At 47.0% G+C, this 107,243-nt stretch overlaps 1 pseudogene and 8 gene segments (V, D, J or C); all 9 read right to left on the bottom strand.

The window, feature by feature from the left end:
- Positions 1–3,583: 3,583 nt before the first annotated feature.
- Positions 3,584–4,301, bottom strand: LOC122101382. The segment is given in 2 exon segments: positions 3,584–4,083; positions 4,188–4,301. Coding segments are annotated over 2 exon segments (546 nt in total).
- A 1,432-nt stretch (positions 4,302–5,733) lies between these two features.
- On the bottom strand, positions 5,734–33,545 carry LOC122101381. The segment is given in 5 exon segments: positions 5,734–5,779; positions 9,322–9,327; positions 10,202–10,208; positions 33,070–33,378; positions 33,452–33,545. Coding segments are annotated over 5 exon segments (414 nt in total).
- A 1,337-nt stretch (positions 33,546–34,882) lies between these two features.
- Positions 34,883–72,403, bottom strand: LOC122101380 (annotated as a pseudogene).
- Positions 62,459–62,915, bottom strand: LOC122101362. The segment is given in 2 exon segments: positions 62,459–62,731; positions 62,804–62,915. Coding segments are annotated over 2 exon segments (315 nt in total).
- A 1,140-nt stretch (positions 72,404–73,543) lies between the features above and the next one.
- Positions 73,544–79,063, bottom strand: LOC122101379. The segment is given in 3 exon segments: positions 73,544–73,749; positions 74,541–74,864; positions 78,670–79,063. Coding segments are annotated over 3 exon segments (576 nt in total).
- Positions 79,064–80,455: 1,392 nt separating this feature from the next.
- LOC122101378 lies at positions 80,456–87,737 on the bottom strand. The segment is given in 4 exon segments: positions 80,456–80,647; positions 82,033–82,041; positions 87,214–87,524; positions 87,628–87,737. Coding segments are annotated over 4 exon segments (558 nt in total).
- Positions 87,738–90,438: 2,701 nt separating this feature from the next.
- Positions 90,439–90,965, bottom strand: LOC122101364. The segment is given in 2 exon segments: positions 90,439–90,743; positions 90,850–90,965. Coding segments are annotated over 2 exon segments (303 nt in total).
- A 3,736-nt stretch (positions 90,966–94,701) lies between these two features.
- LOC122101377 lies at positions 94,702–95,043 on the bottom strand. The segment is given in 1 exon segment: positions 94,702–95,043. A coding segment is annotated over 1 exon segment (342 nt).
- A 1,205-nt stretch (positions 95,044–96,248) lies between these two features.
- The window catches only part of LOC122101376, a 17,715-nt gene continuing 6,720 nt past the window's right edge, over positions 96,249–107,243 (bottom strand). The window contains 3 exon segments of the V gene segment in view: positions 96,249–96,355; positions 96,509–96,602; positions 103,213–103,218. Coding sequence covers positions 96,249–96,355; positions 96,509–96,602; positions 103,213–103,218 — 207 coding nt within the window.

Genomic DNA, 107,243 nt, shown 5'->3' with positions numbered 1-107,243 from the left:
AGTGCAACATGCCTGTGACCTCCTTGTGCACTCGCAAGAGTGTAAAACAATGGTGAATGTGTTTCCACACTGGTAGCGTCTCCCGTGGTATGAGCTCCATGCCTGTTCTGGTCCTGCACAGCCAAGGAGGGCCCACAGTTCCTGGTGTGTTCCAGGAGAATGGTGCTCATCTGTGAGCTCTGCATAGCCTCCTTCCTGAGCCGAGATCAGGTGTGGCTTTGACACAGTTTATTTCATTCTGACCACAAACCAAGATGGCCAGGGTTCAGGGTTCAGATGCTTGACAGTTGGCTCTGCTGTATTAGTTTCACAGTCTGGCTTTCTTGTTTGTTTTTCTGGTTCATATGCACTCTGCATTTCTGACAGTATTCCATGTATTGTATATTGTGATAACCTCAATGAGTCACTACATGTAACATACAGTGCTCATAGGTAAACACTGATTTGGTAACTATCGATAAAGTATTTGTGTGTTCTTCAAATTGTTTTAAAAACCATGGGATCCCTTATTTGCTTGCAATTTTTTTATTGTTGAAATACTGTACAGAGTGTTTACAATTACATGATCAGGATCATGAGTACATTTCTTATCAAGCATTGTTGACACCTCCTTTGTTTCCACTTCCCATCCCTTCCATTCTCTCCCTCCCACATCCCCCTCCCCCTTGCTCCTCTCCCCCCCAACCCCTACTCCCCCACACCCAGGCAAAAGTTGATAAGTTTGTTTTTCAACATAACATCTTGTACATCTCATTGTTACAACGTGTCCACCTGGATCCCTATTTAAACAATTTTTTCCCCTTCCCCTCCACAAATTATACCAACATCAATTACAGTGGAAGCAGGAATTATACCGTGGGGGAGGGACATACAAAGCCACAAAAAAATCATCTTATAAACATATTAGAAACAATCACAAGAAAGATAAATCTTTTGAATCTTTATCTTGGGGTTCACTTTGCCTAACATCAACTTGTCTGACAGTTTCTGTTTGTCTCAGATATATACTAGTTATTGCAAACAAGACATAACATGATACTGGTGTTTCTATGGTTGGTTTATTTCCTTTAATCTAACTCTCTTTAGATCTATCACAAATGACAATCTTTCTCCCAGTCTGTGGGTTAGTTCTATTACATTGTCCACACCTTTCCCATTTCCTTTATCTGTTCTTCTCTTGTGGGACTTTTACTTTAATCTCAGCCTTCCTCTGCCACGTTCTCCCTAGGATGTCCTGTGCTCCATGCTCCACTGCCCTGTCCCTAAGTTCTATCTGAGAAACATCAGAATGGCCTTTGCCATGCATCTTGCCAACTTCCCGTTCAGAACAGGTAGCTATGAGCAGCTCAGCTCACAACAATGTTTTGGGCAGTGATGATCAAGATATATAAAATTTTCCCACAGAATTATGGTGCAGATAAAACATTCCTATTATTTAGTGGCATTGTTGTAATATCATAGCATCACAAACCTTGGCATGTTCATGTAGATGATGGTAGCTAGCCTAGCTGCTGCTAGATGCCTAAAATCTAGTAATACATTGATATATACAGTTTACATTTGCTATGATAGTAAATGTGTTTCCTAATATTCTTGAATTCTGTATGTCTGTATATATGTTTCATTATGTCTCAATGTTTCTGGGAGATTTGTGGGCAGCATTTTCCATTATGCTTGGGTGGATTTGTGTTTTTCATCTCTAGCCTTCCTCAGATCTGATCTTGGAGATCATGGCAAAGTCAGTTTCCCCAATGCGTTATTCTCCGTGCTTTGTTGAAGTGAAGTCTCCCTATGTTTAAGTAAACCTCACAGTGGAAAGCAGAACATCTGATCCAGACAGTCAAGGATGACCACAGACACAGACATGGAGAAGTGCCTGGGAGACTGTCAGGGGATGCGCAGAAGCAGGGCAGACACAGAGGAGAGCTGGGGCAGGAAGAGCAGAGGCCGGGCCAGTGCATTTGCTTACCAATTAATTAATTTAGTTATTATTATAAAGGATATATGTTAACAGGTACTGGTTATTATTCAATACAGATATACATTGTTAAATGACTAACAGTCTAAGTAGACACTTTCCTTTCTTCATCTTTTTACAATGATTAGTGTTGTGCTATGAGATACCAGCTCCTCCTGATGAGTTTTCATATCCAAATGTGGACCCAAGACACCACAATCTCCACATGGACAGAGTAATGGATGTCTCCTGGTGAGATGAATGATTTGTCTCATCATCCACAAAAACGGTCCTGGGGAAAACCTCAGAACTTGCAAGTCTTCTTCCTAAAGCCTGCAGACAAGTTCACACACACGTTCTTGTTCAGGAAGTGAAGCTTGCTCTTTTTTTTTTTTTAGCCATGTTAACCAATTCGAAATTCTATTTTCTTTTTTAATTTTTGCTTGCTCTTTCTGTTCAGGATGTAATGGAGAAATAAACCAGGATCTGTTTGAGCAGGTGGGGGCATCCGGGATGCAGGGAGCTCAGTCAGATTGCTGTGAGATCACCTGGGCCCAGCCCCTCGTGCCCAAGATGCACGTGCACAGTGACAGTGCTCATGACGGAGCCACAGGGACCCGGCCTCCATCCCAGACGGGACATCCGCAGGACTCCAGAGCCATCTTGATGGAGGAAACCCCAAGACAGACGGGGCCCAGCAAGGGCAGTCTACATGCACATGGACTGTTGTCTGTCCACTCCAACCCAGACTCCTCATATCCACTTCCACGTCCCCTGGAGGACAGCAAGAGGCCCTTGTCAGGGGAGACTGAGGAGTCCACCACGTTCCCAGGGTGCCGTGGGCAGAGATCCAGGGGTATGGCCGACCCCTGTGTTTTATGACTTGGATCCCCAAGTAAGTTTGGTGGTTGGACAAAGAGAAAAGGAGTCTGTGAATCACTGAGTCAGAAAGTGAATGAATGGAGCAATTCTATTACGTCAGTTCTGAACCCCTGAACAGTGCTACAGGTGGAGGGAGGAGGGGAGCATTTGAGGCCTGTTAAGAGTCCTGGGCCAATGGACTCTGGGTACTTTGTTTGTCTGTCTGTCTTTCTCTGTCTGTCTCTGTCTCTCTCTCTCTGTACTGTTTTGAACTCAGGGCTACTATTTTAGGAACATACCTGCATTTCAACCCTTTCTATAGCTATTTAATGTTATTTATTTTCTGGTACTGTGCTGTGTTTTTGCGTGGGGCAGGTTGCAGACAGTGATGCCACACTTGCCTCCTGTGTAGCAGGAATCACAGGAAACAGCTGCCACATACAGCTTATGGATTGAGATGTATTGTTATTAAAGTTTAGCCCATTTGGCCTCCACAAAATTCATTTTTCTCTCCTCCTCCCAAGTCTCTAGGATTACAGACACCAGTCACCATGCCAGGCGTTTTCCCTCTTGTTCACAGGACAAATTCTGACTCTGTGAATCCTGGGATCTTTGTCCTGAGTCTCATGGGGTCACCAGGGTCCCTGAGTTTCTTCAGGATCAAATACGGGTCACCAGTGCAGAGCCATTTTTGCTTCCAGCATGATACTCTGGTCATTCTTAAAGTCCCAGCAAAGGACTAGAGACATCACAGAGGAGTGCGGGTCATGAACTCAGGAGAGACGCTGTCACACTGTGGACACAGAGGCAGGGCAGACAGCAGGAGAGCAGCCCTGGGCTCTGTGTGCAGCTGCTCCTGAGCTGACCCGGCTCCAAGCTGTGCCCAGCGCCCCCTGCTGGTGCTGAGCGCCCTGCAGGGAGGTTTGTGTCTGGCCCACACTGGATTTCCTGCACTGTGTGTCTAGCACAGTAATAGATGGCCGTGTCCTCCACTCTCAGGCTGTTCATCTGCAGGTGAACTGTGTTCTTGCTGTTGTCTCTGGAGATGGTGAACCGGCCCTTCACAGAGTCTGCGTACCATGTGCTACCACCATCTGGATTAATTCGTGCAACCCACTCCAGCCCTTTCCCTGGAGCCTGGCGGACCCAGTCCATGTAGTAACTACTGAAGGTGAATCCCGAGGCTGCACAGGAGAGTCTCAGGGACCCCCCAGGCTGCACCAAGCCTCCCCCAGACTCCACCAGCTGCACCTCACACTGCACACCTGCAAACACAGAGAATCCTGGTCAGCAATGGTCACACACATCCACTGTTCGTCCCACTCATGTCCATTTGCACACTCAGTATCCCTTGCTCCCCATGAATCACCTTTCAACAGAGCAACAAGGAGAACCCAGCGCAGCCCCAGCTCCATGGTGCTGGTCTGTGCTCAGTCACTGGTGGAATCAGCTCACAGAGCTCAGGTCAGGGATGGGCTGGTTTTCATGGGCAGAGGGACGTCCTATTTGCATGTCCTCTGCTATAAAGCAACTCTGGGGCAGAAGTCTCAGGAGGGCAGCGCACAGAGGAGATGCAGTGGAAGACAGAGTTTGTTAGATGAGTGAATTACCTGAAATGTCTGTAACCAATTGGCTTCAAGAAACCCACTGATGGAATATGAACTTCTTTATAGAAGTTTAACTCTGCTTCCCTTAGTCAAGATTGCTGAGCCATTTGCTTTTTAAAAACATTTTCCCTCTTCCTTTTGTATTGTTTATTGTTTGTATTTGGGAGGGTAAGGGGGTCACATAAAATCTGGAACAGGAATGAACAAATATCACAGAGATACTCACGAGACACTGTGGAAAATGAAGTGGAAATCTAATGGGTGGGGCCAGGAGGGAAGGATTGGGAGAGAGCAACAGAAGGGAAGAATGGTTCATAAAGAACTGCACTGATTGTACCTGATTCACGTAACTGTAACCGCTCTGTACATCAACAACACAACATTTTTTTTTTTTTTTTTAATAATAGATGAAGATGCTTTATTCATCAATTTAGTCATGTGTTAAATCAGTCAGTAAATTGAGTATGAACCATTAAGTCAGGCTGATGAACCCAGCCATCACAAAACTTAGTTGGTATTACATGTTGAGATAGAGAGAAATGGCTGAACACATTTTTTCACCAGTTGTTGATATAAGAGTGATGTGAACAAAGTAGTTTGGTGCGCAGCTAACAAGCAAGTTGAGTGACCCAGAAATGGTAGCATTTTTAGGAGGCGAATTACTGATGTTGTTAACCGAGGCGTAGTGTTCTAATGAGATAAGGGCCAGAGGAGATTGATGAGGAGGATGTATCTTGGTTAACCTACTTGAGTTAGACCTTTTCCTTGCTGATGTGATGTTTAAAATAGAAGGTTTTACGCCACATTTGCTTTGTCTTCCTTAATCACTTGAGTATGGTGGTTTTGTAATGTACCTCTTAAAGTATATTTATTTGTTTATCTGCTTTTTGCCTGGTACTCTCCTGTGTATACTTAAAGCACCTAACAATTTACCCTTAAAGGATGAGATACACAGATGACAAGTCATAAAACATCATCATGATATAACCGTGATAGTAGGGAAATGCATAGCGTAAAACCCCAATGGGATCCTTAAACTGAAGTGTGGCTTGGTGGACTGAGAAGGTTGCTGAGCATGTATTGGGGATGAAATTGTCCCACGAGAGGGGAGGGTTGAGAACGATGTATATTGAAGGTGGAGATTGACATTTCATTGGGGCAGGTGGCAGCATCTTGGCTGTCAATTAAAAAAGCCTGAGCAAAAAAATGGAGACCAGAACTGGCCTTACCTCCCACTGTCTTTCACAGGAAGACTGGGTCCTAGAAGAATCCAGTGGGCAGGTGATAGAGAAAGATGAGCTTGAGTTGTCAATCAGGACCCTCATCACAGAGAGTCTTTGTACTACGCTTTGCCCTTTGAAATAGAGAGCCATGGGAGGGATCCATGCAGTGAGGTTAGAGGTGCAAGGTCTAGCTTAGTCATTGGCTACTTGACCATGAAGATTGAGCTGGGACAGAGATTTGGAATTAGCTGAGATGAACAACATAGAATTTATTGAACAACACCTTCTGAAGAGCACTGGATTTTAAGAAGTTGAGCAGGAAAAAAAAATCCACAGAAGCAAGACTTGCATACAGTTAAGTCAGTTGAGTGTTTGATGAGCTGGAAACTGCATAACAGTTTTTGAAGAGAACCGTGGTGGATGAAGCGAGCAGAACATGTTCTTCATACTTAGCAGTGATCTGAATAGCACCACATGACTCACAAAGTATTGCACAGCTGAGGGTGTGGCTCATGGATGAGTAGGGAATGCCCAACTGGGCAAGAAGCATCTTTAAGTCAACTGCTCCATGTTTCCCAGATGATGATCTCTCATCATGTATGTGATAATAAGAAGATGCTGTTGATTCTGCAGGAGATGTTTTTTTTTTTTTTGTTTTCCCCCTACCATCCCCTCCCTCCCTCCCTTCCCCGAGGTTCTTTTTTTTTTTTTTTTTTTTTTTTGATTGTGATTAAATGATTACATAATTTCAAAGTCACAAGTTCATTCTAACTTCCCTGGAGCAAATTGTCTACCACAGTCTGTAATATATAACAGTGTTCACATGTTATATACCATATTTGTGATCAGCAGCATGAGGATATTTAGTAGTGGTTCAACCAGATGAGCGGGAGTTCTTTGTTTCTTAAGTCCTGTTAGTTTTGTCGTATCACTAACCTTTTGGATTTAGCATCCACTTATGAGGGAGACCATGTACCGTTTGTCTCTTCGTTCTTGGCTTACCTCGCTCAACATGATTCCTTCTAGCTCCATCCATTTCCCTGCAAATGCCATTATTTTGTCATTTCTAATGGCTGCATAATATTCCATTGTGTATAGATACCACAATTTTTGGATCCATTCATCTGTGGTGGGGCACCTAGGTTGTTTCCATATCCTAGCTATTGCGAACAGTGCTGCAATAAACATGGAGGTGCACGTGTCCTTGTATATTGGTTCCTGTTGTTCAGGGTAGATGCCTAGAAGTGGTATGACTGGGTCGTAAGGGAGGTCAATCTTTAGCTTTCTAAGGACCCTCCAGACTGCTTTCCAAAGTGGTTGTATAAGTGTACATTCCCACCAGCAGTGTAATAGGGTTCCTCTTTCTCCACATCCCCTCCAGCATTTGTCGTTGGCTGATTTGTGGATGTGGGACATTCTGACTGGGGTAAGGTGGTATCTCAGGGTTGTCTTTATTTGCATTTCCTTCACCACCAGGGATGATGAACATTTCCTCATGTGTTTCTTTGCCATTTTTATTTCTTCATTTGAGAAGTCCCTCTTTAGTTCCCTTGCCCATTTAGTAATTGGTTTGTTAGGTTTGGGAGGGATTAGTTTCTTGAGTTCCCTGTATATACAGGATGTTAACCCCTTGTCTGATATATTGCTGGTAAATATTTTTTCCCAATTAGTTGGTTGTCTTTCTAGCTTAGTTGCGATAGATTTAGCTGTGCAGAAGCTTTTTATTTTAAGGTAGTCCCATTTGTCGAGTCTCTCTCCAACTTGTTGTGACCCTGGGACTCTGTTCAGGAAGTTCCTTCCTGTGCCTATTAGTTCAAGTGTCTCTCCTACTCTGTCCTGCAGTAGTTTCAGAGATTCAGGTTTAATGTTAAGGTCTTTAATCCATTTTGAGTTGATGTTGGTGCATGGTGATAGGCTGGGGTCCACTTTTAGTTTTCTGCATGTGGCTGCCCAGTTTTCCCAGCACCAGCGGTTGAAGAGGCTGTGTTTCTTCCATTGTATGTCTTTGGCTCCTTTGTCGAATATCAGCTGGCTGTAGGCCTGTGGATTTATATCTGGATCTTCTATTCTGTTCCATTGGTCTTCGGGTCTGTTTTTGTGCCAGTACCATGCTGTCTTTGTGATTATAGCTCTGTAGTAGAGTTTGAAGTTCGGCATGGATAGCCCTCCCATATTGTCTTTATCCCCTAGAATTGTTTTGGCTATTCTAGGTCTTTTGTTGTTCCATATAAATTTTTGGACTGTTTTCTGTATTTCAGTGATGTACGTCATTGGGATTTTAATAGGAATTGCATTGAATTTGTATATTAATTTTGGAAGTATCACCATCTTTACTATATTAAGTCGGCCTATCCAGGAGCATGGGAGGTCTTTCCATTTCCTAGTGTCTTCTGCAATTTCTTTCTTTAACTTTTTATAGTTCTCATTAAATAGTTCTTTTACATCTTTGGTTAGGTTAATTCCTAAATATTTTATTTTTTGGGAGGTTATTGTGAATGGGGTTGCTCCCTTTATTTCCCTCTCTTCCTGTGCGTTATCAGTGTATAGGAAGGCAACTGATTTTTGTGGGTTTATTTTGTATCCTGCTATTTTGCCGAAGTGACTTATGATTTCTAAAAGTTTGGGGATGGAGTTTTTGGGATCGTGGAGGTATAGTATCATGTCGTCTGCAAAAAGGGATAGTTTCACTTCTTCTTTCCCTATGCGGATCCCTTTAATGTCTTTTTCTTGCCTTATTGCCCTGGCTAAGGGTTCTAGGACTATGTTGAAGAGGAGTGGAGACAGTGGACATCCTTGCCTTGTTCCTGTTTTTAGGAGGATTGGTTGTAGCTTTTCCCCATTAAGTATAATATTGGCTATTGGTCTGTCATAAATGGCTTTTATTGTTTTTAGAAATGTTCCTTCTATTCCTATTTTCTCCAGAGCTTTTAGCATGAATGAATGTTGAATTTTATCAAAGGCCTTTTCTGCATCTGTGGCGATAATCCTGTGATTCTTGACCTTGGCTCTGTTGATATGCTGGATTACATTTATTGACTTACGTATGTTAAACCATCCCTGTGTCTCTGGGATGAAGCCTACCTGATCATAGTGTATTATTTTTTTTATGTGTTTCTGGATTCTGTTAGCTAGAATCTTGTTAAGGATCTTTGCATCTGTGTTCATCAAGGAGATTGGCCTGTAATTCTCCTTTTTGGTTGGGTCTTTGCCTGGTTTGGGGATGAGTGTGATATTGGCTTCGTAGAATGAGTTTGGGATAGCTCCCTCCTTCTCTGTTTCTCTGAAGAGCTTGAGGAGTATGGGTATTAGTTCTTCTTTAAAGGTCTTATAGAATTCTGCTGTGAATCCATCTGGTCCTGGGCTTTTTTTTGTTGGAAGACTTTTGATAGCTTCCTGTATCTCATTATAGGATATTGGCTTATTTAATTGGTTAACTTCTTCTTTGCTCAGTTTGGGTAACTTGTATTTCTCTAAAAATGCATCCATTTCTGCCAGATTTTCTTCCTTTAGAGAGTATAGCTTTTGAAAGTAGTCTGTTAGAATTGTTTGGATATCTTGGGTACGTGTTGTGATGTTTCCCGTGGCATCCCTAATCCTATTAATATGGGTTTCCTCTCTTCTTTTTTTAATTAATCTTGCCAACGGGCCATCAATTTTGTTTATTTTTTCAAAGAACCAGCTTTTTGTTTGGTTTATTTTGGTTATGGTTTTCTGATTTTCTAATTGGTTAATCTCTGCTCTCAATTTGGTTATCTGGCTTCGTCTAGTAGCTTTAGGTCCCATTTTTTCTTGTTTTTCTAGCTGTTTTAGTTGCAACATGAGATTATTTACTTGGTCTGTCTCCATTCTCTTGATGTGGGCACTGAGGGCAATAAATTTGCCCCTCAGGACTGCTTTTGCTGTGTCCCACAAGTTTCTTTGTGAGGTGTTTTCATTTTCATTGAGTTCTAGGAAATGCTTTATTTCTTCTCTGATCTCTTCTGTTACCCAGGCCTTGTTAAGGAGTGTGCTGTTCAATTTCCATGTATTAGAGAAATTTCTGCGGTATGCTTTGTTATTGAGAGCTAGCTTGATTCCACTGTGGTCAGATAGGATACAGGGGATTATGTCGATCCCTTTGTATTTGCTTAAGTTCCTTGAATGAACTATGATATGGTCTATTTTGGAGAAAGTTCCATGAGCTGCTGAGAAGAATGTGTACTGTGTTGTTTTAGGGTGAAATACTCGGTAGATGTCAGTTAATTCCGCTTGAAGTATGGCCTCACTTAATTCGGTAGCTTCTTTGCCAATCCTCTGGTTGGTAGACCTGTCCTTTGGTGAGAGTGGCGTGTTAAAGTCTCCTAGTATTATCGTATTGGGATCTATTTTATTCTGTAAGTTTGAGAGCATTTGTTTAACATATCTGGGTGCACCGATATTTGGGGCATATAAGTTGATGATGGTTATATCCTCCTCTTGGATTGTTCCCTTTATTAATATGTAATGTCCGTCCTTGTCTTTCTGTACTGATTTTAATGAAAAGTTTATTTTGTCAGATATCAGGATAGCTACACCTGCTTTCTTATTGGGGGAATTTGATTGGTAGATCCTTTTCCACCCCTTCACTCTGAGTTTGTTTGTATGTTTGGCTGAGAGGTGGGTCTCCTGAAGGCAACAGATGGATGGGTCTTGTTTTCTGATCCAGTCCTCAGTTCGTTTTCTTTTAATTGGCGAATTCAGCCCATTTATATTAAGAGAAAGTATAGAGAGATGCATTGTTGTCCCTGCCATTCCGTTTTCCTAAGTTTTTCTTCTTTCCTTTCCTCCTGTGCTTGCTCAGTTAGACTTTGAGTAATGCCTGTTTGGGGCAGGTCCCAGTTCCTGGTTGCTTTCTTCAGGTTGTGTCCCCCCTCTTAGAATTCTTTGTAATGCTGGCTTAATGTTTATGTATTCATTTAGTTTTTCTTTGCTATTAAAAGTTTTCAGTTCTCCATCGAATGTGAATGCTAGCTTTGCCGGGTATATCAGTCTGGGTTGGCAGTTATTGGCTCTCAGGGCTCGTATGGTGCTTTCCCAGGCTTTTCTTGCATTCATTGTTTGTGTGGAGAGATCTGCAGTGATTCTAATTTTTTTCCCGTTGTAGTATAGCTCCTTCTTCATTTTTGCTGCATGCAGGATTGTTTCCTTATTATTCAGATCCATCATTGTTACTATTATGTGCCTAGAAGTGTTTCTCCTGGGATCTTGCTTGTTGGGTGTTCGATAAGCTTTTGTGATGTAGTTAAGATGGTCGTTTTTGAGGTGGGGAAAATTTTCATTGACTATCTTGTTAAATAGGTGTTGCATTCCCTTGCTCTGGAATTCCTCACCTTCGTCCACTCCGATTATGCGAAGGTTAAATTTTTTAGCATTATCTGCTTGCTCTTGAATTTCCCTTTGGTTTAATTTGAGTGATTTTTCCATATCTGTCACTTTTTGGTCCAGTTGGTGTATTCTGTCTTCTGTATCTGACACTCTACCTTCCATTTCATTCACTCTGTTGACCGTGGCTTCTATTGTGGTTTGCATGATGGAAATGGATCCCTTTATGGATTCAATGTTGGTTCTCAGAGTACTGATCTCACCTCTCAATGAGGTGATATCAGTATGCATTACCTCTAATTTGGCGTTTATCTCACTTCTTACTGAGGTTTGTGCAGCTTCTATTTTTGCATCCAATTTTTGTTTGATATCCTGTATATCTTTTGATAGTTCATCCTTGTGCTCTTTCAATTTCTGATCCATTTCTCGCTTTATTTCTTGAGTCATTGCCTCCAGCAACCCTTGGATGTAGTTTTTGTCTTCCATTCCTGCTTTGCTCCCACTGGGGCTCTCCCCTGCGTGGCTGCTGGCTTTTGAGGTGAGCTTGCTGTCCTGGGTAGTGGTAAACCTTGTGATTTTTCTCTGTGATTTTCGCATGGGGGTTCAGGAGACTGCTCTTCAATCTTGTTTTGGTGTGTCTGTCTTTGCTTGGTTGCTGATTCTCTATTGGTAGAGAGAGTCTGTGTCTGATCTGGATTCTGTTGGGAGCCTATTTCCAGCTGCTATTCACTTAGGATTCTCAGCTCTCTGCTGTAGCAATTCCCGCCTTTGGAAGGGTTGAGCAGCCTAGACTGCTTGTGTTTGCTCCTGCGGGTGCTCTTGGGAAGATCAGATGCTCTGGATGCACTCTCCCAAATACTGGAGTCTGCTATGGGCTCCTGATGTGTTTTTGTTTGTTTTGGGCTGGTTGTGGGCTTGAACTCTAGGTTTGGGTGCTGTCCCTCAGCTCTTCAGCTCAGGGCTGGCACCCTACCATTTGAGCCACAGCCCCACTTCTGACCCTTTTTGCTTTGTTCAGGCGCCGGTCCCCTGGCCTGGTTCCGGCCCCAGCCTGGAGCGCGCTCGTTAGGCCTGTGCTAATGTGTATACCACCTTGGTTATGCAGCCTGGAGGACACAGTTCAAATTTCTTCTACTGTTGGTAGTCTTGACCCAGGGGCACTGTTCCTGGCTTGAGCATTTAAGCTCCCTTCCCGGGGCGCTCTTGCTCTGGCCTGGCCAGCAGAGTGTGCTCCACCGACTGGTGGGGCTCTCGAACAGTTCCCAGTTTTAGTGGGTCCTGTGGTCCGGGTGTTGGGGTAGGGAGTCTAGGTCAGGGTCTGGGGATTCCCTCCAGCTCTGGTCTCCCTTGATGGATTCCCTGTCCCCTGATGGGTACTCACCCTGTAGGTCGTCAGTTGTTGTTGCAGTCCGTCAGTTGTTGTTGCAGTCCGAGTTCAGTTGGGGTGGTTGCGGGCTGGGTTGGGCGGCCCCCCGCCGGGTCGTTGCGATCGCGACAGGTCCCTTTGTGGCGCTGCTGGTGCCGGGCGGCTTTGGCGGGATGGAGCCTCTCCGCTCCGGTGGAGAGTGATGGGTGGGGTGGGATCCTCCTGGAGACTCCCGGCTGGTAGGTTTCTCTGTTCCTGGCGATCCGCTGTTCTGCAATCCGGTACCTGGTGATCTGCAAGCAGCCCCCTGTGTCTCTGTGGCTCCGGCAGCCCCTGCCGGGCCGGCTGGCCGGCGGCTTGGCGCACTGCCGCGCGGCCAGTAAAGGTTGGGGGAGGGGTCTTCGCTCTTCTCTGTTCTGAAATTCTTCTTTTCCTCTCTTTCTTTTTTTGTTATTTTCCACCTCTGGTTTTTCTCTGAGTGTTCGTCTTTTTGTTGTTGTCGGTCTCTTGGGGAGATTAAAGGTTGGAACTCGAACTCTCTTTTTGGTTGGAGAGAGCTGTGGCGTTTCCCTACTGCCCCGTCGCCATCTTGAGATCACATTTTTTAATTAAATAGAAAATAAAGGTGCCGTTCAGTGAGGCAGTTTATGAATATACTGAGGCTTGATGAACGTTGCCCATTTCAACATTCCTGCCCACCCCTCCACCTCCTCTTCCCTCTCTCTGCTTAATGTTCAGGACATGTATGCTGACATCTTGAACACAGCAGTTCATGGATTCAAGGCATGTGGATCTGAGTCATTCCTTCCTCACCTTTCCCCTTTGACCCACCCTTAGCTCAGTGTTCTCAATTCTGTGGCATACGCACTGTATTCTTGCCTGCGTTCTCCACGTTGTCTCCTTCATTCTTCTACCATTTGCCCCTCATCTCTCCACTCCCAGTACCCTCTTTCTGGTGCTTACTTTGTTGGTTTTTGACTTAGTCTTTGTGAAGAGCTATACTCCTTGATCTCTCCATAGAGTCTAGCTGCGAGCTGGTGGCTCATGCCTGTAATCCTAGCTACTCAGGAGGCTGAGATCTGAGGATTGCGGTTCAAAGCCAGCCTGGGCAAGAGAGACTGTGAGACTCCTATCTCCAAAAAACCACCAGAAAACCAGAAGTGGCGCTGTAGCTCAAGTGGTAGAGCATTCACCTTGAGCTGAAGAGCTGAAGGACAGCACCCAAGCCCAGAGTTCAAGCCCCACGACCAACCAAAAAAAAAAAAAATCCATAGAGTCTGTTGTATGTGCCTCCCAGTGAGACATATAACAACAGCAGGAGAGGACCATGAGCATCGTTGTTCTGGGAAGCAGGGATGACCTGAGCTCTCTGCTCTTACTGCACATGGAGCACTGCTCTCATCCACGCACATTGTGAGAAACCTGTCAGCCAGGAGGGTCACCTCACTAGACCCAGGTCCCCAGCGCCACATTGTCCCCCTTTCCCACTTGTCTCTGAGGAGCCTTTTCTCCAGGCCTTTACACAAACACAGCCTTGATACTGAGGCGTGGCAGCCTGGCTTTTGAGTGACCCAGGACTGGAAATACCCTCGGTAGATCAATGCCGCACATTAAAACCAAGCCTGTTGAAGGTTACAGTGGAGGTGTTGTGTGGATGGAATGACATTCCTCACTAATTCCTCTCTGGCAACCTGGGTGGATCTGAGTGGGAAAAGCCTAGTAAGGATGACATTCCACCACAGAGGCAGCGTCTGCAGCAGGCTCTGGGGAGGTTCTAGATCTCTTCCTGATGGCCAGTCGCAAGAGCTCCCACCCACCCTGCACCTCCACAGCCCACGTGCTCCAGGAGGACCTGGCCCCAGCCGGTCCTCAGTCCCATGTGCACAGGCTCAGGACAGTGAGGTGATGCAGGTGAAATCCCAAGTGACGACTGTTTTTACACTCATCCATGTGCCCTTAGCTACAGATTTCCCCTGAGCTTCCCGCCAGAGTCCATAGGGAGGAGGACAGGACAGTCCAGGGCATGCAGCCTGGGGACACCAGTGAGTTCTTCCCATGCATGCAGGAGTCAGGGCCACAGCCTCATTGACCACCAGGTCCCAGTACCGGGCCTGGGGTCTAGAGACTGAATACAGGCCACATCTGCAGGGGATTTAGTGTGAAGGACAGGTGTGGACAACACAGACAATTAAGAACACATATATCCTTATAGGATAAAGCAGTGACCAGATCCAGAACTGGGGCTGAGAATACCATCCAACCTCGTCATCTACAGCATGTGTAGAAAGGGATGGAGGCAGAGGAGCTGGTGGGGGTCACTGGGCCTCTGCAGGTAACCACAGCTCAGCGGGGCCCACGACTGGGCTCAGTGGGTCACAGAGCAGCCCGGACCTGACCGATGGCCCCTCACATGTCACCAGCAAGAGGAAAGGGGACAACAGGATCAAAGCCGGGCTGGACGCCTGGGCTGTGTGAGCAGAACCGTGGGCCTTGAAATCCATCACTGACATGGAGGCTCTGGCTCTGCACAACATCCCGTGCACTCCGACCTGAGGATAAAGACTGACCTAGCCAGGGAGTCCATTGCATCTCTCCCAAGTCTGAGAGGAAAGGACTGAGCAGGGATCTTGACCTTCCTCAGATTTGACCCCAGTGATCTCAGCAGTGTCCACTGAATGTGCATGGTGCTGTGTCTGGTCCTCTCAAGGACGCATCATCAACCAGAACAGAACCACGACAATGGAAGACAGAACAAGCTGTGTGCTGAGGGGTTGGAGAACAGTAAGGAGTGCACAGTAGACAGTTCTGTGGGGGATGCTGTGTCCTGTAGAGAGGCCAGGCACACAGAGGAGTCAGGGCCTGAGCTCCACAGCTGCTCCTGTGACTGCCATGACCTCAGTGTGTGCCCAGCGCCCCCTGCTGGTGCTGACTGAGCATGACCTCAGTGTGTGCCCAGCGCCCCCGGCTGGTGCTGACTGAGCATGACCTCAGTGTGAGCCGAGCGCCCCCTGCTGGTGCTGACTGAGCATGACCTCAGTGTGTGCTGAGCGCCCCCTGTTGGTGCTGAGTTCCCTGCAGGGAGGTTTGTGTCTGGATTTCCTGCACTGTGTGTCTGTAGCACAGTAATATAGGGCCGTGTCCTCCACTCTCAGGCTGTTCATCTGCAGGTAAAGTGTGCTCTTGCTGTTGTCTTTGGAGATGGTGAAGCAGCCCTTCACAGAATCTGTGTACTGTATGTTACCACTACATAAATGGATGAAATCCACTCCAGCCCCTTCCCTGGAGCCTGGCGCAGCCAGTTCATCCAATAACCACTGAAGGTTAATCCAGAGGCTGCACAGGAGAGTCTCAGGGACCCCCCAGGCTGCACCAAGCCTCCCCCAGACTCCACCAGCTGCACGTCACACTGCACCCCTGCAAACACAGAGAATCCAGGTCAGCAATGGTCACACACATCCACGGTTTCTCCCACTCAGCTCCACTCACATAACCAGTGTCCCTTCTTCTCTGCAAATTACCTTCTAAAATGGCCACAAGGAAAACCCAGGTCAGAGCCTCCTCCATGGTGGAGGTGTGTGCTCAGTGCTGATCTCAGGATGGAACCCCTGGAAGTCAGGCCTGACCTGCAGAGCTGCAGCTTTTCATGAGCAGAGGGAGGCCCCATTTGCATGTCCTCTTGGGATATAGCCAGCTCTGGGGTGGAATCTGAGCAAAGGCAGTGCAGAGAAGACAGGAGAATCAGGCAGTCAGCAGTGACAATGATTACATGGAAGAGAACACAGACCTCATCGCACAGCAGAGCGAATGCGTTAGAAAACCTCATCTTACTGCATTTTACACAGCACAGGCAGTCATTGCTCACATTAGCTGTCATGATGTGTGCATGTGTCACATTGTTGGTGGTATGAATTTGTAATCAAAGAGTCTCTTGATTGCTAGAGGTGCACTGCCCTTGAGCTGTGTGTCCAGCCGTCTTTGCTGTATTTGCTTTAGTGATTTGGGATATGGTCATGCATTTTTCCTGGTGGTATGGGCGGTGTTCTCCTATCTGTGCTTTCTGTGCAGCTGAATGGATTGCTGTGCATGACCGTGTTTATCTCTGGGCTGACACTGTCTCTGGGACTGGCTCCAGTCATTCCTGCCAGTCTCCCCTACCGAGGAGGGGCAACCAACCCATCTGACCATTTTGTCACTTTTAAACTATGGAAATGCACTTATTTTATTTGCTGCAAACTTGTTCAGCTTTACCACATAGAGGACTTGTTTATAACATTTCATAAGCACCGCAGCACAGGGAAATCTGCTTCACCAGCAGCAGAGTCAGGAAATGGGGCATTCTTCTGGAAGCAAGTCCTTGGCTTCCGCTCTACCCCTCCTGCCACCAGCAGTGGTTGTGGGTTAAGAAAGGCTGTGTGCTTCCTACTGCAGATATGCTAATGGGATCATTTTAGGGTGGTCGTTTTATGTTCACTTTTCATCTACTTTTATTTTTGGCATTTGGGTTTGAAATCACAGCCTTGTGTTTGCTCAGCACGCTCTCTGTCATGTCTTCAGCTCCTTTGACTCTATGCTGTTTCTCACTTAGTGTGAAATGACTTTGTCCAAGGCTGGCCTCATGCTGTCATCTTCCTAGGATGCCCATTATATTTGAGTTTACAGGGTGGGCCCATGCCTGGATTATTGTGAAATATGGTCTCATCAACTTCTTGTTCAGGCTGGCCTCAATCCATAGTTTGCTGGATGTTTTCCCCTGCATAGCCTCCAAGTTCAGCTCAGTGGTGTCTTTGTCCATTCTTGGTGCTATAAATGTATCCCCAATGGGGAAACCTCTACAGGGTGACGATTTGTTTCTCGTAGTCTGGGGTCAAGGTGTTCAAGGTCAAGCACTTTTCCATCTGTTTTGGGCTGGGTTTCTGGTTCCTAGGTGGTCTACATGCTGTGTCCTCGTGTGGCAGAAGAGACACCTGCGTCCTTCCCTTGCAGGATGGGAAGGAAAGATCAGCTCCCTTCCTCAAGGGGACAGAGGACACTCATCATCCATGAGTCAGGCAAAAGGGTTAAATTCCAGGTCATGGATGTTGGGGAGCCAAGGCACTTACCCCATACCTTCCCACCTCTGCCTGGACTCTTTTCACATTGTACCTTCCAAATGATTTATCCATAGGACCCACCGCAAAGTGCTAGTGCCCCCAGGGCTAATTTTACATTCAGATTCCAATGCTTTACTATCATCTGAAACACACAGTGTTGAGTCACAAGTTACATGTGTTGTAAATACAACATGATCCTGGAATAGGGCAGACATTCCCAGAGGGATGATGGGAAAGAAAGGGTAACCATAGTTACCAACGAAATCCAAACATCAACTAGGAGACATGAAGCCTGAGAGACTGCACCATTTTCCAAGGCTTGAGTTCCTGCTGGGCTCACACAGTGTTGACGTGCACACACGAGGTCTCACACATATATACTGCACTGTGTACAGGTGTGCACATACAGTGTGGACGTGTACACACGAAGTCTCAGTCATTTATATGTTGTAGTGGGTATAGGTACGCATAAACAGTGTGGACATGGACACATATGGTCTCTCTCTCTCTCTCTCTTACACACACACACACACACACAGTACTGGACACACCTGGGCAAGGAGCCCCGTGGGTGGGGTCTGTGGGTCTGCAGCTCTCCCAGGCTGGATTTTCACTGAGCTTTGTCTCCTGCAGTACTGAGCACAGGTCACAAGGGCATGCAGGGCAGTGTGGAGGGGTCTGTCCAGGGCATCCTGAGCTGCACGGTGCCCGCACCATTCATTCCCCCTTTGCCCTCATCCTGAGCCCTGCATCTGTGATGGAGTGGCTGTTCCAAGGCTCCATTCAGGTCTCAGCTCAGGGAGCTGCACTTGGCTTCCTCTTTCCATCACAGTCTCTTATCAGAGCTCCTGGACCACTCCAGCGTTCATGCCAAAGCTCATCTCTCTGCTCTGTCAGGTTTTCTGTTTACTTCTTTTTTCAAGCTAGTCCTGGGCCTTGAACCTGGGCCTGGACTCTTTCCCTGAGCTCCGTTTGCTCAAAGCTGGCACTCTTCCACCAGAGCTAGCACAACTTCTTTCTTTGTCTGTGATTAGTGGGAGATAAACATGTCACAGAATTTCTGGCATAGTGCGATTTTGAACTGTGATCCTCAGATCTGATCATCCTGAAAGCTAAGATGACAGGTGTGAGCCACCAGTGTTGGGCCATTTTTTCTTTCAAATTAGCTTCATTGTACCAAATAATGAGTTTTCTTATGACATTTTCACACGAGTGTGTAATGCACTTTGATTGCACACTCTCCTGCCCCTGACCAATCTTGCTGGCTTCTGCATGCTATTGCCATTCCAATTTTATATTCATGCTGTTGATCTTCTCCAGATCTTTATTCCACCTAAGAGACAAAAATACAGTATTACTCCTTTGGAGTCTGGCTTATTCTCATCAACAAAGTGTTCTCGATTTCTTCAATTTTTCTTCCAGTGATGTAAGTTCTTTCCTCTTTATAGCTGAATATTTCCATTCTATATACATCATTCCTCTTTATAGCTGAGTAATTCCATTCTGTATACGTAACACAATTTCTAGGTTCATGCATTGAGGAATCCATTGAAGGGACCCAGTCTGATCCCCAAACCTTTCCTATGTGGACAGTTCAAGACAAACACAACTGTGCAGTCACTATATCATAGACTGCCCGAGACCCCTTGGGTGTGTGCAGGAGTGAGGAGAAGGATCATTGGTGGCTTGGCTTTTAGTCTGTGGAGGGTTTTCCATTCTGAGTCCCATAGTGCACTCGCTCACATTCTGAGGGCACCATGGAAGGTTTCTTTTCCTGCATCTTTGTCAGTTCCCGTATCTTTTCTTGATGATCGTCAAGGTACAGTGTAGGGAGCCAAAAGGGAGTCTCTCAGCATGATAGGCTTGACTATCTCACTGGAACATCTTGAGGCTGTTTACAGAATCCAATCCTTTCATCCTGCCCCAAGCAAACACCCTGTAGCTGCTAACGACCACTTTTTCACACTGCTCTAAGCAAACATCCTGCAGCTGCTATGGCCAATGAAAAAGCTTCCTTATTCTAAGCATATAAATACCCCTTTGTGAAAAATAAAAATTTGCAGCGTGATCAGAATCCTTGTCTTGCTGTCATTCTTCGTGTCTCTTGTCCCTTCATTCCTTCTTGCTTAGGTTCATTGCCCTCGTTGACGTCCTGCGGGTCGGGACAACTGGCGCCAATGTGGGGCATGAGCCTCTGACTAAGGAAGGAATGCCGTCCTCCGGGAAAACTTGGCCAAGTACAGTCTGAGATCGCCTCGACAGACCCTGTGGAGAGACAGATCCAGGAGGAGAGTGAGGACAATGCACGGTGAGTGACCACCATGGGACAAGCAATATCGTCACATGAGCTATTTCTGTCAGACCTCAAGGAGGCCCTCAAGACATGGGGAATACGGGTTAAGAAAAGGGATTTACAGGGGCTGGGAAGGTGGCTCAGTGGTAGAGTGCTTGCCTTGCATGCATGAGGCCCTGGGTTCGATCCCTCAGCACCACATAAGCAGGAAAAAAAAGCCAGAAGTGGTGCTATGGCTCAAGTGGTAGAGCACTAGCCTTGAGCTGAAGAGCTGAGGGACAGCGCCCAGGCCCAGAGTTCAGGCCCCACGACCGGACCACCCCCCCCCCCCCAAAAAAAAAAGAAAAGGGATTTACAATTATTTTTCTCATTCATAGAGGACTTGTGTCCTGTTCCCCTTTGAAGGAAACATAGATGCAAATAGATGGCAAGGAGTAGGAGATTAACAGATTATTATGAAACTTTGGTTTGGAAAAGGTTCCTGCTACCACCTTTTCCTATTGGAATTTGATTAATGACATTTTAAAATGTTCTCTATTTGATAGTGAAATTTTAAAACTTGTAAAAATGGGAGAGGAGGTTCTCCAACATGCCTCTTGGCCCGCCGCAGCTTGCCCATCGGTTGTATTAGATATGCCTTCTGGTCCATTTACTGAAAATCCCTTCCTTTTGTGGCCTGGCCCTTCAAGGGCCCACTGGCCCTCCAGATCCAGATGTTTTTTCTCTCCCCCCTTTACCTAACCTGGCCCCTTTACGCGAGTCCCTTCAACATAGGCGAGAACACCTTCAACTTTTAAAAGAACTGCGGTCCCTTGATTATGAACTCTGCACACTGGCCTTGGCCGATATGCCAAAACCGCCTAATAAAATTAAGGTTAGATCACGCCATCAATCAGTTCTCACCTTTCCAGTAACTCAGAGCCAGACAGATAGGACCTCAGAGGGTGAGGAGGACAAATCAGAAGAAGAGGAAAAGGAGGATGAGGAACAGGATACTGGGGATGAAGAGGAACAACCCAGGCAGAAAAAGGCCAACAAGAGTATAAGAGGCTTAGCCTTCAGTTTGCTGAAAAGCTTAAAAATGCATGTGTCCAATATGGCCTGACTGCACCTTATACGTTAGCCTTGTTAGAAAACCAAAGTGCGTGCTGGCTCACCCCTAATGATTGGAAGTTCCTGGCCTGCGCCACCCTTAGTGGGGGTGATTTTCTTTTATGGGATGCAGACTTTAAGGAACAATGTAGAGAGACCGTGCAAAAAAAAATTGACTAAAACATCTTCAAAAACCTGGACCTATACTAAACTTTTGGGTAATGCCGCCCTTTGATACCAATGCTAAACAGGCGTGCTTTCCTACCGAACTTTTGGCACAAATTCAAAATGCTGGCCTTTATGCTTGGAAGCATCTCCCTCAAAAGGGATCGGCTACTACTTCCCTGGCAAAAGTTAGACAGGGGCCAGAGGAACCCTACAGTGACTTTGTCTCATGGCTTAACTTGGCTGCAGAAAAGCTTCTTGGGCCGAGTGAAAGTGAAGGTGCCTTTATTACATCTTGCCTTTGAAAATGCTAATCCGGCATGTCAAGGTGTCCTCTGGCCACATAAAAACAAGGGTGACCTCTCTGAGTTTGTCAGGCTTAGTGCTGGAGTAGGGACCACTCACGCCATGGGGCTCGCCATAGGTGCTGATTTTACTAAGGCATTTCAAAGTTCAGTCCCTTGGCTAGGTACTTGCTTTAATTGTAAACAACCTGGTCACTTAGCATGTGAATGTCCCTTGGCAAACAAAGCCAAGGGGCAATGCCCTCCCAAGCTACAGGTAGACCACTCCCTGCCACTCTTTGTCTTTTAGATCAAGAAAAAGTGGCCCCAAGGTGGCTGCCAGAATGCTTGATAAAACAGGTGAATGGCTTATCATAACCCATGGGAAACCTTCCCCCCGCCCCCCAGGATGATGCCTTTTCTCTTACAGATGCAGCTAGAACTCCAGACGTGGACCCTCTTGTTTGAATTTATTAAATAACGGATTAATCTCTTGGCTTCTAAGCCCACACAGGTTCATCACCATCGCCTTGATATGGCAGACCAAGGCATTGAGATCTATGATTTACCCCAGGCTTTTAATTAGTGTTTTGCCATGAGCTTGTTCCAGTGGGAACCCTCCCCCCTTCCTTTTTCTTATTTAGAAAACCTTTCTCCTTATTCATAACTCCTGACCATTCAACGGGCAAGACCTATTGCGCCCTTGCCATAAGGGATAGGTTCGCCCCTCCTCCTATAGGCTCCTCTGCTTGGGGGAGGATGCACCTATGGGAGGAAGAAAAAATGCTCAAATCAAGGGTGCAGGTAAGACTCCAGAGGGATCCCAAAACCCAAGACCCCCTGAGTGGCAAGCTCTCTTGCATGACGGTTGGCATGCATACCCACAAGCCGTCTCCTCAAAAAACATGCCAAGGCCTGTAAAATTCCCCTCCCCGAGTGAGGATGCTCACTCGGGAGTGGAGAAAAACCCTGGGCCCTTAGAGGAACAGAGCATCTGTCACCCCCTTAAAAAGAGCAGCCAACAATTGATGGTCAATTTTCTAAATAAGAAAGGGGGAGATGTTGGGAGCCAAAAGGGAGTCTCTCAGCATGATAGGCTTGACTATCTCACTGGAACATCTTGAGGCTGTTTACAGAATCCGATCTTTTCATCCTGCCCCAAGCAAACACCCTGTAGCTGCTAATGACGACCTTTTCACACTGCCCTAAGCCAACATCCTGCAGCTGCTACGGCCAATGAAAAAGCTTCCTTATTCTAAGCATATAAATACCCCTGTGTGAAAAATAAAAATTTGCCACTTGATCAGAATCCTTGTCTTACTGTCATTCTTCATGTCTCTTGTCCCTTCATTCCTTCTTGCTTAGGTTCATTGCCCTCGTTGAAGTCCTGAGGGTCGGGACAGTACAGTTGGAATGCAATGCAGTCATGATGTGCATTTCGTTTATGACTGAGAATATTGAATATCTTTTTTGTGTTATTGGCCATAGGAGATTCTTATTTTGAGCTCTGACCAATTCCTCTATATATTTATTAATGGAATTGTATGTACTGGTGTTTAATTATTTGAGGGATTCATGTATCCTGGAAATTCATCCTCTGTCAGATGCATGTATGGCCAAGATTTCGTCCCCTTCTGCATATGGTGTGTTTACTGTAGGAATTGAATGTTATTCTCTCCTCATGGCAAAATGTGAATTGAGTCTTGTCCACTTCCAGCACTACTCCTTTTCCTCCAGGTCTTTGGTACTTCCAAGTGACAGTATCACTTTCATTTTCCATTTCTGGGAAGAAGGCCATGGGACTTTTGATGGAGGTTGATCAGTTCTTTAGACCTCTTTTGGTAATATGGCCATTTTCACAGTATCTGTTTTCTGGATCCTTGTAATTTAATGTCCTTCCACTGCCTTGATTTTTATGAGTGTCCCCTTCAATTCCTTACGTCAGTGTTTTAGAGTTGTCATTGTAGAGAGCCTTCTCTCCTTGGGTATATTTATGCTGGGCATTTTATTTTTTTATTGTTTTTGTTGTGAAAAGACTGTACAGAGGGGTTAGAATTACATGGGCAAGATAATGATTACATTTCTTATCAAGCATTATAGCCGCCTCCTTTGTTTTCCCTTCCCATCCCTTCCCATCCTCTTCCCTCACCTCCATCCAATCCTCCCCCACCCCGACATCAAAGTTGTAAAGTTCGTTTTCGACATAATGACTTGTAAATCTCATTGTTGTAATGGGTCCACCTGTATCCCTATTTAAACGATTTATATTTTCCCTTTCCCTCCACAAATTATACTGACATCATAAACAAGGGTTATACCATAGGGTAGAGATATACAAAGCAACAAAGAAATAATCTTATAAATGTGTTAGAAACAATTGCGTGAAAGAAGAAAACATTTAAATACGTATCTTAGATATCCTTTCTCTAATATCAACTTATCTGAACTTTTCTGCTTGACTTAGACATATACTAGTTTTTTTTTGTGTTTTGTTTTTTTGGGGGGGTCCAGTTGTGGGGCCTGAACTATGGGCCTGGGCACTGTCCCTCAGCTCTTCAGCTCAAGGCTAGCACTCTACCACTTGAGCCACAGCACCACTTCCGGCTTTTTTCTTTTTGCTTTTATGTGGTGCTGAGGAATCGAACCCAGGGCCTCATGGATGCAAGGCAAGCGCTGTACCACTGAGCCACCTTCCCAGCCCAGACATATACTAGTTATTGCAAATAAGGGAAACCATGGGACCTATGTTTCTTTGGGCCTGGTTTACTTCACTTAATATAATTTTTTCCAAGCCTTTCCATTTCCTAATAAATGGGGCAATGTCATTCTTTCTGATGGAGGCATAGAATTCCATTGTGTATATATACCACATTTTCTTGATCCATTCATCTACTGAGGGGCATCTGGGTTGATTCCATATCTTAGCTATGGTAAGTAATGCTGCAATAAACACAGTCATGCTGGTAGCTTTAGTGTGGTCTTGTTTGTGATCATTTGGGTAAATGCCCAAAAGTGGGATTTCTGGGTCATAGGGGAGCTCTATGTGGTGTCCTTTGAGGAATCTCCATACTACTTTCCAAAGTGGTTGAACAAGTTTACACTCCCACCAACAATGCAGTAAGGTTCCCTTCTGGTCACATTCCCTCCAGCATCTGTTGTTATTAGAGTTCTTGAGTATAGCCATTCTAACTGGGGTGAGGTGGTATCTCAATGTTGTTTTGATTTGCATTTCTTTTATGGCTAGGAGGTTGAACATTTCTTCATGTGTCTACTGGCCATCCTTCCTTCCTCTTCAGGGAAGTTTCTCTTTAAGTCTTGAGCCCACTTATTTATTGAGCAGTTGTGTCTTTGAAGATTTGTTGTTGGGGGATTTAGTTTTTTGAGTTCCAGGTGTATTTTAGATATGAGACCCTTGTCTGTTTTATGGCTAGTGAAGATCTTCTCCCAATCCATGGGCTTTCTATTGATCTTGCTAGCTATGTCCTTTGCCATACAGAAGCTTTGTAATTTCATGCAATCCCATTTGTGCAACCTTTCTTTGATTTGTTGTGTTTCTGGATCTCTATTAAGAAAATTTCGACCTGTGTCAAGGAGTCCTAGGGTTTCGCCTATTCCATCCTGTAATGTTTTCAGAGTGTCTGCTTTGACGCCAAGGTCTTTGATCCATTTGGAGTTGATTCTGGTGCAGGGTGATATATAAGGATCTAGCTTTAGTTTTCTATAAGTAGTTAGCCAATTTTGCCAGCACCATTTACTGAAGAGGCTGTCTTTCTTCCATTCTATGTTTTTTTTAGCTCCCTTATGGAAGATTAGATGGCTGTAGGTCTGTAGGTTCATTTCTGGGTTTTCAATTCTACTCCATTGGTCCTGAGGTCTGTTCTTGTGCCAGTACCAAGCTGTTTTGATTACTATGGCTTTGTAGTAGAGTTTGAAATTTGGTATTGATACTCCTCCAGCACTGTTCTTTCTGTTGAGGATCGCGTTTGCTATTTGGGGTCTTTTATTGTTCCATATAACTTTTTGGATTGCCTCTTCTATTTCCTTGAAGAATGAGGTTGGAATATTGATAGGTATGGCATTGAATTTGTAGATAGCCTTGGGAAGTATTGTCAATTTCACGATGTTGATCTTTCCAATCCAGGAGCATGGGAGTTTTTGCCACTTTATAAGTTCTATTTTGATTTCTTTTTTCACATTTTTAAAGCTTTCATCATAGAGGTCCTTCACTTCTTTGGTTAAGTTAATTCCTAGGTATTTTATTTTTTGTGGGGCTATTAGGAATGGAGTTGCTTTCCTAATTTCAGCCACACTTTTCTCATTGTTGGCATACAGAAAAGCCATTGATTTTTGAGGGTTAATTTTATACCCTGCTACTTTGCCAAAGTTTTGAGTCAGCTTGAGTAATTTGGGAGTGGAGTCTGTGGGATTCTTTAAATACAAGATCATGTCATCTGCAAAGAGGGAGAGTTTTACTTCTTTCCCTATTTGGATCCCCTTTATGTTTGCATCTTGTCTTAATGCTGTAGCTAGGCATTCTAATACTAGATTGAAGAGAAGTGGAGAGAGTGGACAGCCTTGTCTCGTTGCTGAGTTAAGAGGAAATGGCTTTAGTTTTTCACCATTAAGTATAATGCTGACTGTAAATTTGTCATATACAGCCTTTATGGTATTGAGGAATGTTCCATGGCTTCCTAATTTTTCCAGAATCTTCATCATAATGGGGTGTTGGATCTTGTCAAATGCTTTTTCTGCATCTATTGAGATGCAGAACCATGTGGTTCTTATCTTGCTCCTGTGGATGTGGTGAATTATATTAATTGATTTGCGTATATTGAACCAGCTTTGCATCCCTGAAATGAATCCTGTTTGATCGTGGTGTATGATTTTTTGAATGAATTGTTGAAGTCAATTGACCAGAATTTTGTTGAGAAGTTTTGCATCAATGTTCATCAAAGAAATGGGTCTATAGTTCTCTTTCTTTGATGAGTCCCTGCCTGGTTTTGGGATGAGGATTATGATGGCTTCATAGAGTGAGTTCAGTAGTGAACTTTCTCTTTCAATTTCATTGAAGTGTTGGAGGAGTATTGGTGTGAGCTCTGTTTTGAATGCCTTGTAGAATTCTGCTGTAAAACCCTCTGGTCCTGGGCTTTTCTTAGATGGACAGGCCTTTTATTGCTGTTTCTATTTCAATGCTTGACATGGGCCTGTTAAGATGGTTTAACTCATCTTGGTTTAGTTTTGGCATGTCAATATTTGCTAGGAAAAGGTCCATTTCTACCAAGTTCTCAAACTTATTAGCATAAAGTTTTGAGAAGTAGTCCCTTATAATGTTCTGAATCTTGGTTGTTTCTGTGGTGATGTTTCCATTCTCATCTATGAGTTTATTTATTTGGGTGTGTTCTCTTCTTTTTCTGATAAGATTTTCTAAGTGTCTATCAATTTTGTTAATTTTTTTCAAAGAACCAACTCTTTGTTTTGTTGATTCTTTCTATGGTTTTTTTGGATTCTAATTCATTGAATTCAGATTTAATTGTAATTATTTCTTTTTTTTCTCATTAACAATGTAGTCAATCCCTTTATTTTTAAAATTTTTTATGTACACATAGGAACGATCTGTATAATGTACATTCAATATAGAAAGCTTTATATAGTTGATAATGTATAGAACATTTCACAATTACACTAATCTCTTACATTAACATCTTGACATCCATTTTTACTTAAAAAAATTTTTTTTTCCATCTACTGGATTGGGGTTTATCTTGCTGCTCTTCTTCAAGGAGGCTCAGATGTCTCATTAATTTGTTGGTTTCAGATTTCTTCAATTTATTGATGTAGGAACTCATAGCTATAAACTTGCCCTGAGTACTGCCTTTGCTGTGTTCCAGAGGAGCTGGTAGTTTGTGTGTTCATTTTTGTTGAATATCATGAACATTTGAATTTCCTTTCTAATCTCTTCCATTACCCACTGGTGATTAAATAGTGTGTTGTTCAGCCTCCATGTGGTACAGGACTTTCTTTGGTGGCTTTTGGTGTTGAGTTCTAATTTTATTCCCTTGTGGTCTGAGAGAATGCAAAGTGTAACTTCAATGTTTCTGAATTTGGACAAGTTTTCTTTGTGGCCTAAAATGTGGTCTATTTTGGAAAATGTTCCACGTGCTGCTGAGAAGAGTGTGTATTCTGATGTTTCTGGGTGAAATAATTGGTAGATGTCTGTTAAATATAGTTGATCTATGCAGTTGTTTAGGTCTGCGGTTTCTCTGTTGAGTTTTTGCCGAGTTGATCTACCTAGTGGGGAAAGTGGTGTGTTAAAGTCCCCAACGATTAATGTCTTTGGATCTATGTGGGATTTGAGGGAAAGTAGTGTTTCTTGGATAAATTTGGGTGCTCTGTTGTTTGGAAAATAGATATTTAGAATTGTAGTATCCTCCTGAAGGAGAGATCCCTTAATTAGTAGGTAGCTACTTTCTTTATCTCTTCTCATTAATTTTAATTTGAAGTCTATTTTATTTGATGCTGGAATGCAACTCCTGCCTGTTTATGGGTGCTGTTTGCTTGGTAGATTTTGTTCCACCCTTTCACATAGAAAATATGTTTGTTTTTATGGGCAAGATGTGGCTCCTGAAGGCAGCAGAGAGAAGCATCTTGGTTTTTAATCCAACTAGACAGTCTATGTCACTTAATTGGAGAGTTAAGTCCATTAATGTTGAGAGATAGGACTGAGAGGTATTTGGGAGTTCCTGCCATTTTATCCACCTTCTTGGGGGCTGCAGCAACTGGATTCTTCCTATGGTTCTTGGATTCTCAGTTTGGGGGCAGTTTCTTGCCCTTATTGTGGTCTTGTTGGTTTTCTATGTGTAAGACATCTTTAAGAATCTTTTGTAGGGCTGGTTTGGTGTTTCAATTTTTCTTTGCTATGGAAGGTTTTTATTTGACCTTCGGTTATGAAGGAGAGTTTAGCTGGGTACAGTATTCTTGGAGGATAGTTGTTTGTCTTTATGGCATGACATACATCATTCCAGGCTATTCTTGCTTTGATTGTCTCTGCTGAGAAATCTGAGGTGAATCTAATTCATTTCCCTTTATAGCTGATGGATCTTTTCTCCTTGACAGCTTTAAGGATCTTTTCCTTGGTCTGAATTGATCCTGTGAGGATTATAATGTGAGGGTGGGATGTACTGTTCTGGTCTGGCCTATTTTGAGTTCTAAAAGCTTCTTGTATCTGAATAGGCCTATCTTTTTGCAAGTTTGGGAAATTATCTGCTAAGACCTTGTTAATCGGATTTCCTAGACCATTAACTTCTGTGTCTAGGTGCTCCTCTGCACCCATTGTCCTCAGAGTAGGTCTTCTGATGGTGTCTTCCAAGTGTTGAATAGATCTGTCATAGTTCTTGGATTTGTCTTGGATGGTTGTATGTTTTTTCTCTATAATATCTAAGCTGTTTTAATCCCCGAGATTCGATCTTCTGCATGGTCTAATCTACTATCAAGATTTTCTACTTTGTTTTTTATTTCTTTTCCTTCTAGTTGGTGAGCTTTGATTGCTTCAAATTCTTTGTTGGAGCTTTGTTTTATATCTTGTATGAGCTTCCTTACTTCCTTAATTTGGTGTTCAGTGTTTATTCTCAAATCACTTAGTTGATTGGTTATGGTCCTTTGGACTCCCATTCTTTCTGTTGGGTTCCATTCAGCATTCCCTTTGTTGTCTCCCTGACTTCTTTCAGCTCTCTGTTTATGGACTCCATGAATGCCTTTAGTGAGCTTTGTGTATTCTCATCCTGCTCTCTCAATTCCTATATTACTCTTTGAATAGCCTCCTCACATTCACTCAATTTCTGTAGTTCTCTTTGAGTGTTCTCAGCCTGCTCAAGCCATTCCCGACTTTCTCTTTGTTCTCAGCCAGCTCCCTCAATTCCTGTCTATGTCTTTGACTGATCTCAGTCTGCTCACGCCATTCCTTTATTTCTCTTTGAGTGTTCTCAAGGTGCTCATGAAATTCCTGTATCAATCTTTGAGTAGCTTCCTTATGCTCATGATATTCCTGTATTGACCTTTGTTTGCCTCCTCTCTCTCCCTATCATGCTCATACAGATTCCTTCGCAGGTTTTCAGTCTTTTTATTTACCATGTTTACCAGTAGTGATTGTAGAGGTTTCTGGGAACTCTCCTCTGGATTATTCATTACCTGTTCTCTCCCCTGATTATCATGAGTGGGAGTTGAGATACCAGGACTTGCTATTTTTCTTGTGTTTTTCTGGCTTTCCCTGCCCATTTGGGATTAAAGTTAAACCAGTTTTGTGATAGAACACTATATTAAGGCAAGCATCATCCAAAGTCTGTAGTTGTACAGTCAAAAGTCTGCAGATACAATCTAGTTCAACAGATATAGCTATTCAACATCAAACAACTATGTATTAATGGACTATGAACTGCAAAGAAGAATTTGGCAAACCAAAATTATTAGGTTTAGGGAGAGATGTAGGTAAAAATAGGAATAAGGGATATGGAAAGGCAATGGGAGAGTTAACTTAACTAAGTCCTAATCTCAAAACAAGAAATAGGTTGGATAGAATGATAGTAGAGAGAGAGAAAAGAAGATGAAAGAGAAAGAGAGAAAAAAAGAGACAAGAAAAAATAGAAAAACAAAAATTAAAAATTAAAAAGTGGATAGGATAAGAGAAGGGTAGGGCTAGAAAAAAGATGTGAAAAACTTAAAAATAAAAATGCTAAAAATATTATATAGGTATAAAGAGGTAGTACTGCTATTAAGGAATTTAAATCTAAGAAGTTTTGAATTGAGTAATAAATTTCTGGATTAAGTGTGTACACAATGGGGGATAAGGTCTAATAATCGACTATCGGAATATCTGAGGATTAGCAGAACAGCAATTAAGTCATGCAAAGAAGAAGGAAAGAGAAGAAAAGGTGAAAAGAATGAGAAGGAAAGAAAAAAAGGATCAAAAGGTCAGTAGAGCTAAACAAAAAAATTTGAAAAAAGAAAAAAGAGATAAAGAAAAGAAACACACACACACACACACACATATACCCCTAAAATAAAAATTATAAGAGGAAGAAAAAAAAGTTAATAGGAAACAATTTTTTTAAGTTAAAAATTAAAAAAAGTTTTAGAAAAAAATTTTTGTATAAAAGTACAAAAAAAGAGTTCTTTGATTTTTTCGGGGCAGGGGGTGGGAGATTGGGAAGATCCTGTATCTCCTTTGTGTCCATAGCCAGTCTCTAATTGGAGTCTCTGGTCTGCTTGTGGTGTTTGATTTTCCTGTGGCTTGGCTGGTTTCTTAAGTCAGTTTGTTTCAGCAGGCAGAAAAATGGTCTCTTTTACCCAGGATTTTGTGATCCTCCTCCCAGGCTAGTTCAATGGGAGGGAGATCTGCTTTGAGTATCACAAAAGAGGGAGATGGCTGTTTCCTCTAGTTTGGAGATGCTGTGATGAGGGTAGGTTCTGGGTAGAGTTGAGGCCTTTCAGCAAACAGTGGCTTTTCCCTGAGGGGCTAGATTCTGAGACACTTACAGAGCCCAGCCTGGAGCCATTCTCAGGGTTTATGTTTACTGAATTTCAATTGATTGTCAAAGCTGCTGTAGGGAGGGGCAGCCTCCACCCAGGGAAAAGTCACCCAGCCCCCACAGCCAGCCCCAGGAGTGGCTTTCTTCACTGGGTAAACAGAGCCTGGCAGGCCAGGTTAGGTTTCTGTGACCTGCTTAATGACTCTTTTGTTTTCTTCCAAGGCCTTAGTTGGAGCTAGCTGCTCAGCCAGGCCTTTGTCAGTATCAAAGATGGAGATCTCCAGTAGTGGGGAGGCATGGCATTCCCTCCTCTGCTCCCTGAGAAGGAGTGAGGATGTCAGGCTTCTACTCAAGCTGGAGTCTTGGTTCCTGGGTCATCTCGGTCTGAAAACTGAAGGATGAAGATGTCTGCTCCTTGTCAGTTCTTGCTGGTGTTGAGTAGAATCTGCTGGCCCATTGCATCTGGTGCCTTTGTCCCAGATTCCCTGTTTTGCAGGTGAAAGATTAAAAATTAGAGTTACATTTTACAATTGCTAACTGCTGGTTTTGCTTCTGTAAACTTGCTTGCGCTAGCACTGACCCTTCCCCTCCCTGGAAATAAGTTTCAGAGCCTAGATGTCGGCCCTGGGACAAGCTCTGTAGTCGTAAATAAAGAACTAACAAGTAAATTCCCCAGGTGGCCAAATGGGACCCAAGATAAGGAACAAAGAGTATGCTCCTCTGCATTCCTGTGTAAAAATTCTCGGTTTAGAGGGCTCAAGATAAGGACCATCTGGTGAGCCCAACAAATTAGGCCAAATGTTAATTAATCACAAGTCTGTAACTCCGTAAACTCCCTAACCCTTATCTCCCAGAGTGACTATCTCCGTTTGATCATCCGCGCCAATTGTTTTATTACAAAGAGTGTTATAAACTTCCCCGTGTAGTAAACTGAGCCAATCCTGGGAAACCTGGGGTCTTATGCTAATCCTGTGGCTTTTGTCTTTAAAAGGGCCTGTAACCGCTGCTCCGGGCTTCCTGTCTGCCCTGGACAGAGAGCCCGTTTGCGCAAATGCCAAATAAACTCCTCTTGCTTATTGCAGCTGCTGGCTTGGAGTCTTGGTTCTTGGGGTGCCCTCCCGTTGAAGAAAGCATCCCAGGGGGTCTGGGGTCTTTCACAGGTATGGCGGCTACAGCCGCCGTCGCCGCCTCCAGTGCTGCAGTGGCGGCTGCTGGCAAGTGCTCAGATCTGTCTCCTTGCCTGGATTTTCCCTCTGTGGCCTAACTCTCTGTACTGTGATGGCACACTTGGTATGATTCTCTGGTTTAGGACTGTTCACTGGAACTCTAAAACTGCTTTCTATGTGAGAGCTTGTTTAGTCTCCAGCTTCTCCTCTGCCATCTTCCTGGAACTTCTCTCAGGGCACTTTATTTATTTTCTGAGGATCTTGTGAATGGCTGTTTTCCTGATTACTTTCTCACTAGGGTACTGGTAGAAGAGATGGAGCTGATTTTTAATGCTGATTTTCTGTGTTGCTGAAAATTACTTCTCATATCCAAAGGCTTTGGTTGGGATCTTGTGGTCTTCCAATAGTGCAATATATTCAGCATGGAAGGTATTTTAAGAGCCTCATTACTTTGTTGTCCCTTGCTTGGCATGTAGGCAGATGAGAGAATACTGTTGCTGTGAATAGCAACTTGAAAAGACTGAGTAAAATGAAATTGAGGCAGTCAGTGGGTTGTTCTATGTCTTTATACTCAGAAGGCATATAAAGGATTCATGTGGTATATCTGTTTTTAATGTATGGAGGAAGCATTATACTGTCTCCATAGTGAGTAGTCTGATCTGTGTGATTTCTACTGTTCCTGAGGAACCACTGTTCTATCTCCATAGTGAGTGGTCTAATCTGTGTGATCTCTACTGTACATGAGGAAGCCCTGTACTGTCTCCATAGTGAGTGGTCAGATCTGCCCTCTTCTTGGACTACAAGTGATGGAGTCAGAGGTCCAGCTCCTAAGAGACTCTTCAGTGTCTTTATGCTGAGAGCTGTTAAGAGAGCAATGTTTACTAAACAAATTAGTGCCTGCTGCAATCAATTTCTCTCCATTTCAGGACTTGTCAACATAATGATGAAAATATTCTGCAGAAGAGCAAAATTCCCTTTTCTACCTTTCTCAGCTCTAAATCACAACCTCCACCACAGGCTGTTTGCAGCTAGTGCTGCTGTCTGGTGAGCAGGAACAGCTTCTCCCTCAGAGTTTCTGACACCCTCTGGATGTGGTTTCCTCACCGTGTCTTGCACAGTAGTACACAGCCGTGTCCTTGGCCTTCAGGCTGCTGATCTGCAGATGAGCTGTGTTGACAGAGGTCTCCAGGGAGAAGACAAATCGTCCTTTGAAGCCCTCAGCATAGGTTGGATTTCCAGTGTAAGTGTTGATCCACCCCATCCACTGCAGGCCACCTCTTGGCTCCTGCTTCACCCAATTAATAGCATAGCTAGTGAAGGTGTATCCGGAAGCCTTGCAGGAGACCTTCACGGCTTCTCCTGGCTTCTTCAGCTCAGGCCCAGACTGCACCAGCTGCACCTGGGAGTAGGTACCTGTGGAGGAAACACTGGAGTTAGGGCCGGGAGCTCCTCGGAGTCCTCGGCAGCCCTGGCCTGGGGTCCTCACCTGGGGCAACCGCCAGCAGGAGAAGGAGCCTCCACATCCACTCCATGCTGTGGGGATGTGGACCGAGTGGCTCTGGAGACTGGAGGGTGAGGCCTGTGTGTATGTGTCAGAGGAGCCTGGCCTTTCTACTCTGTGGGCCTGGGAGATTTGCATATGGCCCTGCCCTTAAGCACCTGCTGGGCTAATCTACCCCATGCACATCCTGACTCCTTAGACCCAGGCACAGATCCCACCCCAGCGGAAGTGCAAATGGCCTCTCTGGTGGGTGGAAGATCGTGGTGTTCTCATGAGTTCCCTCTGTCCTGCCTGATGTCAGATCTATGAACTGGGATTGTGGGACCCAGTGAGCCCAGAACCACCACCACCCAGGACCCACAGGCCCCCTGGCCCACAGATGGCTTTCCACAAGTCATGAGTGGAGGAGGTGAGAGCAGGAGGGAGACCCGATGATGTCATCTCCTTTTTGAGAAGATCCACCATTTCCAGATGGCCAGGAGTGTCCACTGTAGGTTCAAATGAATCTGTGCTGTCAATGTGAGGACAGCGTCCTGAGAAGCATGCTGAGCTTCCTTCAGTTTAACCAGCAGCATTTTAATCCATAGTGTGTGGTACCTCCCCTTCCTCCTTCTTGTGTCACTTGTGTTTGACCCGAGGGCCTCCATGTTGGGACTGATGGCACATGCAGGGAGCAGAGGCTGGTCACTGGTGCTGGGAGACAGTGAGGGAGAAAGCTGTGTCTCCTTTTCAGAGACCAGAACTCCAAACCTGAGCTTCTCATGAGCTCCTGGTCAAGGTCCTGTGTCCTCAGAATGAAGTTGACCCCAAAAGAAGAAAAGCAAGCTGTGGGAATACATCCTGTGTTCCTGGACTAATTGAACAGAGGAGCTACTTTTCACCAGGCAGTATGTCTGCCCTTGAGCCGTGCTTGGGACTCTGGTTATTAATGTTTACTAGTGAGTAGTGATCACATAACAAGGTTTGTCACAATATCTTCATATATTCCTGCAGTTTGCCTTCATCACAGTCACCTTATCTACCCGTCTTCTCTTTTCCCCCATTAATGGTTCCATGATTCTATTTTAATTCATGGATATAATGCACTTGTTGTCCATTTCTTTCTCTGTGGACAATGCTGGGTTGTCCCCGGGGCCTGAGTTGCTGTCCTTGACCTTTGGTGCTCACGTCTGGTGCTCTATCCCTTGAGCAGCAGCTTCCTCTCTGGTTTTGGGTGAGTCGTGTGAGCTGGGATTCTCGTCAATTGCTTCCCAAGCTGGATTGGAACTTCACTGCTCAGATCACAGGCTCCCCACAGCTGGGGTCACAAGATCCTCTATCCCTGGCTCCTCTCTGAGCCAGTGTTAACAGACACACATTTCACTGGCACAGGACACACCCAGGTCACCTGAGCATGCAGAGCAAGCCCCGCCCAGCTCAGCGTGTCCCCGGCGCCCCCTGCTGGTGGCCAGCGTTCCTGCAGGTGTCTGAAGCCCACATCCTCCCCAGGTGGACCGCAGAGCTCTGTGGTGTGGAGGATGGGGCTCTGCTGTCTCTCTCAGGTGCACGTGTGTCTGTGGAGGTGACTTTGATGTCACCGTGTCTCCTGTCCAGTGCAGCCCCTCCTCATGAGTCAGTGAAGCTGATGCCAGAGGCACCGCTGGTCCTGATGCAGCTGGAGGCCAACAGTGAGCAACGGGACCTCAAGGGTTCACAGGCTGATCCTGACTCTGACCACACCTGGACAGCACACAGGGGCAAGGAGAAACACGTCTGTCAGCACCTGCAGCCACAATCCCTCCGAGTCCCACAAGTGCACCTGTGCAGCTCCACTGGCACAGAGTGCCCAGCGGTATGATCTCCTGACCGCGGTCACAGGCCAGTGTGACCTTGAGGTCAGAGGTCAGCACAGACAGTCCCTTCTCCACAAGGAATGCTGGGACCCGCGTCTCCTCAAAGCACACAGGGCACAATTCTGGGCTGGGGCAGTGTTCCACCCACAAGACACCCATGGGGCATTCTGTAGATCACAATGCCCCAGCCTGAAGACATCATCTTTCCAAATATATCCTTTTTTTTTTTTATTTTGGGGGGGTCCGGTCCTGGGGCCTGAACTCTGGGCCTGGGCGCTGTCCCTCAGCTCTTCAGCTCAAGGCAAGTGCTCTACCACTTGAGCCACAGCCCCATTTCTGGACTTTTTTTTATCTGCTTATGTGGTGATGAGGAATCAAACCCAGGGCCTCATGTATGCAATGCAAAGCACTCTACCACTGAGCCACCTTCCCAGCCCTCCAAATATATTCTTAAGAAAAATTATTTCAATGCAGAAGATTCTCTTTTGTAACATAAAATAGAATAAACCGTTTATCCTTTGACTCCAATTAGACCAGGCTTTTTATTTTCAGGAAATATTGTGGTTTACACCCTTGGGCGGGTCACTTCACAGATAAAGGTTTGTTTGGTTCGCTGGGCAAGAGGGAGAGGAAAGGCGTTCACCTTGAAGGTCTTCTCTGCTTCACAGCTGAGGGAAGTCAAATATTTGGAATATCTCTGCAGGTCTCTGCAGGTGCTGTGGGCTGCCCGGCACTGCCAGGCCATTTGGAGCTTCTCCTCTGGGAAATGTAACTCAGTTCTCTCAGGCATGTTGATAAGCCCTTACCTTGTATTGGAGAGCTCTCTTCAATTCATGACTCTGAGTTCTCATCATTTCTCATCTTTAGGAAATGGAAGGAAGATGTTAGGCTACTTTGAGTCGAGGCATATGAAAATGTGTATTTAATACAAGCAGAAATTGTACCACTTGTCCAGTATAGAACTGACACAGGGGATGCAAAGTTCTCCAGAATACATTCTAAGAATGATGGCATTTTAACTATTGGACATCATTCTTATTTTTCCTAAGAAGGAATTCCACCTGGTCCCACACAACCCAGTCACTGTGGAGACTTGGGAGTTCACGTGACAGGAAATCATGGAGGTTCTCAAGTGCAGCAAGTTTCCATGACCATCATTTTCACCCATTTTCCTAACCCAGCAGAACACAGGACCATGACAGGACTGTGAGATGGCAGTGCGTGGCTATTGCTCCATTCATGACCTGAGTAAGTCACAGGACTGTATGTGGTCTTGGTACACCCATGTAACACCATTTACTGAAATTCAGTTATGACCCCAGATAAGGTCACCAGGACTGTAGGAGGACACGGTACATCCATAGGTCCATGTACTCTACTCCATGTATGACCCTACAGCAGGTCCAAGTTCTGGGGAAGTCTGTGCATGGGTAGGCCTGGGAACCTGCGTAATTCTCTGATCTAGCCTCTGCATTTTGTCATGAACACCACCTGTTCTGTACATTCTGCTAAATAAAAATGGCACCGATTTTGTGGGTATTTCACAGGAATTATACTTAGACTTAATGTGTGATCAATGTTCCATTTTGTAGCAGAATAGGTTCTCTATAAGCAGAAATATTACAATGAGGATGAACCTGAAGTTAAACAAATATGGTTTGTGAATTATTTTGGTACTGCAATTGCACAGAGGTTATTCTCTTTATGTGACTGTATAAGGAAGAAAAGTGGTCCTGTGTGACGTGAATGTATAAGGGAAGAAAAGAGGTCCATTGTGAAGTGAATGTGTAAGAGGAAGGTAAGACGTCCCATGTGAAGTGAATGTGTAAGGGAAGAGAAGACATCCCGTGTGAAGTGAACATGAAAGAAGAGGGGAAGAGGTCCTGGGTGAATATTCCCTGTGGAGTAGGTGTTTGATGAGCCCATAGTCCCTTGTCTGGCTTACACGTTCACAGGACACAAATGAGAGGAAACAGACTTTCAGGTTCTAGACATATTCCCAGCTGATAGTGCAGGGAATATAAAAACTCCCCTCATATTCTGTTGGGAGCTGACAGTAAAGCTGTAAGGTCATCTTGACCCCTGTGCTCACTTGAAGGCACGTACAAGGAACTGGCTTACTTAAAAAACACCAGGTGCCCAGGTTTGCTTTGCTATGTCTGCAGAGTTTGTTTTACTTTCTACCAGTTGACCTTGTCTTGTTTTACTGCACTCTGTTTTTAATGAAATTTTCCTTGTTTTTCTGGACTACTGTAACCTTATGTTACCTCTTGACTTCTAATAGTATATATTTGGAAAAGTTAAAAATAAACGGTGCTGCAGTCTTGAGCTGCAGACCTCCCGACCCCATCCTTTGTCTTATGTCCTTATTTTTCCGTCCTCGCCCCATAATGCAGGACACCCTTTCATTGCCGGCAGGCTCCGGCAATATTCCAGTGATAAGAGGGGTAGATAAATCTCTGCATTAGTGTACATAACTGTGCATTGCAGATTTGCATATGAAAATGTGCATAGGGAAACTACATAAAAGCAAATTAGATTTGTATATGTATATAAATGTGTGAAGTTATACATAGGGTACACATTAGAGCAACATATACACACATATATAACACACATGGAATAAATGTAGTCTACATATATACACATGTGTGCATATCTACACAGAGTTGTATACCTATGTATATCTAGAACAAAAAAAATGATCATCTTGATGCAGAAAAAGCTCTTGACAAACTCCAGCATCCTTTTATGCTGAAAGCTCTATAGTAGGGGATCAGTTGACTGGAAAACGTGTTCACATGACTATTAGCTGGGAGTTTTGCCCTGGCTTTATTCACTGGGAACCCCTTGCTGAATGTGTTTTCTGAGAATAGGACGGGTAGAACCTTTCCCACACTCAGCATGGGCTCAGGTCTGCAGCCCTTGGCTCAGAATCATCTCTGTGTTCTAAGCAGCGCTCAGGGAATCAGCCTTCTCCTCACAGCCCGAGGCAGCTGCGTTGCCTCAGGTTTCTGACACACTCAGGATGTGGGTGTGCACACTGTGCCTCGCACAGTAGTACATGGCCGAGTCTTCTGCTGTCAGCCTGCTCAGCTCCAGGGATGCTGTGCTGGAGGAGGTAGGTGTCTGCAGTCAGGGAGACCTTGCCCTGGACCTTCTGAGTGTATTTGGTCTCACCATCACTAGGATCGATCCTTCATCCACTCAAGCCACTGTCCTGCCTTCTGCCTCACCCAGTGCATATAATAGCTGGTGAAGGTTTATCCAGAGGCCCTGCTGGCCAGCCTGACCGAGTCTCCAGGCCTCCTCACTTCAGCCCCAGGCTGCTCCAGCTGGACCTGGGAGTGGACACCTGCAGAGGAGAGGGAGGCTGAGAATCCCATCCAACCTCGTCATCTACAGCGTGTGTAGAAAGGGATGGATGCAGAGGAGCTGGTGGGGGTCACTGGGACTCTGCAGGTAAACACAGCTCAGCAGTGCCCACGACTGGGCTCAGTGGGTCACAGAGCAGCCCGGACCTGACCGATGGCCCCTCACATGTCACCAGCAAGAGGAAAGGGGACAACGGGATCAAAGCCGGGCTGGATGCTGGGCTGTGTGAATAGAACGGTGGGCCTTGAAATCCATCAGTGACATGGAGGCCCTGGCTCTGCACAACATCCCATGTACTCCCACCTGAGGATAAAGACTGACCTAGCCAGGGAGTCCACTTTGTCTCTCCCGAGTCTGAGAGGAAAGGACTGAGCAGGGATCTTGACCTTCCTCAGATTTGACCCCAGTGATTTCAGCAGTGTCCACCGACTGTGCATGGTGCTGTGTCTAGTCCTCTCAAGGATGCATCATCAACCACAACAGAACCACCACAATGGAAGACAGAACAAGCTGTGTGCTGAGGGGCTGGAGAAGAGTAAGGAGAACACAGTAGACAGCTCTGTGGGGAATGTTGTGTCCTGTGGAGAGGCCAGGCCCACAGAGGAGTCAGAACCAGAGTGCTCCACAGCTGCTCCTGTGACTGCCATGATCTCAGTGTGAGCCGAGCGCCCCCTGCTGGTGCTGAACGCCCTGCAGGGAGGTTTGTGTCTGGCCCACACTGGATTTCCTGCACTGTGTCTGTAGCACAGTAATAGACGGCCGTGTCCTCCACTCTCAGGCTGTTCATCTGCAGGTAAAGTATGTTCTTGCTGTTGTCTTTGGAGTGGTGAAGCGGCCCTTCACAGAGTCTCCATACTTTATGTCACTACTACTTCCACTGATGTATGAGAGCCACTCAAGCCTCTTCCCTGGAGCCTGGCGGAACCAGCTCATGTAGTTACTACTGAAGTCGAATCCGGAGGCTGCACAGGAGAGTCTCAGGGACCCCCCAGGCTGCACCAAGCCTCCCCCAGACTCCACCAGCTTCACCTCACACTGCACACCTGCAAACACAGAGAAACCTGGTCAAAATGTTTACACACGTCCCCTGTCCCTCCCACTACTGTGCATTTGCACATTCAGTGTGCCTTGTCCCAATACATTAACTTTCAGCAGAACAAGGAGAACCCAGCACAGCCGCAGTTCCATGGCGAGTGCTCTGTGTCAGCCTGAGCCCTGAATGGTTCACCTGGAATCCAGGGCTGACATCTCTCCACACCTTCAGGGCCAGGGCTGGCTGATTTTAATGGGTAGAGGAAGGCCTTATTTGCATGTCTTCTGCTACATAGTGAGAGCCGGGGTGGAGGTGTCAGGGAGGGCAGTGCTGAGGCAGATGTGAGAGTCCTGAGGGGCATTGCTACAAAGATGGCCTCCCAGAACACATGGCATCCCATTGCTTCCACCTGCTGGTTATCCACATATTCATCCCACGTTGATCTGAATATTACAGTCACCTCCCTGCACAGACGGGAAAGTACACACAGGTTCCACACAGCCGTGTGCTCTGGGGAGGTACTGATGTTTTCTTCAGCTCGAGGCCTCCGGCCTGCCATGCAGGTGCTCTAGCACTGGGCAGACTTCCAGACCTTCTTTGTACTAGTGCCATTTTGAGAAGGGTCTGATTATTTTGGTCATATTCTCACCTGGAGCTCCATTTTCCTAAGTGAAGTTTCCATCATGGCTGGGATTATAGGCACATGTCAGCACACTGAGCGTCTTTCTCTGAGATGGAGTCTCATGAACTGCTTGGTCTGGCTGTGCTGCTCTGGTGATCTCCTCAATCTTAGTCTGCAGGAGTCCAGCTGACACACACACACCACACTCAGCTATTGGTTGAAAAGTGTTTCCTGAATGGTCTTGCTAGGGTAGATCTCCACCTTCAAGTACCCTGCACTGTGTCTCCAGACAGCTCTGCTTATCGGCCTGGACCATGGGTACCTGTCCTGAGCACTGTAAGCACAGCAGTCCCCTTCCTGTCTGTGTCCTGTCCGGTACTGTTCAGGGCATTTGCAAGAGCATCCAGGGCCTGTGAGACACTGGCTTGGCAGAGAACAGTGAGGCTGAACCTCTGGAGGTCTGGAAATAGAGGCACCTGGAAAAAGGCCCTCAGGGCTGGGCTGGGGAGGGCCAGTGTGTGGTCTTCACACGTGTCTGTGTCCCAGTGATCTGCAGTGCTTTACACTACTGGGTTGTGAATTTGAGGATGTCTGCGTTATGTTTTCTCTTCTTGGTCTCATGTGTACATTCCCATCATCAGTGTTGGACAGCTGCATGCACAATTAACCTGAAACTTTTGTTTTCCTGGTTCCATCATGTTTGCCTGACCAGTCCCTGAGCTCTGGACATTCAGTGAATTCTAGTTGTGAGTGTGCTGACACACTTCCATTAGTGAACAATTCTGTGTTCAGGATCAGCCAGAACTAACTTCTATCATGACAGATACAAGCCTGCAGGCTGCATTTTTTGTGCCTGTCCTGGGTTGGAGCCCAGGGCCTGCACCCAGCCCACGAACTGCTTCTGAAGGCTAACATTGTACCACTTGAGCCACAGCTTCACTATTGCTGTCTTGGATCATTAGATTTTAGCAGCACAGACTTGCCCACACAGGCTGGCTTCCCACATGAGCTTCAGATGTCAGACCCTGGAATAGCTAGGGTCAGAGGATCCACTTTTCTTTTCAAAGCAGAGCCCAGGATCTGTTCATGAACATTTGGCAAGGAAGCTGAGATGTGAACTTAGAGAAGAAACAGGAAACCACCCGAGACCCGGAGGGGAAGAGGAAAGCCCAGCGGCTGCCAAGAAAGAGCAGGTCCTGCACCTTCTTGATGCCACAGTTCCTGGTGTGTTCCAAAAGAATGGTGCTCATCTGTGAGCTCTGCAGATCCTCCTTCCTGACCCGAGATCAGGTGTGGCTTTGCTACACTTTACTTCATTCTGACCACAAACCAAGACAGCCAGGGTTCAGGCAGATTCCTGACAGTGGGCTCTGGTGTATCATTTGTTAGTCAATCTTTCCTATTGGTTTTTCTGCTTCATGTGAATTGTGTATTTGTGACAATTCCACATGTATTGTATATTGTCATCATCTCAATGTCAGTACATGTAACAGATTTCTTATAGGTAAACATTGATTTGGTAACTGATAAATTATTTTCATGTTCTTCAAGTTGTTTTTACCAACCTGTGTGTCCTGGCTCCCACTGGCTCCTCTCACTGTGCCTTGCACAGTAATACAGGACCGAGTCCTCTGTTCTCAGGCTGCTCATTTGCAGGTACAGTGTGCTTTTACTGTTGTCTCTGGAGAGGGTGAACCGGCCCTTCACAGAGTCTGGATACCATGTGCTACCACCTCCTGGATCAATTTGTGCAACCCACTCCAGCCTATTCCCTGGACCCTGGCGGATCCAGTCCATGTAGTAACCACTGAAGGTGAATCCGGAGGCTGCACAGGAGAGTCTCAGGGACCTCCCAGGCTGCACCAAGCCTCCCCCAGACTCCACCAGCCGCACCTCACACTGCACACCTGCAAACACAGAGAATCCTGGTCATCAATGGTCACACACATCCACGGTTCCTCCCACTCATGTCCATTTGCACACTCAGTATCCCTTGCTCCCCATAAATCACCTTTCAACAGAGCAACAAGGAGAACCCAGTGCAGCCCCAGCTCCATGGTGCTGGTCTGCGATCAGTCACTGGTGGAATCAGCTCACAGAGCTCAGGTCAGGGATGGGCTGGTTTTCATGGGCAGAGGGACGTCCTATTGCATGTACTCTGCTATAAAGCAGCTCTGGGGGGAAGTCTAGAGATTGGGCTCCCAGAGCAGAGGTGACTGTGCTGGAGAAGTTTGGTGACAATTGTCACCTTGGAGACATCATGATGCACTGAGCATTTGCTGTGGTTCACACTGTACCTTCAGCTCCTTGGGAGCCTGAGGCACAGTGTGAGAACACTGAGAGCTGTCTGGGGTGCAGAGGGACACACATGTCCTCTCACTCTGCCATTGTGCCTGGTGATCATTCTGTCAGCATTTCTGATCACACACAAAACACAAAGTGCAACACGCGTGTGACCTCCATGTGCACATGCAAGAGTGTAAAACAATGGTGAATTGTTTCCACACTGGCAGCATCTACCGTGGTATGAGCTCCATGCCTGGTCTGGGTCTGCACAGCCAAGGAGGGCCCACAGTTCCTGCTGTGTTCCAGGAGAATGGTGCTCATGTGTGAGCTCGCAGAGCCTCCTTCCTGAGATGAGATCAGGTGTGGTTTTGCCATGCTTTACTTCATTCTGACCACAAACCAAGATGGCCAGGGTTCAGGCATACACTTGGCAGTGAGTGGGCTCTGGTGTTTCACTTGTCACAGTCTAGCTTTATTGTTTGTTTATCCTGTTTATATACATTTATTTGTAACAATATCATCTGTGTTGTCCATCTCAATAATAATAATAATCTCAATAAGTCACAATCAATAACAATATGCTCATAGGTAAATGGGTATTTGGTAATTATGGAAAATGTCTTGTGTCTTCTTCAAATTGTTTTATCAACCCTTTGACAGTGTTCTTGAATCAGTCTTTCAATTCATTGGTTACAGTGATTCCTAGTGCTGGACAAGATGGTGAGCTAAATGTGAACAACACTTTTGTCCATGAACAAGAATCCACTGACACAAAGCTGAGCAGATTCTGAGGAAGAGAGGAAAGGAGAAGCGACAGGGAGTTCCTGGGGACCCAGGACATGGCAGAGAAGCAGTCAGGGTGGAGAAACTGTGGCACTGAGCTCTGATCTGTGTGCAGCTCCCCTGCTGGGGAAGAGAGCTGAGCCGTCAGCAGGTGACATCAGGTGTGCTCACAGAGGGAGTGGCAGCTCTGCTGTGGGACACATGGCTGAGGACCCGTTAAATAGCAAATACCCTGAAATGAAAGAAACAGAAAGAAATCACCAACCCTTGTGTTGGGGGTGTGGACCAGTTATTAGGCAGCTAGTCAATGAGAGAAAGCATCAGGTTCTGACATTGAGTACCAGTCATGGATCCAAAAGGGAAAAGGAAATTGAGGCCTGACTCAAATGATAGAAAACCAGCCTTGAGTGAGAAAGCAGAGGGAGAAGGCAAGGTCCCTGTTTGTGCAAATATGCACAATAAAAATGCGTATAAAACATGAGAGATACCGAGTGTTGGGGGCCAAGCCGGGTCATGTAAAGCAGGCTGGCTGACAGTGAGAATGTAAATAAGAACGTGACTGGAAGTTATACCACGGTCCATGAGCACAAAAACACTAGAAATGCTGTAGATTCCAAACTCCAGTAATGTCCAGTGGCACATTTGCTTCTTATCTTCAGTTGCTGTGGCATTGTTTACATCACAAGCCAGGAGATTAACCCAGGTGTCCATGAGAGAAGGAATGGAGAAAGGAAATGTGGTGTCTTTGCAAAACAGGAGATTGTTCATCCATGGAAGGGAGGAAGTCCTGGCATTTGTGACAACATAGATGACTCTGGGGAGTTCACGTGAAGTGTGGTAATGCAGCTCAGAAAGACAAAGGAGGGCTTTTGACACCTGTGTGGTCTGTATTTGTGAAAACGTGTAACTCAGCAGACCGCAAGCTTCCTGACTGTCAAAGAATGGAACCTGTGGGTGCTGTACGATCCTTAGCTCTGCGTTGACAACAGTTCCACAGCATTTGTGTGCATTGTCACGTTGCACTCTAAGTCTGAATGTGCATCATTTTAATTGTCAATGTTATGTCAAGGAAGTAGACATAATTACAAAGCTTTCTGACCTTGAGAACTTTTAGCAAAGTGCTGAGGACACCAAACGTCACCATCGCAGCAGGAGCAGCGGCACCGTCGCCGTCCCTCCCTCCTCCCCAGAACCCGAAGCTCTCGGGGGCTCGGTCATCTGGAGCATGTGGGCTGAGCCCTCTCCTGAGCAGGGCCTAGACACCAGCAGCCCCTCCACAAGGTGAGCCTTAACTTTCCCGATGCTCTTCCTGATCTGTTATTTGAACTGACACTAAACAGAGTGGGCAGCCTGTCAGGTGTACTGCATGTATCTGTTGTATACTGTTTAGATGCTGTTAAACACAGTTATGTCCTCAAGCATTTATCAATTCTTAATGGTGTTTTGTCTGTGTTCTGGAATGTTCAGTCTAGAGTATTTATTTATGTCCACACATGTTGCAATATGTGGAGCCTGGGGACTGGACAGTAATGGACACAGGTCTAGAATCAGGTCTGGGGTGCCTGGGGCCTGAAGCCTTCCACCAGCTTTAGGTATCCTGGGGCCATTTTACAAGGTATTTACTGAGTAGGGTGTAGGGTGGACCTCAGAGAGTGAGGTCACAATGTCCTTAAAGTCACAAGCACCAACTAAATGGTCTAATCACACACCAGTGATAATGACCTCTTTATCTTAAGAAGCCAAAGTAAGCAGTAATTGAGTCTTCTCTAGCCCAAGGTGCCAGAAAGCCTGGAGTGAAATTAGCCTACACCAGCACAGAAATCTGCATTCCCATCAAGTCAGGACTGAGTGACCTTTTCAGGAAAGTCTCAGTGCTCTGAGGGTTCATGTGGGAGGTGGCAATGCATCCTCCCTATCCTTTTGGGTCTCAGAGCTTGTGTTTTGGGGGCTCTCACGACATAGCAATGGCATTATATGCCCTTAATATCGAAATTCCATTCCTGTGTGCAATCCTTCAGTAACAGATACACATTGGAAAGACCCACACAATGCAATCTTCACATCAGCCGATATGGTGGAAGGATGACACTGATAATGCCTGGAACTGTCAAAGTACGGAGCAGTGGGTTTGCTGGTGCGTCCAAAAGCTCAATGGACGTCTGCCTACCAGCCCGGAAATTAAAACCCAGAAATGAACAGACAATCACCCAACGTCCAGGAGGCTGTGGAGGGATCTTCAGGAAGATGAGGAAATCCATAGGCTCAGGGAGAACAGGGAGAACCAGGTTGACACCGATCCACCCTGGGGCAAATAAGGAAGCTTTCTCTAGAAGCTGGAGGAGCTTATAGGAGAATGGAGAGGAAATCAACAGGAAGTATCTGTACCAATGGTGGTGGTATTCACACTGCTGGTGTCTGTGTGGGGACTCCTAGGCTGGGTAAACTTTTGTATAGAAATGTGGTGTGGTATGTAACAACTCAGTGTTGAGATGGAGGAAGGCTTTGCTATCCTAGAGGCCAAAATCTGAGTTCCACAGCTTGGTGCCTTTACTGCGGTGTCTGTGGTCACCATGGCCGCGGCACAAACGGGCACCAGGACCCCAGGCCAGCAGAGCACTGCCCCCATTCTGTTCCACACACACACAGCAGGTACCTGGAGGGTGCTGTCTCCTGGTGAGGAGAAGGGTTTGTGTACTGTCCAAATGATTCCACAGGATGAAACCTTCACAGGTGGAAGACGCCTTTCCTAAGCCATGGAGTTCAGACAAAAATCCTTCCTCAAGAAATGAGCCTTGTTCCTTTGGGTAACGGTGTGGTGAGGGAACAGGGCGAGATTTGTCTTTGTCTCAGGGAGGGTAGTATGAAAGGAGGGTGAGGAGCAGCACCACAGGGGCCAAGACACGGGGCAGACGCCTCAGGAGGCAGCTCTGCTCAGCACAAGATTCAGGGTGAGCAGCAGTGCCCGGACATGCACAGCGCCAGGACTCACGGACACCTCCCCTCAGTCCTGGACATGCACAACACCAGGACTCACAGACACCTGCCCTTGGTCCTGGACAGCACACAATTCCAGCACTCAAAGACACTTGCACTCGTTCCTGGACATGCACAACGCCAGGACTCACAGACACCTGCCCTCGGTGCTGGACATGCACAATGCCAGGACTCACAGACACCTGCCATTGGTCCTGAGCATCACAGCACAACCAGGCAGCCCATGATTCCATTTCCCCAGAGACGCGGATGGTGGAGGTGAAATCATGTGGATGGTGTGGACAAGGCTGAGCTCTCCATCCCCGTCCCACGACCACTGTTCAGCCTCCCTCCAGACCCGACGTCCACCTCCATTCCCACAGGAGGCCTGCTGAGAGGCAGCAGGAGAGGGCTGATGCACACAGGCTGAGACGTGGCACCGGCACGTTCCCCAGGTCTGCAGAAGCCCCGGCCTGAGCAACACCTGACCCCAGCTCTCCACCTGACCTGGGGTTCAGTCCACACACTTACAACCTCCATTTCTAGCTGACCAGGGAAAAGAAGACACAAAGAGGAGAGTCTATGAACAGGAACATGAGTCCACTGACACTCCCCCATTGTCCAGTCGTGAGCTGGATGTGCACAGGCGGGAATGGGAGAAAGGGAAGGTTTGCTAGCTCCAGGGGTGGTCATCTGGCCTCTCCTCACAGGATTTGGAAGTACTGGGTTAGAACTCAGGCCTGTGCTCATTGGGCCGTCGTGCTGTGACTGGGCCAACCTCTCATTTTGCTGTCAGCTGTCATTCGGGCAGAGCCTTGGTGTTGACTGAGGCTGGGCTTGGAGCTCAAACGCTGTGTCCATAGCTCTGGTGTAGCTGGGGGCCCTGCGGGCCTGGGCCGTCACCCCCAGCTCCTTGACTGAGATTCAGCTGGCTAGTGTTTTCACTGGCTGGATTTGAACCATGATCCTCCAGTCCCCACTTCCCACACAGCCTGGATTGCAGGGAGGACCCTGTGCCTAGCCATGTACATCACGTTTTCAACGGGAATTTCAGGGCCTCCTCAGCAGGGAATCCCAGAGTGTCTCCCCAGGTCTGATGGGAAAGTGATCGTCAGGTCCCCTGGCCTTCCTCAATTCCTCGAGACCACGGCTAGGTCGTTGCCGTTTCCAGGACGATGCCCTTGTCTCATTGATGTGGGAGCATGCTTTATCGTTGGAAGATCATAACAACATGATCACGTTGTGAACTCAGAGATGCCATGGAGTGGCAGCCTCCCAGATCCAGGAAGGATCCCTGGCAATCGACTGGACAGACACAGCCAGATGGTGAAACCAGCCCTGGGCTGCAGGCTGTGTTCTGGATGGACTCTGGGCTCAGGTGTGCTGGGCGTCCTTGAGGGTCCCTTGTGTCCCTGTGGCAGGCTTGTGTCAGGGCTCACACCCGGTCTCCTCAGTGTGTCCTATACAGTAGTGCAAGGCCGCATCCTCCGTGGTCACGGAGCTCAGCTGCAGGGAGCACTGGTCCTTGGAGGTGTGCACTGTCATGGTGACTCTGCTCTGGAGGCTCGAGCTATACACGGTGCTCCCACGTTTATAGATGTGTCCAGTCCCCTCCAGCATTTTCCCTGAGTCCTGTTGGGTCCAGCTCCGCAGTCACCATGCTGACGGAGTCACCAGAGACCGCACAGGAGAGAGACGGCGTCTGCACGGGCCTCAGCAGGCCAGCACCTGACTCCTTGGGTAGATTTGTGTTTTTCATCTCTAGCCTTCCTCAGATCTGATCTTGGAGATCATGGCAAAGTCAGTTTCCCCAATGTGTTATTCTCTGTGCTTTGTTGAAGTGAAGTCTCCCTATGTTTAAGTAAACCTCACAGTGGAAAGCAGAACATCTGATCCAGACAGTCAAGGATGAATACAGACACAGACATGGAGAAGTGCCTGGGAGACTGTGCTCATGACGGAGCCACAGGGACCCGGCCTCCATGCCAGACGGGACATCCACAGGACTCCTGAGCCATCATGATGTAGGAAACCCCAGGACAGACGGGGCCCAGCAAGGTCAGTCTACATGCACATGGCCTGTTGTCTGTGTAGTCCAACCCAGACTCCTCGTGTCCACTTCCATGTCCCCTGGAGGACAGCAAGAGGCCCTGGTCAGGGGAGACTGGGGAGTCCACCAACATTTCCCAGGGTGCCATGGGCTGAGCTCCAGGGGTATCACTGACCCCTGTGTTTTATGACTTGGGTCCCCAAGTACATTTGGTGGTTGGACAAATAGAAAATTAGGCTGAGAGTATGAGTGTCACTGAGGGAGAAAATGAATTAATGGAAGAATCTGAAGCCCCATGCCCAGTGCTACAGGTGAGGGAGGAAGGCAGGGTTTGAGGCCTGTTAAGATTCCTGAGTCAGTGAGCTGAGCTGTCTCTGTTTCTGTTTCCATCTCTGTCTCTGTCTCTCCTATTTTGAACTCAGGGCCTCTTTTGTTAGGCACACATCTCCCACGTTAGCCCTTCGTGCAGTTTTTCTGATTTTATCAATTATCTGGTACTGGCTGTGGTTTTGCCTGGGGCAGGTTCCAGACAGTGATTCCACACTTGCCTCCTGTGTAGCTGGAATCACAGGAAACAGCTGCCACACTCAGCTTATTGATTGAGATGAGGTGCTCAAAATCATTTCGCTCTTCTCCTCCCAGGTCTCTAGGATAACAGGCATGAGTAACTGTGCCAGGTGTTTTCCCTCTTGTTCACAGAACAAATTGCAACTCTATGAATCCTGGGATCTTTGTCCTGAGTCTCATGGGGTCACCAGGGTCTCTGAGTTTCTTCAGGATCAAATACTGGTCACTACTGCAGCGCCATTTTTGCTTCCACCGTGATACTTTGTTCATTCTTAAAGTCCCAGCAAAGGACTGGAGACATCACAGAGGAGTGCGGGTCATGAACTCAGGAGAGATGCTGTCACACTGTGGACACAGAGGCAGGGCAGACAGCAGGAGAGCAGCCCTGGGCTCTGTGTGCAGCTGCTCCTGAGCTGACCTGGCTCCAAGATGTGCGGAATGCCCCCTGCTGGTGCTGAGCGCCCTGCAGGGAGGTTTGTGTCTGGCCCACACTGGATTTCCTGCACTGTGTGTCTAGCACAGTAATAGACGGCCGAGTCCTCCACTCTCAGGCTGTTCATCTGCAGGTACAGCGTGCTCTTACTGTTGTCTTTGGAGATGGTGAAGCGGCCCTTCACAGAGTCTGCGTAGTGTATCCTACTACTATCATAGATGGAAGAAACCCACTCCAGCCCCTTCCCTGGAGCCTGGCGAAGCCAGTTCATCCAATATCCACTGATGGAGAAACCGGAGGCTGCACAGGAGAGTCTCAGGGACCCCCCAGGCTGCACCAAGCCTCCCCCAGACTCCACCAGCCGCACCTCACACTGCACACCTGCAAACACAGAGAATCCAGGTCAGCAATGGCACACACATCCACTGTTCCTCCCACTCAGCTCCACTCACACACCCACTGTCCCTTCTTCTCTGAAAATTACCTTGTGAAATGGCCACAAGGAAAACCCAGGTCAGAGCCCCCTCCATGGTGGAGGTCTGTGCCCAGTGCTGATCTCAGGATGGATCCCCTGGAAGTCAGGCCTGACCTGCAGAGCTGCAGCTTTTCATGAGCAGAGGGAGGCTCCATTTGCATGTCCTCTTAGTATATAGCCAGCTCTGGGGTGGAATCTGAGCAAAGGCAGTGAAGAGAAGACAGGAGAATCAGACAGTCAGCAGTGACAATTATCACATGGAAGAGAACACAGACCTCATCCCACAGCACAGCAAATGCTTTAGGAGACCTCATCTTACTGCATTTTACACAACACAGACAGTCATTGCTCACATTAGGTGGCATGATGTGTGCATGTGTCACATTGTTTGGTGGTATGAATTTGTAATTGAAGAGTCTCTTGATTGCTAGAGAGGTGCACTGCCCTTGAGCTGTGTGTCCAGCCATCTTTGCTGTAGTTTTCTTTAGTGATTTTGGGATATGGCCATGCATTTTTCCTGGTGGTATGGGCAGTGTTCTCCTATCTGTGCTTTCTGTGCAGCTGAATGGATTGCTGTGCATGACCGTGTTTATCTCTGGGCTGACACTGTGTCTCTGGGACTGGCTTCAGTCATTCCTGCCAGTCTCCCCTACCGAGGAGGGGAAACCAACCCATCTGACCATTTTGTCACTTTTATTTATTTATTTATTTTTTATTGTAAAGATACTATACAGAGGGTTACAGTTACATGAGTGAGGTAATGAGTACACTTCCTCTTGAACATTGTTACCCCCTCCATTGTTTTCCCCCTACCATCCCCTCCCTCCCTCCCTTCCCCGAGTTTCTTTTTTTTTTTTTTTTTTGATTGTGATTAAGTGATTACATAATTTCAAAGTTACAAGTTCATTCTAACTTCCCTGGAGCAAATTGTCTATCACAGTCTGTAATATATAACAGTGTTCACATGTTATATACCATATTTGTGATCAGCAGCATGGGGATATTTAGTAGTGGTTCAACCAGATGAGCGGGAGTTCTTTGTTTCTTAAGTCCTGTTAGTTTTGTCGTATCACCTAACCTTTTGGATTTAGCATCCACTTATCAGGGAGACCATGTACCGTTTGTCTCTTCGTTCTTGGCTTACCTCGCTCAACATGATTCCTTCTAGCTCCATCCATTTCCCTGCAAATGCCATTATTTTGTCATTTCTAATGGCTGCATAATATTCCATTGTGTATAGATACCACAATTTTTGGATCCATTCATCTGTGGTGGGGCATCTAGGTTGTTTCCATATCCTAGCTATTGCGAACAGTGCTGCAATAAACATGGAGGTGCACGTGTCCTTGTATATTGGTTCCTGTTGTTCAGGGTAGATGCCTAGAAGTGGTATGACTGGGTCGTAAGGGAGGTCAATCTTTAGCTTTCTAAGGACCCTCCAGACTGCTTTCCAAAGTGGTTGTATAAGTGTACATTCCCACCAGCAGTGTAATAGTGTTCCTCTTTCTCCACATCCCCTCCAGCATTTGTTGCTGGCTGATTTGTGGATGTGGGACATTCTGACTGGGGTAAGATGGTATCTCAGGGTTGTCTTTATTTGCATTTCCTTCACCACCAGGGATGATGAATATTTCCTCATGTGTTTCTTTGCCATTTTTATTTCTTCATTTGAGAAGTCCCTCTTTAGTTCCCTTGCCCATTTAGTAAGTGGTTTGTTAGGTTTGGGAGGGATTAGTTTCTTGAGTTCCCTGTATATACAGGATGTTAACCCCTTGTCTGATATATTGCTGGTAAATATTTTTCCCAATTAGTTGGTTGTCTTTCTAGCTTAGTTGCGATAGATTTAGCTGTGCAGAAGCTTTTTATTTTAAGGTAGTCCCATTTGTCGAGTCTCCAACTTGTTGTGACCCTGGGACTCTGTTCAGGAAGTTCCTTCCTGTGCCTATTAGTTCAAGTGTCTCTCCTACTCTGTCCTGCAGTAGTTTCAGAGATTCAGGTTTAATGTTAAGGTCTTTAATCCATTTTGAGTTGATGTTGGTGCATGGTGATAGGCTGGGGTCCACTTTTAGTTTTCTGCATGTGGCTGCCCAGTTTTCCCAGCACCAGCGGTTGAAGAGGCTGTGTTTCTTCCATTGTATGTCTTTGGCTCCTTTGTCGAATATCAGCTGGCTGTAGGCCTGTGGATTTATTTCTGGATCTTCTATTCTGTTCCATTGGTCTTCGGGTCTGTTTTTGTGCCAGTAGCATGCTGTCTTTGTTATTATAGCTCTGTAGTAGAGTTTGAAGTTCGGCATGGATAGCCCTCCCATATTGTCTTTATCCCCTAGAATTGTTTTGGCTATTCTAGGTCTTTTGTTGTTCCATATAAATTTTTGGACTGTTTTCTGTATTTCAGTGATGTACGTCATTGGGATTTTAATAGGAATTGCATTGAATTTGTATATTAGTTTTGGAAGTATTACCATCTTTACTATATTAAGTCGGCCTATCCAGGAGCATGGGAGGTCTTTCCATTTCCTAGTGTCTTCTGCAATTTCTTTCTTTAACTTTTTATAGTTCTCATTAAATAGTTCTTTTACATCTTTGGTTAGGTAAATTCCTAAATATTTTATTTTTTGGGAGGTTATTGTGAATGGGGTTGCTCCCTTTATTTCCCTCTCTTCCTGTACGTTATCAGTGTATAGGAAGGCAACTGATTTTTGTGGGTTTATTTTGTATCCTGCTATTTTGCCGAAGTGACTTATGATTTCTAAAAGTTTGGGGATGGAGTTTTTGGGATCGTGGAGGTATAGTATCATGTCGTCTGCAAAAAGGGATAGTTTAACTTCTTCTTTCCCTATGCAGATCCCTTTAATGTCTTTTTCTTGCCTTATTGCCCTGGCTAAGGGTTCTAGGACTATGTTGAAGAGGAGTGGAGACAGTGGGCATCCTTGCCTTGTTCCTGATTTTAGGAGGATTGGTTGTAGCTTTTCCCCATTAAGTATAATATTGGCTATTGGTCTGTCATAAATGGCTTTTATTGTTTTTAGAAATGTTCCTTCTATTCCTATTTTCTCCAGAGCTTTTAGCATGAATGAATGCTGAATTTTATCAAAGGCCTTTTCTGCATCTGTGGCGATAATCATGTGATTCTTGACCTTGGCTCTGTTGATATGCTGGATTACAATTATTGACTTATGTATGTTAAACCATCGCTGCATCTCTGGGATGAAGCCTACCTGATCATAGTGAATTTTTTTTTTATGTGTTTCTGGATTCTGTTAGCTAGAATCTTGTTAAGGATCTTTGCACCTGTGTTCATCAAGGAAATTGGCCTGTAATTCTCCTTTTTGGTTGGGTCGTTGCCTGGTTTGGGGATGAGTGTGATATTGGCTTCGTAGAATGAGTTTGGGATAGTTCCCTCCTCCTCTGTTTCTCTGAAGAGCTTGAGGAGTATGGGTATTAGTTCTTCTTTAAAGGTCTTATAGAATTCTGCTGTGAATCCATCTGGTCCTGGACTTTTTTTTGTTGGAAGACTTTTGATAGCTTCCTGTATCTCATTATAGGATATTGGCTTATTTAATTGGTTAACTTCTTCTTTGCTCAGTTTGGGTAACTTGTATTTTTCTAAGAATGCATCCATTTCTGCCAGATTTTCTTCCTTTAGAGAGTATAGCTTTTGAAAGTAGTCTGTTAGAATTGTTTGGATATCTTGGGTACGTGTTGTGATGTTTCCCGTGGCATTCCTAATCCTATTAATATGGGTTTCCTCTCTTCTTTTTTTAATTAATCTTGCCAACGGGCCATCAATTTTGTTTATTTTTTCAAAGAAGCAGCTTTTTGTTTGGTTTATTTTGGTTATGGTTTTCTGATTTTCTAATTGGTTAATCTCTGCTCTTAATTTGGTTATCTGGCTTCGTCTAGTAGCTTTAGGTCCCATTTTTTCTTGTTTTTCTAGCTGTTTTAGTTGCAACATGAGATTATTTACTTGGTCTGTCTCCATTCTCTTGATGTGGGCACTGAGGGCAATAAATTTGCCCCTCAGGACTGCTTTTGCTGTGTCCCACAAGTTTCTTTGTGTTTTCATTTTCATTGAGTTGTAGGAAATGATTTATTTCTTCTCTGATCTCTTCTGTTACCCAGGCATTGCTAAGGAGTGTGCTGTTCAATTTCCATGTATTAGAGAAATTTCTGCGGTATGCTTTGTTATTGAGAGCTAGCTTGATTCCACTGTGGTCAGATAGGATACAGTGGATTATGTTGATCACTTTGTATTTGCTTAAGTTCCTTGCATGAACTATGATATGGTCTATTTTGGAGAAAGTTCCATGAGCTGCTGAGAAGAATGTGTACTGTGTTGTTTTAGGGTGAAATACTCGGTAGATGTCAGTTAATTCCGCTTGAAGTATGGCCTCACTTAATTCGGTAGCTTCTTTGCCAATCCTCTGGTTGGTAGACCTGTCCTTTGGTGAGAGTGGCATGTTAAAGTCTCCTAGTATTATCGTATTGGGATCTATTTTATTCTGTAAGTTTGAGAGCATTTGTTTGACATATCTGGGTGCACCGATATTTGGGGCATATAAGTTGATGATGGTTATATCCTCCTCTTGGATTGTTCCCTTTATTAATATGTAGTGTCCGTCCTTGTCTTTCTGTACTGATTTTAATGAAAAGTTTATTTTGTCAGATATCAGGATAGCTACGCCTGCTTTCTTACTGGGGGCATTTGATTGGTAGATCCTTTTCCACCCCTTCACTCTGAGTTTGTTTGTATGTTTGGCTGAGAGGTAGGTCTCCTGAAGGCAACAGATGGATGGGTCTTGTTTTCTGATCCAGTCCTCAGTTCGTTTTCTTTTAATTGGCGAATTCAGCCCATTTATATTAAGAGAAAGTATAGAGAGATGCATTGTTGTCCCTGCCATTCCGTTTTCCTAAGTTTTTCTTCTTTCCTTTCCTCCTGTGCTTGCTCAGTTAGACTTTGAGTAATGCCTGTTTGGGGCAGGTCCCAGTTCCTGGTTGCTTTCTTCAGGTTGTGTCCCCCCTCTTAGAATTCTTTGTAATGCTGGCTTAATGTTTGTGTATTCATTTAGTTTTTCTTTGCTATTAAAAGTTTTCAGTTCTCCATCGAATGTGAATGCTAGCTTTGCTGGGTATATCAGTCTGGGTTGGCAGTTATTGGCTCTCAGGGCTCGTATGGTGCTTTCCCAGGCTTTTCTTGCATTCATTGTTTGTGTGGAGAGATCTGCAGTGATTCTAATTTTTTTCCCGTTGTAGTATAGCTCCTTCTTCATTTTTGCTGCATGCAGGATTGTTTCCTTATTATTCAGATCCATCATTTTTACTATAATGTGTCTAGAAGTGTTTCTCCTGGGATCTTGCTTGTTGGGTGTTCGATAAGCTTTTGTGATGTAGTTAAGATGGTCGTTTTTGAGGTGGGGAAAATTTTCATTGACTATCTTGTTAAATAGGTGTTGCATTCCCTTGCTCTGGAATTCCTCACCTTCGTCCACTCTGATTATGCGAAGGTTAAATTTTTTAGCATTATCTGCTTGCTCTTGAATTTCCCTTTGGTTTAATTTGAGTGATTTTTCCATACTGTCACTTTTTGGTCCAGTTGGTGTATTCTGTCTTCTGTATCTGACACTCTACCTTCCATTTCATTCACTCTGTTGACCGTGGCTTCTATTGTGGTTTGCATGGAGGAAATGGATCCCTTTATGGATTCAATGTTGGTTCTCAGAGTACTGATCTCACCTCTCAATGAGGTGAGATCAGTATGCATTACCTCTAATTTGGCGTTTATCTCACTTCTTACTGAGGTTTATGCAGCTTCTATTTTTGCATCCAACTTTTGTTTGATATCCTGTATATCTTTTGATAGTTCATCCTTGTGCTCTTTCAATTTCTGATCCATTTCTCGCTTTATTTCTTGAGTCATTGCCTCCAGCAACCCTTGGATGTAGCTTTTGTCTTCCATTCCTGCTTTGCTCCCACTGGGGCTCTCCCCTGCGTGGCTGCTGGCTTTTGAGGTGAACTTGCTGTCCTGGGTAGTGGTAAACCTTGTGATTTTTCTCTGTGATTTTCACATGGGGGGTTCAGGAGACTGCTCTTCAATTTTGTTTTGGTGTGTCTGTCTTTGCTTGGTTGCTGATTCTGTATTGGTAGAGAGTCTGTGCCTGATCTGGATTCTGTTGGGAGCCTATTTCCAGCTGCTATTCTGACTTACTTAGGATTCTCAGCTCTCTGCTGTAGATTGCTGGCAATTCCCGCCTTTGGAAGGGTTGAGCAGCCTAGACTGCTTGTGTTTGCTCCTGCGGGTGCTCTTGGGAAGTTCAGATGCTCTGGATGCACTCTCCCAAATACTGGAGTCTGCTATGGGCTCCTGATGTGTTTTTGTTTGTTTGTTTTGGGCTGGTTGTGGGCTTGAACTCTAGGTTTGGGTGCTGTCCCTCAGCTCTTCAGCTAAAGGCTGGCACCCTACCATTTGAGCCACAGCACCACTTCTGACCCTTTTTGCTTTTGTGATGCTGAGGAATCAGATCCAGGGCCTCATACGTCCAAGACTATCACTCTATTGCTGAGCCGCCTTAACAGCCTGAGCTCCTGCTTACTATCAGGTGCTGGCAGCCTGTGTTGCCCAATTCCCAGCCTAGGGTATATGGGTGGAGTTTTGGTGGGGTTTGGGCTTCTCTTGTCCTGAGCCTCCAGGTCTTTTGTTGTCACAGGCGTGCTTCCCGGGTTTATGCTCAGCTTTTTACTTCAGTTGGGAGGAGTTGGTTGTGTTGTTCAGGCGCCGGGTCCCCGGGCCTGGTTCCGGCCCCAGCCTGGAGCGCGCTCGTTAGGCCTGTGCTAATGTGTATACCACCTAGGTTATGCAGCCTGGAGGACAAAGTTCAAATTTCTTCTACTGTTGGTAGTCTTGACCCAGGGGCGCTGTTCCTGGCTTGGGCATTTAAGCTCCCTTCCAGGGGCACTCTTGCTCTGGCCTGCCCAGCAGAGTGTGCTCCACCGGCTGGTGGAGCTCTCGAACAGTTCCCGGTTTTAGTGGGTCCTGTGGTCCGGGTGTTGGGGTGGGGAGTCTAGGTCAGGGTCTGGGGATTCCCTCCAGCTCTGGTCTCCCTTGAGGGATTCACTGTCCCCTGTGGGGTACTCACCCTGTATGTAGGTCGTCAGTTGTTGTTGCAATCCGAGTTCAGTTGGGGTGGTTGCGGGCTGGGTTGGGCGGCCCCCCGCAGGGTCGTTGCGATCGCGATTGCGATTGGGAGGGTGGTCTGCGGACAGGTCCCTTTGTCGCGCTGCTGGTGCCGGACGGCTTTGGCGGGATGGAGCCTCTCCGCTCCGGTGGAGAGTGAGGGGTGGGGGTGGGATCCTCGTGGATACTCCCGGCTGGTAGGTTTCTCTGTTCCTGACGATCCCCAGTTCTGCAATCCGGTACCTGGTGATCTGCAAGCAGCCCCCTGTGACTCTGGGGCTCTGGCAGCACCTGCCGGGCCGGCTGGCCGGCGGCTTGGTGCACTGCAGCGCGGCCAGTAAAGGTTGGGGGAGGGGTCTTCGCTCTTCTCTGTTCTGAAATACTTCTTTTCCTCTCTTTCTTTTTTTGTTATTTTCCACCTCTGGTTTTTCTCTGAGTGTTCGTCTTTTTGTTGTTGTCGGTCTCTTGGGGAGATTAAGCGTTGGAACTCGAACTCTCTTTTTGGTTGGAGAGAGCTGTGGCGTTTCCCTACTGCCCCGTCACCATCTTGGTCCCCCCTGCTCCATTTTGTCACTTTTAAACTAGGGAAATGCACTTATTTTATTTGCTGCAATCTTGTTCAGCTTTGCCACATAGAAGACTTGTTTATAATATTTCATAAGCACCACAGCACAGGGAAATCTGCTTCACCAGCAGCAGAGTCAGGAAATGGGGCATTCATCTGGAAGCAAGTGCTTGTCTTCTGCTCTACACCTCCTCCCACCAGTAGTGGTTGTGGGTTAAGGAAGGCTGTGTGCTTCCTGTTGCAAATATGCTAAGGGGATCATTTTAGGGTGGTTGTTTTATGTTCACTTTTCATCTACTTTTATTTTTGGCATTTGGGTTTGAAATCACAGCCTTGTGTTTGCTCAGCACGCTCTCTGCCATGTCTTCAGCTCCTTTGACTCTACGCTGTTTCTCACTTAGGGTGAAATGACTTTGTCCAGGGCTGGCCTCATGCTGTTATCTTCCTAGGATGTCCATTATATTTGACTTTACAGGTGTGGGCCCCATGCCTGGATTATTGTGAGATACGGTCTCATCAACTTCTTGTGCAGGCTGGCCTCAATCCATAGTTTGCTGGATGTTTTCCCCTGCATAGCCACCAAGTTCAGCTCAGTGGTGTCCATTCTTGGTGGTATAAACGTATCCCTGATGGGGAAACCTGTAGAGGGTGAGAATTTGTTTCTCATAGTCTGGGGTCAAGGTGTTCAAGATCAAGCACTTTTCTGTCTGCTTTGGGCTGTTTTTCTGCTTCCTAGGTGGTCTACATGCTGTGTCCTCGTGTGGCAGAAGAGACACCTGTGTCCTTCCCTTGCAGGATGGGAAGGAAAGATCAGCTCCCTTCCTCAAGGGGACAGGAGTACACTCACCATCCATGAGTCAGGCTGCTTCCCTGCAAGGGTTAAATTCCAGGTCATGAATGTTGGGGAGCCAAGGCACGCACCCCATAGCTTCTCACCTTAGCCTGGACTCCTTTCCTATTGTGCCTTCCAAATGATTTATCCATAGCACCCGCAGCAAAGCGCTAGTGCCCCCAGGGCTAATTTTACATTCAGATTCCAAGGTTTTGCTATCGTCTGAATCACACAGTGTTGATTCACAAGTTATGTGTGTTGTAAATACAACATGAGCCTGGAATAGGGCAGATATTCCCAGAGGGATGATGGGAAAGACAGGGTAACCATAGTTACCAACGAAATCCAAACATCAACTGAGAGACATGAAGCCTGAGAGACTGAACGATTTTCCATGACTTGAGTTCCTGCTAGGTGCACACAGTGTGGACGTGCACACATGAGGTCTCACACATATATACTGTACTGTGTACAGGTGTGCACACACAGTGTGGACATGCACAAATGAGGTCTCACACATATATAATGTACTGTGTACAGGTGTGCACACACAGTGTGGATGTGTACACATGAGGTCTCACTCATTTATATATTGTACTGGGTATAGTTGTGCATACACAGTGTGGAGTTGGATACATAAGGTTTCTCTCTCTCTCTCACACACACACACACACTCTCTCTCTCACACACACACACTCACACACACACACACACACACTCACACACATGGTACTGGGCACACCTGGGCAAGGAGCCCCGTGTGTGAGTTCTGTGGGTCTGCAGCTCTCCCAGGCTGGATTTTCACTTAGCTTTGTCTCCTGCAGTACTAAGCACAGGTCACCCCACAGGTCAGTTAGGCTTTGCTCTCTGGGGTGCTGAGCCCATAGTTCTGAGGACACTGTCTAGTGGTCTTCCTGTGCTGTCCCCATTTCTCTAGTTGTCTCTGCCTGTCCCCAGCCATCCATGAATCAGACGGTCTCCACACATCCATCTTGGATTCTGTGCCCTGCAGAGAGACCATGTGATACCCCGAGGCCCAAGCTCCATACAGGGTCAGCACTGAGCCCCACGCTGCCAGGACACAGGAGTCACCACTGGGAAGACTGAGGTGGCCACATGGGCAGGCAGGGCAGTGTGAAGGGGTCTGTCCAGGGCGTCCTGGCCTGCGCAGTGCCCGCACCATTCATGCTCCGCTCTGCCCTCATCCTGAACCTTGTGTCTGTGATGGAGTAGCTGCTCCAAGGCTCCTTTCACGTCCAGCTCAGGGAGCCCCACTTGGCTTCCTCTTTCCATCACAGTCTCTTATCAGAGCTCCTGGACCACTCCAGCGTTCATGCCGAAGCTCATCTCTCTGCTCTGTCAGTTTTTCTGTTTACTTCTTTTCTCCAGCTAGTCCTGGGCCTTGAACGTGGGCCTGGACTCTTTCCTTGAGCTCTGTTTGCTCAGGGCTCCCCCTCTACCACCAGAGCTAGCACCACACCTGGGTTTGTCTGTGATTAATGGGAGATAAATGTCTTATGAAATTTCTCAAATAGGGCAATTTTGAACTGTGATCCTCAAATTTTAGCCTCCTGAAAGCTAGGATGACTGGTGTGAGCCACCAGTGTTGGGCCACTTTTTCTTTTAAATTAGCTTCATTGTATAAAGTAATGGCTTTCCTTATGACATTTTCACACGAGTGTGTAATGCACTTTGCTTGCACCCTCTCCTGCCCTGATCAATCTTGCTGGCTTCCGCATGCTATTGCCATTCCAATTTTATATTCATGCTTTTGATCTTGTTCAGATCTTTATTCCACCTATGAGACAAAAATGCAGCATTACTCCTTTGGTGTCTGGCTTATTTTCATCAACAAAGTGTTCTCTATTTTTTCAATTTTCCTTCCAGTGATGTAAGTTCATTCCCCTTTATAGCTGAGTAGTTCCATTCTGTATACATCATTCTTCTTTATAACTGAGTAATTCCATTCTGTATCCATAAAATAATTTCTAGGTTCATCCATTGAGGTATCCATTGAAGGGACCCAGTCTGATCCCCAAACCTTTCCTATGTGGACAGTTCAAGACAAACACAACTGTGTGGTCACTATATCATAGACTGCCCGAGACCCCTTGGGTGTGTGCAGGAGTGAGGAGAAGGATCATGGTGGCTTGGCTTTTAGTCTGTGGAGGGTTTTCCATTCTGAGTCCCATGGTGCACTCGCTCACATTCTGAGAGCACCATGGAAGGTTTCTTTTCCTGCATCTTTGCCAGTTCTTGTTTGTTCTCTTTATGATTGACAGGGTACCTTTGGAATGCAGTGCAGTCATGATGTGTGTTTCATTTATGGCTGAGGATATTGTATATCTGTTATATGTTATTGGGCATAGTAGATTCTTATTTTAGGTCTGACCACTTCCTATACGTATTTATTAATTAAATTGTGTGTACTGGTGTTTATTTGAGGGCTTCATATATCCTGTTAATGCATCCGCTGTCAGATGCATGTATGGCCAAGATTTCTTTACCTTCTTCATATTATGTGTTTACTGTAAGAATTGAATGCTATTCTATCCTCAGTGGCAAAATGTGAATTAAGTTTTTAATTTTATTTTTATTTTTTTGTCGGTCATAGGGCTTGAACTCCGGGCCTGGGTGCTATCTCTCAGCTCTTCAGCTCTAGAAGAGTGCTCTACCGCTTTAGCCACCGAGCCACTTCTGGTTTTCTAGTGGTTTAATGGAGATAAGATTTTCATGGACTTTCCTGCCTGGGCTGGCTTTGAACTGCGATCCTCAGATCTCAGCCTCCTGAGTAGCTAGGATTACAGGCGTGAGCCACTGGCCCCCGGCGTTAATTTTTTGTTCCACTGCCAGCACCTTTTGCTCAAGGTCTTTGGTACTTCCAGGTGATTCTTAGCATCACTTTCATTTTCCATTTCTGGGAAGAAGGCATAGGGCTTTTGATGGAGGTTGATCAAGTCTTTAGACCTCTTTTGGTAATTTGGCCATTTTCACATTGTCTGTTCTCTCGATCCTTGTAATTTAAAGTCATTCCACTCCCTTGATTGATAAGACTGTCCCCTTCTATTCTTTTCGTCAGTGTTTTAGAGTTGTCATTGTAAAGGGCTTTCTGTCCCCAGGTATATTTATACTAGGCATTTTATTTATTTTCTGATGGTCTTGTAAATGGCTGTTTTCCTGATTTGTTTCTCACTAGGGTACCGGTAAAAGAGAAGGAGCTGATTCTTCATGCTGATTTTCTGTGTTGCTGAAAATTACTTCTCATATCCAAAGGCTTTGGGTGGAATCTTTTGGTCATCTGATAGTGCAATATATTCAGCAAGGAAGGTATTTTAACAGCATCATTACTTTGTAATCCCTTGCTTGGCACATAGGAAGATGAGAGAATACTGTTGCTGTGAATAGCACCTTGAAAAGAATGAGTAAAAAGGAATTGAGGCAGTCAGGGAATTGTTCTTTGTCTTTATAGTCTGAAGTCATATGTAGGATTCATGTGGTGCATCTATTGTTAATGTATTGAGGAAGCACTGTACTGTCTCCATAGTGAGTGGTCTGATCTGTGTGATCTGTACTGTACAGGAGGGAGCACTGTACTGTCTCCATAGCGAGCTGTCTGATCTGCCCTCTTCTTGCACTACAAGCCCATGGAGTCAGATGTCCCAGCTCCTAAGAGAGGATTTCACTGTAGACTCTTCAGTATCTTTATGCTGAGAGCTGGTAGGGGAGCAATGTTTACTCCACAAATTAGTGCCTGCTGCAATCAATTTCTCTCCCATTCTAGGACCTGTCAATATCTTGGAGAAAATATTCTGCAGATGAGCAAAAGCTCCCTTTCTGACCTTTCCCAGCTCTAAATCACAACCTCTACCACAGGCTGTGTGCAGCTAGTACTGCTGTCTGGTGAGCAGGAGCAGCTTCTCTCTCAGAGTTTCTGATGCCTTCTGGATGTGGTTTCCTCACTGTGCCTTGCACAGTACTACACAGCCATGTCGTTGGCCTTCAGGCTGCTGATCTGCAGATGTGCTGTGCTGACAGAGGTCTCAGGGAGAAGATGAATCGTCCTTTGAAGCCCTCAGCATAGGTTGGATTTCCAGTGTTAGTGTTGATCCACCCCATCCACTGTAGGCCACCTCTTGGCTCCTGCCACATCCAGTTAATACCATAACTTGTGAAAGTGTATCCAGAAGCCTTGCAGGAGATCTTCATGGCCTCTCCAGGCTTCTTCAGCTCAGGACTAGATTGTACCAGCTGCACCTGGGAGTAGGTTCCTGTGGAGGAGACGGGGAGTTAGGGCCGGGAGCTCCTACACATCCTCGGCAGCCCTGGTATGGGGTCCTCACCTGGGGCCACTGCCAGCAGGAGAAGGAGCCTCCACCTCCACTCCATGCTGTGGGGATGTGGACTGAGTGTCTCTGGAGACTGGAGGGCCAGGCCCGTGTGTATGTGTCAGAGGAGCCTGGCCTTTCTACTCTGTGGGCCTGAGAGATTTGCATATGGCCCTGCCTTTATCACCTGCTGGGCTAATCTACCCCATGGACATCCTGACTCCTTAGACCCAGGCACAGATCCCACCCCAGCGGAAGTGCAAATGGCCTCTCTGGTGGGTACAAGATCCCTGAGTTCCCTCCATCCTGCCTGACATCAGATTTATGACCCGGAATGGTGGGACCCATTCAGCCCAGAACCACTAGCACCCAGGATCCACAGCCCCCCTGGCCCACAGATGGCTTTCCACAAGTCATGAGTGGAGGAAGTGAGAGCAGGAGGGAGACCTGATGATGTCATCTCCTTCTTGAGAAGATCCACCATTTCCCGATGGCCAGGAGTGTCCACTGTAGTGGACACTCATTTCAAATGAATCTGTGCTGTCTATGTGAGGACAGCGTCCAGAGAAGCACACTGAGCTTCCTTCAGTTTAACCAGCAGCATTTAATCCAGGGTGTGTGGTACCTCCTCTTCCTCCTTCCTCTGTGTCACTTGTGTTTGACCCCAGGGCCTCCATGTTGGAACTGACGGCACATGCAGGGAGCAGAGGCTGGTCACAGGTGCTGGGAGACAGTGAGGGAGAAAGCTGTGTCTCCTTTTCCGAGACAACAACTCCAAACCTGAGCTTCACCTGAGCTCCTGGTAAAGGCCCTGTGTCCTCAGAATGAAGTTGACCCAAGAAGAAGAAAAGTAAGTTGTGGGAATACATCCTTTTTCCTGGACTAATGCAAAAGAGGAGCTACTTTTTACCAGGCAGTATGTTTGCCTTGAGCCATGCTTGGGACTCTGGTTATTAATTTTTACTAGTGAGTAGTGGTTACATAACAAGCTTTGTCACAATATCTTCATATATTCCTCCAGTTTGCCTTCATCACAGTGACTTTCTGATCTACCCATCTTCTCTTTTCCTCCATTAATGGTTCCATGATTCTATTTTAATTCATGCATACAATGCATCTGTTGTCCATTTCTTTCTCTGTGGACAGTCCTGGGGCCTGGGTGCTGTCCTTGACCTTTGGTGCTCACGTCTGGTGCTCTATCCCTTGAGCAGCAGCTTTCTCTCTGTTTTTGGGTGAGTCGTCTGAGCTGGGATTCTCGTTGATTCCTTCCCAAGCTGGCTTGGAACTGCACTGCTCAGATCGTAGGCTCCCTACAGCTGGGGTCACAGGTGAGATCCTCTGGCCCTGGCTCCTATCTGAGACTGTTAACAGGACACACATTTCACTGGCACCTAGGACATACCCAGGTCACCTGAGCATGCACAGCTGGATCTGCCCAGCTCAGCGTGTCCCTAGCGACCCCTGCTGGTGGCCAGCACTCCTGCAGGTGTCTGAAGTGGACATCCTCCCCAGGTGGACTGCAGAGCTCTGTGGTATGGAGGAAGGGGCTCTGCTGTCTGTCTCAGGTGCATGTGTGGCTGTGGAGGTGACCTCGATGTCACCGTGTCTCCTGTCCAGTGTAGCCCCTCCTTGTGAGTCAGTGAAGCCAATGCCAGAGGCACTGCTGGTCCTGATGGAGCTGGAGGCCAGCAGTGAGCAACTGGACCTCAAGGGTTCCCAGGCCGATCCTCACTCTGACCACACCTGGACAGCACACAGGGACAAGGAGAACCACATCTGTCTGCACCTGCAGTCACAATTCCTCCGAGTCCCACACGTGAAGCTGTGCAGCTTGACCAGCACAGCGCGCCCAGCTTGTCTGTCCACGAATCCTCGGCCCACGTGATGGGACTGTAAGCTCCATGGGCCAAACAGAAGTTTATCCTAAGGTTGGAAGACACAGTCACAGGCCAGTGAGACTTTGAGGTCAGAGGACAGTACAGCCAGTCCCTCTTCCACAAGGAATGCTGGGACCCGCGTCTCCTCAAAGCACACAGGGCACAATTCTGGGCTGGGGCAGTGTTCCACCCACAAGACTCCCATGGGGTATTCCTTAGATCACAATGCCCCAGCCTCAAGACATCATCTTTCCAAATACATTCTTAAGAAATCTATTTCAATGCAAGAGAATGTTCTGTTTTGTAACATAAAATAGAACAAACTGTTTATCCTTTGACTCCAGTAAGTCAAGACTTTATTTTCAGGAAATATAGTGGTTTACACCCTTGGGTGGGTCACTTCACACATAAAGGTTTGTTTGCCTTCTTGGGCAGAAGGGAGAGGAAAGGTGTTCATCTTGAAGGTCTTCTCAGCTTCACCGCTGAGGGAAGTCAAATACTTGGAACCTCTCTGCAGGTTTCTGCAGGTGCTGTGGGCTGCCTGGCACTGCCAGGCCATTTGGAGCTTTTCCTCTGGTGAATGTAACTCAGTTCTCTCACACATGTTCCTAGGCCCTTCCCTTGTATTGGAGAGCTCTCTTCAATTCATGACTCTGAATTCTTGACTCTGAATTCTTATCACTTCTCATCTTTAGGAAATGGAAGGAAGACGTTAGGCTACTTTGACTGGAGACATATGAAAACGTGTATTTAATACAAGCAGAAATTGGACCACTTGTCCAGTATAGAACTGACACAGGAGATGCAAAGTTCTCCAGAATACATTCTAAGAATGATGGCATTTTAACTATTGGACATCATTCTTATTTTTCCTAAGAAGGAATTCCACCTGGTCCCACACAACCCAGTCACTGTGGAGACTTTGGAGTTCTCATATCAGGAAATCATGGAGGTTCTCAAGTGCAGCAAGTTTCCATGACCATCATTTTCACCCTTTTTCCTAACCCAGCAGAGAACATAGCATCATTATGGGATTGTGAGATGGCGGTGCGTGGCTGTTGGTCCATTCATGACCTGGATAAGTCACAGGACTGGGTGTGGTCTTGGTACACCCATGTAACTCCAATTCATTTATGACCCCAGATAAGGTCACCAGGACTGTAGGAGTGTTGTGCCTAGGTCACAGGACCCCCACCAAGAAGACCACTGAGAGTCAGACTCTACAGCTGTTTTAAGGTTTTATTTAAATGGGCTGCTGCTCAGGCTTCATCCTACACTCTGACACAGCAGATCCTAGGAGGAGAGCTCGGAGCTAAGGATTTCCAGGTCTTATAAAGGCACATAACCAGGTATTTTAGCACCACATGCTGCTCTGCTCTGAAACAAGCAACAAATTGTCACTGCCTCAAGTACTTTAACCCTTCAGGAGGACACAGTATATCCATGTAGGTCCATTTACTCTACTCCATGTATGACCCCACAGCAGGCTCTAAGTTCTGGGGAAGTCTGTGCATGAGTAGGCCTGGAAACCTGTATAATTCTCTGATTTAGTCTCTGGATTTTGTCATGAACACCACCTGGTCTGTACATTCTGCTAAATAAAAATGTGGGTATTGTAAGGTCTGCTCCTGGATGGCGAGCATACTCCACCCTCCTGGCAGCAAAGTCTCTGCCCAGTTACCTGCGTTATCTAGGCAACTAGCACACCTGGAAGAGGTCACATCTGAATCTGCTGAGGTCACATCTAAATTTGATGTGGCCACACCTTTCTCCACCCATACCCTAGCTAAGGCCTAGCCCAGGCCCAGAAGCTCTCTTTTCTAGCTCTTTTCTCAGCTCTTTCCTTCTCTTCTCTTTCCCAGCTCTAGCTTTTTCCCAGCGCTCTCTCTTTCCCAAGTCTTTCTCAGGCCTTTCCAGCCACATGGAGGGCCAAGATGGCCTGGTGCCAGCCAGAACGATGAATAAACCTACCCTTTACCTGCATACCACGTGCCTGGTGCTGTTCTTACTCAGCTACCTCTTTTTAAAAACCTAACAGGTATTTCACAAGAATTATATTTAGACTTAATGTGTGATCAATGTTCCATATTGTAGAATAGGTTCTCTACAAGCAGAAATATTACAATGAGGATGAACCTGAATTTAAACAAATATCGTTTGTGAATTATTCTGGTTCTGCAATTGCAAAGAGGTTGTTCCCTTTATGTGAATGTATAAGGAAGAAAAGCGGTCAGTGTGAAGTGAACGTAGAAGGGAAGAAAAGAGGTCCATTGTGCAGTGACCCTGTAAGAGGAAGGGAAGACATCCTGCGTGACGTGAACGTGTAAGAGGAGGGGAAGACTTCCCATGTGAAGTGAAAGTGTAAGAGGAGGGGAAGATGTCCCATGTGAAGTGAACGTGTAAGAGGAGGGGAAGAGGTCCCGGGTGAATATTCACTGTGCAGCAGCTGTTAGATGAGCCAGTACTCCCTTGTCTGGCTTACCAGGTTCACAGGACATGAATGAGAGGAAACAGACTTTCAGGTTCTAGATGTATTCCCAGGTGATGGACAGTGCAGGGAATATGAAAACTCCCCTCATATCCCAGTGATAAGGGGGTGGATAAATCTCTGCATTTGTGTACATAACTGTGCACTGCAGATTTGCATATGAACATGTACATATAGAAAGAAACTACATGAAAGCAATTAGATTTGTATATAAATATGAGAAGTTATAGAGTACACATTAGAGCAACATATACACACATATATAACATACATGGAATAAATTTATACTACACACATCTACATGTGTGCATATCTACATAGCTTTGTATACCTATGTATATCTAGAACAAAAAATGATCATCTTGATTCAGAAAAAGCCCTTGACAAACTCCAGCATCCTTTTATGCTAAAAGCTCTATAGCAGGGGATCAGTTGACTGGAAAACGTGTTCACATGACTATTAGCTGGGAGTTTTGCCCTGGCTTTATTCACTGGGAACCCCTTGCTGTCTGTGTTTTCTGAGAATGGGAGGGGTAGAACCTTTCCCACACTCAGCATGGGCTCGGTTCTGCAGCCCTTGGCTCAGAATCATCTCTGTGTTATAAGCAGCGCTGAGGGAATCAGCCTTCTCCTCACAGCCCGAGGCAGCTGCCTTGCCTCAGGTTTCTGACACACTCAGGATGTGGGTGTGCACACTATGCCTCACACAGTAGTACCCGGCTGAGTCCTCAGCTGTCAGCCTGCTCAGCTCCATGGAGGCTGTGCTGGAGGAGGTGTTTGCAGTCAAGGGAGACCTTGCCCTGGAACTTCTGAGTGTACGTGGTCTCACCATCAGTAGGCTCAACCCATCCAATCCACTCAAGCCCCTGTCCTGCCTTCTGCCTCACCCAGTGCATAAAATAGCTGGTGAAGGTGTATCCAGAGGCCCTGCAGGCCAGCCTGGCTGAGTCTCCAGGCCTCCTCACTTCAGCCCCAGGCTGCTCCAGCTGGACCTGGGAGTGGACATCTGCAGAGGAGAGGGAGGTGTGAACTCTCTAATGAGGGTCTGGACCCTTGGGGCTGGTCCTGGGCAGTGCTCACCTGTAGCTGCAGCCACCCAGAAGAAGAAGCTCCAGTTCAGGTGCATAGTGGGCTCTGAGCTCTGGGTGTCACAGGAGAGGTAATGGCAGGCTGCTCTGGGAAGGAGCCTGTCTATGTTGTCCACTGCAGATGCTGCTTGTTTGCATATTCATGAAGCAGGTGCTTGTTAGCTCAAGATGTGACCCAGGGTGAGAGAGAAGGGGAGGGAGGCGGCCCTTTGATGTATGTGGCTCTGTGTGACCTCACTGAACTCGGAGCCCAGGGGAACTGTTGATGGATGGACTCAGGTCTGCACAGCCTCCCTCAGATATATGTGCTGTGAATATGGTTGCATCTCATTCCTGTTTTCACAAACAGAACTCTGTAGTGCTCACAGATGGTCAGTGTTGGTCACAGGTGCTCGAGTTCCCGTTATTTCTGGTTAACTGGCCACTAAGCTGACCCCTCTCTGAGGAGTCGTGTGGGTACCATGCAGGATTGGGCGTCCCTGGTCCCTGTGTTTCTTGGGGCACCATCCAGGCTGCTCATGGAGGGCTCCACTTGGGAAGGAGGCTGGGCCTCACCTGTGCAGGGGCTCCATTGCAGGACTGCTTCATGTTCAGTTTCAGATTCCACCGCAGAACAAGTTCAGGAACTCAGCTTGCGTCCAGGACATGGGTCAGTACCCTGCCCAGGGCCCCATGAGCAAGGCTGAGAGTGTCCTGTCCATCAGGTTGTCCAGTGTCTGAAGAGAGCTGGGCACAGGAGCAAGTCCAACAGCCTCCTCTCAGATTAGAGTCTTTTCGGTACAGCCCCCAGAGCCCTTCAGGAGGGAGAATGAATTCACCTGTGAAGGACTGCAGAGGGGTATGGAGACCTCCCCTTCCAGCCTGTGATGGAAGTGTGTGTGTGTGTGTGTGTGTGTACACTGTGAAAAAAATATATGTGTGCACACTGAATATATATGTGTATGTACACTGTGAATATACGTGTTTGTACAGTGAACATATATGTGTGTGTACACTGAGTTATATATGTGTGTACACAGTGAATATATGTGTGTACATTGTGAATATATATGTGTGTGTACACTGAATATGTGTGTGTCCACTGTGAATATATATGTGTGTGTACACTGTGAATATATATGTGTGTGTACACTGTGAATATATGTGTGTACACTGTGAACATATATGTGTGTGTACACTGTGTATGTGTGTGTACACTGTGAATATATATGTGTACAGTGTAAATATATATGTGTGTACACTGTGAATATATATACATATATGTACACTGAATATATATGTATGTGTACACTGTGAATATGTGTGTGTACACTGTGAATATAAATATGTGTGTACACACTGTGAATACATATATGTGTGTACACTGTGAATATATATGTGTGCACACTGTGAATATATATATGTGTGTACACTGTGAATATATATATGTGTGTACACTGTGAATATATATGTACACTGTGAATATATATATGTGTGCACACTGTGAATGTATATATGTGTGCACACTGTGAATATATATGTGCACTGTGAATATATATATGTGTGTGCGCACTGTGAATATATGTATCTATGCTTCCTTCCCCTTCTATCCCGGTGGTACTCGTGTAACCTGAATCGGAATTATCTGGATCCCACATGACACGGAGCCCGTGTGCATGTATGTCTAGGCCTTGTGTATAAATACAGCGGACGGACACACGCACGTGGAGGTGCACGGTGCGCAGCCCTCTGGAACGCGCGCTCTCGTCTGTGTGAGTGCGCACACCGCTGTGACACCTCCCCGTGTCGCCACACGGACGGAAGCCTGTTCTCACTGGCCGGGGCCTTCAGGCCCTGGCGCCTCCGCGGCGGCCCGGCCCTCCCCGTCCCGCTCCGCTGGGCTGGACCGGGCCTTCTGGCTGCAGGGCAGGCTGCTGCCCTGGGCCGTCCGCCGCCTGCGCTCCGCCCTGGCCCTGGGCCGCGGGGCCTTGTGGCGGCTGGCCGCGCCCGGCCCCAGACCTCTGATGTGGTCGCAGAGGCCGACACGGGCCCGCAGCGCCGGCAGGGCCCGCAGCGCGGAGGCCGAGCCTGGGCCAGGCGTCTCCCCGCGGCGCGGCCTCCTGTGCGGACGCCGCCGTCCCTCCATGACGGCCCACGCCCGAGAACGCGGACCGGACTCACCGCGCAGTGCGCCTGCGCCGACTCCTGTGCACACGCAGCCCGCACATCCATGGCCCCGTCACGCAGAGCAGCCCTCACTCCGTGAGCCCCGCGCAGCTCCCGCCTTCTCTGTGCCGGCCTCCGCGGAGAAGGAAGGCAGCGGCTCTCCTGCCGGGTGCCCCGGGATCCGCGTCCCGCACCTCGTCACCTCCCGACCGCCAGGAACTCCTCAGCGCGAACTCCTCCGCTGGCCTGGTTCATCAGACGCCAGTGCGCATGCGCGTGCAGGGCTAACCGCAGCCAGGGGATGGGCTCTGGCTCGGGGTCCATGGTGAGCTGGTCGGCTGCAAGCTGCACTCGCTCAAGAGGCAGCACGACCAGATTGGGTCTGAAACACGACCAGATTGGGTCAGGTTTCAGAGGCAGACAGGGCTCCGTGCAGACGGCCGAATGTCCTCCACCAAGACCGACAGAGCAGACGCCGGCCTCCGTTGCATCTGCGCAGAGCCACCGTCCTGGTTAAGACCTGGCACGGGTCAGTGTGCGCACGCGCAGGAGTCCTGCGAGGGACCCATACGGACAGCTGGCTGCGTGCGCAGGCGAACACCCGCCCCACACCACGTGTCGGGGTCCGAGCGGCCTGGCCCGGGCCGAGCCGCAGCACCGCGCGACGCCTGGAGACGCGGCCTAGGGAGGCGGACAGACGCCCGCCGCGGGCTCGGAGCGGCGCCCGCATGGCCTTCGTCCGCACCCCGCGACCCGAGGTGCGGCTCCGCACGGACAGACGGACGGACAGCGCGCTGGCCGCCATCGCCCGTCCGCCGTCCTCCCGTCCTTCCCCTGCACGGCCGCGTCCTGTGACCGAGCAGGAGGACGCGGCGGCCGTGCTCGCCGCCCGGGGCCGCCACCGCCTCCAGACGACGAGCCACGGGGACCGCGGGAAGACGCGCCCAGGCGAGGGGAGCCCACGGCGCACGCGCAGCCCAGTGCGGCTGCGCACTCGTGAAGGAGGGAGCGCGGGTGATGACGTCAGCCCGGACCTGCTGCGCGCGCACTGGACCCACCCGGGAGGACGGAGGCCGGTCCTGTCAGCGCGGGCTCCGGAGTCTGCGGTCACCGCTCCCACAGCCGGGCCCAGTCTGTGCTCAGCAGGAAGCCCGGAGTCTCTGTGCTGACCCTGCGGGAGAGCACGCCCCCGAGCCCTGAGCGCTCCAGACCCGCCTGGCCTGTGCGGAGCCAGCTCTGCCTGAGCCGGAACCTGGGCCTCGCTGCGCTGTCAGGCCCTGCCTGCGTTCAGATGGAAGCAGCCCAGCCTCTGCGTCCGAGCAGCAGCGCAGGGGAGACACCAGCTGGGGTCCTGGAGCCCTGGGAGGGTGGAGGCCAGACCCCAGGGCCACCTCCTCACCACACCTGCAGCTGACGCGGCTCAGCGCCTGCTGGCCCAGACCGCTGCACCTGTGTGTCTGGGCCCCACTGGCTCCTCTCACTGTGCCCTGCGCAGTGACACAGGGCCGTGTCCTCGGTTCTCAGGCTGCGCATTTGCAGGTACAGCGTGCTTCTACTGTTGTCTCTGGAGAGGGTGAACCGGCCCTTCACAGAGTCTGCGTACCGTGTGCTACCACCACCTGGATTAATTCGTGCAACCCACTCCAGCCCTGCTTCCCTGGAGCCTGGCGGACCCAGTCCATGTAGTAACTACTGAAGGTGAATCGCGAGGCTGCACAGGAGAGTCTCAGGGACCCCCCAGGCTGCACCAAGCCTCCCCCAGACTCCACCAGCTGCACCTCACACTGCACACCTGCAAACACAGAGAATCCGAGTCAGCAATGGTCACACACATCCACGGTTCCTCCCACTCATGTACATTTGCACACTCAGTATTCCTTGCTCCCCATACATCACCTTTCAACAGAGCAACAAGGAGAACCCAGCGCAGCCCCAGCTCCATGGTGGTGGTCTGTGCTCAGTCACTGGTGGAATCAGCTCACAGAGCTCAGGTCAGGGCTGGGCTGGTTTTCATGGGCAGAGGGACGTCCTATTTGCATGTCCTCTGCTATAAAGCAGCTCTGGGGAGAAGTCTAGAGATTGGGCTCCCAGAGCAGAGGTGACTGTGCTGGAGGAGTTTGGTGACAATGGTCACCTTGGAGACATCATGACGCACTGACCATGTGCTGTGGTTCACACTGTACCTGCAGCTCCTTGGGAGCCTGAGGCAGAATGTGAGAACATTGAGAGCTGTCTGGGGTGCAGAGGGACACACATATCCTCTCACTCTGCCATTGTGCCTGGTGATCGTTCTATCAGCATTTCTGATCACACACGAAACACAAAGTGCAACACACATGTGACCTCCTAGTGTACACGCAAGAGTGTAAAACAATGGTGAATGTTTTTCCATGCTGGCAGCATCTCCCATGGTATGAGCTCCATGCCTGGTCTGGGCCTGCACAGCCAAGGAGGGTCCACAGTTCCCTGCTGTGTTCCAGGAGAATGGTGCTCATGTGTGAGCTCACAGAGCCTCCTTCCTGAGCTGAGATCAGGTGTTGCTTTGCTGCACTTCACTTCATCTGACCACAAACCAAGATAGCCAGGATTCAGGCATATGCTTGGCTCAGGTGGTGCTCCATCCCCCTCCATCCTGAGGGTGTAGACAGAGTGGAAATGACCCTCAGCAGCTGCTGTGTGCTGTGAAGCAGGAGTGTCCACAGAGTGGACAGCACGGGGGCTGAGGGGAAGAGGAAGGGAGGCCGCTGACCTGAGACAGGTGTGGGCATCAGGGAAGAAGGACACAGGAAGTGGCAGTGCTCCGCAGGAAGCTGATGGCTGATCCCATCTCATCCACACAGAGGAAGTCCTTCCCTCCCACAGTGCGCCAGTGAGCACGTGAGGAAGAGGAAACAAAAGGAAGGCAGGCATGTCCAGAGGGACTGTGGGGTGCTGGGGAGGTGTCCAGAGGGACCCCGGGAATGGGAGGAGGGAGCGTCACAGAACCTGACACCCAGCTCCCACCCAGCTTCTGGGGTGAGATCCAGGGCTGCTGGCCCTGAGCACCTCCACAGCTCAGGCTCAGGGTCCGGTGGACAGTCTGTCAGGGTTCACACTGATGTCTCTCCTGGTGTCTCTTGCACAGTAATCCATGGTTGGGTCCTGCTGGTCACCGTGCTCAGCTCATGGACATCTGGTTCTTGGCTGTGTCCTCAGACACTGTGACTCGACTCCTGAGAGACGGCTGCAGTTGAAGATGTCTCCTGTCCTTCCCATCAGCTTCCCTGGGGCTGTGGGACCCGGCTCCATCAGGCAGGGGACAGCGACTGCGTACGGGCTTTGCCAGGCCAGCCTGTGACTCCTGCAGCTGCTGGGACAGGACATCTGAGGACAGAGAACCTCAGTGCCGGGCATGGGGAGACACGGTGTGTTCTGAGTTCGGATGCAGTGTCCTCACAACATCCTGACCGCATCCCGATATCCTAGACCCAGGAATGGCCATCAAGGAAACAAAGGCCTGCTGGGCATTCCGGGCATCAGGAAGATGTCTGTGACTCACAAGAAGTATTTCCACAGTCTGGCAGAGGCTGAGTGTAAACAAGTAAGTATGAGCCCAGTGTCACTGGCTCATGCCTGCAAACCCAGGTACTCAGGAGCCTGAGATCTGAGGATGGTGGTTCAAAGCCAGCCAGGGTATGAAAGTCCCTGAAACTCTCAGGGACTTTCTTGGGGAATAAACCACAAGAAAACCAGAAGTGGTTATGTGACTTAAGCGGTAGAGTGCTTGGCTTGAGCTGAAGAGCTGAGGGACAGCCCCCAGGCTCAGAGTTCCAGCCCAAGGTCCTACCAAAAGAAAAAAAAATGAGCAGCGAGTGTCTGCTCTTCCTCTAGGAAGACGAAGGACAGCATGGGGAAGGCCAGATGGACTCTGCTCAGGATCTCTGCAATGGAGAGAAACCAATGGAATTGGAGAGCAATGTCCTCACCTAGCACAGGAGCCCTTAATACCCTAGACAGCTCTGTGGGGGACACTGCATCCCATGGAGAGGCCAGGCACCCAGAGGAGTTAGGGCCTGAGCTCCACAGCTGCTCCTGTGACTGCCATGACCTCAGTGTGAGCCGAGCGCCCCCTGCTGGTGCTGAGTGCCCTGCAGGGAGGTTTGTGTCTGGCCCACACTGGATTTCCTGCACTGTGTCTCTAGCACAGTAATAGACGGCCTGGTCCTCCACTCTCAGGCTGTTCATCGGCAAGTAAAGTGTGTTCTTGCTGTTGTCTCTGGAGGTGGTGAAGCGGCCCTTCACAGAGTCTGCGTAGTATGTGCTACTCTTACCATAGATGTATGAGAGCCACTCCAGCCCCTTCCCTGGAGCCTGGCGGACCCAGTTCATGCCATAGCTACTGAAGGTGAATCCGGAGGCCACACAGGAGAGTCTGAGGGACCCCCCAGGCTGCACCAAGCCTCCCCCAGACTCCACCAGCTGCACCTCACACTGCACACCTGCAAACACAGAGAATCCTGTTCAGCAGTGGTTACACACATCCACAGTTCCTCCCACTCATGTCCATTTGCACACTCAGTATCCCTTGCTCCCCATAAATCACCTTTCAACAGAGCAACAAGGAGAACCCAGCGCAGCCCCAGCTCCATGGTGCTGGGCTGTGCTCAGTCACTGGTGGAATCAGCTCACAGAGCTCAGGTCAGGGCTGGGCTGGTTTTTATGGGCAGAGGTTCGTCCTATTTACATGTCCTCTGCTATAAAGCAGCTCTGGGGGGAAGTCTAGAGATTGGGCTCCCAGAGCAGAGGTGACTGCTGGAGGGGTTTGGTGACAATGGTCACCTTGGAGACATCATGACGCACTGACCACGTGCTGCGGTTCACACTGAACCTGCAGCTCCTTGGGAGCCTGAGGGGGAATGTGAGAACACTGAGAGCTGTCTGGGGTGCAGAAGGACACACATGTCCTCTCATTCTGAAATTGTTTTTGGACATCTAATTGTTGCAACATGTCCATGTGGATCCCTATTTAAATGATTTTTTTTCCTTCCATTCCACAAATTATACCAATATCAATTACAGTGAAAGCAGGGGTTATAGCCTGGGGGAGGGACATACAAAGCAACAAAAAATCATCTTATAAATATGTTAGAGACATTCACAAGAAAGATAAATCCTTTGAATCTTTATCTTTGGGTTCACTTCGCCTAACATCAACTTGTCTGATAGTTTCTGTTTTTCTTAGACATATACTAGTTATAAGAAATCACAAATGACAGTCTCTCTCCCAGTCTGTGGGTTAGTTCTATTCCATTGTCCACCCTCTCCCATTTCCTTTATCTGTTCTTCTCTTGTTGGACCTTTAATCTCAGCCCTCCTCTGCCACGTTCTCCCTAGGATGTCCTGTGCTCCATGCTCCACTGCCCTGTCCCTAACTTCTATCTGAGAAACATCAGAATGGCCTTTGCCATGCATCTTGCCAACTTCCCGTTCAGAACACGTAGCTATGAGCAGCTCATCTCACAACAATGTTTGGGCAGTGATGATCAGGATATATAAAATTGTCCCACAGAATTATGGTGCAGATAAAATATTCCTATTATTAGTGACCTTGTGATTGTTGTAATATCATAGCATCACACACCTTGGCATGTTCATGTAGATGATGGTAGCTAGCCTAGGCTGCTGCTAGTTGCCTAAAATCTAGTAATACATTGATATATACAGTTTACATTTGATATGATAGTAAATGTATTTCCTAATAGTCTTGAATTCTGTATATATGTTTCATTATGTCTCAATGTTTCTGGGAGATTTGTTGGCAGCATTTTCCGTTAGGTTTGGGTGGATTTGTGTTTTCATCTCTAGCCTTCCTTAGATCTGATCTTGGAGATCATGGCAAAGTCAGTTTCCCCAATGTGTTATTCTCTGTGCCTTGTTGAAGTGAAGTCTCCCTATGTTTAAGTAAACCTCACAGTGGAAAGCAGAACATCTGATCCAGACAGTCAAGGATGACTACAGACACAGACATGGAGAAGTGCCTGGGAGACTGTCAGGGGATGAGCAGAAGTAGGGCAGACACAGAGGAGAGCTGGGGCAGGAAGAGCAGAGGCAGGGCCAGTGCATTTGCTTACCAATTAATTAATTTAGTTATTATTATAAAGGACATATGTTAACAGGTACTGGTTATTATTCAATATGTATATACATTGTTAAATGACTAACATCTAAGTAGACACATGCTCTAAAGTATTGATGATTTTGTTTTGGTGAAATCTTTCCTTTCTTCATCTTTTTACAATTAGTGTTGTGCTACGAGATGCCAGTCCTCCTGATGAGTTTTCACATCCAAATGAGGACCCAAGACACCACAGTCTCCACATGGACAGAGTAATGGATGTCTCCTGGTGAGATGAATGATTTGTCTCATCATCCACAAAAACTGTCTAGGGGAAACCCTCAAAACTCCCAAGTCTTCTTCCTAATGCCTGCAGAGTTCACACACACAGGTTCTTGTTCAGGAAGTAAAGCTTGCTCTTCTCTGATCAGGATGTAATGGAGAAATAAACAAGGACCTGTTTGAGCAGGTGGGGGTGTCCGGGATGCAGGGAGCTCAGTCAGATTGCTGTGAAATCACCTGGGCCCAGCCCCTCGTGCCCACGATGCACGTGCACAGTGACAGTGCTCATGACGGAGCCACAGGGACCCGGCCTCCATCCCAGACGGGACATCCGCAGGACTCCAGAGCCATCGTGATGGAGGAAACCCCAGGACAGACGGGGCCCAGCAAGGGCAGTCTACATGCACACGGCCTGTTGTCTGTCCAGTCCAATCCAGACTCCTCATATCCACTTCCATGTCCCCACGGAGGACAGCAAGAGGCCCTGGTCAGTGGAGACTGAGGAGTCCACCAACCTTTCTCAGGGTGCAATAGGCTGAGCTCCACGGGTATGGCCAACTCCTGTGTTTTATAACTTGTGTCCCTGTGTACATTTGGTGGTTGGACAAAGAGAAAAGGAGGCTGAGATACCAAGAATCACTGAGTCTGAAAGTGAATGAATGGAGCAATCCTGTTAGGACAGTTCTGAACCCCTGAGCAGTGCTACAGGTGGAGGGAGGAGGGCAGCATTTGAGTCCTGTTAAGAGTCGTGGGTCAATGGGCTGTGCGCTCTTTGCCTCTCTCTTCCTCCCTCTCCCTTTCTCTGTCTCTGTGTCTCTGTCTCTGTCTCTCTGTCTCTCTCTGTCGCTCTATGTACTGTTTTGAATTCAGGGCTACTATTTTAGGCACACACATGCATTTCAGCTCTTTCTGCATCTTTTCTGATGTGCTGTGTTTTTGCCTGGGGAAGGTTCCAGACAGTGATTCCACACCTGCGTCCTGTCTAGCAGGAATCACAGGAAACAGCTGCCATATACAGCTTATCGATTGAGATGTGTTGTTATTAAGATATTGCCCATTTGGCCTCCATAAATACTCATTTTAATCTCCTCCTCCCAAGTCTCTAGTATTGCAAGCATGAGTCACCATGCCAGGCTTTTTCTTCTTGTTCACAGAACAAATTACGACTCTGTGAATCCTGAGATCTTTGTCCTGAGTCTCATGGGGTCACCAGGGTCCCTGAGTTTCTTCACGATCAAATACTGGTCACCACTGCAGAGCCATTTTTGCTTCCACCGTGATACTCTGTTCATTCTTAAAGTCCCAGCAAAGGACTGGAGACATCACAGAGGAGTGCAGGTCATGAACTCAGGAGAGATGCTGTCACACTGTGGGCACAGAGGCAGGGCAGACAGCAGGAGAGCAGCCCTGGGCTCTGTGTGCATCTGCTCCTGAGCTGACCCGGCTCCAAACTGTGCCGAGCGCCCCCTGCTGGTGCTGAGTGCCCTGCAGGGAGGTTTGTGTCTGGCCCACACTGGATTTTCTGCACTGTGTCTCTAGCACAGTAATAGATGGCCGTGTCCTCCACTCTCAGGCTGTTCATCTGCAGGTAAAGTGTGCTCTTTCTGTTGTCTCTGGAGATGGTGAAGCGGCCCTTCACGGAGTCTGCATAGTTTATACTACTACTATCATAGATCAGGCCTCTTCCCAGGAGCCTGGCGGAGCCAGTGCATGGTATAGCTACTGAAGTCAAATCCGGAGGCTGCACAGGAGAGTCTCAGGGACCCCCAGGCTGCACCAAGCCTCCCCCAGACTCCACCAGCTGCACCTCACACTGCACATCTGCAAACACAGAGAATCCTGGTCAGCAATGGTCACACACATCCACGGTTCTTCTCACTCAGCATCCCTTGCTCCCCACAAATTACCTTGTAGAAGAGCCACAAGGAAAACCCATCTCAGCTTCAACAACATGGAGACTTGTCTGTTTCTGAGCTGACCACTGAATGGGATCACTGGAATCCAGGCTGGGCTGGTCCCCCAGAACTGTGGGGTCTGATTTTATCGTCTGGTGGACACCCCATTTGCATGTCGGACTACTATAAAGGAAACTCTAGGCTGGAGGCCTCAGAGGGGAAGAGCTGATGTAGTAGAGCTAGTGGGGAGTCTGACAATGATTACATGAAGGAAAGCACAATAACTCTATGTGATTTGTCTTGTTGAGCAGTAAAAACCCCTCCTCTTATTTAATCCTGTGCATGTGTGCAAACGTCTCCTGTACATATGAATTTTATCTTTTATCTTTTTTGGAAACAAGCACAGTACAAAAATAATGATAAATAGCTGTGACATGTCTACAGACTTCATGTCTCATTGAAGTTATCCTCAGCGTACCTCTCTGATTCCTACTCCCCCTCCAGTCTGCTCACTAGAACATCTCGAGCACACAGGGTGCTGACTTTGTGAGGTTTTCAGAAGAAGCTCTTTTCTGCAGTGAGACCAGGTGTGAATTAGCGCCATTACTGTGTTAACTGAAAGAAAAGGGAGGGAACCCAGTGAAGGCACAAGTGTGACTGTGAGTCTCTTGTATCACATCTGTTTATATATAGACATGAGTATATAAATGTATGGTACTTTTTATATTTTGACATGTGTTCATTATCTGTTGCAAAACAGATCACAATTTGTTATGAATTAATATGGAATGTAATTAACTGCACATTTCTAAAGGTGCATCTGACCATGGTGAATATGGACACTTGTTCAACCATTGGCACACACAAGCAAACCTAGGGCTCATCCAGACATGTTTCCTTTGGTTCCTCTGTAATTTCCCATCCCTCATCCCTCCTCCTGACTTTCCTCCAGTTAGCTCATGGCCTTCTTTAAATGCATTACATTGATTGTAACAATTGTAAATCAACTGTTGTTGATCTTAATCAGTATTAAAACTTTTCAGCTCCAGGTTATTAAATAGTAATGCGTTAGCTTATTATCTTAAATACATGTTCTCTCTAGTTATGGTGATATCTTCATGACAGAAATGTACAAGAGAGAGATAGAGACAGAGGGATAGAAAGGAGATACTGTGTTGTTGTAATGAGGAAAGTATTTTGTCACTGTCATCTTGGCTAGAGAGTACAGGCAAGGGACCTGGTAGCTGGCCTTCATCCAGTCAGGCTCCCTTCTCACCTCAGATTTGATTCCTTCTCTCGTGTCACCATGTCTGCGCAAGTTGCCATCCGAAGAGAGAGCTGGCTGTGCTCAGACTTCTTGAAGGAGTGAGGAAGAATTTATTCCAGTCAGACTCAAGCCGCATTCCTGGAGATGAAGATAGAGGATTGATTGTGGATGATGACATTGCTCATGTTGATGACAACTGGATGTTTTGAATACACCCAGTTTCTGAAAATGTTGAGTCTTTTTCTATTGTTTCCTATTCCTGCACATTCTTCCCATGCTGCTCATATGAATGGAAAAAGCTTACTGTGCTCAGAAGCTGGTGATTTACACTACAGCCTGTGGGTTGTGGGTTCTCCTAGGTAATGAGCTAAAGCTGAGGAGACCACAGAGGAGACTGGAGCCTCTCACTCCCCAGCCTCCATCTCTGCACCTGCTATTTTTAACTGTGGGAGTTTGGTGGTTCCGCTGGCCCCCTGCTGACCCTGTCCCTTCAGGGAGGAAACACTCTGCTCAGGATTCACTTGAGTCCCCTCACTGTCTCTTCTGCACAGCACTCCATGCCAGGTCCTTGAGCTCACAGAGTCCCAATGCAGAGTTCTGGTTGTGACCATAGCTCTGAATATGGAGGTGGAGCCCGTGCGGGATGGCTGCAGCTAGTGAGACTACCACAGATTGCATGCCCAACACGCCAAGCTCTTCTGGACAGTGAGGGGTCCGGTGGTGCTGATGGAGGGTCCAGAGTCAGCGCAGGTGAGAGACAGGGTGTGTGAGAGCTTCACAAGCCAGCAGGGCCTCCTCCCGTAGCACCTGGACAGCACACCTGAGGACAGAGAGCCACCAACCCTAGCCAAATCGCAGACGCCCCAATCAGGGCCGACACCCCAGGAATGCTCCATGTTCTTGCAGACTAGACCAGAAACAGTAGAACCTATCTTGAAGCGTGTGGGTAACACAAATGTAATATACGTAGACCTGCTTACCCAGCCAGATAGTTATAGTTTCATGGGGGATTTATACATATATGTGAAGACCTGAGGGGAGGAGAGGGAGGAAGGGAAAGACACAGCACACTTGTCCTTGCAGGATGCCCTGAATTGTAGATTCAGCTTTGCCCTCAAGAGAGCTCAGTCTGGATCTAGTCTCCAGTTCATCAAGCCCAGCATCCATCCTCACAACACGGGATGGGAGGTGTGGTAGGGGAGCTGTTCAGGGACCTGGAGGTATTCACAGAGGAAAGACAGTAGGGAACATGGAAACCTCCTTCCCATCCCAGGGATTTGAAGGTATTTACACATCGACATCCACACATGTAAATATTGCATATGCAATTACATCCACATATTCACACATGTGACCTACCTATGTAAATGCCTTATGTGTATATACACACAGATAATTGCATATGGTGTATTTGTATGTGCATACACATCGACACTCCCATCATATATACAAACTATAGGCTGGCGTGTGTGAATATGTAGGAATTATATACACACATAATTTAGACCAACACACACACATGTACACTCCTACCTATGAGCTGTCAAGACCAGGTACGGACTAGTTCAACTGGAAAGATACTTTTCTAGTCTTTCATTTTTTTAAGTCAAAAATCAAAACTCAAACTTGGTGCCTGATGCTTTTACTCATTGTTTCAAGGTCTGTCAACAGAGCCAGGCCTCTTAACCTGGAGATTCTTTGCACAATGTAGCCCACATTTTATTTCTGACACACAATGTAAATCCACTCACACTGTGTGCATGTGAGTACATAACAGGGCTGGAAATGTTTCATTTGGGCAGCACAGCTACTGATGTTTTCTTCAGCTCGAGGCCTCCGGCCTGCCATGCAGGTGTTCTAGCACTGGGCAGACTTCCAGTCTCTGATGGTATCAGTGCCATTTTGAGAAGGGTCTGGTGATTTTGGTCATATTCTCACCTGGAGCTCCATCTTCCTAAGTGAAGTTTCCATCATGCCTGGGATTATAAATTCATGTCAGCACACTGAGCATCTTTCTCTGAGATGGAGCCTCATGAACAGCTTGGCCTGGCTGTGCTGGCCTGGTGAGCTCCTCTTAGTCTGCAGGAGTCCAGCTGACACACACACACCACAGTCAGCTATTGGTTGAAAAGTGTTTCCTGAAAGGTCTTGCTAGGGTACATCTCCACCTTCAAGTACCCTGCACTGTGTCTCCAGACAGCTCTGCTTACCAGCCTGGACCACGGGTACCTGTCCTGAGCACTGTAGGCACAGCAGTCCCCTTCCTGTCTGTGTCCTGTCCGGTACTGTTCAGGGCATTTGCAAGAGCCTCCTAGGCCTGTGAGACACTGGCTTGGCAGAGAACAGTGAGGCTGAACCTCCGGAGGTCTGGAAATAGAGGCACCTGGAGAAAGGCCCTCAGGGCTGGGCTGGGGAGGGCAGTGTGTGGTATTCACACGTGTCTGTGACCCAGTGATCTGCAGTGCTTTACACTACTGGGTTGTGAATTTATGTTTTCTCTTCTTGGTCTTATGTGTACATTTCCATCATCAGTGTTGGACAGCTACATGCACAATCCACCTGAAATCTTTGTTTTCCTGGTTTCCTCATGTTTACCTGACCAGTCCCTGAGCCCTGGACATTCAGTGAATTCTAGTAGTGAGTGTGCTGACACACTTCCATTAGTGTACAATTCTGGGTTCATGGTCAGCCAGAACTAACTTCTATCATGACAGATACAAGCCTGCAGGCTGCATTTTTTGTGCTGTCCTGGGGATTGGAACCCAGGGCCTGGACCCAGACCATGAGCTGTTGCTGAAGGCAACACTCTACCACTTGAGCCACAGCTTCACTACTGCTGTCTTGGATCATTAGATTTAGCAGCACAGACTTGCCTGCACAGGCTGGCTTCCCACATGAGCTTCAGATGTCAGACCCCGGAATAGCTAGGGTCAGAGGCTTCACTTTTCTTTTTAAAGCAGAGCCCAGGATCGCTTCATGAACATTTGGCAAGGAAGCTGAGATGTGAACTTAGAGAAGAAACAGGAAACCACCTGAGACCCTGAGGGGAAGAGGAAAGCCCAGAGGCTGCCAGGAAAGAGCAGTAGCTGCACCTTCCTGATGCCACAGTTCCTGGTGTGTTCCAGGAGAATGGTGCTCTTCTGTGAGCTGCAGAGCCTCCTTCCTGACCCTAGATCAGGTGTGGCTTTGCTGCACTTTACTTCATTCTGACCACAAACCAAGACGCCCAGGGTTCAGGCAGATTCCTGATACTGGGCTCTGGTGTATCATTTCTCACTGTCAAGCTTTCCTGATTTTTTTTCTTCTGATTCATATGCATTGTGTATTTGTGACAATATCACATGTATATTTTTGGGGGGAGGTCCGGTTTTGGGGCCTGAACTCTGGGCCTGGGCACTGTCCCTCAGTTCTTCAGCTCAAGGCTAGCGCTCTACCACTTGAGCCACAGCGCCACTTCCGGCTTCTTTCTTTTTGCTTATGTGGTGCTGAGGAATCGAACCCAGGGCCTCATGCATGCAAGGCAAGCGCTCTACCACTGAGCCACCTTCCCAGCCCCCATGTGTATTGTATATTGTCATAACCTCAATGAGTCACTGCATGTAACAGATTTCTCATAGGTAACCATGGATTTGGTAACTGTTGATAAATTATTTTAATGTTCTTCCAATTGTTTTACCCACCATATGATTCCTTATTTCATGCAATTTTGTACCCAACTTCCAGCCTCCCTCTAATCCCATCCTCCCTCCATCCTTCCTCATTCTCTAGTAACCAACACTTCCTTTTCTGTTCTATGCAGTCTATTTCTTTTAGACATAATGTGATACTGGTGTTTCTATGGTTGGTTTATTTCTTTTAAGCTAACTTCCTTTAGGTTTATCACAAACGACAGTCTTTCTTCCTTTCTGTGGGTTAGTTCTATTCCATTGTCCACACCTATCCCATTTACTTTTTCTATTCTTCTCTTGTTGGAACTTTACTTTCATCTCAGGACCTTACTAAAATTAAAAATGTTAAAAAAAATCCCGAAAACCAGCACAAAACTTTGGAGTGTGCATTCTCAGCAGAAGAATTCCTCCCCACACTCCACCCAAAGCCAGCATTTATATCTTCCATGTTTGTGATAACAGTCATGCTGACTTAGCTGGCCCCTGTGGTGACCCGGTGAGTCTGTCACTCTCGCCTCAGGCACAGGGTAGAATGACAGCATCAGGCACTGGATGCGGCCTGTCCTCACCCCGGCCCCTGTAGGAGAAGCTCTGAGAGCACAGGGCTCTGTGAGCGCTGCCGCTGCCCGCGCTGTGCTCTGAGGAGCCTTCCAATTATGGTGTCCGTTCCTCTTCCACTGCGCTTTCCTCGTCTTGAGTTCCTGGCTCTTTTTGAGTGGTTTGCCTTGCTGTCTCTTCTAAATATATGAATACGACTGTCATCCAATAGTGCTGAGAGGGGTCACCAAGGTGACACCACATGCTCTGCCCAGTAATGATGTCACAGGACACGTTACTGGAGGCGGCGTCTTAACCTTCACGGTCTCTCTGGAGAAGCACCAGTCAACACGCTGTTGCTCGTTATACATGCACATGAAATACTGGAGCTAAAGTGAAGGTGACAGATGATTACTTTTTTATTTATGATGGTGGTGCTTGGCCTTGAACTCCAGGACTGCCTGTGTGCAGTCTCTGTGCATTTCTGCTTCAGGCTCAGGCTCTACTACTGAGCCCTAGCTTCATTCTTTGCCGTTGGTGGTTAATTGGAGATCAGAGTCCTATGGACTTTCCTGCCCAGCCTAGCTTAGAACACAATCCTCAGATGCCAGGTTCCTGAGTTGCTAGACTTACACGCACTATTGACAGGTGCCCAGCTAGGTGATGACACGTTCAGGATCTAACAGTTTTTGCAGAACACTTAATGAAATGGCTCCAGAACACATCTTTTCATCAGTACAGGGCTCGTCCTCCGTGAGTGATCCTACAGCAGCCTCAGGACAAGTCTCAGAAATCCAGAAGCCTGAAACCAGGTCATTTCTTCAACAATAGGGACGATCCAAGTCTCAGAACCTAGAAGACATCATCTCTGCAGAACATGGAGGAGTCCATGTGAGGTGATGTTCTGTGCATTAGCTTCATTTCACAATGGTTTCACAGTAACTGCACCCTCGGGATCATGGGGCTGCACAGAGGGGAAGTAAAAGGCTGAGTAAAGGCAGCAGTGGTACTCACTAGACACTATGTAGATGATGACTTATACAACTGATGGAGGGAGAAATGGGGAGAGAGCTAGGGAAGGGTTGATATTGTGCAAAGAAAACCTATTCTTTATCTAACTTATTCAACTGTAACCCTGTGAACATCACATTTATAATAATAATAATAATTTTGGCAATGGTGCAAATCTAAATACATGTGTATTTAATTATGAATTTTGTACCAATAGAGGTGGAACAATATTTTCCATTCTATAAAAATTTTGAAAAGTGTTTTCAGGAAACCAAAATGAGCACCAATATCAGAAGTATTCACCCGTGCCCTGAGATGATGCTTCCCTGTCCCCGTTACCCATGAAACACAGTGTGCCACAGTGCCTGGACCCTGAGGTCTACACACCGCTGACCTGCAGGCCCCTAGACATCAGTAGAGCTCACACAGGGTTAATTGTATGTTTCCTCATTTATTCACTTTGGAATTAATTAATTAATTAATTCATTATAATGACACATGCCAACAACAGGATGTTATAAAATACACAACACACACACACATAGATAAATGTTCAATAGGTTAAGTAGATTTTGTGTAAACTATTGATGATTTCTGTTAGGTACAAATCTTCCCATCCTGTCTTCACTCTACAATGATGAATACAGAAGTGTCTTCTACAGACTCCTCCCTGTGCTACGGGAACCAGGGCCTCCTTACCAGAGTTTTCTCTTCCAAATGAGGTCACATCTGTCTCCACATGGACAGAGTAATGGATGTCTTCTGATGAGGTGATTGGTTTGTCTCATCATCCACAGAAATTGTCCAGGGGAAAATCTCAGAACTCTGAGGTCTTCTTCCTAAAGCCTGTAGAGTTCACCCACACGTTCTTGTTCAGAAAGTTAAACTTCCTCTTCTCTGATCAGAATGTAATGGGAGAAAAAACAAGGACCTGTTTGAGCAGGTGAGGGGACGTCCAGGATGCAGGAAGCACAGTCAGATTGCTGTGAGATCACCTGGGCCCAGCCCCTCATGCCCAGAAAGAGGCCCTGGTCAGGGGAGACTGCAAAGTCCACCAACATTTCCCAGCTCAGCAATAGGCTGAGCTCCAGGGGTATGGCCGACCCCTGTGTTTTATGACTTGTGTCCCCAAGTACATTTGGTGTCTGGACAAAGAGAAAAGGAGGCTGAGATACCAAGAATCACTGAGTCAGAAAGTGAATGAATGGAGCAATTCTGTTAGGTCAGTTCTGAACCCCTGAGCAGTGCCACAGGTGGAGGGAGGAGGGCAGCATTTGAGGCCTGTTAAGAGTCATGGGACAATAGGCTGTGCTCTCTCTCTCTCTCTTTCTCTCTCTCTCTGTCTCTGTCTCTGTCTCTCTCTCTGTCTCTCTGTCTCTGTCTCTGTCTCTATCTCTCTGTCTCTGTCTCTCTCTCTCCTATTTTTAATACAGAGTCTCTTTCTTGTTAGGCACATATTTCCCACTGTTGCCCTTTCTGCAACTTTTCTGATGTTATTTATTTTCTGGTACTGTGCTGTGTTTTTGCCTGGAGCAGGTTCCAGACAGTGATTCCACACTTACCTCTGGTATAGCTGGATTCACAGGAAAGGCTGCCACATTCAGTTTATTGATTGAAATGAGGTCTTCAAATTCATTTTTTTCTCCTCCTCCCAAGTCTTTAGGATTACAGACACCATGCCAGGCATTTTCCCTCATGTTCACAGAAGGAATTCTGTGAATCCTGGGATCTTTGTCCTGAGTCTCATGGGGTCACCAGGGTCCCTGAGCTTCTTCAGGATCAAATACTGGTCACCACTGCAGAGCCATTTTTGCTTCCAACGTGATACTCTGTTCATTCTTACAAGTCCCAGCAAAGGACTGGAGACATCCCAGAGGAGTGCGGGTCATGAACTCAGGAGAGATGCTGTCACACTGTGGACACAGAGGCAGGGCAGACAGCAGGAGAGCAGCCCTGGGCTCTGTGTGCAGCTGCTCCTGAGCTGACCCGGCTCCAAGCTGTGCCGAGCGCCCCCTGCTGGTGCTGAGCGCCCTGCAGGGAGGTTTGTGTCTGCCCACACAGGATTTCCTGCACTGTGTCTCTAGCAGAGTAATAGACGGCCGTGTCCTCCACTCTCAGGCTGTTCATCTGCAGGTAAAGTGTGTTCTTGCTGTTGTCTCTGGAGATGGTGAAGCGGCCCTTCACAGAGTCTGCGTAGTATGTGCTACTACTACCACTACTGATGTATGAGAGCGACTCAGGTCTCTTCCCTGCAGACTGGCGGAGCCAGCTTATGTAGTAATCACTGAAGTCGAATCCAGAGGCTGCACAGGAGAATCTCAGGGACCCCCCAGGCTGCACCAAGCTTCCCCCAGACTCCACCAGCTGCCCCTCACACTGCACACCTGCAAACACAGAGAATCCTGGTCAGCAATGGTCACACACGTCCACGGTTCCTCCCACTCATGTCCATTTGCACGCTCAGTGTGTCTTGTCTCCATACATCACCTTTCAGCAGAACAACAAGGAGAACCCAGTGCAGCCCCAGCTCCATGGTGAGTGCTCTGGGTCAGCCTGAGCCCTGAATGGTTCACCTGGAATCCAGGGCTGACGTCTCTCCACGCCTTCAGGGTCAGGGCTGGGTGGTTTTAGTGAGTAGAAGAAGACCCTATTTGCATGTCTTCTACTACATAGTGAGACCCGGGGTGGAGGTGTCAGGGAGGGCAGTGCTGAGGCAGATGTGAGAGTCCTGAGGGGCATTGCCACAAAGATGGCCTCCCAGAACACACGGCATCCCATTGCTGCCACCTGCTGGTTATCCACGTATTCATCCCACGCTGATCTGAATATTACAGTCACCTCCCTGCACAGACGGGAAAGTACACACAGGTTCCACACAGCCGTGTGCTCTGGGGAGAAGATCTCATGTCTGCTACGTCATCTGCCCTTCCTCTCCCTCATTGCTGAGGTCAGTGTCCTCTGCTCCATTCTTGAGCTGAGTGGGTCACGGTCCTCTAGTGAGAGCAGGAGAGACGTGATGCACTGCAGGAACTGCTGAAAGAAGACTCAGAGAGCCAGGCTCATGGGGACACTGCTGACAAGCCTGCATTTCTTCTGTCATCATCTGCATGTCTGTCACTTCCTCTCATCTCATCGACTGCTTACTGCCAACAACCTCACTGAGGATAAATGCCGACATGAACCTCACAGCCACCAAGTGTGCACTTGACATGCATTAGCCTAGGCACAACTACACAATATCTGTACAAGTCTTTGCCAGTTCATCAATGGGTTTTCCAACAGTTGAGTGTTGAGGGTTCCTCTCACAGTCTGGATGCACAAATGCTGTTGGGTGTGGGATTTGCCAACATTTCTTCCACTTCAAAGCCTGTCATTTATTTATTTGTCACTTGAGCAGAAAGTTGAAGAGTTTCAAGTTACATCTTTAATTGATCTTGATATACAATCTAAACGATCAGTTGGCTATTCCATGGGCTCTATATTCTGCATAGAAAGCCTTGATTTTCCTGTGTCTTCATTAGAGACCTGAGCAGGTGTTGATGTATGTGCACATGGATGTGAATGGGAGACCTGACCTGTTATTGATGTGTGTGCATGTGTCTGAGCATGTGTGTGCAGAGGCATTCACATGGCACACTTTCCATAATACTACTCACAAGTGTGGCTTCTTAGTCAAACTTGAGTCAATAGTGTCAGGAGGGTTGTGCTTCTGGGTTCCATAACTTGGAGGTCCAAGTGGGAAGTCAGGTCTTGGTCCCCAGCACGTCAGCACAGAGAGGAGGTGAACGTTCAGAATGGGGCCTGGTGGGAGGGGTGCAGGCCCTGGGCCTGGGGTTGAACAGGACAGAGCCTCCCTCAGGACCAGAGACCCTGATGTCCCACAGTCATTTCAGTCCCTGAGGATGACGTTATGTGTGTGTGTCTTATGTTAAAATCTCAGCAGAACACAGAAGGAGCTGCAGTGTGGGTCTGGGTTGGGGGTGGCTGCCTCTGAAATGTCCCTGGTTCTCCTTTCTGTTTTCCTAGTCAGTAGTCCCGGCCTCTCTCTGTCCACAGCAAATCTTAGAATTTGTTCTTCTGGCCACAGGCATACTGCGGCACCTCCTAATACAACTCTCTGTTCATTACCCATTGATTCTTTCTGACTTTACATTTATCCTTTTGTTCTCTTCTCACATTTTATTACAAGTAAAGAAAGCAATCCTGAATGCTTGATGCTGCTGAGAGATTCACACTCCCATAAGCTTGCTGGCTTACCCTAGGTGGACTTCTACAGTCACCCAAGATGTGAACGTACCTCAGCCACTTCTGCCACGTTCTCCCTAGGATGTCCTGTGCTCCATGCTCCCTGCCCTGTCCCTAATTTCTATCTGAGAAACATCAGAATGGCCTTTGCCATCCATCTTTCTGCCAACTTCCTGATCAGAACATGTAGATATGAGCATTTCAGCTCACAACAATGTTTTGGGCAGTGAAGTTCAAGATATATAAGAGTTGTCCCACAGAATTAAGGTGCAGATAAAACATTTCTTTTATTTAGTGGCCTTGCAGTTGTTGTAACGTCATAACATCATGCATCCCAGCATGTTCCTGGTGATAATGTAGCTAATGTAAGGTGCTTCTAGTTGTATGAAGTGCGCAATATATTGATGTGCAGTTTAAATTTGATATGATAGTAAATGTGTTTCCTAATATTCTAGAATTCTCTATATCGTGAAACACTTTGTCTTCCATCATGTCTCAATGTTTTTAGGAGATTTGTTGGCAGCATTTTTTTTTTTTATTATATTTGGGTTGATCTTGTGTTGTTTGTTTTATCTGTAGCCTTCCTCAGATCTGATCTTGGTGAACATGGCAAAGTCAATTTCACTATCGTGTTATTCTCTGTGTTTGTTCAGGAAGTGGCATCCAATGTTTAAGTAAACCTCACAGCAGCAGGGCAGATACAGAGTGGAACTGGGGTAGGATGAGCACAGGCAGGGCAGACACAGAGTGGAACTGGGGTAGGATGAGCACAGGCAGGGCAGACACAGAGTGGAACTGGGGTAGGATGAGCACAGGCAGGGCAGACACAGAGTGGAACTGGGGTAGGATGAGCACAGGCAGGGCAGACACAGAGTGGAACTGGGGTAGGATGAGCACAGGCAGGGCAGACACAGAGGAGCACAGCTGGAAGTTCCCTCTGCTCCTGGCCCTGGGGCTGAGCCTGAGCTCCCTGTGTGCTGAGCGCCCCCTGCAGGCCAGAGCCCAATGCAGGAAGGTTTGTGTCTGGGTTCTCACTGAACTCCATGCACTGTGTGCAGCACAGTAATACGTAGCCGTGTCCTCTGCTTTCAGGCTGTTCATTTACAGGTACAGCATGTTCTTGGAGTTGTCTCTGGAGATGGTGAACCTGCCCTTCTCAGACTCGACGTATATTTGCTGGCTTCCATCATGCCCTATAACCGCCACCCACTCTAGCCCCTTCCCTGGAGCCTGGCAGACCCAGTGCATGCCAGAGTTACTGAAGTCAAATCCAGAGGCTGCACAAGAGAGTTTCAGGGACCCCCCAGGCTGCACCAAGCCTCCCCCAGACTCCACCAGCTGCACTTCACACTGCACACCTGCAAACACAGAGAATCCTGGTCAGCAATGTTTACACACATGTCCATTGTTCCTCCCACTCATGTGCATTTGCACACTCAGTGTCCCTTGCTCCCCATAAATCACCTTTCAACAGAGCAACAAGGAGAACCCAGCGCAGCCCCAGCTCCATGGTGGTGGTCTGTGCTCAGTCACTGGTGGAATCAGCTCACAGAGCTCAGGTCAGGGATGGGCTGGTTTTCATGGGCAGAGGGACGTCCTATTTGCATGTCCTCTGCTATAAAGCAGCTCTGGGGGGAAGTCTAGAGATGGGGCTCCCAGAGCAGAGGTGACTGTGCTGGAGGAGTTTGGTGACAATGGTCACCTTGGAGTCATCATGACACACTGACCACGCGCTGTGGTTCACACTGTACCTGCAGCTCCTTGGGAGCCTGAGGCAGAGTGTGAGAACACTGAGAGCTGTCTGGGGAGCAGAGGGACACATATGTCCTCTCACTCTGCCATTGTGCCTGGTGATCGTTCTGTCAGCATTTCTGATCACACACAAAACACAAAGTGCAATACGCCTGTGACCTCCTAGTGCACATGCAACAGTGTAAATCAATTGTGAGTGCGTTTCCACACTGGCAGGGTCTCACGTGCTATAAGCTCCATGCCTGGTCTGGACCTGCACAGCCAAGGAGGGCCCACAGTTCCTGGTGTGTTCCAGGAGAATGGTGCTCATCTGTGAGCTCACAGAGCCTCCTTCCTGAGCCGAGATTAGGTGTGGCTTTGCCACACTTTACTTCATTCTGACCACCAACCAAGATGGCCAGGGTTCAGGCAGATGTTTGATAGTGGGCTCTGGTGTATCATTTGTTACAATCTATTTTTATCATTCATATGTATTGGGTATTTGGAACAAAATCATGTGTATTTTGTACTTGTAATAACCTCAGTGTGTCACACACCGAACAAAACATAGGTAAATGAGTATTTGGTAAATATCAACAAGTGACTCGTGTCTTCTTCAAATTGTTTTATCAACCATTTGGCAGTTTCCTTGCATCTGTCTTTCAATTCATTGGTTGCAGTGATTCCTAGTGCTGGACAAGATGGTGACCTGAACGTGAACAACACTTTTGTCCATGAACAAGAATCCACTGACACAAAGCTTAGCAGATTCTGAGGAAGAGAGGAAAGGAGAAGCGACAGAGTTCCTGGGGACCCAGGACATGGCAGAGAAGCAGTCAGGGTGGAGAAACTGTGGCACTGAGCTCTGACCTGTGTGCAGCTCTCCTGCTGGGGAAGAGAGCTGAGCTGTCAGCAGGTACCATCAGGTGTGCTGACAGAGGGACTGCCAGCTCCGCCGTGGGACACATGGGCTGAGGACCCGTTAACTAGCAACAACCCTGAAATGAAAGAAACGAAAGGAAATCACCAACCCTTGTGTTGGGGGTGTGGGCCAGTTATTAGGCGGCTAGTCAATGAGAGAACGCATCAGGTTCTGACTTTGAGTACCAGTCATGGATCCAAAAGGGAAAAGGAAATTGAGGCCTGACTCAAGTGATAGAAAACCAGCCTTGAGTGAGGAAGCAGAGGGAGAGGGCAAGGTCTCTGTTTGTGCAAAAGTGCACAATAAAAATGCGTATAAAACATGAGAGATACCGAGTGTTGGGGGCCAAGCTGGGTCATGTAAAGCAGGCAGGCTGACAGTGAGAATGTAAATGAGAACGTGACTGGAAGTTATACCACGGTCCATGAGCACACAAACACTAGAAATGCCATCGATTCTAAACTCCAGTAATGTCCACTGGCGCATTTCCTTCTTATCTTCAGTTGCTGTGGCATTGTTTACATCAGCAAGCCAGGAGATTAACCCAGGTGTCCATGAGACAAGGAATGGAGAAAGGAAATGTGGTATCTCTGCAAAACAGGAGATTGTTCATCCATGGAAGGGAGGAAGTCCTGGCATTTGTGACAACATAGATGACTCTGGGGAGTTCACGTGAAGTGTGGTAATCCAGCTCAGAAAGACAAAGGAGGGCAAATAAGGAAGCTTTCTCAAGGAGCTGGAGGAGCTTATAGGAGAATGGAGAGGAAATCAACAGGAAGAATCTGTACCAATGGTGGTGGTAGTCACACTGCTGGTGTCTGTGTGGGGACTCCTATGCTGGGTAAACTGTTGTGTGGAAATGGAACTGGAGGAAGGCTTTGCCATCCTGGAGGCCAAAATCTGAGTTCCACAGCTTGGTGTGTTTACTGCGGTGTCCGCAGTCACCACGGCTGCTTCACACAGGGGCACCAGGACCCCAGGCCAGCAGAGCACTGCACCCCTCCTGCTCCACACACACACAGCAGGTACCTGGAGGGTGCTGTCTCCTGGTGAGGAGAAGGGTTTGTGATTCCTCAGGATGAAACCTTCACAGGTGGAAGACGCCTTTCCTAAGCCCATGGAGTTTAGACAAAAATCCCTCCTCAAGAAATGAGCATTGTTCCTTCAGGTAATGATGTGGTGAGGGAACAGGGTGAGATTTGTCTTTGTCTCAGGGAGGGGAGTGTGAGAGGAGTGTAAGGAGCAGCACCACAGGGGCCAGGACCCGGGGCAGAGGCCTCAGGAGGCAGCTCTGCTCAGCACAAGGTTCAGGGTGAGCAGCAGTGCCCGGACATGCACAACGCCAGGACTCACGGACACCTGCCCTCGGTCCTGTACAGCGCACAATTCCAGGACTCACAGACACCTGCCCTCGATCCTGGACCTCACAGCACAACCAGGCTGCTCATGTGTCCATTTCCCCAGAACCGCGGATGGTGGAGGTGAAATCATGTGAACAGAGTGGACAAGGCTGAGCTCTGCATCCCCGTCCCACAACCCCTGGTCAGCCTCCCTCCAGACCCGACGTCCACCTCCATTCCCACAGGAGGCCTGCTGAGAGGCAGCAGGAGAGGGCTGATGCACGCAGGCTGAGACGTGGCACCGGCACGTTCCCCAGGTCTGCAGAAGCCCCGGCCTGAGCAACACCTGACCCCAGGTCCCCACCTGACCTGGGGTTCAGTCCACACACTTACAACCTCCATTTCTGCTGACCAGAGAAAAGAACACACACGGAGGAGAATCTCTGAGCAGGAAAATGAGTCCGCTGACACTACCCCATTGTCCAGTCGTGAGCTGGATGTGCACAGGCGGGAATGGGAGAAAGGGAAGGCTTGCTAGCTCCAGGGGTGGCGGTCTGGCTTCTCCTCACAGGATTTGGAAGTACTGGGTTAGAACTCATGCCTGTGCCCTTGGGCCGTCGTGCTGTGACTGGCCATGCCTCTCATTTTGCTGTCAGCTGTTATTCGGGCAGAGCCTTGGTGTTGACTGAGGCTGGGCTTGGAGCTCAAACGCTGTGTCCATAGCTCTGGTGTAACGGGGGGCCCTGCGGGCCTGGGCCGTCACCCCCAGCTCCTTGACTAAGATTCAGCCTGGCTAGTGTTTTCCCTGGCTGGATTTGAACCACGATCCTCCAGTCCCCACTTCCCACACAGCCTGGATTGCAGGGAGGACCCTGTGCGTAGCCATGTACATCACGTTTTCAACGGGAATTTCAGGGCCTCCTCAGCAGGGAATCCCAGAGTGTCTCCCCAGGTCTGATGGGAAAGTGATCGTCAGGTCCCCTGGCCTTCCTCAGGTCCTGGGGACCACGGCTGGGTCATTGCCGTTTCCAGGGCAATGCCCTGGTCTCATTGATTTTGGGAATGTGCTTTATTCTTTGAAGATCATAACAGCATGATCAAATTGTGAACTCAGAGATGCCACAGAGTGCCAGCCTCCCAGATCCAGAAGGGATCCCTGGCAGTCGGCTGGACAGACGCAGCCAGATGGTGACACCAGCCCTGGGCTGCACGCTGAGTTCTGGATGGACTCTGGGCTCGGACATGCTGGGCGTCCCTGAGGGGTACCACATGTCCCTGTGGCAGGCTTGTGTCAGGGTTTACACCCAGTCTCCTCACTGTGTCCTACACATAGTGCAAGGCCGTGTCCTCCATGGTCACGGAGCTCAGCTGCAGGGAGCACTGGTCCTTGGAGGTGTGCACTGTCATGGTGACTCTGCTCTGGAGGCTCGGGCTGTATGCGGTGCTCCCACATTTATAGATGTGTCCAGTCCACTCCAGCGTTTCCCTGAGGCCTGTCAGGTCCAGCTCCGCAGTCACCATGCTGATGGAGTCACCAGAGGCCGCACAAGAGAGGGACGGCATCTGCACAGGCCTCCGCAGGCCAGGGCCTGACTCCTGCAGCTGCACCTGGGACAGCACAGCTGTGGACAGAGGAGCAGCTGCGTCTCGGCCCAAACGCCGCATCCCACGTTCCTGCCCAGTCCCAAGTCACCACCGCTGTGAGCTGCCAGCAGGAGCCCAAAGACCACACCTGCTCCATGTTCACGAGGTCACGTCTGTCACGTGCAGACGCATTTCCAGAGTGCGGAAGAGGCTGAATTTAAGTGAGGGTGTGACTTCTCTGGTGTGTATGCAGGAATTTGCATGTGACGGGCACCCTGCTTGTGGCTGCATATGAGGGGCAGCGTCCCTGTCCCCTGTCCCCCGGGAGGGGATGACCACAGGTCTCTAGAGACCTCCGCCCTCATTCTCCTGTCACCTGTCCCCCGGGGGAGGTGATTGCGGGTCTCTCACAGATCCCACCGCTGCCTTGACAAGCTCTCAACTGGGGGCCCTGACCTGCCATGAAGGAAGTGAGGTGAAGGCTATGAGGAGAGACCAAGAGATATAATATGTGCAATCAGCACAGTGTCTCTCTGTATCACACACACAGATAAACCCTACCTGTATCTCTACACACATCAGGAAAACAGACCTGCAGGAACATTGACACACACACATCATTTGTATGTTTATGCACACAAACAGAAACACATATACATACACAAACACACATATACATACATTCACAGAACCTCAGAACCTTGATCAGGAAGTAGATCCACTGAGTGTCAGTGGAGGGAAAGAGAAAGAACAAGCATGCTGAAGCAGGAGAATCCTTGTGGACCGAGTGTTCTGGGACTGCAGGGCTTGTCCTGGTCTTCAGAGGTGTACTGAACTGGGAGGGAGATTGGAAGAAGTGACCCCTCATGAGAATGTCTGCATTCTGAGGAACACTGGCTCACTCCCATTTCAGCCATAGCACCACTTCTGGCTTTTTGGCCGTTAATGGAGGTAAGAGTCTCACAGCCTTTCCTTCCTGCACTGGCTACAGTGTGATCCCCAGATCTGTGTGTGATCCTCTCCTGAACTGCTAGGATGAGAAGGAGAGCACTGGGGCCTGGCTCCACTTGCTTGTTCTAACCCCCCCATTTCCTCATCAGTGTCACTGTGACACTGGGTTGGTGTTGAAATGCACACACTGCTGTGTAGCATCGGTCTCAAACAGTGAACAAGTAGTGACATCACTGATCCCGAGAACCGGGTCTCTCAAGGATCACACTGTGATGGTGGAGAGGGAAAGTCTTCTACCTGTGCCACGGATGTACAGAGATTTACTAACCGTTTATTCACTCCTTATTGCTGACCCGTGTGCTCTTGATATTAGGGAGCAGACACCAGTTCTGCAGGGCAGGAGTGTCCTTATTGGCCTCGTAAGGAGAGATGATCTTGCTTCCTGGAACAAAGAGGCACAAAGCACCAGTGTATAAACCCACTCCCCATCTGCTGTGAAAAGTGCAGTGTTTCTCTTCCTGCTGATCTCTGTCTGTGGAAACGTCTGAATGAGACGGGACAGCAGGAGCCCACGGTGCTCCCTCACAGTCCTCACCCTGCCTCCATGTCTCCAGGAATTCTTGGTCTCTGGAGCAGAGCTGAGCAACTCTTTCCAGAGAATTCCACATTTGACTGCTCAGCCCATGATTCTGGCAGCAGCAGGAGGCAGAGGATGCAAGCCAGAAGACACAGGTCAGACCTCGGAGCGAAGCCCTCCACCGGAGTTCATGTGTGGAATCCACATCCCTGGAGGGTCGGCAGCAGGCTGGCCCCTGTGGTGACCCGGTGAGTCTGTCACTCGCGCCTCTGGCACAGGGTAGAATGACAGCATCAGGCACTGGATGCGGCCTATCCTCACCCCGGCCCCTGGAGGAGAAGCTCTGAGGAGCACAGGGCTCTGTGAGCGCTGCCGCTGCCCGCACTGCGCTCTTAGGAGCCTTCCAATTATGGTGTCCATTCCTCCTCCACTGCGCTTTCCTCGTCTTGAGTTCTTGGCTCTTTTTGAATGGTTTGCCTTGCTGTTTCCTCTAAATATGTGAATACGACTGTCATCCAATAGTGCTGAGAGGGGTCACCAAGGTGACACTACATGCTCTGACCAGTAATGATGTCACAGGACACGTTTACTGGAGGCGGCGTCTTGACCTTCAGGGACTCTCTGGAGAAGCACCAGTCAACATGCTGAGCTAAAGTGAAAATGACAGATGATTACTTTTTTTATTTCTGGTGGTGGTCCTGGGCCTTGAACTCCAGGACAGCCTGGGTGCAGTTTCTGTGCATTTCTGCTCCAGGCTCAGGCTCTACTACTGAGCCCCAGCTCCATTCTTTGCCTTTGGTGGTTAATTGGAGATCAGAGTCCTATGGACTTTCCTGCCCAGCCTAGCTTAGAACACAATCCTCAGATGCCAGGTTCCTGAGTTACTAGACTTACACGCATTATTGACAGGTGCCCAGCTAGGTGATGACAAGTTCAGGATCTAACAGTGTTTGCAGAACACGTAATGTAATGGCTCCAGAACACATCTTCTCGTCAGCACAGGGCCCGTCCTCCATGAGTGATCCTACAGCAGCCTCAGGACAAGTCTCAGAAATCCAGAAGCCTGAAACCAGGTCATTTCTTCAACAATAGGGACGATACAAGTCTCAGAACCTAGAAGACATCATCTCTGCAGAACATGGAGGAGTCCATGTGAGGTGACCTTATGTGGATTAGCTTCATTTCACAATGGTTTCACAGTAACTACACCCTTGGGATCATGGAGCTGCACAGAAGTGGAAGGAAAAAGGCTGAGTAAAGGCAGCAGTGGTACTCACTAGGCACTATGTAGATGATGACTTATACAACTGATGGAGGGAGAAATGGGGAGAGAGCTAGAGAAGGGTTGATATTGTCCAAAGAAAAATGTATTCTTTCTCTAACTTATGCAACTGTAATCCCTGTGAACATCACATTTATAATAACAATAATAATTTTGGAAATGCTGCAAATCTAAATCCAAATATGCAAATCTAAATCCAAATATACTTAATCATGAATTTAGTACTAATAGAGGTGGAAAAAATATGCCATTCTGAAGGAATTTTGAAAAATGTTTTCAGGGAAGCAAAATGAGCACCAATATCAGATGTATTCACACATGCCCTGAGATGATCCTTCCCTGTCCCCGTTACCCATGAAACACAGTGTGGCACCAGTGCCTGGACCCTGAGGTCTACACACCGCTGACCTGTAGGCCCCTAGACATCAGTAGAGCTCACACAGGTTTAATTGTATGTTTCCTCATTTATTCACTTTGGAATTAATTAATTTAGTTATGTATACATTTTAATGGACACAGGTCAACAACAGGAGACTATATAGTATTAAATACACACATACATTGCTAAATGTTCAGTAGGCTAAGTAGATTTTGTCTAAAGTATTGATGATTTCTGTTAGGTACAAATCTTCCTATCCTGTCTTCACTCTTTACAATGATGAATACAGAAGTGTCTTCCACAGTCCCCTCCCTGTGCTATGGGAACCAGGGCCTCCTCACCAGGAGATTTGTCTTCCAATGAGGACACATCTGTCTCCACATGGACAGAGTAATGGATGTCTCCTGGTGAGAGGAATGATTTGTCTCATTATCCACAAAATCTTTTTTTTTTCTTTTTTTTCTTTTTATTTTTTTTATTTTAATTGAGAACATACTGTACAGAGGGGTTACAATTACATGGGCAGGAAAATGCATACATTTCTTACCAAGCATTGCAGCCTCCTCCTTTGTTTACCCTTCACCTCCCTTCCCAGCCTCCCCCCTCCCCCCCACCCAATCATACCCCCCCCCCCAACGACATTGTAAAGCTGGTTTTGACATGACATTTTGTACTTCTCATTGTTGCAACAGGTCCACCTGAATCCTTAAACGACTTGTTTGTCCCCGTCTCCTCCACATGTTATACTGACATCAAATATAGTGAAAGCGGGGGTTACACTGTGGGGGAGGGACATACAAAGCAACAAAGAAATAATATTATAAATGCGTTAGAAACACATGCATGAAAGAAACAAAAACATTAAAATACATATTTGAGGGTTCGTTTTCCTAACATCACATTCTCTGACTTTTTCCGCTTGACTCATACCTATACTAGATATTGCAAATAAGGGAAACCATGGGACCTATGTTTCTTTGGGCCTGGCTTGCTTCACTTAATATAATTTTTTCCAAGCCTTTCCATTTCCTAACAAATGGGGCAATGTCATTCTTTCTGATGGAGGCATAGAATTCCATTGTGTATATATACCACATCTTCTTGATCCATTCATCTACTGAGGGGCATCTGGGTTGGTTCCATATCTTAGCTATGGTAAATAATGCTGCAATAAACATAGTTGTGCTGGTAGCTTTAGTGTGGCCTTGTTTGTGGTCATTTGGGTAAATGCCCAAAAGTGGGATTGCTGGGTCATTGGGAGCTCTATATGGAGTCTTTTGAGGAACCTCCATACTGCTTTCCAAAGTGGTTGAACAAGTTTACATTCCCACCAACAATGAAGTAAGGTTCCTTTCTGTCCACATCCCCTCCAGCATCTGTTGTTGTTAGAGTTCTTGATTTTTGCTGTTCTAACTGGAGTGAGGTGATATCTCAATGTTGTTTTGATTTGCATTTCTTTTATGGCTAGGGATGTTGAACATTTCTTCATGTGTCTATTGGCCATCCTTCTTTCTTCTTCAGAGAAGCTTCTCTTTAAGTCTTTTGCCCACTTACTTATTGGGCAGTTGTTTCTTTGAGGATTTGTTGTTGGGTGGTTTAATTTTTTGAGTTCCAAGTATATTTTAGATATGAGACCCTTGTCCGTTGTATGGCTAGTAAAGATCTTCTCCCAATCCGTGGGCTTTCTATTGATCTTGCTAGCTATGTCATTTGCCCTGCAGAAGCTCTGCAACCTTATACAATCCCATTTGTCCAACCTTTCTTTGATTTGTTGTGTTTCCGGGTCTCTATTCAGAAAATTTCGGCCTGAGCCGAGGAGACCCAGGGTTTCTCCTATTCCATCCTGTAATGTTTTCAGAGTGTCTGCTTTGAGTTCAAGGTCTTTGATCCATTTGGAGTTGATTCTGGTGCAGGGTGATATAGAAGGATCTAGCTTTAGTTTTCTACATGTAGTTAACCAGTTTTGCCAGCACCATTTACTGAAGAGGCTGTCTGTCTTCCATTCTATTGTTTTAGCTCCCTTATCGAAGATTAGCTGGCTATAGGTCTGTAGGTTAATTTCTGGGTTTTCAATTCTATTCCATTGGTCCTGAGGTCTGTTCTTATGCCAATACCAAGCTGTTTTGATTACTATGGCTTTATAGTAGAGTTTGAAATTTGGTACTGATATTCCTCCAGCAGTGTTCTTTCTGTTGAGGAGCGTTTTTGCTATTCGGGGTCTTTTATTGTTCCATATGAATTTTTGGATTGCCTCTTCTATTTCCTTGAAGAATGAGGGTGGAATTTGGATAGGTATTGCGTTGAATTTGTAGATAGCCTTGGGAAGTATTGCCTTTTTCACAATGTTAATCTTTCCAATCCAGGAGCATGGGAGGTTTTGCCATTTTTTAAGTTCTGTGTTGATTTCCTTTTTCAAGATTTTAAAGTTTTCATCATAGAGGTCCTTCACTTCTTTAGTTAAGTTAATTCCTAGGTATTTTATTTTTTGTGGGGCTATTACAAATGGAGTTGCTTTCCTAATTTCAGCCACACTTTTCTCATTGTTGGCATACAGAAAAGCCATGGATTTTTGGGGGTTAATTTTATAACCTGCTACTTTGTCAAAGTTTTGAATCAGCTTGAGTAATTTGGGAGTGGAGTCTATGGGATTCTTTAAATACAAGATCATGTCATCTGCAAAGAGGGAGAGTTTTATTTCTTCTTTCCCTATTTGGATCCCCTTTATGTCTGCATCTTGTCTTATTGCTGTAGCTAGGCATTCTAATACTAGATTGAAGAGAAGTGGAGAGAGTGGGCATCCTTGTCTTGTTCCTGAGTTAAGAGGAAATGGCTTTAGTTTTTCACCATTGAGTATAATGCTGGCTGTAGGTTTGTCATATACAGCCTTTATTGTATTGAGGAATGTTCCATGGATTCCTAATTTTTCCAAAACCTTCATCATAAAGGGGTGTTGGATCTTGTCGAATGCTTTTTCTGCGTCTATTGAGATAACCATGTGGTTCTTATTCTTGCTCCGGTTGATGTGATGAATAATATTAATTGATTTGCGTATATTGAACCAGCTTTGCATCCCTGAAATGAATCCTGTTTGATCGTGGTGTATGATTTTTTGGATGAATTGTTGAAGTCGGTTGGCCAAAATTTTGTTGAGAAGTTTTGCATCAATGTTCATCAAAGAAATGGGTTTATAGTTCTCTTTCTTTGATGAGTCCCTGCCTGGTTTTGGGATGAGGGTTATGATGGCTTCATAGAATGTGTTCGGTAGTGAGCTTTCTCTTTCAATTTCATTGAAGAGTTGGAGGAGAATTGGTGTGAGCTCTGCTTTGAAGGCCTTGTAAAATTCCGCTGTAAAACCATCTGGTCCTGGACTTTTCTTAGCTGGGAGGTCTCTTATTGCTGTTTCTATTTCAATGCTTGATATGGGCCTGTTAAGATAGTTTAACTCATCTTGGTTTAGTTTTGGCATGTCAATATTTGCTAGGAAGAGGTCCATTTCTGTCAAGTTCTCAAACTTATTAGCATACAGTTTTGAGAAGTATTCTCTTATAATGTTCTGAATCTTGGTTGTTTCCGTGGTGATGTTTCCATTCTCATCTCTGAGTTTATTAATTTGGGTGTGTTCTCTTCTTTTTCTGATAAGATTTGCTAAGGGTCTGTCAATTTTGTTAAGTTTTTCAAAGAACCAACTCTTTGTTTTGTTGATTCTTTCTATAGTTTTTTTGGATTCTAATTCATTTAATTCTGATTTAATTTTGATTATTTCTTTCCGTCTACTGGATTGGGGGTTATCTTGCTGCTCTTTTTCAAGGAGGTTTAGATGCGTCATTAAATTGCTAGTTTCAGATCTCTCCAATTTGTTGATGTAGGAGCTCAGAGCTATAAACTTGCCTCTGAGTACTGCCTTTGCTGTGTCCCAGAGGAGCTGGTATTTTGTGTGTTCATTTTTGTTGAATAGCATGAACATTTGAATTTCCTTTCTAATCTCTTCCATGACCCACTCATGGTTCAGCAGTGTGTTGTTCAGCCTCCATGTGATACCGGACTTTCTTTGGTGGCTTTTGGTGTTGAGTTCTAATTTTATTCCCTTGTGGTCAGAGAGAATGCAAGGTATAACTTCAATGTTTCTGAATTTAGACAAGTTTGCTTTGTGGCCTAAAATGTGGTCTATTTTAGAAAACGTTCCATGTGCTGCTGAGAAAAACGTGTATTCTGATGCTGCTGGGTGAAATGTTCGGTAAATGTCTGTTAAGTCTAGTTGATCTATGCAGCTGTTTAGATCTGTGGTTTCTCTGTTGAGTTTTTGCCGAGTTGATCTATCTAGTGGGGAGAGTGGTGTGTTAAAATCCCCAACAATTAATGTCTTTGGATCTATATGGGATTTGAGGGAAAGTAGTGTTTCTTTGATAAATTTGGGTGCTCCATTGTTTGGTGAATAGATATTTAGAATTGTAATATCCTCCTGAAGGAGAGATCCTTTAATTAGTATGTAGTGACCTTCTTTATCTCTTTTTACGAATTTTAATTTGAAGTCTATTTTATCTGATATTAGGATTGCAACTCCCGCCTGTTTATGCGGTCCGTTTGCTTGGTAGATTTTGTTCCAGCCTTTAACGTTGAAAATGTGTTTGTTTTTACGGGCAAGATGTGACTCCTGCAGGCAGCAGATAGAAGGGTCTTGTTTTTTAATCCAACTAGACAGTCTATGTCGCTTAATTGGAGAGTTCAGTCCGTTAACATTAAGAGATAGGACTGAGAGGTATTTGGGAGTTCCTGCCATGTTATCTACCTTCTTGGGGGCTGTGAAAACTGGGTTCTTCCTATGGTTCTTGGATTCTCAGTTTGGGTGCAGTTTCTTGGCCTTTATTGCGGTCTTGTTGGTTTTCTATGTGTAGGACATCTTTAAGAATCTTTTGTAGGGCTGGTTTGGTGGAGATGTATTGTTTCAATTTTTCTTTGCTATGGAAGGTTTTTATTTGGCCTTCGGTTATGAAGGAGAGTTTAGCTGGGTACAGTATTCTTGGTTGATAGTTGTTTGTTTTTAGGGCATGGCATACATCGTTCCAGGCTCTTCTTGCTTTGATTGTCTCTGCTGAGAAATCTGAGGTGATTCTAATTGGTTTCCCTTTATAAGTGATTACCCTTTTCTCTCTGACAGCTTTAAGGATCTTTTCCTTGTTCTGAGTTGATCCTGTGTGGATTATAATGTGGCGGTGGGATGTCCTATTCTGGTCTGGTCTATTTGGGGTTCTAAAAGCTTCTTGTATCTGAATAGGCCTATCTTTTTGTATGTTTGGGAAGTTCTCTGCTAGGATCTTGTTAAACAAATTTCCTAGACCATTAACTTCTGTTTCCAGGTGCTCCTCTACACCCATTATCCTTAGATTAGGCCTTCTGATGGTGTCTTCCAGGTGTTGGATAGATCTATCATATTTCTTGGACTTGTCTTGGATGGTTGTATGTTCTTTCTCTATAATATCTAGGCTGTCTTCAATCCCTGAGATTCGATCTTCTGCATGGTCTAACCTGCTGTCAAGACTCTCTACTTTGTTTTTTATCTCTTTTCCTTCTAGTTGGTCAGCTTTGATGGCTTCAAGTTCTTTGTTGAAGCTCTGTTTTAGGTCTTGTATGAATTTCTTTACTTCCTTAATTTGGTGTTCAGTGTTTGTCCTCAAATCACTTAGTTGATTGGTTATTGTTTCTTTGGGCTCCCATTCCTTCTGTTGGGTTCCATTCAGCATTCCCTTTGTGGTCTCCCTGACTTCCTTCAGCTCTTTGTTAATGGATTCCATGAATGCCTTTAGTGATCTTTGTGTGTTCTCTACCTGGTCTCTCAATTCCTGTATTACTCTTTGATTAGCTTCCTCCCGTTCGTGGGATTCCTGCAGATCTCTTTGAGTGTTCTCAGCCTGCTCACGCCATTCCTCCCTTTCTCTTTGAGTATTCTCAAGTTGTTCACGCAAATCCTGTATCAGTTTTTGAGTAGCTTCCTCACGCTTATGATATTCCTGTATAAACTTCTGGGATGCCTCCTCTCTCTCCCTGTCACGCTCATACAGAGTCCTTTGTACATTGTCAAACTTTTCATTTATCATGTTTGCCAGCAGTGTTTGTAGAGCTGTTTGGGAACTCTCCTCTGGATTATTCATTATCTGTTCTAACCCCTGATTATCAAGATTGGGAATTGAGATACCCGAATTTGCCATTTTTCTTGTGTTTTTCCGGCTTACTCTGCCCATTTGAGAGGAAGATAGCACCAGTTTTGTGCTAGAACACTATCTTAAGGCAACCATCAACCAAAGTTTGCATTTGTACAGTCAATAGTCTACAGATACAATCTAGTTCAACAGATACATCTATTCGACATCAAACAACTATATGTTAAAGGACTTCGAACCGCAGAGAAGAATTTGGAAAACCAGAAATTATTAGGGTTAGGGAGAGATGTGGGTAAAAAATAGGAATAGATTGGTGTGGGGAGGCACAGGGAGAGTTAACTCTGTCCTAATCACAGTGCAGGAAATAGGTTGGGTAGGATGCAAGTAGAGAGAGAGAGAAAAAGAAGAAAGGGAAAGGGGAATGAAAAGAGACCAGAAAAAAAAATAGAAACGTAAAAATTAATGTTATTTTAGAGATTAAAAGACCATCTATTTATAGAGGAATATGAATATGTTGAGAGAAAGGGAGGGACATAGAGGAGATGTGAAAAACTTTAAAAAATGCTTAAAATATTATATAGGTATAAAGAGGTAGTACTGCTATTAATGAATTTAAGTCTCAGAGGTTTTGAATTGAGTAATAAGTTTGTGGATTAAGTGTGTACACAATGGGGGGTAGGGTCTACTGGTTAACTACGGGTTTATCTGAGGATGTGCAGGACAAGAGTTAAGTCACATAAAGAAGAACAAAGAGGAAAAGATGGAAAGGATAGGAAAGTGAGAAGAAAAGATCAGAAGTTCAGTAGAGCTAGACAAAAAAACAAAAAGATAATTAAGAATGAAAGGAAAAGAGAAAGAAGACAAGAAAAGAAAGGAAAACACACATTCACGTATTCCTAAAATAAAAATTATAAGAGGAGAAAGAAAAAAAAAAGTTAATGGAAAACAATTATTTTTTCAGAAGAGGCAAAAATTAAAGATTAATAAAAGTTTTAGAAAAGCAAAAAAATTTTATATATATATATAAGGTAACAAAAAATGAAAAAAAAAACAAAACAAAAAAAAAGAAAAAAAGAAAAGAAGAAGAAGAAGAAAAAAAAAAAGGTCTTTGATTTTTTTTTTGGGGGGGGGAGGGGTGGGAAGAGTCCTGTATCTCCCTTTTGTCTGTAACCAGAGTGTGGTTGGAGTCTCTGGTCAGCTTGAGGTCCTGTGGCTTGATTGGTTTCTTAAGTCAGTTTGTTGGAACAGGCAGAAAAATGCTCTGCTTTACCCAAGATTTTGAGATTCCCCCTCCCAGGTTAGTTTACTGGGAGGGTGATCTGCTTTGAGAATCACAAAAGAGGGGGATGCAGTGATGAGGCTAGGTTCTGGGTAGAGTTGAGGCCTTTCAACAAACAGTAGCTTTTCCCTGGGGCTATTTTGTGAAAAAAACTCACAGCACCCAGCCTGGAGCCATTCTCAGGGTTTCTGTTTTTCAATTGGTTGTGGTGGCTGCTAGAGGGAGGGGCAGCCTCTGGCTCTGGTTACCCGGTGAGGAGAGCCACTCCAATGGCTGGCGCCTGAGCTGGGTGACTTTTCCCTGGATGGAACTGAGTCTGTGAGGTCACTTCGCCGTTAAGTTCTTGTGACCTGCTAAATGACTCGTTTTATTCCAAGGCCTGAGCTGGAGCTAGCCGCTCCTCCGAGCTTTGTCGGTATCCAAGATGGAGATCACCGGTGCTGGGTGGGGGGAGGGGTGGCCTTCCCTCCTCTGCTCCCTGGGAAGGAGTGAGGAAGTGGGGCTTCTACTCACGCCGAGTCTTGTATCCTGGGTCGTCTCTGGTCTGCAAAGTGCAGGATGAAGTTGTCCGCTCCTTGTCGGTTCTTGCTGGTGTTGAGTAGAATCCACTCGCCCGCTGCGTCTGGCTCCTTCGTCCCGGACTCTCTGTGTGAGCGCTCAGGTATGGCCGCGGCTGCGGTCGCCGCTGCGACCCTGCCGCCGCAGCAGCAGCTGCTGGCAGACGCTCAGATGTGTCTGCTTGGCTTCCCCTCTCTTGACTAACTCTCTGTCCTGTGATGGCACACTTGGTGTGATTCTCTGGCTTGGGACTGTTCACTGGAACTCTGAAACTGTTTTCTATGCAAGAGCTTGTTCAGATTCCAGCTTCTCCTCCACCATCTTCCCGGAACTCCTATCCACAAAATCTTTTAAGGGAAAACCTCAGAACTCAGAAGTCTTCTTCCTAAAGCCTGTAGAGTTCACACACACGTTCTTGTTCAGGAAGTGAAGCTTGCTCTTCTCTGATCAGGATGTAATGGAGAAATAAACAAGGACCTGTTTGAGCAGGTGGGGGCATCCGGGATGCAGGGAGCTCAGTCAGATTGCTGTGAGATCACCTGGGCCCAGCCCCACGATGCATGTGCACGGTGACAGTGCTCATGACAGAGCCACAGGGATCTGGCCTCCATCCCAGACAGGACATCCACAGGACTCCAGAGCCATCATGATGGAGGAAACCCCAGGACAGACGGGGCCCAGCAAGGGCAGTCTACATGCACATGGCCTGTTGTCTGTCCAGTCCAAGCCAGACTCCTCGTGTCCACTTCCAGGTCCCCTGGAGGACAGCAAGAGGCCCTGCTCAGGGGAGACTGAGGAGTTCACCACGTTTCCAAGGTACCATCGGCTGAGCTCCCAGGGTATGGCTGACCCCTGTGTTTTATGATTTGGGTCCCCAAGTACATTTGTTGGCTGGACAAAGAAAAAAGGAGGCTGTGATACCAAGAATTACTGAGTCAGAAGTGAATGAATGGAGCAATTCTGTTAGGTCAGTTCTGAACCCCTGAGCAGTGCCACAGGTGGAGGGAAGAGGGCAGCATTTGAGGCCTGTTAAGAGTCATGGGTTAGTGGGCTGTGCGCTCTTTCTCTGTCTGTCTCTCTTTCTTTCCTTCTGTGTACTG

The sequence above is a fragment of the Dipodomys spectabilis genome, unplaced genomic scaffold (assembly GCF_019054845.1).
Source record: "Dipodomys spectabilis isolate Male_0828 unplaced genomic scaffold, ASM1905484v1 ptg000657l, whole genome shotgun sequence".
NCBI classification, from domain to species: Eukaryota; Metazoa; Chordata; class Mammalia; order Rodentia; family Heteromyidae; genus Dipodomys; species Dipodomys spectabilis.
The sequence above is the reverse complement of the archived record's forward strand: the minus strand, read 5'-3'. Positions and strand labels throughout refer to the sequence as shown.